Source organism: Strongylocentrotus purpuratus, unplaced genomic scaffold (genome assembly GCF_000002235.5).
Source record: "Strongylocentrotus purpuratus isolate Spur 01 unplaced genomic scaffold, Spur_5.0 spur5_scaffold_15, whole genome shotgun sequence".
Lineage (NCBI taxonomy): Eukaryota > Metazoa > Echinodermata > Echinoidea > Camarodonta > Strongylocentrotidae > Strongylocentrotus > Strongylocentrotus purpuratus.
In genome coordinates, this window is record NW_022145600.1 from 32,551,654 (window position 1) to 32,670,146 (window position 118,493).

The 118,493-nt window shown below is 36.8% G+C and overlaps 2 protein-coding genes across 2 annotated transcripts; one reads left to right on the forward strand and one right to left on the reverse strand.

Moving 5' to 3' along the window:
- Positions 1-49,408: 49,408 nt before the first annotated feature.
- LOC115924240 lies at positions 49,409-60,920 on the reverse strand. The gene is made up of 9 exons (XM_030986235.1): positions 60,451-60,920; positions 58,752-58,904; positions 56,992-57,155; positions 55,815-55,945; positions 54,714-54,807; positions 53,457-53,798; positions 52,701-52,875; positions 51,056-51,189; positions 49,409-50,195 (listed from the first exon to the last, which is right to left on the reverse strand). Exons 1-9 carry the CDS (start codon positions 60,542-60,544, stop codon positions 49,872-49,874), a joined length of 1,611 nt encoding a protein of 536 aa, XP_030842095.1. The 5' UTR covers positions 60,545-60,920; the 3' UTR covers positions 49,409-49,871.
- A 2,710-nt stretch (positions 60,921-63,630) lies between these two features.
- On the forward strand, positions 63,631-112,768 carry LOC581920 (receptor expression-enhancing protein 2). The gene is made up of 8 exons (XM_781897.5): positions 63,631-63,830; positions 76,638-76,710; positions 82,300-82,376; positions 83,264-83,384; positions 86,970-87,083; positions 105,849-106,050; positions 108,413-108,894; positions 110,878-112,768. The coding sequence occupies exons 1-8, from the start codon at positions 63,799-63,801 to the stop codon at positions 110,962-110,964; spliced, it is 1,188 nt and encodes a 395-aa protein (XP_786990.3). The 5' UTR covers positions 63,631-63,798; the 3' UTR covers positions 110,965-112,768.
- Positions 112,769-118,493: the final 5,725 nt, after the last annotated feature.

Here is a 118,493-nt window from a genome sequence, read left to right on the forward strand (position 1 = left end):
ATACTAGCCTACATTGTACATGAACTACATTCATGCACTATTACATCGCGCGGCGCTAATGACATACATTGCACAATGCATGAATGCATCCCCTTTACAATGCCGACCTGGAAGTTCGGCATTTCACAATGTTAGATATTCTGACTCGTCCTTATTAGCGGAGTGTGCCAACAGAAGGCATGCTTTGTGCCTGGTAATCAAATGTAAATCCTACCCTAAGGTCTAGCTATGACTAAGGTCACAGCACTTTACACTCTTTGTAATAGTCGGCGATCATATTCCACTATTTATTCAATATCTGATAGAACATGGATATTGCATGGGCCCCCATCCATCTGACCCGTTTACAATACAACCTACTTTCTTTGTCCAATGTCTGCAATAGGCAATGCATACAAACTTTTTTCCTTCTTTTCCCTCTTCTGGTGCAAGACATGCAGCCATGCCAATATTAACTTCACGAGGCAATTGAAATACCTTTCTTTCGGATGCAAATTCAATCATGATTGAGTTCCCTCTCTCTCTCTCTTTCACAATACATTCCTCCCCTCTAATATCTGTCCCCCTTGGACAAAAAAATAGAAATAAATATCGGCAGACTCTCATATCCTTGCCATTTTTTTTCTCTTGACAGACAAAGGCCATGTACACACGACTGTAACAAACATTTGATTAAACGCCTCTCTTGCTTTGTCGCCGCAAATTATACCAGGCTGTGGCCTTCGATACACATTGCTATCGGAGTAAACATATGTAGGTCACTAGGAACTACACAAATATACATAGCGATAGCAGATTCCACCAGCTGAGAATTCCAGTCATGTCAAGATTGTTGTTCATTCTCTATTAATCATTAACACATGAATGACAAATGCATCATTCATATGTGCACCATACATGACATGATTACCAAACTTGCCATGTAATGTACATAATGTACATATACATGTATGTAAGTTTCTACACTTGGCATGTTACATTATACACACAGTCTGCCAGATTCTAAATAAAGGATACAGAATAATGCCCAGAAGAGTCAATTAACAATAACATTCAATTCTCTCAGCAAATTTGGCATTCTGTCAACTTGAAACGGGATAAACAAAATAGTTTCATAAATACGCAATATCTAAAATTATCATGACAAGAAAATTGGCAGGACTTGAGTAATTGTACAAGGCACACATAATCTTGCACTAATAATAGAAAATAAATAAAAGTTATTGTTATCTCTAAATGTTTTTCATTCATCTCAACAATTAAGTTATATTCAGATGATATGCATTTTATACAACGTGTAGACCTGTTTTTACGTGTAGGGTTAGATGTGCTTCGCAGAGGAATATAATTTAGATTGCATGTTTTGCTTTTGTTTTGCCAAAATACCATACCATACCTAGCCAATTCTAGGTTCAATATTCTGTAAAAAATTGAATACCTGGTACATCATGGCATCAATTAAGCCTTTCCATCCAATGAACTAACGTATATGTGTACATGTTTACACAACCCTCCAGGTAACAATGGGACAAAGAATATTTGCCCATTCTAAAATCTAAACGCCCTGTCTGTTTCACTTCTCAACCATTTAACCGCTGCTCCATTATATGCAGTTGTATTCCGCTTCCACAGAAGAAAACAGTGTCAACAATCGCTACCCGTAAATAGCATGTATAGGAAGTACATGTAAATGTACATGTCTCGTTATCATGAAAGTTATTTGCTGCGTGATCAGACTTTTAGGAATGTTGATATACATGTAGAAGGAAGAATATTTCTACACACTGTGCATAATGCTAAAGTAAATGCATTAGAGTTTGAAGTGCTAAGTTCTAAAATGAAGGGGAGCAAGAGGATAAAATAAACTGACGCTCTACCAACCTGTGAGCCAGATCTATACAATAGGGGTCTACATAATAGACCCATTCTGAAGGTAACAAAGAGCTGTTATATAAGCAGGTAGTGGCTTCTGTAAAGACAGTCTATTCAATATCCCACACAATGGCCATTCTGGAAAGAGCTACAAAGGAACTCAATTCAAGGAAGCACAAGCAAGCAAAGCTTTCAAACTCTTCTCTTTTGTTGACACAGTATTCTGAGAAGGTTATAGGTTGTTTTTTCTTCTTATACTCCTTGTATTTTTCACAAGGTCGGTTGGTGTGATTCTCTACCTATTGTGTTGTGTGACAGTAGAATGGGACCTTCTGGACAAAGCGGTATGGGAGTTGATTGTGTATCCTGATTTATCACCTTTTCCTTAACCCACAGTCTTGTCACCACAACTCACTTCAATGCCAATAATTTCATGGGCCTACACTGTACATGTCACAATGAACATGTCAGAAAAAGTTAAACAGTACATTGCCGCCATACCTGGCACTCATTTCATCCCAGTAACAATGGTAGTGGCCTCCAAGATGTACATGTATGCAAACTCTTTCTCCAAAAACATAAAATAATGAAGCGGTAAACCAAATACTTTTATCAAATAATACACAGCAGGTACATATAGCTCTTGGTATTAATCTACAATGAGGCAATATACTAAATCTGCATTCCATATTGTTTGTGTTTTGGGGTTGTTTAGGGGTTGTTGTTGTTGTTTTTTTTGCTAATAAATTCTGTTTAATATTTTTCAACAAAAAACTTTTTTTTGTGTGTTTATATTCTTTCGCTATAACAATTCAGTAATATCTACCCAAGCTTATCAGTTAGCGCATCATAAATCCTTTGGTATGGTAGGGTACAAGTTTGTAAACAATATTCAATTAGACCTACTGTACAGTGTACACACTACTTTTTCTGAAAAACACATTGTGCAACAGGCAATACACTATACTTGCATACTGCATTCCGGCATGGGGACTGCACGCATGCAAATTCAGAATGTCCCATTTCTGTCTATCCATTACCGAAAAAAATGGAGGCATAATATATGAGTCATGTATGGAGGGTTGTCTCTGGAGGGAGGGTATACTGTTCTTTGCCTGACGATGTGACACCACGATGAGTCTGAGGGACGAGTCTGAGGGACGACACCACTGCTGTGAATCTGTTTAGCCACCTGCCTTTATACTGCCAAGTGCTTATTACACATCGTATCTTCAGGTCTCCTTCAAACAAGACTGATTGAAGGAAGGTGCATATTCAGTTGAAAATGGCATGGAACTGCACAGACTAATTTATGAATTTTCGAGATTATTTCAAAACTCTTTGTATATAAAATGAAATGGTACTTTTTACGAAAATTGAAATGGAATGATGTTCAATTGAAAGATAGAATCTTTGTGTTATTGTAAAAATATAACACATTCAAAATAAACTAAGTATTTTTCCTTCTTTCCTTTTTAAAAGCATTTGTATGTACATGTATGTAATAAATTGTGTGCATACTTCCTATAAATTCCTCCTTTTCCTTCCAAATATCTTCATCAATGTTATTGTCCCATTTCAAGCCTATAATGTGTACAAGAAGTTGATTTACAATGAATATGTTCTGTATGCCCTACTTGTATAGTATTTATAATGATCCTCATCAACATCTAATACCAAGGGAACATCATAATACAAGACAGGAATGAATATAGGCTAATCACACAAGCTATAGAAAAATATTTGTAACCTAATGCGCTTGTATGTGATTGTCTACCAGCTATCAACATTAAATAGCCTCCATACAGAGTCAAGTTTCCCATGTCTATGAATTCTCCTTTATACTAGCCAGAACTGCCTATCTGCACACACATCCATAGTTAGTACAGAGCTGTATTGACAGATCTATGAGAGTATAAATGCAACCTTCACTGTATGTTATTCACATACAACAACAACCTGCATTGTTCTACGATACAGGAGGTCATATCCTTTGGTTGGGAGCTCAGGAAATGGATCTTCAAGGTGAAAGTCTGTAACATGATTAACACTGGCAATGAAGGAACATCAATTCAGTCCAAAAGCAAGCAATTTCATTTGACCTCACAAAGGTCAAACAGTCCATCATACCCTTAAACAGGAACCAGGTTTCCAGAGTGTACAGATTCAGGTCAGTTTCCATTTACAGAATATGATATATCATTATAAAAATATCCAGTACAACAACCCTTTTCAAGAACATTTTTTTGTAAGTACCTACAAAAAGAAATAGTGTACATATCAAAATATAGACACGTAATGAAACCACTTGGGGCCATTTCTGTATTTCCATGATAAAATCATTAAGAGACTTGCATTTATGTTCTTTTAGCGCTCCCCCATATTATTCAGTGTTTGTTTTTTCTTGAACATCCTAAAGCACTAGAATACTTCATTTCTACCAGTAGGAATCCATAAGTACACGTACCATGTCCATGTATGTTGATTGAATCAAGTAGGATTACATTTAATAACAGATGTTAGACAATATGAATACATGCACATCAATCATCCTTGTTTCCATTTATTTTCATTCACGCTCATGTATAGAATTTCCTAGCTCATAAATAATGTGAGGTAACCAAACAAACACCCCCAAATATTATCAATAACAATCCTAATCTTTTTTCCTTTTTTTTAATGTTCCACTGACTGAGCAATGAGTGTTGATAACTGTCTCTCTTTTAAATTTAACCAAGTGGAGAAGTAATACTGGTTTACATAACAATGAAGCCGAGGCCCTGTAAAGTGGTGGTCTATTCTCCTGGAGTTGATAGAAAGGCATTGAAGCTGAAAGGGGAAGCTGTTTGCGTGATCCCTTCTTTCTTTGTGTCTCATCCTGTCTGCTTGATTATCAACTTCTATACAATGAGCACCTCTACCTCAAAATCGGTTGTGTGGGGTAGAAGGAAAGAGAAAGAGAATGCAGGCTCGACAGTAATGAATAGGGAGGGATACTATACCCTACTGCCATTATGGATCACAGCTCTGTACACAATCGATACTGCGCCCCATGATAAAACTACCATTTTTATTAAAGTGGAGTGCAAAATGTGTAGGCTATGTGTAAAGCAAGTAGGCCTATACCATGTCTTTTTCTTACATGTAGGCCCACCATGACAGGTTTTTATAAATGATAGCTACAGTACATGTACGTACAGTAATACCAAAAGAAATTTAAGTTAAATTTTGTAAACAATTATCCATATGGCCTTAGGTACATTATGAAATATGATTTTGATGAAAATAACATCAGGTTTCATTTCTCGTAGGAAGTTAAAAAGTACAAGAGATAAGAAACTGAGATATGTATATGTACCTGTATGTATCTGTACATTTCCACATGGACCGGAGGACATGTTAGTTCATATGAAAAACCTGTGTACTAAATCCCATACAAGTGGATGGACTGCCATATTGTAAGCCCCTTTGTACTGTATACTACTTGGGTCAAGTCTGGAAAAGCTATGATGAATCTGCCCTTGACAAGGAAATGAACTTACACAGGACAGGATTGATAGAAGTTGACATGCACTTCATCAGCATCATTCATGATTAGAAAAAGAGTCATAAGCAAAAAATTAAAATGTGCGATGCCTGTTGCAAAGTGTTAGAATGTGGACAATTCACAAATAGCTATGTACCACATACATGCATAGACCTAAATGTAGTAAATTTGAAGAGAAAAATACTGTTTCCTACTCAAGATTAGGAATTGGTACTATGTGTTCTGATGTACAGGACATGCTCAGGGCTTAATAATTAATCTGGCTCCCAGACATAAGCTGCCCCACCCTCAACTCTCAATGAACTGTTCAAAGGAATATGGAGGGGGTAAGGAGGGGTGAGGAGGGGTGAGGACTCATTCAGCCTTCCAAATTGCCAATCACAATTTTTAGGTTTATAACAAAAGGACTGGCTTATACTTTACTAAGAAAAGCAGTCATTATGCTTAAATTAGTAGATTTTCATGCTAGGAATTTTCAAATGAATTAGAGTGGCCAATTACAAATTTCATTACTCGTCTAAATGAATGGCAACAAAGCACTCAAACATGTTCTTGCATATAAATGAACATGTACATGTAGTTTCATTCTTTCAACTTTTCATCTACAAGTCAAAATATGAAGGTATATCATATAAAAACAACAGCATATATTTCATTTTCTCTAGTCTCGGTTGAATCATTCTATTAAAATAAAAACCATTCCATGTTCTCGTATTCAACAGCAACCCTGTCATGAAGATTATGATATGTCACAGACATTACTTTAGAGAGTGTGTTTGACACCGCAGTATCATATAACACATACTTTCAGCGAAACGACATTCAATACTTTTCTCAATTCTCCTCGTTCAATGACATCGAGGTGAAACAAACCAAACTGCGGTCTCCTGCTCGAAAAATCTGAAACCAACAGGTAAATAACACCCCAAAAAGTGCCAGATTCTGTCGTTTTTGTTTTGCTTTTTTTGCCGTGTTGGCCTAATTAAGAGCGTAACGGAATACGACTCAGCCTGGAGTCATGTAATTCTGAACTTGACTGACTGGAGGAATAGCTCTGCCCCACAGCATAGTATTCTCATCAGAAATACCCAGTGCCTCCTAGGTACTAGCCACAAGACCTCATTATAAAGTGTAGAGTAGCTGGCAGTATATCATTACACACTCAGCCAGCTCTCGCTAGATTAAATTTCCACATGACAGGTCAACTCCTTTTTAATATCTTGCGGCTGGCTCTACAGCCAGTCCATAACAAACAAACTTGTTTTGTTTCTACATGTGCCGCATGCCTGCATATATCTACTAAAATATTGAAATGTACATGTTGTATATTATATCTCTTTACAGTTGATATGAATATGTACATACCCTTACTTTATCAAAAAGAAGATTTATCAGTTCATTGACTTTGGCTCAGTGCAGCTGCCTAATCTATTATTCATGACAGAACAATCATTAAAAGCTTTGAGGCAGCATGATAACAAAGTGACATTTCTTAGAAATAGAATTCATTGGCATTTCTAACTGTTGACAACCCACAAAACGACCATGAAGATACTGGTAGTAGTACGCTGAAACAGGCTTTCATTACTCAGCATGTGGATACATTGAGGGGGTAACTGATGCGCCATAGCCTGCTAGAGATACAGTGTACATGTGCTTGTACCTTCATAAACAGACTTATCTTTGTCAGGCAAGCAGCCCAGGAAGACTAGGGTCAGACAAAGTTCACATTGCACTATCATGAAACAGAGCCAAGCCAGCATGTTTGGTGCCTGCAATAATGAATACAGGCCTTACATGAAGGTTTAGCTACAAGCCTACAAATAAATGTGACATTTTGTCAGTAGCTTGCCTTTGCAGCCATGACGTAGGCAACAGCTCGGCATGGAATCATCCAAAAAAAAGACCTCGGCCTGCCTGCCTGTGCGCTGTATCTCTCCATGTACAGTAACAGGGCACATTGCCAATTTGTTGTCATCTTATCCACAATGCGCAACTGTGCTTTCAGTTTCACAGTTTGGCAAAATAGCGATTTGATAGCAATCATCGCACACGGATCGGCTACACATAATACAATTATCTTAATTCGTATTCAAACATCTCCACTTCTATTTCTGTTGACATCCTACATACATTTTTCAACTTCTGATCTCTTTGTTAGATAAGGTAAACAAAAGAAGTTTATGCCTAAATTATATAGTTCAGCTCTCAACCTTTTAGAATAATAGGCCTCTAAAGAGGTGATTTTTTTTTTAAAAGCATTTACAGAGCAAATACAAGTAAAGAAAACGCAGTAAACAAATAATCAACTTCCGTCAATTATTCAAAATATGGCTCAGTAGCACAGACCCAATCATGCACAAAATTAAAAATGCTTCATAACCTTGCAGGCACATTTTTGTTGAGTTGCTTATTAATATTGTAGGCATAAATGTACGTGGAGGCTATACACATTATTCTCTATTGAAGTTTTTAATAAAAGAAGTGGTGTGCATTCACTGCATTGACACAAAATCAACGGAAGAATTTTAGTTTGACTCACAACAAAATGTCAATTTTAGTTGTTAATTTCAGCTATGTATTTAAATATTTTCATTACAGATCGACCTTCGACAAGATTTAGCCTTGTCAAACATGATATTAAACTCATCACAACTTCTTAATGTTTGTTGGGACTCATGAATTATATTCAGGCTGAATGTACAACCATACCAGAAGTAAACAAACTGCCTTGAATCCCCAGGAAGTGGAAGGGTGGAGGAAGAGGATTCATAAAACACAGGTGTTCTATGAACTCATAAGGTCAAACCCAATAAAGCCCAAGGCCCCTTATCAAATTAAAGATATCAACTACAAGGAATGCAAAACTATTCTTTATGGTACATGCCAAACTCGCAGCTGGTTAAACAAATAAACTATCATAGAACATGAATGCTGACAGTTGCTTATAAAGTTTATTACAGTACACTGTATGTACAAAGAGGGATGAAATTAAGAAAAGAAATATGCTAGTGTACATGTAGTGACTAAAAGTAATTTCTTAAAAGAGAAACAAGTTTTATGGTCTTGTATTTAATCAGCAAAATATTTGTTTGGTAGTAATTTATGGTGCCCCATAATTAATAAATGGTGCAATTTCACAGTAATGATTTTAAAAGGTCTGCAAATAATATTTATAAAGATATTATGAAGGACGTTCTTCTCTATGATGTCTGAACATACAAACAATGCCTTCAGGTAGTATAGGGTACATACAACTTGTATGCCCATAAACTTAGTTATTTTCATATATTCTTGGGCAAATTTAATGGTTTTATAAATATTTACAACAACAAAATTAAATCTCTTTATAGACTTTCTTGAGGACATTATAATGGTGAAACACATTCTCATGTCATCACTCCTGGAAAGAAATTGAAATAGAAATCTATCATTTATTAGGCTTGAAAGCTATTAAGCAAGTATCATTGAAGGGAGCTTAGTCCTTGTCAAAAAAAAGAGACATGTGGATTAATGAGAGATCAATATGAGGCCCTTCTCTATTAAGAATTCAGCCCACTGCAGTGTACGACATTTATTAGCCATAAAAAAAATTCCAGAACCATAATATATCTTCATCTACAAAACCTACAGCAAAGAGAGCTCCAGAAATTATAGAAAAATAAACATCTATCAATCAACTGCTAATCCTAATACTACAATTATTCTTAAAGGTTATAGTTGGGTAAACATTTTGAAGTGAAGGACATTGAGGAAAACCTGTCACTGTGTCAGTAATATGAGACAGAAAAAACCTTTGATTTTTAGTTCATAATTCATATTCTCAGGGAAAAAATTAATATTTATTTTTCGGGGGCTACTTTTCAACCTTGCCTGCATGAAAATAACATTCTAAAATTTGTTTTGCATTGAACTCTATGCAAATTTACTGGGGCTCTTTCCTGATTTTCGGGGGCTCTTTTAGGCATTTCGGGGGCTAATTCGCCCCGAGCCCCCGTGTATTTTTTTCACTGCATATTCTCAATAAATTCTTTTCACAAGCATTTATACATGTAAGTCAGTCAACCTCCATTAAATAATTAAAATGGGATAAAAGCATACATTGTTGTTCTACAATTAGTTTTATAATTTTCAATATACCTTACAAATTGAGAAGCACATAATGATTGCAAACCAGACATTGAATTATGTGCTTCATCAATTTGTTGTAGATACCATTTTTAATTATTGAGAGGGGGGGGGGGGAGGCTTGCAATGTTGTAGAAGGACCTTGAAATTTGTAGGGAATCAGACAGGACAACAAATTGCAAATTTCTCGAGCATCAATGTTCAACCGTCATTCCAACACAGCTGTAAATTTTGATAGTATTTTCTGACAAAACATGCGAGGTGGCTGACATCACAAGCGAAACCAAGTTGGCTTCCTTTCACAGGTTACACAGGTACTAGATGCATATCCTGTTTGTTATCACTCCTATCTAAATTCATGTGAAATGAGAAGGTAGTTAAATGTACTAACCGTGCAAAAGTAATCCCAAGGCCCATTTACACAACCCAAACATCATTTAGAAAAAATGTCAGTTTTTTCCAATGCCCTTTTCACTACTGGAAAAACCCATAAAAAACTGCTGGTGGTTGCTCATTTCAATTTTTTTCAGAGCGCATGCCACATTGCGTCTCTTATTATAAATAGGCCTAGATGTGATTAATCATATTGTAATTGAGGAAGCACTTACAATTTGTAGAAACAATGTTATTGATACTGTCATTTAATTACTATAACTACAGTGTACATGTCAGTAAGCAATTTACAGGGAAGTGTACAGGTAGAACTGGTATTATGATGTATTTTTACGTGTTCTTTATGGGGTGATTAACATTAATCATATACATGTACATTCTAGTATTTCTAGATTACACTGTTTATTAAAATGTAACAAATATGTTTGTGAATTTTGAAAGTTCAAATATGAGAAAATTCAAAAGAGATACAGGCCTTTCAACCTACAAATAGTCTGCTGTTAGGGATGGGGGAAATCCTGGCATAGGGTTTGCGATCAGACAATCTGCTTGAACTGGTGCCCCTCTTGCAATCATTAGCTAATGATGCTGGAGCGCAGCATACCATACCAGCAGCAAACCCAATACATGCCTGCCTGTTACCAAGGCCAGAGCGAAGGAAGGGAGGCAGGCAAGGCATGACAGTTATGTGAGCTGCAGAGCAAACGCGGAAAACAGATCATCTAGAAGGACTCCATTGTTGGTTGTTGTTTGTAGAGGGAAATGCTCTGACCCATGGATATGAGTCACGCATGGGACCTGCCTGAGTGTAGCTAGGATGATCACCATTGCCAACGTTCCCCCCAGCTGTCAGTCTCATGGCTGGCCCTCAAGCAGACCTTACGCTCGGCCGGCCGGCCAAGGAATATTGCATACCAAAATACTACTTTACTAGTATTATCAAATATGTATATCCATGTAATAGATGAAATTAAAGGGGCTTACCATTGATGACTTCATAAGATTTACTGTATGAAGAACGGTGAGAATAGTAATGTATCATTACTTAAAACCATGAAGAATACCTAGAGTACACTGTAGACCTATGCATCTTTTGGCCGTTTTTAAAGGATTAAAGGAGTGGAAATAGACAGAAATAGGTTCATGCCATTTGGAAATTTATTGAAGAATACAATACATTCCTAGTGTAATTGACATGTTTATGTCACTACAACTGTCACATATTATCCACACAACATGTACAGTGTACTACATGTACATGAAGCCTTGTAGGCTGGACTAGATCCACTTCCAGAAATGATAGATTCAAGATAATAGTATTATTTAATAAATGACCTGCACAGATGTTGTATTTCTTTCCAAGTTGTGAAGTTGATCTCATTAAAACGAAACTATTAGAAAAACAACCATACTTAAATGAAATGCTGCCTTGTATGCTTACAGCCTCGTGTGTGTGTGAAATACCATTAATGCAAATGGCAGTGGTTTGAAATACTGTACATGTTTCTATTTTCTTCATCAATTCTTGTTCAATTCTTTCTGCTACTTTTCTTATAATTTCCACTTATCTCCATTCTTCAAAAGAAGAAAAAAAAATCACAGACATCCCTCTGCATAGGTAAACATTATGGTAGAGACAGACACAACAGAAAGTACTGCCAGTACTACACATGTTATGTATTCTAGTATTACATGACCAGCTATGGGTAAGCCATGTACCAACTTAATTACACAAAGGTCGTACACTGTTATAAAAGAATGTGTGAAAACTGCTGGTAGTTGAGACAGGGGAAAAAATATGATGAGTGCTTTCGAGAGTGAAACAGATCTCGCATTTTTCATAATAATGCGTCACAAAGTACGGAGTGTATGAATAGGAATGTACTCATCAAATCAAATACATGCACATGTACATGGAAGTACACGTGCCATCCGGGACGAGTGCTCTTTGGATTATGAAATAAGTTACGACTTGCATTCAGTTTGGATGTTATTGAATGACTCTCCTGAAGTAAATATAGATCTGCACGTACATGTACATGTACTATCAGAGTTTGCTATGAAATCAATGCATCTTTATAATAAAGTACTGAAGAGGCAATAATGCTATTGGGGAAAAATCCAATACAATGATGAGTAGAATATGTTTATAGTTTAAAAACTTTAAACGTTTTGCGTGAATTTAAAAACGAATTTGTCATTTTTGGTATGAATAAATTACTTTCTACAAGTACATAATGTATGCCACAGTGTTTCTGAGTGGGATAGAAATCATCTAGTCAACAATGTAGCAATAGGCCCACATTGCATTTAGCGTGAAGCCAAGCCACGCCACCGCTGTTTTGGTTAACAATTTGTTGCACAGCAAGTGAAGCATGAAGAATGCAATGATTCAATACAAGGTACATGTGTATGTCCTTGGCAAGCACAAAGAGATTGTTAGCAAGTGAAGATGCGACCACTGCCTGGCGACAACAACGGTTTGCATTTATTGACATAGCCATGATTGCGATGCAGCCACTGACTGCAAAAGATAGAAGCACTTATTGGCAAAAAAACTACATGTATATTACATAGGATGGGAACAGCTTATTACACAGACATGCCTTCTTCGGAACCCATTTACATATATCTCAAGATTAATCAAGTCTGTATATTCCTTGCTATACAGTACAATTATAATTAGGATTGTGTAAGTACACTGCCTTCAGTGTAGTTTTTATTTCTTATGCAACACATTTCAATAAAAAATTGGGAATATCAAAAAGCACAGTTTTTGTTAACATGATACATTAATCTGATGAATTGAATACAAGCTACAAACTTAAAAATTGACCAGGTCCATCCTGATACTACAGATACATACTGTACATACATGTACATGTACATGTACTATATTATCTTACAAGCCTCTATGTAGGTAATGTACACTACAAGAACTAGTAGTACCGGTAATTAAGAGAACTTCACATGCTCATATCCAATAAGCTTTAATTATAAAGCGACCATTTTCCTAACAATACTGTTAACCACACAATTTCCTTTTTTAATTTACAAGGACATTTTGTATTTACCAAGTACAATGCTGAATGCTTCATCAATCAAGAAAAGTAATAAAATACATGATGCATACACTGTTTGTACAACAGTGAAGAAAATACACGGGGGCTCGGGACGATTAGCCCCCGAAATGCCTGAAATGCCTAAAATAGCCCCCGAAAATCAGAAAAGAGCCCCTGTAAATTTGCATAGAGTTCAATGCAAAACAAATTTTAGAATGTTATTTTCATGCAGGCAAGCTTGAAAAGTAGCCCCCGAAATTTTTTTTTTTTTTTTTCCCTGTTGTACAAGTACAAATGTTTCAATCAGACACAGCTATGATATATATCTGCTATCTGTAGATGAACATGTTGATAAATGCCATCAATTTATCATAGTTACATGTATTTGGAGCTTACAAGTACATGTAGCCACCGACTGAACATTCGGGGCTCCTTTGGAAGGAATTTTTAAAAGAGGAGTTATCAAAATAAATATTTGCATAACTGAACTTCCCTGAAAACACAATGGATATTCTTTGTTCATATCCCTACAATATTTACATTATCACCTAGACTATTATGTATAATGCATTAGGCTATAATGCATACATGTACATGTACATTGTACCTGTTGGTTCTATTGCGTTTTAGAGCAATTTTTATTAAATAGCATTTTTTTTTTAAATTCCTCTGGTATGCATTGGCCTGAAGACTAAATCAGTTCTGCAGGGCATTGTGGTATAATGCAATCCATCTCAAAATGATTTCCCCCACCAAGCTTATTAATGGGGAGAGAGAGCATCACAATGTGCATTCAACTTCAAAGATGGCAGGCAGCGGGGAGAAAAGACACAATGTACCCCTGCTGACTGGGATCAATATACTGACTATAATAAAAGGCTTAGCTGAATGCCTGGCATAACAATACATACTTGGCTGGGGAGAATATGACGCTATGGTCCTATCAATGGCAGTGTTTGCGTGCCTCATTTCAAATGCTGACATCGATAATAGAAGCCTCTCTCTCTCTCTTCTGTGAACCCATCATAAAGGGCTATTCATGGAGTTTAATTTAAAATGGCTAGAGATGCTTCCTGACTATTAAATAGAGCAAGATTGCACAAAGAATCATGAACTGGGAGGCAAGATAAATGCTAGCTATATCTGACTAAACTCCTTTGAATTTGACCTTTACAGCCCCTTTTCCTGTTGGAACTTGTTATTCAAGTTCTATTTTAATCCTTCTTTTTATCCTGACATTCTAATACACAGAGACCTGTCTCTTTGAGTTCTTCTTGCATCATTTATTCAAAAATTCAATTCTTATGCCCCATTTATGCTCTCCCTAGTTATCAAAAGGTTGTACTGAATGAAGATGTTATAATTCAAAACATTTCTTATCAGAACTATCCTTAACCCAGATATCTGCAATGTGGGTAGTATGTCAAATGCTGCTCAATTCTTGATTACCGGTATTCCTTTGCAATTTGACTTGATTGAATAAGAATTATAATACACTTGTTTGACTTACAATACCAAGCTCATAATGCTGTAGAAATGTTTTGCACATGGAATGTTTTCACACTACTGGTATGCATAAAGTACATTTATCAGACCAGTTCACAAATTCATGCATCTCATTTTGTAAGTACATGTACATGTATACAAGGGAATATCAATTATAACCCAGAGATTTTGTTTTTAATTCTCTAGCAGGGCAACAAATACTTTGTCTGCATGCAACATGCATGATGACAATGGCTATAATAAACAGGTGATTGCCACAGTTCAAATTTGAATATACTGTATCTGTGAATGGGTCCATTTCCATCCATTAACCAGGTAAAGATTATTGAATTTTCTCTTTCAGATAGCAAAATGACACACATTTGTAAACAAGAAGTATTTTTTAACCCTAACCCACGAACTGCTTATTTTATATTTAAGCCCACTCATAAGATACATACATGTAGATTCTACATGTACTTCACTAAAAATTTAATTTGATTAAATCTTTTTGAAAAGGACGATTTGGGTGAAGTTTTATATCAGTAATTCATTTGCTAGTTTGAAGATGTAGAAATCATAAGAGAGAGATTTCCTTGAAATAATGAAGTCAAAGGTTTGCAATTCATTTTAGTCTTAAAACCAAAGTAAAGTAAAGTAATTAAAATGATTCTCTCACTGAAACTTAAAGCCTTCATTGAAATCTCACATTTAATCTTTACATGTCAGAAAATCTGTGAAAGAAACACTCTACACGAGCAATATCCAAGAGATCACTCTGAAATTCATGACTGTTTTTTTGTTTAAACACATCAATGTCAAATAGCAAAACTTTAAATAGGTTATGATGACTTGAAATGTCACAATTTGAAACTGGAGCAGCATACTTTTCACATGGCATGCATGGCAGAAAAACTATTTTCGTTTGTTTTACATAAAGAGACATTTTAGTATCTTCTTCTAAATTGGAACTTCAAATACAATCTCAAGAGTATTACTAACTATTATTATTAGTCAAGGCGCAAGCTTGTCTGGACTGCTGAATCAGAATTCAGATGTTCGACATCGCAACACCCCAAATTTCTAATCTCCAAATTACACAACCCTCGACATGCTAACTTCAACATATGTAAAATTACCTTAATAGCAACACATACAATCATAATGGATGGTCTTTGTATCACAAAATGTCTATTTTCCATTACATTTCTCTCATCCTCAGATAGCCAAAGTTTACCACTCATTACCAACGCCGCGCCCGAAATTTCGGCGGCGTGCATAACACCGGCAGTGGTCACAGACTCGCACATTCATACATCACTCGTCGACACGACAACAATTCGAGTTTCCTACCAATATTGCACGCAAACAAAAACACTTTTTTCATTGTCAACCCATGAACTTTATAGTAAATTTATCAAATAAACTGAATACATTTCCCTAGATAAAGATACTATCGTGGAATAAATAAGGATTCACATTTTCGTTACATTAATTTGGAATTGGGTTACTTACGATAGCGTCTTTTCCTCGGCTTGATTTATCCACTGCTCGAATCACTCCCGCTCTCCATTTCCACTCACTAATTTTTGATATTTTCGGCTTCGACAGGCCACTGACAACCAGGAACCGTTTTCCTATGAGTTCCTCACGTTTTAATATTCCCATCTTGTAATATCATTTCGAATAAATTTCTGCTGAAAACTGTAATTAATCGTTGTTTTCGTAGGTATGCGTGTGGGTATAGCAACCATAACACGGTCGATGCTAAATCGCATAGGCCAGGCGAAAAACTATGCCGTACGTATTACGCGCTATACGGGATTTGTTCGTAGTGCGCATGAATTCGTAGATCCGTGAATAGTCTTCACAAGGGCAATGTAAGGTCACAGGTCGAGACTTATCACACAAAAAGTAAACTTGAATGGCGTAGGAAAAGGATAGTGCCATAATATGCAAATATACTTCCGCCTGTACTATACTCGAAGGGCCAGCTCTGCAACCACGTGCGCTGGATTTTTTTCTTCATTTTTCTTCAGTGCTTTTCCCAATATGCACGCATGTTTGAGATTTTGACTGACATGTAAAGTGATGCATCATTGAACGACGCTATTTATACAAATTGTTGTAATCATTTATTTTCCATTGCATAAACAGGGGGCAGCGGCAAAAGTCTTGCAATGACTCTAACATGCAAAAATACATGAAGATAAGAACGTCTTCTTCTTTTTTGGAGAGGGGAGGGGGGCATGTTTAGCACAATCATCTTGAGTGCTAGCTGAAGCGCCACCCCCCCCCCCCCCGTAAGTAGGCCTACCTGCATGATTTTGCAACAACATATAAACAAACAAAACATAAAACAAACAAAGAATCGTGTGACATTCAATAAGTCTCATGCCAGTCATGGGATAATGCTAAGCCTGCATATTTTGTTTCGTCTGGTTGGCACCAGGGAGATGTGCATTGAATTTGCAGTGTTAGGGGGGGGGGGTCGAGGGGCATTGGGTGCAATTACGCAGGAGCTAATTAACAAAGATTCACACACTCAAATTCTAATTTCTAGCATGCCGTACGTAGGCCTACGTATACAAAGATAATATCAGCCCAACATCTATCATATACGTTGTACAATTTTGCAGTTGTGTAACTCACGGCACGGCGCATGTATAATTTATGCCTATTCTTTATTTTTATTTTTTTGCGTAATTTATTGTCCGATTGAACGTCGACCTTTATAGGCAACAATGGTAATCAGTTTCTTGAGCTAGCTGACGTATATTCTGCATAATGAATGATGTAATGTGAATGAACTACGCTAATGCATCGTTACAATTCTACGCCTCCACATACAATTCCTGGAAAACATGACATAATAGAGACGGCATATTTATAGGACATATTTTCGAGTTAAAAATTGTTAAAAATGAAAATTTGGAGCTTTGATAACAAGAGTTTATTCAGTGGCGTGAAATAGGCTACCCTGGAATGTTCTAATTTTTTCTATATCAAGCTCTCGGAACGCCAAGAGATAAAATTGATAGATCATAGTTTTTGTGTTTCTTTGAAGTTAGTGAATATAGATTGCCAAGGATATTTGATTCCTAAAGTTTCTCGTCCGAGTTTGTTTTAAAATGAAAAACTGACAGAGGTCAATTTCAAGCTCTCTAGTTCCTAGTTCTAAGGTTGTTTTGCTTTTTTTCTCCTTCGTTTATGATCATTGCATTTTACAAGTTTTGTTTATCTTTGATACAGGGCCTACTCCAAAACAAAACAAAGCAAAACAAAAAAACTTCACAGTCACAGGTCTATCAATATCCTTGATTGGTCGATTTATCATTTTATTCTTGATGTTGTCTGTTCGTGTTCCCACCTATATAGGTATATATATATTGAACAACAGATAGAAAATGGGGAAGGGATCGCATTTCTTTTTATTTATGAACTGAACATTAATGAGAAGATTGGTTTTGCCATGACTCACCAATCCTGGGGCTGAGTAATCTTCGTACAGATAGTTAAGTTTAAATTTGTCACTTGCAAGTATTTCGCTGACAGCTCAGGCTTTGATCACAATAGTTTGACAATATTCATTTAATTTCATTTATATCCGGTCAAACAATTCAATTACTTACAAATTGATTATTCTCTATTATTTTTACACAACTTTCCTCAACTGAAAATCGTTTTTATTGACAGAGCCTTCACATATTTATAGCCTTGAACAGGCGCGTACGCAGGATTTTTCAAGGGGGGGGGGGGGGGTTAACATTTTTAAATCGGGCCGAAAATTTCGCATCGACTCAGCCAGCCGAGTGAATAAGCGGGGGGGGGGGGGGGTAAGAGGACACTTTTTTCTTTTTTTTTTTAGTCCCCAAAAAATCGCAACGACTCAGCCGATCGCTGAATAAGCGGGGGGGGGGGGGGGGGGGGGGGTCTCGAAATTTGAAGATTTGACATTTTGCTCAGTTGGGGGGGGGGGGTAAGGTCGCCTTTTTAGGTCAGCCATGGGAATAATTTTTTTTTATTACTATTATTAAAAAGAAAGAAAAAAAAACCCAAAGGGGGGGGGGTTGGGTTTTTTTTTTAGGGGGGTTTACACATAAAAATACCAAAGGGGGGGGGGTTACCACCCAAACACCCCCCCCCCCCTGCGTACGCACCTGGCCTTGAATATACCTTATACTTATTACAAAGACATAGCCTACATGGATCGCCCTGGCCTTTGCGTCAATCAATAGTAGTAAGCCATATTATTTTGTCTGTCTTTCTTCAAAAGGGACCCATTGTGTGCGAAATCAATATTTGATTAAATCCCGATCATTAACCATTCCACCAAAAGCTGCCTCACACGCAAAACAGCGGATGGCACCCTTTAATGAGAACTCACCGCTATAACAGCCTGATAGATATTCTGAGGCGGTCCCTGAATGACCTCGTCCCGTTCGTCACACCATAAAGTGCGCTTGTGATCGCTCGCAGCGGCAATGGAACAGTTTTAACCGCAACGCGCGGTTTGGTCATAATGGCCCGGTCCCACTGCACTAACGGATGCAAAGATGTAAAACGTAAAAAAAATCTTGCCATCCGTTGGAAAACGCTATGCATCCGTTGTGTACTCATTGCATACGTGTTTCATACGCTCTATCCATCGAGCATCCGTCCACTGTGATTTCATCCGCGCAAAAAGTTTTGAGCTGCACAAAACTTTTAGAACGATGAAATTTCCGCCGTGTACGACGCAAATCCGCGACAAATACGGCAACAAACGTTCTATGTCCGTTATCATCCGTTAAACGTCTGCTGTATCCTCTCTGCATCCTCTGGGCATCCTCGGAACTCACATCCGCTGCAGCTGAAAACGGAAAGAGGGAGGAAAGATAAGGTACATGGAACGTCTAGACATCGTTAGCAGCACGGAAATATAAAGGATGTAAGCGTATGCATCTCGTATATAAAATTAGTATTCAAAAACGGACAAAGCGTTTGTATCGGGGATGTATCTCGTATATTTAGGATGTCTGGAGTATAGAGTATGTAGAAGGACACCTAGCGGACAACCGATATTTTGTATGAAAAGGGGGAGAAATTCATCTGGTTCACCGGTATGAGTCGAGCAGCCGTGGTGTACAGACCTCATCACCCTTGGTCTAATTGGTCTTCAACATCATCAATATTATTGTTCTCCACCATGGATGATCAAAGAGTCCATATGGCTGCACTCATTCAACAGCAGAACCACAACCTGTTCAGACTGTTCAAAGTTTTTACCAACACTTTTTTGAGTAAACAAACAAATACAAAGTTTTAACCATTTTTTCAAAGTTTTTACCAACACTTTATTAAGTAAACAAAACATTTTGATAAGTAAACAATGCTGCTCACAAGTGTTCACAACAAGTGTTCATAATCACAACTCAGTCTATCAAACTATTCTAAGTCACTCTGTGTCATGTCCATGGTCTCAGCTATGATGCGTAAGGCAGTGAGTGTAGCTGTGGCTTGAGTGCTGGTCTGACGCGGCATTAGGGTGCTTGGCCTCGAAAGGCCCAATAGTGCCGAGAGATTGTCCATTGACGGCCTTGGCTCTGGGGTGGAGGAAGGGTTGGGATGCGTGTGCTGGGGCTGTCTGGTCTGCAGCTGGGTGAGGGGCTGTTGAAAGCCGCGGAAGGGCTTTGACGTCGCCTGGGGTGGAGGAGCAGACCTGGACTGGGTAGGACGAGCTTCAGCTGGGCCTTGAGGGTTGTGGAAAAGTGTTGTGATCTTCTGCTTCATCACCTGGTACTGAGCCTCGGGCAGGTCCCTCATGGTCTGGCTCACGTAGGTGATGAAGGGCTTCCGGGCCGAGGATGCTCTGTCCAAGTCGACCAGCTGAGACAGAAGTTCCGTGCTGGTCTTCATTGTGTCCCTGATCTCCAACAGCACACTGTCGTCCTGGCCCTCCAGTCTGCCTCTCTGCCTGCGTCCTCTGGATCTGGTGGTGGAGGTGGGGGTGCGTTGGCCTCCATTTGTGACAGCAGGGCGTCATCCTCCACGGGATCCTCCAAGTTCGGCAGCATGGGGAGTGCAGCTGTCGAGGGCTCCTGGCTTGAAGATGCCTGGCTGTTTGTGGGCGGTCTGAGGGAGAGGGGTCTCAGAGGAGCTGCTCCTCGGTGGCGGATCTCACCCTCAAGGAAACTGCACTTGGCCATGACGTACTTCTCCCGGTCAGTGAGCTTGACGGCGGCCTGCCCGGATTTCTTGAGGTGTAGCTTCCCATACCAGGAGTGCATGTGCTTCCACCATCCAAGGAGTACTTCTGCAGTGTACCCCAGGCTCTCTGCCTTGTCTCTCCAAGCTGCCTGCTTCTTCTTGGTGTCCCGATACAGTCTGTGGCCCTTTCTCCAAAGGTACTCGTTCTCCCTCAGCCATTCCAGCACATCTTCCTCATGCTCCTTGGAAACGGTGTACTGTTTCCTCTCTCCCTTCTTATTCCCTTGCCTATTCCTCCCTCTGGCTGGAGCTTGTTCAGGGCCTTCAGGGGCTTCAGCAGCAGGGCTTCGAGGGGCTTGAGGGCCTTGGGGCTGGTCCATCACAGCAGTAGCAGCTTCACCATCAGAGTCAGTGTCAGGGGGTGGGGTGCTGGTTCTGGCCTTCTTCACATTACAAGGGCTGGAACGAGTAGGCACGGACTTCCTTTTCTTGCCTGACTGACGCACCATGGTGTTGATACAAGAGGTAGTAGAGATGTTTCAATGTAGCCTTCTTCAATAACGAGATGTAGTAGAGATGTATCGATGTGGCCGCCAGCACGTCTTTCCGCTTTATGCTGGCTGTGTGCGTGCTGCATCCCATTATATCCACGGAACGGACGCAATATTCATACCCCCGCATGCACAGTGAACGGTTTGCATCCGATATACATCCGCTCGGCATCCCCCTTGTTTCCGTCAGGCGTACGTGATGCATCCGCTCTTTCCGCTATGCGTTCGCTTTGCAATTATCCCCAGTAACCCCTTCGGAGCTGTCATCCACAACCATCCGCTTTTATCCGCTAGGCTTCCGATGAACATCCGTTTAACATCCCCGCTACATACTACCCACGTCCGTTATTTTCCGTTCTGTTTTTGCAAATTTTCGCAAATTTTGTCCATTTCTGAAGCGGATGAAAACGGATGGAGCCACCCCCGAAATTGTCCTTTATGCTTACGTTTTGTGTCCATCGGCCAGTGGGACCGGGCCTTAATGAAAAATTGCCAACCTGTCTCAACCTCTAATGGCGGTGATACTTTAGAGCTTACAATTGGACACGCGTTTCTCGATAATGAGAATACAGCCACTATGTATGATCATGATTGTATATCACTGAACTGAGGCGATTCGTTATCAGACCGAGACGTAAATTATTTTGTCGATAATAGTTTCCATTTCCCGCTATCAATCACACACAATTAAATATGCACAATGAATATAAAGAAATTCCATTAGAGTGCATTTGTTATTCGCGGTTTGTTTGGGTGTAATAGATGGACAATAGGCCCATGTTGTAAGGGACTTCGATGGAATATCTAATATTTACGAAAGTATTACAGACGTGAGACAGGGTACAGATAATATTCGTTGGGGTAGAAAAAATAGTACTACTATTAGTAGGATATTGCCTAAGTATCCAGCATAATGATTGGGCAAAAGTAACCCCACCCCCTTTTGAAAAACAACTCACAGTTTGTCAGTCTATATCAGGTCCCCCCCCCCCCCCCCCGTTGATAAATTTCTTAATGGATACGCCTTTGATTATACAGCTTTTAAAAATGACGAAGTTCGAACATGGTTGCATGGTTCGAAGTAACATTTTAATGGTGAGCGTGAAAGTTCTCATCATTCAGGACGTGACAGATTCTGGAAAATGCGTTTGATAGGGGAAGGAGGGGGTCGTCTGATGACAAAGGTCATCTACAAGACAGTAGTCTAGAGTTCGTTCCTAGGGTGACCGACCTCGCTTGACTCTGGAGAAACACAATCAGAATCATGATCAATGCTCAGTGGCAGATCCAGGGTCATTTTTAGGGAAGCGAGAAGATACAAATTCTTTTTAATAAACCTTTGTCAGGATGGCAAATTGTTTGGATATTTTTAAAATATGCAAAAGTTGCCCCCCCCCCTACCTCCCACACCAGTCTCTCACTCTCTCCCCTCCAGCCCCCACACACTCTCTTTCTCACACGCTCTCTCTCTCTCTCTCTCTCTCTCTCTCGCTCTCCCTCCCTCTCTCTCTCTCTCTCTCTCTCTCTCTCAATACATATATCTTGATCAGAGGGCGGGGGACATGGGGCAGCAGGGGGGAGTTAAGAAATTGGCTTGGGGTGCCCACCCATCTAGACTGAAGAAAATAACATTAAAATGTATAAATAGTTTGTAACCAGCGCTTATAAAGGCATTGTTATTGATGTAGTTATAATCAATAAGCTGTTTTAGAAGTCCAAGGAAACAAACCCACCACCCCCCCCCCCCCCCCCCACTATCTATACAGCGGGAGATCATCTTTGTAAAATAGTTATCGCCCTTTCCTAAATTTGAATTGCTAAAGTATTTTCAAATTATGAGCCCCGATTCAGATGTCTGCCCTATGCGTCTTCTGCCTTCCAATGTTACAGAACTTTGACCATCACCTGTCATTCTATTTGTTTTGTCAAATCGAGCCTCAATAATAGAACCGATTGATGCGCTATATTCCATTTATGACTGATGTCGCTCGTCGAATTATTAGAGCGATGTGTAGACATGCGGCGGCATAGGGTGGAGCTGACGTACGCCCCACCCCCCCCCCCTAAATATCGATACAACTTGCAATAGGTCTATGTCAAAATATACCCCCCCCCCCTTTCCCACCACCACCACCACTAGAAGATACTCTCCTATTAAACAAGGAAAGGATAAAATAGTAAATAGATAACACACTTTAAAAGAAAAACACTAACCATTTACCAGGGGAAAAGCCCAGGTACCCCATTTCTTTATTTCTGGACTACCCCACATGTAATGATTTCATGTTTTTCAATTCAATTCATTTATTTCAATCATAAAACCATAAAATAATATATTTACAAAAGTAACATGAAACAATCATCATCTTATAATTCTGGAAAAACGGTCAGGATTTCATATTCGGCTCATACTATGCTAAATTTTGTCCGAAAGAGTCTGCAAATCAAAATCTGGTATCATCTCATTGCAATGCATCAGCCCTGTATAATTTACACCCAATAATGAAAGTTTTCATGCAGGCGTTTATCATAATTAACACTACAAACAGCTGAAAACTATGAATAAGAATACCTTGACCTGCAATAATAATCGCACACTTCGTTACATGTACTTTCTCATGAATAGGTTATTGAACACTCCGTCATTGAGTAGAGTGAACGAAATTTATTCATTCATCATTTATCCTTCCAGTGAGAGTCTGTTGTTCTATTGCCGTCAATGATTGTCACGTGTAAAATATTGTCATCGTATTTTCATACTAGCCACTTGCATGTTTTAGATCGCAGCATGTCCAGTGCAACAAGAATAAAAACTACACCATTTATTTGCCTATCAAAATGATAATCTGGTGGATTGTCATGTAAGACAGGTTGTATTCTTAGTTTCATATTTATGATTGTGTAAAACTATTACTTTTATCATTATTGACGCCTTTAGCATGGTAAAAGCAACTTCGGGTAAATTACTTTAAACATTTAATACGGGTTTTGTTTAAAAAAAAAAAATTAGCATCAATTGAATCCTTCCCAAATTGTTTTCTTCATAATTAATGCCATTTGGTTTGTCTTTGTCATCACTGTTATTGATATTTTTATGAAAATCAAGTTTAGATTAATCTCAGTGTTAACGTTCACAAGTCATATTTCATTTGCACAGTGTTAGGACATGTATGCCTCTGAATTCATTGAGCAATAATTATACACGAAAACGTGCGCCTTTGGAATTATGTCATTTCCACGTTTATTTTATAGATATCAGCTTTGAAAAGATCTAAATGACAACATATTTATAGCATGAGGGCGCTATTCGAGTTGATTTTCGGGCAGACAGGTACTGTTAGAACCGAGCTGAGAACATAAACCAGTGTTGAGTATTCGATTCGATTTTATTTCTGCATTTTTTTCCATATAAAATATAACTGAATAACAAAGAACATATAAATGAAAGGTATAATACAACATAAACAAACAATAATTTCTTCATGTCAAAATGTTTTTTTACATAATGTATGTATATATAATAACGAAACTTAATATTTCCATAACATATAATCATAAATTTAAAGTATTATCTGAACTATTCTGTTGGAAAAGTGCAGGAGACCGCAATCATAAGCAAAGCTTGACAAGGATGGCGGCCTCAGCACGAAGAAGGAGGGCAAAGAAATGAAATTTTAAAAAAAGTGTGACAACGTGATTGTCACAGTGATATGTGGATAGAACAACTATAGAAGTGTACAAATGAATAAATAAACAAATGATCAATAAAGACACGCGTTGCTAACCATCTTTTAAGTTTAAGTTTTTCACTAAATTGTTTCATGTCATGATACAGCATCTGTTCTTGTAGTGAGAGTTGAAGAGGTCTGTGAGAGTATCGATGTATTCATGTAAAAAAATAACATTATGTCTTTCCAACGTAAGTCCACAGCACCCAATCGATTTATAAAATCATGCGCACAGTAAATGTTCAAGACAGATTTTATTTATAATCCCTATAATTTAAAGAAAAATAGACTCTTTTGCGACAACAATAAAATTTCATTATGAATGCCGTCGACTGAAATATTAGATTAGATTGTTAATGCTGAAAGTCTATTATTTTCGAAAAAATGCAGTGATACTGTAATTATTGCAAAATAAGCTATTGCCTCCTGATGAATTTCACAAATGACGATGGTGTGATATTTTATTGTCATTATCTATAAGAGTCGCTAAACTGAAGCACCTGAAAATCTTATTGGCAGCTTCAAGAATAATTATAATAGGTAAAATTGGGAAATAGCGTATAGCGCCATCATCGTTAAGGTTCACATAACACAGCAAGTAGAATTGAAATAGATGGAGGTAATAGCTTATTGATTACATTTGAAAGCTAAGTGTCCAACAAACATTTTATGACCATAAATGACCAGACTCGAGAAACTTAGTTTTTCAAAGAATTATTTCTTACATAAATTTTCTGTAGAACATGTTTTACGTATTTTACATAAGGACTTCAGTTCTAGCTTTACTTATGACGACCCTTTTTGCTTATATTATTTTATGTGACCATGCTACAAATTCATATTATTTGTGATGATGTATATGGAAAATAAATGAAAATCAAACCTAATTTGTTTTCTTATTCAAATAGCCAGAAATAATAGGTTGTGATGATGTCACTTTTATAGAGATTTACAGGAAATTTGTTTTGGTTTTGAATCCACTCCAACTGAAGAGTGGAATCTTCTGCAAATAGTTCATGTGGTTTGAAATACTCTTCTGAGAGTGGATTTCATTAGTTTGATGAGTGTGAATTTCCATTATAAACGAGTTTTTTTGTTGCTTGATGACTCATATAGGAGTGACTTTTCACTTATAACGAAATGATTTTACACTCCAAAAGAAGTGGGTTTCCATTACAGTACAGAAGACAAGTTATTTTGTCATGCCTTCGGAGGGCGGTTACTGTCCCTCGGCAAGTGTTTTAAAAGAAAAAAAAACACTTGGAAACGAAGAGAAAGAGAGGAAAACAGAGATAGATAGGGAGAGAGAAAGAGAGAGAGAGAGAGAAACACACACTCACACACGTATACACGCACACAAGTCATAGAGGGGATGAGGGAGATGGATAAATAAAGAGAGAGAGAGAGAGAAAAAAAGAGAGAGAGAGAGAGACAGAGAGACAGAGAGACAGAGACAGAGAAACACACACTCACACACGTATAAACGCACACACAGATGGGACGAGGGAGATGGATAAATAAAGAGAGAGATAGAGAGGGAGAGGGGAGAGAGAGAGAGAGAGAGAGAGAGAGAGAGAAATACACACTCACACACGTATAAACGTACACACAGATGGGATGGGGGAGATGGATTTAATAAAGAGAGAGAGATATATATAGAGATGGGGGAGAGGGAGGGAGAAGTGAGATGAGGAGAGAAAGAGGGAGAGATTTAGATTGAAAAGTGACGGAAATGGGTCACTGTTTTCTGGAGCGGAATGAAAGAATCACCATAGTAACGTGCTCACGTACGATGTTGTTTTGTTTTGATATAATGGTGTTTCTTCTTTTTCATCCCAGGGGGTGAGGTTTATTGATGTTATTTATCATTTAGTGACAACTCCTGATTGTCGTTATAGATCTCGAGGTTCCTGCGGTGTAGTAGATCCTCGTTAAGAATGTTTATTACGAAAGATCGTCTTCAACAGATCTGATGAGGTGCATTATAGCTCGCATTATTTTGTAGATGTACCTGTAATATAAGTCTTAGCCATTACACGAGGGAAATACCTTAACTGTCACTTTCAACTGATAATTATATGAAATAAAAGGTAATATAAGTGGCAATGGTTGAATTTGGGATATAAATTACAAAAACAGAAATCTAAAATAATGGAATGTGGGTTAGAATATTGGATGGCATATCCAAATATCCCCGTAAAAAATGCTTATAGAAATAAATTAGATAAAATAGAGCTAGCAGGGAGAGAGAAAAACAAGAGCCGGAGAGGAAAGGACGGCATGCAGAGATAGACAGATAGACAGACGGAGAGAGAGAAAAAAATGAAAGAGACAGAGAGACAGACAGAGACAGACATACTGGTGGAGGGGGCGAGTGAGAGAGAGAGAGTGAGAGAGAGAGAGAGAGAGAGAGAGAGCGAGAGAGAGAGAGAGAGGGAGAGAGAGAAAAAAGAAAAAAGAGAGAGAGAGAGGACACACAGAGAGTCAGAGAAGAAGACTTTTACATTTTACTCTTATTTTTTCTCTTTTCTATTTCTTTCTTTTTTCGAGAGGGGGGTGAGGAAAGCGGATAAAACAAAAAAAGATGAAACATTACACAAACTCAATAATATGCTTAACATTCTCGCAACCACATTCATCGTTATCAATAGATGCAACGAATTGAAAAAGAGAGGGAGATGGATAAGTTTATTATACGTGTATTTTCTCGTTTTCTTTTCCTTTCGAAGACAAGATCATTCTTGTTTAATACACGCAATATACCGTCCTGTCTGATAAACGAAACCACATTCGATGTTATTTATAGACCCAATCTCTATTGTGTGCAGCGCGAACAAGAAATTATGTCAGATATTATTTTGTAATCACCACTTTTACTAAAAACAAAAGTCATTTACTTTGTAAAAGTCTATAAACTGGCTTGGAAGGAAATCACACTTTCACTTTTGTGACGTCATAAAAGGTTAGCGTCTTAACGCTCATTATCAGATACATGTATCAAGAGGTTTGAGCTGAACAATCGTAACACTTTTGAGTCTGCACGGAGAAGGGGCAATGAACGCACAGACAGGATAGTGACTACAAAGGAATCTTTTTAGGGATATATGGATACACCCCCTTCCCTCTTGAGATGTCGAATATTTCTTCAATCTGATTAGTAGTTAATACGAAGAAGAAAAAAATCTGACCAAAATAACTTGTTTTCAATAAACAGAACAACAGAAAAAGATAAAGTTTAAGAAAATTTATCAAAAATAAAGTTCATGAAACTTTAAAAAAGTTAGAATGCGTCGACAAAATTGGTCAACTTGTAACACAGTCCTGCCGGTGTGAGCCCCTCCCCCCCCCCCCGCTAGTTTTAGTCAACAGATTGAAGTAAACTTTCCTTGTCTTGGGAGGGGGACTTACATCCCACATTTTTCGTGCACTGTCACACAGCTCAAAGCTATACCATTTTGTATACACTGCAGACTGCCAAGTATTATTAATGAAACAAACACCAAACAAACACCACACGAACAAGTAAGCATGCAGGCAAACAACGTTCTTTATCGCATAGTAATGTCTCTAATAATGTTAAAGCTATACTTGTATAAAACATTAATTTTTGAAAGCTTCTATTAAGAAGTAGACTAATTTTTTTTCTTCTGGAGAATGTTTAATAGTATTAAATTTTTATAATGCAAGGTGTCAACTCACCTAGAATAAAAATTGTTTTTGCTTGGTCGCTTCGCCCCCTCACATAATTATAAGTTTAGTTCAAGGCACGATAAACAAATCGAAACAAATATTACAGGGGCGCTTTTGAGGTGGGGGCCTCTAAAAATAAATGAACAAACTGATGATGGTATGTGGTGTTGGTGGTGGTGATGATAGTGACGATGATCATAGCGATGAATGTAGAATAAGAGAAGGAAATGCAATGCTATAGACTATACTCCTTTTTTTCAATTTTGTTTTGAATGTATTATTAATAAAAGGGTAGCTCCTTGCTAAAGACTTTGTAATCCCATTCCGATCGACGTATAAATCTATAATGAATCGCATCATGCCCCACATTTACATGACCCTAAAGTAAGATGTTTTTCTCAGTATAGCGAGAGAGTAAGCAATACCGATAAAGTGTGTTGTTTATGTCCGCAGCACTGTAAATCGAACCTATAATGCAAGATACATTTCAGAGATGTACAATAAAAACCCACGCAGTCCTAATCCACGACGTATTAACTTCCTTGTCCCGATGTGATCAACAATAACATCCTATATAAAGTATATAAATAACTAAAAACAAAATAAACATAACAAAACAAACACGTGCAGTTTAAAGTAACGGTGAATATATTTTGCATACAAATGCAAAAAATGTCTACAAGTTAATCTGAATACCCCCACCCCCCCAAAAAAAAAATGAATAAAATACCAAAAAAAAAAACAGCAACAACAAAACCTAAATAATATTTGAAAGAACATATAATTACGAAGCTTAGCACACTCTATCTTTAGTAGCTAAGCCTACCATTACAACAGAATCGTGTCGTCCTTCTATATGAAAACAATTAAAAGTCAATATACTGACTAAATATTTGCTGAAAATCAAAATCAATAAAAAATGATTGGACACAGTTATAACTTGACGGGACTACACGAAAACAAGTAGCATCAAAAGTTGGTCCAAAAATGAAAATTAGTCATATTTGAAGTATGATTTCTTTTAAATCAATAGCGATATTTTTACACGAGACATTGGTACGACAGTTTCCTCCACATTGGAATAAATAAATAAGATACAATACAATTGTCAACCTTATCAGAAATAAACTTTACATTTCAACATCTTAAAGGCCCACTGCACTACTTGTAGCTACTTGCGCCCTCTATATAACAAACAATGCCTAATCGGTGACCATTGGTCCCCCATGATCCTCATTTTCTTATGTTAACTGAGAGCTGAGTTGATGAGATAACCACCTGTCCAGTGACCTTGCAGGGCGGTCTAATCCCTCCTGTAAACTATGGCAGATAAGCTTTAAAGACTTCATTTCAAGTTCTTAATCGTCATAAATCGGTGTACGGTTCATTGCAGTTTATTTCTCTCAAGAAATCTCTATTAGAATTCATCCAATTATCTATACGAGGTATACCCGGCATCAATTATGAATCGAATGTGATGTATCTTCTACATAGGCCTATAATTATTATAGGTATTAAATTAAACGAAATCAAATCAAATAAATTTACTGATATCAAATTCATAATTATGGACTATCAAGAAATTGCAAAAGAAGACAGCCGTATAGGTCTAATCTAGAAATTTAGCTTTAAAAAAAAAGCGGATTGAAAAATAAGGAATTACAAGTAGGCCTACTTAGGCCTAATACGCGCTTGCCCCTACATCCAACATTAAAGTCTTATACTGCAAAATGTTTGTACACATTTTAGTAATTAATAATATTTTACAGCTGATATATACATCTTGAGTTTGTTTAAGAAACACATGCATCACAACGAATACGTTACATTGGAAATTGACTGTCGTTGGGTATAGTAGTAATGAAATATTAAAATGCAAATTAAAAGCAAATTTTGATTTCAACGATATACATTACCAATATCCATTGTGATGGTGAAGATGACGAGACAGCTTAACCATGTTGTACAGTAAACGTGCAATGAGTTAAGATGACTTGTGCCGTCGTATGGAGTTTTAATCATGCACGAAATGATAATTATTCCAATATCTCAAATCGGCATTTAATTTCAGTTCACCGATCGAATTCCCCGCTCTTGGTTGCGATCAAATCCGTCTTTTGTCTACTCAATCTCAGAATTGTCAATTGTCAGGATCAATAAACAGAAACATGATCTACGTGATACAATCAGTGGCGTTTATGAAGGAAAATCGAACGACTTCTGCAATATGTAAAGCCTGCTTCATGTTGTGTATATACAGACTGTCTTTTCAAGAACCGTAACCATCAGAGAATACTGTGACATCACACCAGAAAACGGTCTTCCTATCGTTATACCCATCTCTCTCTCTCCCTCTCTCTCTCTCTCTCATTTCTCTCTCTCTCTCTCCCTCCATCTCTCTCTCTCTCTCTCTCTTTTCATCTCTCTCCTCTCTCTCTTCCTATCATTTCCTCTATCTTTCCTTCTCTTCCTCTTTCTCTTCTCTCTTTCTCTCCTATATCTTCCATTCACTCACCACTCTCCAGTCTCCTCTCTTCTATCTCTCTCTCTCCCTCTCTCTCTCTCTCATTTCTCTCTCTCTCTCTCTCCCTCCATCTCTCTCTCTCTCTCTCTCTCTCTTTTCATCTCTCTCCTCTCTCTCTTCCTATCATTTCCTCTATCTTTCCTTCTCTTCCTCTTTCTCTTCTCTCTTTCTCTCCTATCTCTTCCATTCACTCACCACTCTCCAGTCTCCTCTCTTCTATCTCTCTCTCTCCCCCTCCTTCTCTCTCTCTCTGTTTTTTCTCTCCCCCTTTTCTTTTTACCCCCCCCCCCCCCCCGTTTCTCTCTCCCTCCTTCTCTGACTCCGCACAACCTATCAATAACCAAATTACAGAATTTCCTGTCTAAACTTCACTGCTGTATAGGCACGATCGATAAACTCGAACAGAGCGCTTGACTTCTCCAAGATGTTAAACGACAGCGACTGAGAACACGGCGAAACTGAAAAAGAGAGAACATGATTTCTGTGTCGTATTCCAAAGTTGGTGAAACCTTTGCTTCAACAGCCTCTGCGAATCGTTTCGAAATCAAATCATAGCAAATTAATGCATGCTTCTTTAGGCTTACGAAAATGTATGTTGAGGTGATGATGGTGGGAAATCATTATGATTATGATGTAGGGCACGCGTGGGTCGGGTCGGGCGGAAAACATGTCCTGCGTAATACTATTATCAGCAATGGCGTAGCTTGAACCTGCCATTGAGGAAGTGGGGGGGGGGGGGGGGGGGGGGCGGGCACTGGCACGGGGCAGTCTGATAGGTGGATGAAAATAGGGAGAATTAATATGGCTGGGAAGATGTAGGAGATGGAGATGGGGGGGGGGGGGGTCAATCATCTTCATTTCAAGCTCTCCTATCCATATTTTTTCCTTCATTTCTTTCTTTGATTTTTCGGTATAAATTTTCTGCCTTTTTGTTCGATGGGGCGGAGGGGCAAGTGCCTGCTTCAACCCCCATAATATATAGGTTCGCAACTCTGCGTAATTTTATTGAATTCAATACTCATGAAGGAGAACTCTAGCTTGAGATGGGGATTATGTCTGTGTCTGCACTTTACAATATCTTACATTAAAGATAATCTTTAGTACTGGTAATGCGATTGCATTGTGAAAGAAAAGGTGTGGAATGGATCAGAAACAGTTGATCATGTAGCATGTAAGTATTGGTGTGCACTGCAAGGTTCTGGAGTCATCGAAATCATAATAAATTTGACCGAGTCTTGGTAAAGTAACAAGCACTATACACAGAAAGCTATATATGGGACAACACACATGGTGTCGGGGCTAGTACTACCTTGATATCCTAGTCTTTCTATGCTCATTACTCAGCCAGTATACATTTTCTTCCAAAATTGTTTGGCACAGGTCATTTATTTGTAACCTTGAACACTCAGTGTAAGTTTCGTTTGATTCTGTGAGAATTAATTTTCTTTTTTTTTACCAGAACTGGAGTTTATCTTTAATCTTTTGACCGATTCATGCACTTTTGTCACCTCACGCAAGTTGTGATATAATACTCTAAATATTGGGCAAAGAATAGTTTCAATAATTAGAGCAATTACTTTTGTAGTTTTTGTTTTAATTTATCCATACAATCAACAACATACTTGGCGATACAAATTAATATTGAAAGGGGAAAAAATAGAAAGCAAGTAATTTCACACGCGGTTATAGTTTGTTTAAAGTATCGATATGCGTGTCTGTCGTCTTCGGCAGTCATAGTGAGTGCTTATAGTTTATGGTTTCTAAAAATATAATTGAAAGCCATAATTGCCAAGTTTATGGTCTTTCGCATTTTTGGTAACCATAGCAACGAGGATCGTGCTCGAACATACCGGTACAACAACAACAAATTGATTCCTCTGTATTTGACTTGAGAAGAAAATAACGATTTGGCTTTAGGTAATCAGAACTGCCTTTCAATGGTCGGGGGATAAGTCATCGATGTTCTAATCGTGCTGATGTTAACAGTTTAAGTTTATCTGGTGGATGTTCTTGTGCTGCTTGCGCACAATGCATTAAAGATTTAATTGAATTGAATTGAATTGAATTGAATTGAATTGAAATTATTGCCCCTTTCAGAAATTCTTTTTTCACTGGTTTTTACAGTCATTGTACATAATACATAATACAAGAAGAAATACACAATACAAAAATATCAAATGTACATTGTCACAAACATAAGAACATTGATTGCAGTATATAAACATGAACATAAATTGCATCTATGTTACCATTTCAAGTAAAATTGGAAACATTAAGCTTACTCTTTATTTGAAAATGTTGGTAAGTTTAGTTGCAACTTTATTAAGATCATATTTTATGTTAACAGCCTTCACATTCCGTAGAGTTACTATACCATTTTGTAAGGGGTTGATGGACGAAGTTACCATCCCCAAACCTGGAAATCCTTACCCCGTGTATTAAAGAATTGCAATACTCTCACAGTTTTCAAGAAGTGGCTGGTAACACATCTTTCCTAATTTCTCTTTAAAGTCCTCTTTGTCACTCTGTAATTAATGTAAGCTTCGTATGATATTGTTCAGTTTCTTTGTTTGTGTTTAAGAGTTTCTGTTTCATGCGCTTTGTATCTTATAAATTAATGAAGTATCTTAAAAATTAATGAAGTGTTATTACCACATAAGTGCCGTGCCCGGGATCGGACCCATGACCTTCGCATGACATGTCAAGTGCTTGATACACTCAACCTCAACAGGAAGCCAGAAAAAAAATACGGTCTTCACTTTTTTAAGTATTGCTGATCGGGGAAGAGACCTTTTTTTCCAAGGGAAAGAGAAGAATATAAGCCAACGAGAAAAAAGTAAAGGAATTCAGATGTTGAAATGAAATCATAATGTTAAAGTGTTGGCAAATGTTAGAATTGGCTTGGAATAGTTAAACAAATAGAAGCTAAAAAGATTCCTTCATGCAGCCTATATAACTCCTCTTGTTCAGCTCTTTTGTCACGCCATCCCAGCTATCAGTAATATGCTCTAGTTCTATCAAGTCCCATTCTGAAGTAGGTGACGAGACAATGCAAGGAGAAGGGCGGAGGGAGGGGGTGAAGAGGGGCATCTACCCCTTTAATATTTTCAATACACTTTTCAGGACAATGAAGTACTACAAAAGGGTAAATTTAACCCTTCCTATAAATCTGTCTTAATGATTTCCCTTTACAACTTTCGTGCCTTATATTTTGAACAATGTACGGTCTTTAGTTCATTCGATTGCGTAGCTTGAAATGAACGTACATATTTTTGTTCTTTATTTACTGTTCTATGTCAATAGTTTGGGGGGGGGGTGTATTTTGAAACCAAGATTGCATTTTCTGATTAAATAAAGTGTAGAAACTTTTGATCGCTCGCAAAATCTAGAAACTGGATAAGCGACCTCACCCCTGCCGAAACTTTGCCCCCATTTGAAGGCTGGTAAGAGGTATATAGAAGAAGGGAGAGGGTGTTATACTGACCCCTTATCACCACTCCAGCGGGAGGGGGGGGGGGATGTGGAGCCCCCTATAGCATCGCTTAAGAAGAGCTCAGAGTTTCTCTGGAATATCGACTTTTCTCTTCCCAACTTCCTGCCAGCTATAGATCGTTCGAGTCAATATTGAATTAGAATTCTGGTAACTAAAACTTGTCTGATCAATAAATCAGGACTGACTTCCCTTCCCTCCAGCAAATGATAGGAGCATGCAGGTACTCTGAAGATAAGAAACAAGATTTAGTAGAAGAAGAACAAACAAATAATAGGTATGAACAAACAAACAAGCAGCTGGCCGATAAACTGATTTTATCGATTCTCCAAAAGAAGGAGCGACATCATAATGTAGAAAAATATAAAAATGTAAACAGGTATTAAACAGACAACAGGTTGATTTAAACCTTTACTTTTAATCAGTATACTATGATTTATACAATTCGATCCTGGAATGCAGAATGAAATAAAAGCTAGTGCAAGATTGCCTTTGAAGAGAAGTTTCCATGTTACAGAGTATAATGGGATAGGCTACCTCTGGTTTTGTTATCAACTATTGTGTTGTTGATAGAATTTCCCTTTCGGTCAATATCTATTTCAAAAAATAAAAACTCTTAAAATAACCTAAGAAGCAGATTCAATCATCCAATTATATATTATTATTCTATTTCGATTCTGATGTAATCTTAAATCTAACGGTGTCTTATAAATATTAAGTGACATGCAACACTCTCTTGAAGACAGCCTCTATACACTCGTTAGTCCCCCTCAATTATAATGATTTCCTAGAGTCCCTGAACATCGAGCAAGACCATCAATGAAAGACGCTGAACCCAATTTCATCGTTATACCTGATGGCTGAATGAAAGGGACTGAATCAAACTTCCACTGTGAGGCCCCAGGATCAAAACCGTGTCGATGTGCTATATTAATGCCCTTTTGTGGGGCATTAATCCTCAATTCTGTCATTTATGACTTAAGGGCATAGGTCCCCTAGTTGATAAGCATAGTAGCATACACATGCTTTAGCAGTCACGCAAAACACACATTGGCAAACTATTATTCAATTAAATCTAAGAATGTATACTATTATCGAGATCTATTATTTTAAAATTATTTTTAAAATAATTCCATAAATTGGAATTTAAAATATAAAAAAATTCACCTTTATGAGCGACAGTGTAGATCCGGGTCATACAGCTGCTGACATCACAAAGGACATGCATGATTCTATTTCCCATGCATACGCCATACAGGGTTAAAGAAAATTTTAGTTTTGTGGTGTCTGTGATAAAGAATTTGAGAGGCTTTTCATCTTCTGTACGTCAGTTTTGATGAAAGTCATAAAAGAAACGTCTTCTGAAAAGGATTGCCCTTCAACTGTCCTCATTTTCAAAATACGACAAGAAATAGCTGAAGTGTTTGGACCAAATAGTCATGCCACATAATGTGTAGTCCCTGATACCCATTTCTGTGTGCCGTGCCTGTGCTTTTCATTAAAATTTAGTCTTTTGTTTTTAATCAACATGATAACCCTGAAATCTTATCTCACAGAATACACTAATTAAATATGTATACACAATCAGCCCCTTCAAAGTGCTATATCATGTAGGTTTTTTCTTTTATAAATATGCAAGCGCATGGTCAAATATCGACTGTATCTTTAACTTTTCGACTATAGGTAGCACCAGATCTACTCCCATCCAGTCCCATTTTATTCTTAGGAAATTATTAATGGCTAATACCTCGAATAGCATACACATCTTGTGTTTTATAACCCAATAGATGAAGAGGGAGCGGGCAGGGGTATTTGCCATATTAGTGATTTAAAGAAAATTAGAGATTCTTGAGAAATATGAATAGTTCAGAAAAATTTGAGAATCTTTCTTCTTCTTCTCATTCTTTTTTTTTCTTTTTCTTCTTCTTCTTCTTCTTCTTCTTCTTCTTCTTCTTCTTCTTCTTCTTCTTCTCCTTCTTCGTCTATTTCTTCTTCTTCTTCTTCTTCTTCTTCTTCTTCTTCTTTTATGTACTTCTTCTTCTCCTCCTTCTTCTTTGAATTCTTCTTCTTCTTCTATGTACTTCTTCTTCTCCTCCTCCTCCTTTTCCTCCTCCTCCTCCTCCTCCTCCTACTCCACCACCTTCTCCTTCTTCTTTTATGCTGTTTTAAAAACCTCAATGTGCTCTAAACGAAGAGATCTAGCGCCGCCCCTCGTGTCATCCATTATGCGATCACATTCTTCAATATTCAGGCTAAGTTTCAGAGAGCAGGAAGTGTTTAAAGGTGTCAGAGTATAAGAAAATGTATTCGAGTGCCCCAGTAGGCCCTAAGAAAGTGATCGTTATCCAAAGCGAATCTAGTTCTTGCTGATGTAGCCTCGATTATATTTTGTTATGATTCCCAGCAAGCTTCGCTGCTATCGACAATGGTGCGTTCCCACAAACAAAATCAACAATCTGCCTCAATTGCTCCATTTTGTCTTGCAAGTTAGAATCAGTCAAATACTAGTAAAAAAAAAACATGGGTGGTGATATAAGGGTTTTAATTTAATTCCATTGAGTGTAATTAATTTCATCCAGTAAAGACATCTCTGGTCCGCTATGTAAAAGTTGAAAGACTCTCCCCCCCCCTATGTAATTTGTGCTGAACCTTATATATATAATAAAATATATATTTTATTGAATCTGACAGTGCCTCGTTTTGAGGAGTAATTACAAATTGTGTCATTTCAAAAGTACTGTTATAAGCATTAGTATAGTAGTCGTAGTTCTAGTAGTATAGGTATAATGTTATTATTAGTAGTAGTACATGTAGTAGTAGTAGTAGTAGTAGTAGTAGTAGTAGTAGTAGTAGTTGTAGTAGTACGTGTAGTATTAATGGTGGTGGTAGTAGTAGTAGTAGTAATAGTAGTAGTAGTACGTAGTATTAATGGTAGTAGTAGAAGTATTATTAGTAGTAGTAGTAGTATAGTTATAGTAGTAGAAGTAGTATAGTAGTAGTAGTAGTGGTAGTAGTAGCAGCAATTGTCGTCATCTTTGAAGAAATCAATTCTGCCTCAACACACCAACAAACAAAGAAAAGGTATTCACATCTTCTCTAGATCGCTGTACCATTTTTTCTTGAAGCTGTCTTTGTCAAGGGTTAGGATTCAAACAAATTATTGGCTTTCTGATGATGCCCTCCTGCTGCATAATCACACTTTTTAAAGCGGGACTGCACTACTTGTGGCTAATTGCGCCCTCTATACAGCCAACAATGCCTAAACGGTACCCGTTGATCCCCCATGGTCCCCTTTTACTTATGTTAGTTGAGAGATGATTATTTTGATGAGATAACCACCTACCAGACACTGATCACACAGGGAGGTCTAATCCCTCCTTGCCAAATTTGTGCAGATAGGCTTTAAAGTCATATAAAAGACTTGGTTCTGCCTTAGTTTTGTGTAATTTTTCATATAGAATTTTTAAAGAAATGGATCACAAGTAGGGTTGCTTTTTGTATACACTCTCACAAACGAGTCAACAACATTCCAGACACCTCAACTGCTTCAAGGCATAAAAGCGTTTTGCATAAGGGTTTGCCGATCTTCGTAATATTTTTATGTTTTAAGCAAAGAATCTCCAACTTTGCAAGTAGGCTATCATTCACTATAAACTTTAAAAAATGTAAAACAGTAGACGTTATGAATACATTAAGGAAGAAAAAAAGCTTTTAAAATTCATATCTTATTCTTCTTACTATAGGAATCTGTACTATAATGTTATTTCTATAAATTATGTACTTATTTGCTTTCTTATGCAATTTTTGGTAATGTTTTCCTGGTATGTGCATATACCTTTTTAATGGAATGTGCCTTAAAATAGAAACTATAATACGATTCAGATAATGTTTAGAGAAAACAACGATTTTCAAGTCATTTGCTTAATCTCGCTTTCATATATTATTTATCGGATGGATTTCATTCAATGAATATGATTATCTGAATACAGATTGCGAAAGAGTCTTAGTAGAGAAATGCCAGACACCTCAGTATTCTGGGCGGATCTTTGAACTTTAGAGGGAAAGAAAAACAAGTCTGGTGTGAAAATTAGAACACCTAATTTTCATCGGCATTTGAGAAAATAACATTTCGAGGAAACACGTCTGCCTTGAAATCCTGAGCAGAATAATCGAACGTCACTCACGTATATTCGAGAGCTACACAGGGCTTATATTACGGCACTGTTCATTTTTGTCAAGCAAATTCCTATGAATAGTTGGTTCGTATATCATCTAAATATAGTTTATGTTGTTGTGATAGGGTGGCAAAATGATGGCCACGCCGAATTATAATTATATGATCTGACGTCAACTTTGTCAAATGATTGAACCCGAAAGATTAATTATGTCAGTATACGTATAGCTAACGTACATTTTATACTTCTCCTTCTCCCTTTCTCTCTATCTTTTCTTCAATACTCTACCCATCTATAGTCTGCCTACCTGTGGTTCTCTTCTACCCTCTCCCTCCATCCACATCCTCATCGTACAAAAGTGATCTCGTGTAACTTACCCATCTAAAGCTGCTATGACTGTATTTCACCATTAAAATGATTACGATTATTCATTTGGTAAACCTACTGATCTGTAAACATTTACCAGTGATAACTAAATTCCGAATGGATAATAAATGCTTAATTTCAATTTCAACTACAAGTATACCACGTGTCTCCAATTTTTCTCATTTATTTTATTGTTGTTTATTTTCATCAATAGTGCATTATTTTGTTCTTCTCGTAATCATTTGTCTCTCTATAATTATGTTGTCTTCTACCGCCAATTTCCACATTTTCATGATTAATTTTTGTGAACGAAAACACTGCACTCTTTAAAAAAATAATATTATTCCACGACTACCGGAAACACAAATTAACACCTCCACAAAAATAGCAATAAACTATTTCCCTACACAGCGCCGTCTGTCTTTCCCAGCGATCAATATTATGTATAAGTCAAAGATGTCATGAATATGTTGTTAGTTAGAAGAAAAACACACACAATTGCATTGAGATTAATCATTACTTTATGCAAGTCGAATAGTAGTAATTCCCATGCGACGGAATTGATGAAACACACGTGCCGCGCTGCTCTAATCGTTTTTAAAATTCACAACCAAGCTTTTATGGAAGGGTTACAAAATAAGTTCCACGTTTATGATGTGGAAAAAGCTAAAAGCAGGTTAACGATGTTGAGTGTGACCTGATTATGCAAACACGGCGCTTTTCTTGATAATGCTATATGTTACGGAGGCAGGTGCTTTTTAAAGGGTAAACGGGGTGAAGCTTTAGGGGACGATGTAACGCCCCTCCGTTCCCTTGCCCTTAACATTTTTTTTCTGTTTCTACATGTATTTGTTTCCTTTCCCTGTATCTCGCCTTTTGTACTTGTCTGTCAATAATTCCTTTACCTTTCCCGACTGTCTTTTAAGTCATTTATAACAAGCTGCTCTCATTCTTTTTAATATTAACACGCACATTTTTAGGTAAGGGTTACAAATTTGATGAAGCTAAAAGCACAAACAGGTTAACGATGTTGGCCTGCATTTATGCAAACATGTCGCCTTTTTGGATTATGCTATGTTACCGAGGCAGGTGTTTTCTGTAAAGGGTAAATGGGGTGAAGCTTTAGGGGACGATGTAACGCCCCTCCTCTCCCTTGTTTCTGTCTGTTTCTACATGATTGTATTTGTTTCCTTTCTCTGTATCGCGCCTTTTGTACTTGTCTGTCAATTACTTCACCTTTCCCAAATGTCTTTTTAGTCATTTATCTCAAGCTGCTCTCATTCTTTTTAATAACAATAATACTACTACTAATAATATTGGATATTTATATAGCGCACATAATTATCCACCATGCATGGTGCTCAAGGCGCTCCAACTATTACCCCGGCTATATGCTCGGTAGCCGATTTCGGCGCCAACAGCATTCTAGGAATTGCACGTTTTCATGTAAGGGTTACAATAATATCCATATTAATGATGTGGAGAAAGCTAAAATCACAAACAGGTTAACGATGTTGACCGGCATTTATGCAAACATGTCGCCTTAAGTGGATTATGCTATATGATACCGAAGCAGGTGATTTTAAAGGGTAAGGGTGACGTTTTAGGGGACAATGTACATAATACCTCTCCTCACCTTGCCCTTATTGTTTACAGTTTCTCCTGTATTCATGTTCCTGGCCTTTTCCCTTTTCTACTGATCTGTCAATTCCTTCATCTTTCTCGACTATTCATTTTATCCTAACATGGTGTACATCTCGTCAATACGACCCCTCTCTATTTCCATTCGCCATTCTCTCATATAAAATAATAATAATAATAACGTGTTATTTACCCAGGGTAGCCACTTCAGTTATGAAACTGTTCTTCCAGCGGGCCCTGCATAACATAATATGTTATTATAAGTTATAGGTCATAAGTTATCTTGTTTACTTTATGTCAATCTACTTCTCCCGATAATGAAAGCAAATTAACAATCAAGCAATTCATTTTCTATTCATTTTATACCAAGCACATTTTAGCTTCATTCTAACAAATTTGAAGCCATGATTTCTGAGGATGTAAACACTAATCCATATTATCGGGAAATGACAATTTCCAATTTATTTGGGGATCTTGTAATCAAAACCAGAAAACATTTTGTTGAATTTTTGTTTTTGTAAATTTCAAGACCATGTGGGATTGTGATGATTATTACAGCGATTGAACAGCTCGAATTAATTTCATTTTATATCCATAATGGACCCTCACTATACTTTGCCCAGCGGAAATTTTCTCGAAATGTTTTCGATCGTTTCAAATGAAATTAATCCATGCAGTGATTTGACAGGGCCATGAAAGTAAATTATATTATTTAGTACCTACAGGCAAACGGGAGGATGGGGCAGTCCCCAATAACTTTGTAATTATATCAAATATGTTTGGACTGTAACTGTCGCTTCATATTCGCCCCACGAGTAGTTTTCTTTTTAGTTTTTGTTTTAATCTAAGATATGCAAAATCTGTAGTCATAGCCATTACAAAATGTAAAAGTACAGTTGCTTAATTACAATATAGAAAACGGGCAGTAATTTTTTTTCGGGCAAAAGGCTAAAATTTCCTTGCTAAAGATCTAAACGAATCCATCAGAGTATGATTCTGAAAGTCGAATGGAAATAATGAACGAATCATTTTTTTTTATTCATAACATATATACTGTTGCATTCTGCTGACAAAGCATCGTCTATCTAAATTGATAAACGAGACCTAGAGAAAAAGATGATTTTCAGCAATTATATTACACATTTTGCCAACTATATAAAGATTTTTTTTTTTTTTTTTTTTTGAGGGGGGGGGGGGGACTTTAATTTCAAACTTTGTGATCTTTAAAGTAAAATTGATTGGCAAGTTTATAATTGGCAATGCATTTTGTTATCGATAATTAATTAATTATACAAGTTTATATTTACAACACAGTTGTAACAAAATGAACTCAAACACATTTTCTCCCTATCTTTCTGCTCATGCATGTCAAGTAATTAACTTTGTGTCAAACTTATGGCGAAGGTTTGCGTCAAGTGTTTTTACAAAAACGAAAATTATAAAGGATAATGTCAATAAAGTTTGACAACAACCCGCGAAAAATATAATAAAGAAAATTATCACGATGCTAAGTTGCGATCAATCGAATACTAAGTTTCAACTCTACATGTGATTTCCCTTGCGAGCAAGTTCTCCGTTTATGTCTTGTACGACTTATTTTCAAAATTACGTTTTCTCCATAACGAAATCCAATGTCCTCCTATATAGTCTTGGTATATTTTACCTGACGAAGTTTTTACTCAGCTCTTCTATGAACTAGATTTTTGCACAATTATTTTGTCATATTACTTCGTTGGCTTGTGAATTAGAGCTGCTCGCAAGGGAAATTATAAACTTGCAAAAAAAATTTACTTTAAAGATCACAAAGCTTGACAAATATATAGTTTTCTTCCTCTTCATCGGATTTTTCACAAACATTCACTGATCGATTTTCTTTGTTGTTTATGAAAACTATTTATATCAGCGTGCATGGACTTTTCCTGCATGCAAATTAATTATTAATTAAATGTATTGCTAAGTTGAAGGCCTAGTATTCTTTTTGTAATACACCTGTTTACTATTGTTTTCAATATGTTCAATTGATGCATAATTCTCTCCATAAACCATAGATACAAAACTACTCTTTTCACCTGCTATGGACACATGACTAGCCTCTGATAAGCTTATGAGTTATAATGAAAACTTTCCTTCAAGAAGTTTGCATGAAATTAGTGAACAAGTTTATACATTCAAAAGAACACAAACGGAAGACAGTATACTATCGTTTCATTGGTTTATAAACATGATGACGATTTTTCAAAAAGGTGTCCTTCAAAACCCAAGATCACACATCTGCACATCGCATCGTCTTTTTTTTTTTTTTTACAAACCTTCAAAACTGGCGTTTCGTATTTTCCTGGATGCTTTCTGTCTCCCCTCTCTTTAAGCCTCCTTGTTTTTCTCAACTACCGGTGACACGACCTGGAAAAGCAAAGCCCTTGCGGATGTTATCGTCTCCGTTTATACAGCAAACACAAATATTATCCTGCTTTCCTCAAAACGTCTAGGTTTCTACAATCCCTCTTTATCCGAGATACCCGTACCGCTTGCGATGTCGTACACTGCAAAAACAGTGGTGTTAAATTCAACACCATAGGTGTTAATATTAACACCATTCCGGTATCTATATCGGAAAACACCAGTTGGTGTTATTTAACACCAAGGTCTGGATTTGAATGATTCAATTCTACTCTTGGTGTTGCAATTCAATTCTATTTTTGGTGTTAATATAAAATCCTACACCATTTTCTGGTGTAACAATGAATCTGATTTCTGGTGTTATTTAACACCACCGCCTGGAATGAAATAATTTTAATTCTACTCTTGGTGTTGCACTTCAATTCTATTGTTGGTGTTATTTTACACCAATTCTAGAATTAAATAGTATAATTCTGCTCTTGGTGTTGCAATCCAATTCTATTTATGGTGTTAATATAAAATCCAGCACCATTCTTCGGTGTTGCAATAAATCCTATTTTTGGTGTTATATAACACTAAAGGTCTACTACTTTTCTACTCTTGGTATTGCAATTCAATGCTAGTCTCAGTGTTTAAAAAACTCAACACACCATTCTTTCAACACCAACAATTCATTCCAGCTCACTCCATCTTAACACATGCACAGAAAATATTCAAATACACACAAGAAGTGAAAAGAAACAATTTTTTTTCGTAAACAAAAACACATGGTGCTTGTTTAATCAATAAATTAAACAACTTGTTTTCATTCATGTTGAAATCAATGATGCTTAGCGTTTTTATCTTGTATGGTTCAACATTAAATCCTTTTGTCATGTATTCAAAATCTGTGACTCATTTGTCTGAATACAACAAAACACACTTTTTTAAATCATTCAAAATCTGTTATTATGAATCCACCCTTATAAGTAAAAAAAAAAGGATGAAACAAGTAACTAAAAATCATTCAAAATCTGTTATTATGAATCCACCCTTATAAGTAAAAAAAAAAAAGGATGAAACAAGTAACTAAAAATTTTCCAATATAAAAACTTTAAACAATGTCATAATTCCTTTCAAGGAATGAAAAATCAAAGTCGTTTCTAATAAATAGAAACTAAACAGGATGCAAAATGCATGTATAAATGAAGACAAAACAAAAAAAACAACAAACATTATGCTTCTACATCAGAGTGAATTATGTAGCTAATAAGAATTTTGACACATTTCACCTTGAATCCTAGTACATGCATGCTGAAGGAAAATATCACAGAATCTTTTTCATATGAAATATACAGAGTGCCCCCCCCCCCAAAAAAAAAAAAACCTTGGAAACTGCTAGTATAATCTGCAGGCAGACTCTCGGCTTCGGTTTTTCGCAAGTTTCGTAGTGCATATTTCAGAGTCTGCAGTCAGAGACTACTTTCACTCATATCATGATCCCTTAAAGGGAGCATAACTGTATGTGTATATGTAGTCTCTAAATGCAGACTCTACATCGTGCACTATGCAAATTGCAAAACCGAAGCCAATGGTCTGTGCCCGCAGACTAATTATAGTATGACTTTAATTTCTTATGCTAGAACAATAGCAACACTAACAAATCTCATCCAGCAGTTTTGTTGAACAAGATTTTTTTACCACAGGCCTGCAACCATTGAGATTCAGGATGATTTAATTATTTCAGGGGATTTTTATCTCCTAGCTTCACTGCTTGTAAAGGGTTAAACAAATGTTTCAAAAACATTGAAAAAACACTATAAATTCTACATTCATTCTAATATAGGTGAACATTCTTTTACAGCTTTCTGTTTACAAACATATTCCATTTTACATCGTGCACTATGCAAATTGCAAAACCGAAGCCAATGGTCTGTGCTCGCAGACTAATTATAGTAAGGCTTTTTAATGTCTTATGCTAGGAAGCAGCCTTCAAGAACAATAGCAAAACTAACAAATCTTATCCAGCAGTTTTGTTTAACAAGATTTTTTTTTACCACAGGCCTGCAACCATTGAGATTCAGGATGATTTAATTATTTCAGGGGATTTTTATCTCCTTCACTGCTTGTAAAGGGTTAAACAAATGTTTCAAAAACATTAAAAAAACACTATAAATTCCACATTCATTCTAATATAGGTGAACATTCTTTTACAGCTTTCTGTTTACAAACATGTATTTCCCATTTTACTCCTGGGAGAAAAAATCAAAAAGTAAAATTATGCATTTCTATATCAACTAATTCGCTGCTCGTTTTTCCAACAGGATATAAACAACAACAAAAATCAGTCCATGCACTTCTAGTTCACTGGCTTTCATGCACAAACATCATAGAATTGTTTTTCTTGTAAGAAAAAAAAAGAAAATATACAACAGCTATTTGACTTCAATTTGGTTTCGAATTAACCAATTTAAAGATGTTAACAATTAAGAGTCCAAAATATTATTGATCAAAATTATTTTTAAAACCAATTGATACCACTAAGCAAAACCAGACATTAGCTTGAAAGCTTTAAATTACTTAAAAAGTACATGCCTTGGTGCTACATACTTCCTCGAGTCTGTCTTCGACAAAGTTGTCATCAAATCTAGTGGTTTGTAGTCAACAAGTTCCTTTTGATTCTTCACTACATGACAACGTGGAAAACTAAATTCTACTGCATAGGCATGATAGTGTGAATTGTAATACACTGTATCTAATTGGACAAGTACAAAAAATACAGTGCTATTGTGTACAATGATATGCTCTATTTGACCAAACAGAGGAAGCTCGCTAACATCATGGCAGACCAGAAGTGACAACTGATAATGTGTTCCATGTACTTTAACCCAGTTGGCATCAAATAATTCAGTAGAAAGATCCTCTACTTGGATTTGCTCTTGCACAATCTGTCCAATATTTTCATCTAAATCTGACAAAAGTAGTGAACTACCTGGCCCAACCTCCAGATATTCCAAAGGATGGTTTGACTGAAGATGGAACGTTAGTGCTGTCTGATGTTTTTTGGCAAGTGATTTACAAATGTTTTTGTAATTACGCACAGATTCTGCAACACGGCCAAAATAGTGATGTTTCGCTTCGTACCTCATACACCATACATGTATGAGTGGCCCAACTTCTCTCAAACACGTTGGATAATGCACCATAAAGTGGTGTTTTGGCAACAACCTTCTGTCAGGAAAGGTTTTCTGGAAATGTGTGTGATGTTCTTCAGTAAGAATAGACAATTGGGCTATCAAGCCTGCTGTCAATTGAGGAGCAAAAATAATGTCCATACAATCTAGTAATCTAAGTAGCAATTCCCAGTAGACATTTCCTTCTTCAATGTCTTGAGCAATTATGAATGGCAGATTTCGAATCAAGCACCATGCTTGCATAGCCTTCTGTCCAACATCATTCCTAGCTGACCTAAGTTTAATAAAGGATGGTTTGTTCTTGTTATCTGTACGGTTTAAGCAATGGCTGGCGACTCTCTGATTCAGTTCATCTTGGGACAAGAGGGGCGGTTGCCTTTCATATATGAAATACTCTAGAACAAGTTTCAGCTCATACTGAACTATGCCTTCCAAAAGATCATGCATTATATCTAGTGAAAAGTTTGCCAAGACATGAAAGTAAATACAATCATTCAATACAGTCTTTTGTTTCACTCCAAACACATGTGACTGGGTAGTTTGAGCTTCAGCTTCTTCTAAATGTTGCTCATAAGTCTGCCTGGTGCGCATATCCATTGAAACCTCTTTGAATTTGTTCTGTGCCTCTTCCTTACTTGTAACACATAATCGACAGTAATAATGAGCAGAAAAGCTCTCTACAAATCCCAGTAGGGAATTAGCACCAAGATTATCAGCACTTATTTGAGTAATGGTCCCCTTCTTCACAATTCCATTAGGGAGAGCAATGCCAACTGTTGACAGGATATTAATGTCTTTTACAATGTGCTTGAGAATAGCATTAAATCCATATTTCTTGGCATCTTCAGCATACCATAGAGCTATAAGATTGATATTGGAAAGATTGGAATTATACTTTGGTGGCAGATTTTTCAAAATGAAATATAAAGCACCTATCTTGTGAATTTTTGTTTTTGAACCAATGGGGTTCACAGTCTCGAAATCATCATAAAAACAGTGAATTTGGAGGGCATTCTCATCTTCATGGAAAAGAGGGGTTTTCTCAAATTGTGAACCATCACAATAATCTCTCATTACACCATCTGTGCTCTTATGGTCATGAGTAGCAAAATGCAATATATCTTTATTGCTTAAAAGCTGCTTCAAAGAATCTAAAATGGGAACGTAAACAAATGTATCTTCAATAGCAATCTGTTCATACTGCTTAGTTCTTTTATTGAGACGACTATCATATCGGATGCCTAACTTGATTTCTTGTGGTTCAACAAGTCCAATTGATTCACAATACTTTGTCCGCTTATATTCTGAATTCAAATTTTCAAAGGGCTTTTCAAGCATAGCAAAATGTGTTTGAATCTCCTTATAAGCCTCGGATTCTATAGGCAGCTTATGTTTTAAGAAAGCAGCTGTACCCATAGGAAAGAAATGAGCCTGCCGCATACTCCTGCGGCAGACTTGCCGCAGATCTGCAGCAGACCTGCCGCAGACAGTCATCTTTTTCACATGCAAATTAGTTTTGCCGCAGACTTGCCGCAGACTTGCCGCATACTCTTTCAGTATGATGAAGAGTCTGCGGCAGGTCTGCCGCAGACTTGCTGCAGACTTGCCGCATACTCTTTCAGTATGACGAAGAGTGTGCGGCAGGTCTGCCGCAGACTTGCCGCATACTCTTTCAGTATGATGAAGAGTCTGCGGCAGGTCTGCCGCAGACTTGCCGCATACTCTTTCAGTATGATGAAGAGTCTGTGGCAGGTCTGCCGCAGACTTGCTGCAGACTTGCTGCAGACTTGCCGAAGAGTGATCATACTCTTTCAGTATGATGAAGAGTCTGCGGCAGGTCTGCCGCAGACTTGCTGCAGACCTGCCGCAGACTCTTCGTCATGAATATTCATATCTCATATAGACCTGCTGCAGACCTGCCGCATACTCTTTCATATCCAGTACGTGGCAATAAAGTATGCATGTAGAAGAACCAGTGATAAACTGATTGATACTTCATAATCGATATTGGCAATATCGATATTACCAATTAGGTAATACCAATATGTATGTCGATATTACCAATTAGGTATATTCTATTCTCAATTGTATTAACTTCATCACATTGATCATTTGAAGTGTGTTCAAGAGTAACATTTAAAGTGACACAGGCTCGTACACATATATATACTAAATATGTATATTGTTTCTTGGTTAGTAATCATAGTTTCTTGGTTAGTAATCAATATATCTATTGCTTAAACGTGAATGTAATTGTAACATGATCAGACAAAATAATCTATTGGTTAATAATTGCAAAAGGAAAATAGAAATCACAAAAATGATGTGCATTGTCTTAATTTGCTTAACAAATCATGATAAATGTATTTTTCTGTCACACGTGTAAAGTAATAATGAATATGCATGAGATGATTGGTTTCAATTGGCCCTATTAGACTTTAATGGGATTTCCTGTGGCAGACCTGCCGCAGACTGTTCCTGTGGCGTACTGGTATGCGGCAAGTCTGGAGCAAAGTTTCGCCCTGCCGCAGATCTGCCGCAGACAGTTCCTGTGGCATACTAGTATGCGGCAAGTCTGCAGCAAAATTTCATCCTGCCGCAGATCTGCCGCAGACTGTTCCTGTGGCATACTAGTATGCGGCAAGTCTGGAGCAAAGTTTCATCCTGCCGCAGATCTGCCGCAGACTGTTCCTGTGGTATACTAGTATGCGGCAAGTCTGGAGCAAAGTTTCATCCTGCCGCAGATCTGCCGCAGACTGTTCCTGTGGCATACTAGTATGCGGCAAGTCTGCAGCAAAATTTCATCCTGCCGCAGATCTGCCGCAGACTGTTCCTGTGGCATACTGGTATGCGGCAAGTCTGCAGCAAAATTTCTTTCTGCCGCATACTTCGGCATACTCTTTGCCGCAGACTAAAAGTCTGCGGCAGGTCTGCGGCAGATCTGCGGCAGGTCTGCGGCAGGTCTGCGGCATACTTTTCACTTTCCTATGGGTAACGGCTGCCGATGCACTTTTTACTACATCACCTACAATCGCACTGGTTGTTTCTACTACATCATTTACAACTTTTCCAGAGTTTGCACTATTTGCTGAAAATTTTGAAATTACATTTACACACTGCCTGTTCAAGGTATCTACAGATAAAATGTCATCTTCATATACATCCTGATCTTCAACAATCTCATCATTATTAATATTGTATTCTTGAAGACTTTCAAGACTTTCTTCAGGAAAGTCACTCACTTTATCATTTTCATTAGACTGCTCTTTATTATCTGGAAAATCGGTTTTAAGGTGAGTCTGCAAATGTCCCCGAAATCCTCGAAAAGTATGAAATGTTCTCGCACAAGCTCCCTGCCCACAGGTCAATACTTCTTTACCATCTTCAATAACTCCATGTTTCAATCTCAAATGTTGAACCAATTTGGGTATTGCAAACTGTTTGTGGCATTTGAAGCAAATCATGGTGCTAACAATTTCGATCTAATTTCACGTACTCTTGGTGTTTCCCGGGACACTCCGATATCGATTTCAAAAATGGCAGTCTGGACAAAAGTCCAGAACTGCCGCAGAGACAAGCAGTACTGCAGGCCAAAGACAAAGTGGGTCTTGAAGAGTAAATCTACTGCTGCTTCGACCGTGCGTGCCGAACATGGAATGGCCTTGTGATCCACAATGATCATGTAGTTGGTGATTCGGGCCTTGGAATTGCCAATTGCCAGAAGGAACGGTTGACTCTTGGTCTCTTTTGTGTTGTCGAGGAATGCTTGAATACTCCCTCCTGTCTGTGTTGAAAACAAATTATTTGTATAGAATGTAACTAGCACTCAACGCATTTCAATACTCAACGCATTTCAATGAACAACATATTTCGATCAACATTTTTAAAAGACAGCCTTACATGTAGTACTGGGGGAAATTGTGTTTTTACAAAAGGGTTATTGGACAATAATGTAGGACATAAAACCAAATCAAATTTACATCAAAGAAAAGAATTGGAATTGGTCCATCAAATGATATAACATCAAAATATCAGATGATATTTTTTGTAATGAAATACAATTTTTCTTACCCTGTAGAGGGGTAAAAATGCAAGTACTTTCAAAGCTTGTTTTATGTATATGATTAAAAAGGGTCTTTCTAATGTGGTCAAGACATTTCAACTTCCACAAAAGGAGTACGAAAAATAAAGATACTGCAATTTCTGCACTATTATTAACTTGCAGCAAATTTGTGGCATGAAATATTCCTTTTCATTTATTGATTCTCCATGTAGGGCTGTGAAAATCAAAGGCAACATGCCTGATATATCACACAAGTTGTTACTATGTTTTCATACACAACATGTTCCTAGTATTTGTTTGCAAATCTTGATGTCTACTGTTCTAGTTTATTTTACTCCGACCAATTTCAAGGCGGGTGAAGTTTTTGAATAGGCCTAAATTTCTCGAGCACCTTCTCTGTCCAAATCAGTCTAAGCCTCTTCATGTAAGAGATCATAAACCAATATAATTGTTCTCTTTGAACACACATCACGATGCTTTCTGAAACTTTTTTTTTAATGCAGCAAGAATGTGTTTTATGTGACAGGGTATTACCGGTACTTAATATTTACAGTTCTCTTTCGTAATGAAAAGCTAAATACCTTCTGAAATTGAATAACCCTCGAGAGAGCTGAAGAAATGGACACTTTTGCTGACGCAGCTTTGGACTTCCCTTGGCTTGCAGGAGGCAATAGGCACAAGAGGAGGAGGATAGCAGATGTGCTGGAATTCCATCCTGTGCATTACAAAATGAAAATGGTTATTATTAAACAGGCTTACATGTTGATCAAGGTGAAAAATAGAAGTTAAATGTACCAAAATAATTACAAACTGACCTGCTAAAATTTGAATCAAAATAGCCTGTAACAAGAAACTATTATAAGAAATAAGTATATAGTCGAGGACTTATCAATATTATAGCCAAAGCATGCAAGTGGCTGTTAATGCAGTTTAGGGGTACTAAACCAAAAATCCAATTGATGCCAGCTTGGCACCCTTGGAGAAATTTTACTGACACTTATAGCAACGCCTTCTTCTTCTTTCTTATGAGAATTTATACAAAGGGGGATGGGAAAAAAGAAATCAATAGGAAAATAATAAACGGGATATTTATGCATGGGAGAAGGCAACATTCATGGCAAAGCACCTAACCTAGATTGTTCTCTGTTGACACATATATAACAAACTCTTTAGTAGCATAAGTTCATGTTTTTTTTTTTACAATTTTTTTCTTGTTCTACTGAATTTAACATGCTTCTACCCAATTTGACATCCTTTTCATGATTAAATCACAAAAATTGCATCAATACTGGAATCAAATGTTGCAATTAACAATTTATCAAATATGTCCCCTATGGGCCACCATATTTTTCAAAGTTAACTAATGAAGAAAAACAAAAATATCATGATTTTCTGAATTCTAAAGCATTTATCTTCAAATAAAGACAGAGTAAACACAAGCAAGCTGCTAATATGTAAATGCAGGGTCCTGTGGGGTCGATTCAAGTTCATATTATAAGATAATAAGCCATGCATATCATATCTGAGGAAGAAAAATAACAAAGTGAACATATAAACATGATGCTTTGTTTCAAAACAGAAGCTCATTCTATTTCAAAAGTAATGATTGGCAATGTGATAATCCTTATAAAGATTCCACAATGGGCCATGCAACAAACTTTTTTCTTCATAATTATATAAATTTCTTCTTCATAATTATATAATTAATATAATAAAAGAATTATGGAGAGCATGTTCCAACTACAAATAACTTTGCCAAGTGGGCATGTAATGTAATTTTTTGTAATTCTCATTGCAACAAGAGTCCACATTATTTGAGATGCCCAATAACCCTACTGTATCCCAGCCTTCCAGATAAATATAATTTGTTGGAGGAGTTGACAAAAAAAAGGGGGGGGGGGAATTGTTTTAATTGGGATGGGTCATTTTTTGTGATTTCAGCATACTTGTCCCTTAATATACATTTTTAATGAGACTGCAAGCTCTTTGGTGGAATTCTCAATGGTGGTTTAAGACCAAGGTCTAAACTTGGTTCAAAACCATGGATTGGATTAGATTTGCATGTATTCTAAAACTTGTCCAATGAACATGCTTGTGTGAAGCACATATATGCTCAAATTTAAACTAACCTATCAATGGTTTATCCATGGTCTCAAATAAACCACCATCAAGAATTCCACCCTTTATGACATCGGAGGGTGCATTCAAGGGAATGTGCAAAAATACCTTCTTTATTTTGATCAGAACTGTCATAAGATGACAGAAGCTCCATCACTGTCAAGTTTCCTTTCTGCTTCAGAAGTTGTCTTGCAAGTGTAACAACCTTGGGCTTCAACTCGGGCCATTTGGTCAGGAAACGCGAGTGATTTTCAGGAAAAAGTTTCCGAAAATCTACCTCAATCTGCAAGAATACATGTAAAAGGAAAACGGGGAAAAGAGAGAAAAAATAAACTATGCATAATTTTACAGTACAGATACCCCAGTTAGACTAAATCAGCAATATAATAAGGTACCGTCAAAGCTCAGACCCCCATATATACACACCCCAGATCCAGGAAAAGGGGATTCTTCAAATATTTATCTGAATAGCAACCACTAAGAAGTACTTTTGAAGGTCTCTCTACACAAAATCCATACATGAATGAAACTTGCTGGACCTTTGAAATAGATTAGATTTGCTAGATATCACTCATGTTGATGCTCACTGTCCAAAGGTACATGACAACCAGTAATGGTGATTGTTCACCAACAGACAGTCACATGCGGTAAATACAGATACAGATTGAAGGATAAAACTGGCAGAATCTTCGGACTGATATTTTCAAAATCTCAAACATATATAATAAAACAGAGAAATATGAATTTGATGCCTCAGTGCCAAGTAATAATTCTGATACTTTAATTCCCATACACATAATTTTGTTGCCTTAGGCCTGAGAGGCTAAATCAAGAATTAGGAGTAAATTTTTTTGTAACACTTACCAAACCTGGAACAGTTTCAAAAGGAAACTGTTCCAAAATATCCGATGCGGAGCGTCCGTCCCTGACCATATGCTGTCTAACAGGAAAAGTGGATTTCATCTTTTCAACAACCAGGGTAGAATCACGTTCTAATGTTGGACAGTGTCGTAACCAGTTGAGGTCTTCATCATAGGTGCAGCCTGGAGCAGATTCTTGGTCACCTTCTCGGACCTTCCCAGGACCACCATCTCTGCTTGATGGCTTGGGTAATGGGTTGGATGTCTTCTCCTCTGTTGTGCGGTTAACATTTTTTATTCTAGCAGCCAGGAATCCCGTGTTACTTCTTGCATCAAAATAAGCTTCCTAAAGTGAAAGAACGAGATGAATCTTTGACCGCGTGGTTGAAAATGTATGTATAAGCTTTTTGTTGATAATATTAACCTTGAAATGATGCACAAAATGATGTGATGAGAAATTGTAGTTTTCAAAGAAATTTTAGCAAAGTAGCATTAGTGTCATATAATGCAAGCATCTTGACTTTGATACAAGGAAGCAGCCATCACTCTGCCCCACTTCAAGAAAAAAAGAGTTTTGAGTGGTTGTGAAGGAGAGTAGAATGGTATCATACATTTCTTATTGGATATTGTGCCAAAGATGGTGGAGTGTGACCTACACAAGATAAAATTTAAAAAAAAAAATTCTTCTCAGAATATAATTTAGAGAGATTTTGAGGGTATTTTTATCTTATCAGAGTATCATAAGTTTTCTTTTGATTAATGGAATGCAATACCTTCTTATCAGAGAGGACCATGCAGGGCCCATATTCAATTAAATACTTCAGTCAGAAAAATAAATATTTTTTCTTAGATTTTTGCTCGGATAAAATACTTTGCAGATTTTGGTATTCAATTCATAAATTTGGCTAAGTATTTTACTTTAAATTTAAGACACCTCTAGAGGAGACTTAAGCCAAAGCATTTACAAATTTAACTGGTAGATGAAGGCTTACATGTATGTGCGCAGTCACTCTCAGCTGCGGAGAATTATGAAGTAGCGCATTTTTGGTGCAATGTGTTGATTGCGCATCATTTGGTCACAAAATCGTGATGTCACAATGCCTCTCAATAAGTATTTTACTTAAATTTTGACTTACTAAAGTAAAATGCTAAGAACTGAATTGAATACAAAATAAGTAAATACCTTAGCCAAAATACTTAGTAAAAAAACTTACTTAGTCAAAGTATTTATTTGAATATGGGCCCAGATTATAATACTTACATGACCTGTGCTAGTAAACGGATCCTTGAGTCTTGGAAACAGATTCACTATCCCCATGGCATATTTGGTTTTCATAGCTGCTTTTGGATGTTTGCTGTGAAATAAGAAAGCACATCTCCTGTATGAGAATTACAGTCATATGGACTCATGACTGGCTCTATTAAAACAGAACTTAGTATGTTGATAACAAGTAGCATACCCCTAGTGGTCTCGTCTGCATCATATAATTTGCTATAGTTTAGTATTTTTTTATTACTTTAAAATCTCAAAATATCACATGGTTAGTTCATAATACATTTATAAAGTGAGGCCTCATGACGATGAGGCCGCTAACATCTACGGCATTAATCTATTTTAACGTAATGACCCAAAAATGTCACTCACAAGACTGGTAATACCTGATAACCATCATGTGCAAATCACATTTAAAACTAGATGAATCTTCGACCACGCACGGTCAAAATTTAAGCCTCTGCCATCATGCGATCAGAAAGATATTATTGCTTGTTCCATGCCATTGGAAATCCGAAACATTTTGGGTGATTTTACAAATTTTGGGCACTATGAACTTTGACCCCGTGAACCCAAAATCTTCTTCCTCCCATGCTAATACATAATTGAGCTAGGTTTGAAAGAAATTAGTTCAATTTGTCTGAAGTTATAGCAATATCGAGCTTTTTTCGGGTAATTTTTTACAATTTTTGTTTGGCCCTGTGACCTTTGCCCTTTGACCCCCTAAACCCCAAATCTAATCAGTTCATCCTCACATGTATATAAATACTTGTGTCAAGTTTGGTAAAAATCCGTCCAGTAGTTCTGAAGTTATCGTGGTAACAAGTTTCCGACGGACGGACGCACGGACGGACACACGGACGCACGGACGGAAGGACGGACGGACAACCCCGAAAACATAATGCCTCCGGCACCACCTGACGGTGGCGGAGGCATAAAAAATGAATATTTTGAAAAATGATTTTGAAGAGACAACAAATTCCTTTAAAGTTGACCATGTTACCTCAGTTTCTTTTCACATAATTGGTAGTACCTGATAATTATTATGTGCATTTACACAATCATAAAAGAAAATTTGCTGGCACTTACCCATAGTGTTCTTGCATGTGGGCTACCAAAAGGTTAATCATCTGCCGTCTAGTTTTATCTTGAAGTGCTCCAGTCAATTCATACTCTCGGAGAATGGCATCACCTCTGTGCCGCAAAATTTCTTGTACAAACTGCAAACAGGTAAATCATCCCATTAAGTCATAAATAAACATATTGAGTTTATAATGCACTTTCAGGCACTTTAATTCATACTGACCTTTCTAAGGGCACGAAATTTTATGAATGACTATGAATTTATATAGGTACATTATGATATTAAAATTGATATATGGCCAATAATCATAAATTCTAAATAATAATATATTTATTTATAGAGCTTGAAATAGTTTAAATATTGTTAAATACACACTCCCACAAACACCCCAAACACACATATGCACACACGCACATACACACACACGAGGGGACACATGAGGCTACAGGTAAATTTGTGTTTATTGTAATGCGAGTTCCTTCTACTTAATATAGACATGCAAGCCCAATGCCATGGGGAGACCGTCTAAAGTGCCCTGAACAGTGTTCATTACTTTCATATCCACAAACAATACAGCAGGAAACTATTCTATGTTTGGGATCATCATGAACACTACAATAAAGGTTATGTAACAATCGATGCATCTCATCTTCAACTTTTTAATTTTGATATTAGTCCTTTTCCTTGATACCCTCAGAGGTCTATATGGAACCAGATCATGAGATGTATTATTCGATGATTATTTACCTCATTTCTCTTTCCCATTTCTAAAACATTTCATAAAATTTGGCAATTCAATTTAAACCTCTAGACATAATATCATTTGTTTGAAATCATACCACCCATTGGAAGAAAATGAAACTGTAAAAGTTTATGGAAAACTTATGACAGATGACGAAGCAAAAAAGATGGCCAATATCTTACAGGAGTCGTCAGCTTAGATGTACCAAAAAAGAAATCAAATTAGTTGCCTAATGTTAACCTATACCATTACAAAAACCTTACTACAGGAAATATTAATTTACAATGTTAGTTCTAACTACACTAGATGTATTTTTTTTCTCCCAATATCATTTTCAATTTTAAATAATATGAAATCCGTATAGGTGATGAGTCCCTTATATTATGTTGATTATGATAGCTGAGATTGAAATGAAGCAAACAATTTTTTCTTAACCTTACCTCACAAGAGTTGTCAGTGATTGCACCTGATTCACTGAGGGCATTTAATCGTGGCCTCTTTCTACTGGAGCAAAAACTTGAATCAGATTCTGAGCTACTCAGGGAAGAGGAGCTGGTATCCACCTTGATAGTGTCTGCACTTGTGATGCTATGTACATCTGAACCTTTAATAAAGAAAAAAAGATATAAAGCCATGAGCACTGTTAAAAAACAATGAATACTGGCATCTTAAACTTTGGTAGAATTGAATACAGTTGGGCCTCCTTTATCCCCACACTTGGGATCAGCACTAACATGCATAAGGGAATCCTATATTCAAAACATGCAGTTGCCGAGTTTGAATGAATGCATGTTTCTGATCATGAAAAATTGAATTGAATGTGTAATAACAATGTTGGGAATAATGTATATAAGTAACCCAAATAGTTTGCGATATTACGAGTATGCTTGAAATCTTTGTTGGTTCCGCTAATTATTTGAGTAAAATAGGCAAATTCTCAAGTGATCTGGATAAAGGAGACTGGATAAGGGAGGTCCAACTGCATATAAATTTCTATTAGTCTAAAACCATCAGAAACCAGCTAAGTTATATTGGTCTGACACATTTGTTAATTTTATAATACTTGAGCATTTTTTAATGGACAATTTGTTAATTGATGCATTCATTCATGTCTAAGTGAATTATAATACTAGCATTTAGAAATGTTCAATTACTTTTCCATTGGACTGTTCCCAATGAAACCAATAGGTCTGTCCAATATAATCCAACAGAATTCTTTCATGATGGTTTTCTATAAGTATAAGACTAACAGAAAGAAATTGTTGGATTCCTATTATTGGATCAGCAAAAATTTTCTGATGGATTTCTAATGGACCAACAGAAGTATGTGTTGGATTTCTATTGGAGCAATATAACCTTTCTGCTGGTTTCTATGGGTCCTTTATTTCCCTTTCCCTATTGAAACCATTAAACTTATTGGTTTCTATGGGTCCAATAGCCCTCACCTCGTGCTATCACACAAAGCAAACAGAATCAAAATCAGATGAGAAATGGCATAGGAGTGGCCTTTTGTAGGATTTTGAAGCAAAAGGTCAAAGATCATACACAGACACGCACAGAAACACACAAGTATGGCGCCCGTTTCACAGTCCCCTCCTCAAATTTGTTCGGTGGGGTCACAATTTAAATTAAAGACATTTTTTTTTTAAATGCAAGTTTGCATTGTTAAAAAATTCAATTTGTAAGAATCTGTAATTTTTATAATCTTTAGACTTCGAATTTAGATCATTGACCGCCCACAAATCACGGCTCTTGTGGCAAGGTTACGTCATCAAAAAAGGGTAGGTTTTTTTTTCCTCCACCAAGTTTTGAGACCTGTGCCTGTAATTTGAACTGCACATTCATTTATTGCTTATGAAAAGCAAAATGTTAATTCCCTAGACTCTATACAGCATACAAGCCTACACTGTACCTGCTACCAGACGAACGCTGACTCATTTTAACATGCATGCACATACAATGATCAGTGGCGGATCCAGCAGGGGGCGCACCCGGCATGTGCCCCCTCTATATTTTGAGAATTACCTCGTGAACATACACATTACTAAGGTTAAATTGTGATCTGCGCCCCCTCTTTATTTTTAATATGCTCTTTGCACCCCTCTAACTCTATTTTAAAATCCTGAATCCGCTACTGATGATATCACATTTAGCAGGGATTTGCAATTTTGTATTATAATGCACTTTATCCAAAACTTACCAGACCATTCTTCATCTTCTTTTAGCACCATGAGGCTGACTGTGGGATTGCTGGTCACCACATCTCCTAGTACGTCATCGTCTATACCAAACCCTTCTTGTTCATCCACAAGTACGAGATCTTCCCCATCCCTTATGTGGAATTTTCTTCTGACTGTAGGAGAGATTAAATAAATGAGAATAAATATCACAGTGCACTTTTCAGTTTCTTACAGATTGATGGCTCAGTCATAATAAACGAATGCTGCAAAAACTGCTGCTACAAGCCCAACTGTGCTATAGTATACAAATAACGCACGTCCCAGAGTGCAATAGCGGTGAATGCAGTACGCGCGAGGTTTCTTTATATTGGTGCCGCTCTGTGCAACAAGCCCAGCCGCTTGCGGCGAGTTGACAGTGCGAACCATCTGAAGAAACCGAGCGAACACTGCATTTACGTTTCGCACAACAGGGTCAAGTGCGTTATTTGTTTTATAAAATAGCGACACAAACAGCAACAAACAAAAGTTTAGATCTTAAGTATACGAGAGTTCGATCTAGATCTAGAGTTATGTTGGTTCTAGAAATAAAATGAGGGTCTAAGACCTTGCAGGCTTACCAAAAAGTCTACAGGATTCATTGTTTGATCAAAAATAAAATGCATAGGGTGTCTAGAGACGAGTCTACATCAGACAGCTGAAATTCCTGGCTTCATTATAAAATCCAAAAGTCAAAACGGGTCTAAATCCAAGGCAAAAGTAAAACAAAAATTTGCTTTCTAATAATACCCCGCTCTAGCTAGAGCTAACGCGTACGCTGCGCTGGGGATCATGGTGGATCTTGGAGCGTACAATATTAGCTACGCGTAGCCTATAGCCTACAATGCACTCGAGGGAGCGTACTAGTACTACGCGTACGCGCGCGCACTGGATCCCCATGGTCACGCGTACGCACCGTGCAATATAACTTTTTACTGCGCTTTTTCTGCACTCATTTCTGCAAAATCGTGCTTGCATCAAAAATTTGTCAATGCCATGTGACGCGTATTGACCAATCACGATGCTTAAAATACTAGGCTAGATCTAGAGCCATTTTATAATACACCCTAAAACTGTTAAATGGGACATCAAGCTCAACCGGGGGTGGAGTTTGGACTGTTGTGTGCGCTACAAATAGTCTAGATCTAGATCTAGATCTAGAGATTGAATTTCCATGTTTATTATTTTTGCATTTTTTTTATTACATGAATGGGGTAGATCTAGTCTAGATCTAACGTTAGATCTAGATCTAGATATCTAGATCTAGTCTAGACTTCTAGATCTAGATCTAGATCTAGCCTAGACCTGATATTTTTGCAAAAACCCAGGATTAGGCCCTAGAGTGGGCTAGACTAGATCTAGGTCTAGACCTAGATCTACTGATTTTTCCTTTACATTTTGAAACAAATATGTATTAAATAACAATATATAGACCTAGATCTATCATGAATGTTTGCCCTTTGGAGTATTTATCAATGATAATTTTTCAGAAATCCATAAAATATTAAATGGCATCATGCTGACCGGATACCCAACCCGGCCGGACAGCCAAGGCATAGTAGGCCTAGACCTCTAGGCCTGGGCTACCCAACGACAGGCGCGGCTAGCGCCAGCTGACGAACACGTAATACTATAGGCTAGATCTATAAAAGTTTATAACAAACAAGAACCATGTACACTTACTGAGTTCAAAGAATCCTACTGTGTCTTCTGGATCTATAGGCAGGTATTTTCTAATACTTCGATCCGCTGAACAGACCCTGACGCTTAATGGCATGGTTGCATGCACTTCGATCACTTCACATCTAGAATCTAGGCCTAATTTGAAGAATTACTACTCCAGAATCAAGACTTCAAGTCAGTGCCAGTGAAATTCTCTAGCCACATGCTCTCGTCTAGCTGTGCGCGCGCAGCTGCAGAGGCGCATATCGGATCATATGACAACTTTCGTCCAATGATTTTCGTCGAATTCTCTAGCTTATGCGCATGTGCGATTTTATAACACCAAATATGACACCATCAGCCTGTAATTGAATATTTTCACACCGTTGGTGTTATTTTTCGCCAATCGGACATGAAATGAACACCAAGGGTGTTGATATTTTTCTATTCCATGCTGGTGTTGAATATTTAACACCCTGGTTTTTGCAGTGTAGGATAAGTTTAATAGATACCGGCGAATCTCGTGGGACTGTGGTCTCTCGATATATACGGCCCGTGTTATAGCTCTCTAGAAATCTTTACAAAATCTTTGCATTTATCGGTATCGGTATGCAGTATGTAACCAGGTTACAGCAAATTACCAAGGACTCCTATATCGAACAGAACGGAATCGAATGATACCTCACGTGCAGGCATGCGGGGTGAGATTTCTCGCCAGTCGACATCAAGTGGTAGCCTAGAAACTGATCTTGAAGTGACTGGACGAGAAAAGACGAGATTCGTCAATTCTATAGCGTCGGAGGTAAACTGACGCTGTATCGATGTGCTAACCTCTTGAGAGAGGAGATTCAGTTTCTACGGTCGGAGTGATAAACAAACTGTCACTGTTTCGATCCCAGCAAAACCGAGAAAAGCGTCGACCCATTTCACGTGAACGGTAAAAATAACAAATTCATGGCATCAGAGGCGGCGGATCCGGGGGGGGGGGGGGGGAGGGGGGGGGGGAGGGGGACAGTACCACACTCCCTCTTTTTCACGTACCCATAAAATGCCCCGTTTTACATAGTGCCTCTTTTTATTTTTAATAGGTGTCCGTTACACATTAAGTGTCTCTTACCACCTCTGATAAGTGCCCCTTTTAACTATGATAATTGCCCCTATTTAAATCTGAGGGGTGCCCATTTTACTTTAGCAAGTGCCCTTTTCTTTTGTAATAAGTGCCCCTTCCCCTTCTGATAAGTGCCCATTTTCACAGTTGATGAGTGCCACCTCTCACCTCTGATAAGTACCCCCTTTTATTTTTGTCACGTATCCCCCTTTTCTTTCTAATAACTACCCTTTTTCATTCTGATCAATGCCCCTTGTTTTTGTTTAATAAGAGCCACTTTCCCCTTCTCATCAACGCCCCTTCTGACACCCCTGATAGATACCTCTATCAAAATCTCATAAGTGCCCCTATTCCTTCGACAAATACCCATTTTCCTTTGCAGTAAGTGCCCCTTTCTTTTCTTAAGTGCCCTTATTCATCTCAGGTGAATGCACCTTTTCAGGTACAAGAAGTGCCCCTTTCAATCTCTGATAAGTACCCTTTCACATCTTATAAATTATTGCCTCTTGTCAAATCTTCGAGGTTTCCCTTATATTTTGACAAGCGCCTCTTTTCCTTTGTATGCCCTCTTTTCATTTTTATAAGTGCCCCTTTTCTTCTCCGATGAGTGCCCCTTTTGTTATCACAAGCTCTAATAAAACAGAGAGAAATGAATTTCATCAGGCCTTCAAGAAATGTTTGAGAAAGAATTTACTATGTATATACAAGTCATGATGAAAACAAGTTAAATCATGTTCCCCATTCATACAAATTTTGAATTTTAGTTTGTTTCCCCTTTCCACCTCTCTCTCTCTCTCTCTTACTCTGTCTCTTCTGTCTTTTCTCTTCCCCATCCGTCCCTCTTCCACCTTTTTTCTCGTTCTCTCTCTCAGATTCTCACTCCCTTTTTCTTTGAAGAACGACATTTTCCTCGCCCTCTCCACCTCGGTGTGATGTTGATCTGTTGATAGAGGTCGCTAGACCGAATCATCAGCCAGAGCAAGATTTGATCGCTTCGTTTATTTGTTCCAATTTCAGGCTACTATGTGGTCCAAGATTTTTCAATTGCTAATGATGATGATTTATATTAATAATCAAACTTATCTTCGACTTAGATCAAGGAGGTCAATGGTAGATCAAGGATTCTCTGACGAGGGGGGAGGGGTGGTTGTAGGCCTACACTGTTAGAAAAACATGTAACAAGCAAAATAAATAAAAGGGGGAAAAAAGGTTACTAAATGAAGAAGAAAAAACAAATCAATTATAGCGTCATCGGCGACCGTATACACTCATTGCAACTCAGTTTTAAGAAATATTGATTTGAACATTCAACTTCCATTGTCAAGTCGCTGTCATCATTTACACTGGAAACTTAAGATGGAAATCAGTTACCATGGATTGCACAGAACGTTAAATAATTTTGGTCAAAACGTTGAAACATGACTTAAAGCTATATGTTTTGGGATAGATGAAGGCCAAATTCAAACGGCATCGTGGAGTTTTTTTTAAAGAAGAAGAAGACAAAGAAGGAGGAGAAGGAGGAGGGAGGTGCATAGAGGAAGAGGAGGAGGAGGAGATGAAGAAGAAAGAAGAAGAAAGAAGAAGAAGAAGAAGAAGAAGAAGAAGAAGAAGGAGAAGAAGAAGAAGAAGAAGAAGAAAGAGAAGCAGGAGAAGGAGAAGAAGTAATTAGAGAAGGAAGGAAGACATAAAGTAAGGAAGGGAGGAGGAACAAAAGAAAGAAAATACCAGTTTACGCCAATCCCTTTTAGCATCCAAACAGGTTTATGCCTACATACCTCTTTAATTTTTAACTTCAAATTCCCTTATCAGTTTTCTCTCTCATTTTTCTCCCCTCCTTTTTATTTAGTTGAAATATATATTAATTCAAAATAACTAAAAAGTTCGTGTTCATTCACTGGATGGATATAATTGCAGATCTTTTGTGTTCAGAACATGTTTTATATTAGTCTTAAAGACACCTTTGTCATAAATATAAAAGAAATTTTGATCAAAATTCAGATTTAAATACAGTATAATATTCATAGCCCGCAGTGTCCAATTATATTGTGCACAACAATAACCAAGCCATTTAAATTTACCGAACATCCGCGCATGCGCATATCGAAATAAACAGATCAAGATGGATATGTGGGAAAGCTAACGGTCTCGACGATTGGGAGATTTCAACTGAAAATTTGTCTGGCAGAGTGGCAGCCGCTGTCATATTCCCAGCTAAGAGCAGACTGTGAATTCTATGTCTTAGGAAGATACAAACTGCAAAAATGGTCGCCTATCTTTTGTCGAGACTCGTTGTGTAAGTATGATTTTTGAAGCGATTATCTTCTGGCATTTGACTTTGTAAGTGCACTGTGAATGAAACGCAGTGCGGCTAGGGCGGGCGGATTGTCCCTGGTTCGCCGCGGTGATGGTATGTAGTCGAGTCAGCGGGCCTCAATTCAACTCAAGTGCACCAATCTAACTAACGTTACAATCCAATGAGTGCTTGTGAAACTGATTCTTCTTGAAATGAAGATTAACGCACTGTGATTATGCTGTCTTCAAATGTGTGTTGCACTTGTGTATACTCTAAACGTGTATGGACTGCTATTTTCATGAACATAATTTTCGAAAAATGATTGACTGTGCACTGCCAAACTCACACTCACAGCTGTGAGTGTCTCAGTGTGGCAGTGACTTGCATGTGGCATTATTTAAATTACAGTTTAAACTGTCAATTGGGCTGTTTTAGATTTAGATTTTAAAGTAAAGCAGAACATCTTACTGGCATCTCTCTCTCTCTTGTATCCTTCCTCCGCTCAGGTCGGAGATCGTCGGCACTGTGAGTCTGCCGAAGTTACATAAATGGCTTTCTATAACAGTTGTTTGAAATATGTATGAGTAAGGCCAATGGAACAGCTGAGCTAAGTTACACAATATCCAAAGTTAAACTTGGTTTGGATATTGATAACCCCACTGACATGTCACTAATATTAATAAATAATAATAATAATATATTTATTTAGCGCATCATAAATTCATAGACTACATGTTCAAATGCGCTTGACAGTTATGTTGTTAACAGAAGAGATGAGTTTTTAGATATTTTTGAAGGTATTGACTGTATGAAACCTTGTCATTTCTCAAGACCCACAACAGTCTGCACGAATCTTGGCAATATAAGTTTTTAACTACGGTACACTACAAGTCTACTGTAAAACCTGTTGTGAAAATGTAATGAAGAAAACAAGAAATCAATAATTTACCCTAAATATGATAGCATTTGGTGTGGAGAGGTTAAAGTTTTACTTAGCTAGCGATATCGATAACACTCAACAGGAGGCGAGTTGGCTCAGTCGGTAAAGCGTCTGCCTGTCGAACCAAAGATCCCGGGTTCGACTCCCACCCAGGCGGATGACTGAAGCCTGCGTTGTGTGTTAACGTGCCCCTTCCCTTGTTCATAGATGCAGGTTATGTCAAGTGGAAAACACTCCGTCCCTCGGATAGGACGTTAAATGGAGGCCCTGTGTACAGGAGAGTCACCACCCTTGCACGTTAAGAACCCATTGCACTATTCGTATAAGAGTAGGGGGAAACCCCGGTGTAATGGTCCACCTGCATACCCCAACCAGGCCGAGTATACGGCATCTGCAAGAATCTTCAGTATTGAAGGAGGCAGATTATCTTGAAGAAGAAGAAGAAGTAATTGACAGGAAATTGCATAGAAAATATGATATGAAAGTGCCATAGATAATATTATAAATGCCTCATATTTCATATGAAAGACTCACTTTGTACAGATCCCATACAGTGGGTTACATACAAAGAAGTGCCAACAGCTGTTCAGATATGTCAGTCATCATTTGTCATAGATAAAAAAATAAAAGTGAATATAATAAAAGTTGAAGACTTCTATTAATCCGAAATTTTCGCCAATCATAGCAATTTTATGCGCTACAGAATATTAAAAGATATTGTTTGGAGAGAGGCTCATGTTTCAAAATGTATGGCTTCAATTAAAAAAAAAAAAAAGCATACATGTAGGCCTTATTTTAACCATGCCGACAAGATTTTTGAAACAGATAAGTAATGTATTATTTGATAGCTGAATTAGCTTTCATACTAATACTTCATAGGTTTTTAGTGTTTTTTATGTTTTTATTGTAGTTCCTTCAATTCTTCACAGCTTTGCCACTAAGTCACTAAACTGGTAAACTGATCATTGAATTGACATAAAAGTGGAAGGAAAACCAAATTTGTGGCTTCTAGTTTTGTTAAAACCTTTTTTAATACCAGTAGACTTTATTTCATGAAGGAGTTCAAGGAAGTGACTGAAAGGAGTCCATTAGCAAAAGGGATAATATGAAGAGCATATAATTTCATACTTTGGTTGCTGTTTCCTAATGTTGATTAAATCAAGTTGTTCCTAACTTCTCTCCATATGCTTTTTAATGCAAAGTGGGATGTTCATATTGCATGTTATTATGAAAAATATAAAATGTTTGTGGGTTTAAGATAAGGCTGCGACGGGTAGTCGAATGCTCGAGTACCCGCACGGTTGACAACTACTGGGTACGATTTCTCGTACCCGAATATTCGGCCGCAAAAAAAAAATAAAAATAAAAAATAAAAAAAAAATAAAAATAATGTCCAGGCCCACGCTTAGCCGTGCCAGGGAGAGCGGCGGCCGCTGGCATGGTACCGTCGGTAAAAATGTTTCCCAACTCAAGCACTGTCAAACTCACCTTTCAGAAACTGGGACCAAATGTCTAGATTTCTGTTTGGACTTGGAGGAAAATGGATTATTCTGCCATCTTTGGTTTTTAAAACAGCATTGTTTACTGTAATTGGCGCCTTCAACTGCAACTCAAAGTAAAGTTGCATGGGTTTTCGGCGAGGGACCTGGGAAACTGCCGAGTGGTATGGTAGTGGCAAAAAAAAAAAAAAAAATTAATAAATAAATAAATAAAAAATTTAAAAAAAAAAAAAAATTATAAAAAATTATAAAAAACTATAGAAAAACATGGCGTCTGAATATTCGAGTATTCGCTTGTGAGCCTGGGAGTGTATTCGGGTACCTCATTACACTGTTGTGCACAGCCTTAGTTTAAGAGCTTAGTTAAGTAGAACCTTTTGGCCTACTGTAAGTACTGTTTATAGTCAATCAGTGAACAATTCTATAAGTCAGTCCTTCAGTCCTTTACAATTGGTATCAGGCATTCATACATGTATATAATTATACCAATTTCATAATTCTTCCAGCCACATGACTTTTGATGTCAAAGATAAGATGGTTGTATGGAAGCATTTTACGGTTTGATACACACGTGTCAGTCAAACCACCCACAAATATTCAGTATCAATGGAGCATGCACAAAACAAACAGTTTTCAAAATTGTATTTTTCATGAATGAATAATTTTATCCTTGGCAACTACACCTGTATCCAACCGTCATACAGGTACATGTACGCCCACATGGCATTGTATATGGATCCATAACATTCCATCTCTCTTTTCAACTTCTTAGTACATGCAGTGTAGATTGTATGCATGGTTTCTCTTCTGGTCAGTTGTTTCCCATAGAAAAGAAACAGTATAGATCTACATGTACATGTACATGTACATCTTCCATCACATGTCCAAGCCATTGAAGGCTGCTTGCAATGCAATCACAGCATGTGTTTTGATAAACTCAATACAGCCATCAGGGTGCCCTATACACCTACCGATACCTATCCACAGCCTAATGTTGTCATAAGAACGGATTGAAAACATTATAACCCGCTTGCTTAAATGCCAGGCCTGATTGACCTGGTTTGGCTACCATCATCACAGAGTGATCATCGGCCACCTAGGGGCTATAAAAGATTGTCCACATGTAATTAATAAGTGTGTATACAAAAGTGCGTTGTCATTCAAGAATAGTGTAGTTGTCTGTGGACACTCACGAATTGTAATGTGTACAGGTATGTGTGAATGTGCAACAGTGTAATACATACATGTACAGTACAGAAAAAACTTTTCTTCATCTTTTTCCTAGTCCCCTTGTAAGTTTTTTAGTGCAATATTCCTATTATTTATTTAGAACTCTGTCAAAAGAATCGAGAATTGATTACACACAGGAAACACATGTAGCAATTTCTCAGTCAGTGTGTCACTTTTTTTTTTTTTCTTCTTTTTCTGAGGGCCTGAGGGGGGGGGGGTCTTCTTATGATGCCGTTGCTGTGTGGGCAGAGTACTTTTGTTGTCTGGGTCTGCAATGTATTACTTTGTACGTAGTTTTGTTTTCTGTCGTATTGTGGTTGACGTGGTACAAAATTTTTGCAAGGTTAAAGTTGATAAAGAAGTATTGTCACAGACACAGTCAACATGAAAAGGTGAGTGTACATGTAGGCGTACACAAAACAAAGTCCTTTCCTGTAACACTCATAGAGTTGCATCATGAGAGTGCAACTACTGTATGAGGAACACGTGTAGGCTTCCTGTTTTTAACTTACGGTAATTTCTTTAACATGTATGGGTCAGGTACTAGACTTATTAGGTACACTGTAATCTGCTTTTATACAATTTCTTTTCAGTAGTATTCAGTACCTGTTTTTTACTGATTTTAAGTGATTCCAGGTATTCGTCTTTCACAAATTATAAGCTGAATCTCAGAAAAAAGCATTTGATGATTAGAATAAATTAAACAACAGTGGTAATTTTAAACATCAGAAGTTATTTTGTTTGTTGGAAAAAGTGCATGCATGTCTAATAGTATTTTATAACACATCCACTACACTGTACAGTACATCAGATGAGATTTTATTTCCAATATGAAACTGGGAAAAATATGCACAAGGACCACACAAAACAAAACCAAATTCAGACAAGGCCAGCTACATGTAAATGTAATACACTCTGGAAATCTGTTTTCAATCATTTTCCATTTTCACCAAAGATTTATGGATCGTATTGGAATGAGTAAGGTACACTGTAATAAAACGCTGTTGTCATAAAGGTAGCTAGACAAATGTCATTTAGATTGCTTGATGACCTTGTTCTCTGTAGTTATTTATACATTTCATTGTCAAAGGCAGTTGAAATTAAACAGATCCGCAGATTTATTTGCCCAATGATACGACTGTCTGTACTGTGGTTACGGTATCTGTATTTATAAACATTGCGTTGTAATGAAGTCTTGCACAACCGCTCATATTTTTGTTTAATGACTTTTTTTAAGCCATCATTTTTATGACTATATGTGCATACTCATTTGGGTTTGTATTTACCAAATCAGATCAATGTGAACCATCTTTTGTAAACAGTAGATACTGTAATACAAACATTGGAGCAGTTCAAATGCACGTTTGGTAGAATTGTTTGCCTGACAGTGGCAGATGCAAAATACACCTGCCCACTCTCCCACAACAAGAGCATACATGAATTTTTATTATCCTCCTCATAATCTCTATTTTATGTCAATTAAAAAAAATGTAGGCGTTTAATCCCACAAAGGATTTTAGATTCATCATAATGAAGTCAAAAGTATATCATTTGCTATGCAGAATCTGTATAACAAATATTAAGCAGAGTGTATTATTTCTTGAAATTATGGATCAATAATTTCCAAGTGGTTTTAGGTATGTCTGCTGAGGCATGATAGAGTTACACAATGCCTTTTGAAATCACAGACTGCTTTTGTTGACAGCGGAGAATTGGCTCAAGGATGTCATCACATTACTAGGATCGTCTCTTTGTATTTCCGCAAACTTAGTTTTGAAGGTTGATTTGTTTTGAAAGTCTTTAGGCCAGAGTTAATCAGGAGATGCACTGATGAACAAGTATGGTGTGATGCCTTAGTGTACATTCACTTGTACCAGGAATGATTCTACATGTATGTATCGGCCTACATCTAAATGTACATGTAGAGGTCTAGTGCAATTTGGTTTATGCCTTCGGAGACATGATATAGGTTAGACACATACATGTTCATGTAGGCCTACAGTGTATCTTTGTTTATTTTTAATAATAATAACAATAATAGATCACATTTATAACGCGCCTAATACATTTTTTCTAGGCACTGTGTTTCTTAATGATATTGATAAACCTGCAATTTTAAGAACTACAGTACATATTTACTTGCTCTTTTTGACCTTCCTCCCCGATCAGTAATTGTCTAAATACTAAATTATTGGTTGTGTATTGCATATATCTTTGTCACAAAGAACTACATGTACAGTTAATCTGCATGAGTCAAATTTGTTGAGACTGCAAACAGTTGTTAGACTAACATGTATGCAAAATTGGACTTAGGATACAGTGTAAATAACATGTGTTTTGTTTAGTTTGGTACAAAAAAATGTTTCAACGTGGGGAAAATTTGACTTTTGTGACTTAGAGTTATGGAGACTGTACTCCTCTGTTTGACCAAAATTTAGGATTGTAAATTTAGTGGTATAGAAAATGGAACATAAAAGTTGTAGGAACAAGTATTTACGTGGGCAGAGCATGCATAGTGGGAATCTATTGTATCACCTTGTGGAAGTGAGTGATCATCCGTATGTGTGGGTTTTTAGTTTGTTCAGCAGCTCAACTGACACAATATGTGACCTTCCTGTTATACCCATTGGTGCTTCTCAAAAATACACAATGTAAATTTAAAGGGCTAGGTTAACATTAATGATTTGAACTTTAAAGCCCCTCTTACCCCCCCCCCCTCCAAAAAAAAAAAGAAGATGAAAATGAACTTATTCAAACATATTTGTGGCTTATACTTGTGAAAATGAACTTGTAGACAGTTTGTAATATTGTTCATTATTGGTCTCTTTTTTTGATCTGCAATGTACATGTAAACTCAGGGAGCGTGTATGGACATGTATTGGGTTGGTATTACACTCTTATTCTCCAATAAAAATAGTTCCTTTTTGAGTAAAAATAAAAATATAAGGAAAGAAGAAGTACTGTACATACTGGCAGTCAAAAAAATCTGCTGTCTATTTTTATATCAATTTTCATAAATGAGTGTAAATCAAGTCAACAAGGATAGACGAAGATACAGATGAATATTATTCTATTCCTTCCTGATACATGCACACACATTCACCTTTGCTGTTCTACAATATACATTGTAAATCTCAAGGAATATGGGAATATGATATAGATTGTGCAGTTCATTAATACTAGAGAGAGAGGAGAGGGAGTGAGAGGCAGCAACACGAGACATATACATGTGTGTATGTACTTGTATCATGCTTATTTTCATTTGTATTCATGCAGACCTACATACAATACATACTTGTAGTATACAATACACCTCTAATTTCAAATTAAGCCCAAGCTCAGTGCCCATGTACATGTATTAGACCTAATCAAGAGAAGGGCATTACAATCATACAGAGCAATTACGCCTTCATTCAGCGCGAGCCGTGCATATACCGGAGTCCTTCATCATCATCACCAATACACGTAATGGGTAGTCATTCCCCATTGGAGTTTTAGTGCATGAGCAATCAAGGACCACGATCTGCCCCTGAAGAGAGAACATGCCATTTGGCATTGGGGAGGATGGAGACGAGACACGCAGCACATGTAACCTGTGACAATTCTCACAACAATTTTCACTGGGATGCATGTTGGTGTGAGCGTGATGTGTGAGATTGTCCTCTTTGCACTGGGGGATGCTATCTTTGTGACACTGATGTTTATGAGATAATTGTAAATTGTCAGTTAAAGGTCACACTGAGTTCTGGCTATGACCAAAAAACAACAACAACAACAACATACAAATAGCAGGAAATGGCAGAAGCCCATACTGAATGTTCGGCCCTGCAAATAAATGATATCTGCCCTATGATTTTGAAATGAAATGAGGATAATTTAACTAATTCACAATTTTTTTTTACAAACTTGATAAATTCCTGTGTTGTCAAACCTGTCAACATGATAATAATTGTAATAATACAACAATTGAATTTATATAGTGCTTGTGACATAAAAGTTTCAAAGCGCGGTACACAAATCAAGATTACTTTAAGAAAAATCAATATTACTAATGGAATTAACATTAAGACCTTGTATTTCCCATGTCCTTCAGACTGTACATTAACAAATTACATTCATGTACCACTACACTCACATATGTTATTTTTGTAACAATATCTGCACGATCATTAATTAACCTGATTTCATTTCCTTTTTGGAACCTGATATCAGCTTACATGTATGTTGTAAATGTCAACAAGTTTCCATCAATCCCTTTTCCTGGCAACCTACTTTTACTAATTGGATTTCTTTTGGAGCATATTCTGCATGTTAGAAATAGATAGTTTTTTTTACAGGATCTGTAATATATTCTTGTATTGCCTCCAGTCTTTTCTAAACATAACCAATAAAACAATGTTTTTCCTTTTCAGGACTCCTCAACCCTCTCTCTCTCTCTCACATGGTGCACCCGCAAACCTACTGTATAAAACAATGTTTGTTTGAAATCTTTTGGAAATATATAAATTTTACCTCTATCATTTCTAGAGATACAGTATATTCTATGATCTAGAGTAGATGTAAACCTAGGAGTATTCCGGTGTTCGGTGCTTTATTGTAACATTTAGGTAGATTAATGACATGATTTACTATAGATTTGTCACCAAAGTCATGTTCCTACTGTTATTGATATGTGAATTCCTATTGAATAATGTGAAGAGGACGAGAGTGAAACTTGTTTTCTCTCTCTAGAAATGTGAGAGGTCTCTGCTCCTTGGGTGATGTTTTTATCAGGCAGGGGTGAAATCCATCGTTGAGTTTGCAACATGGAATGCCCTCGAATGATACTAGAACATGCTCACGTCTTTGGGTCGATCTATTGATTATTCCCCGAAGACGGCGCGAGTGTGATGGAAGGAAAACATCTCACAGCCTTTCCACACTGGAAGAAGAAGAATTTGTATGAAGAGATAGTGTGCAAGAAAACACATACAGTGTATGATGATTACATGTGTTTTATCTGCTGAGGTTCATAAGGGCATGATCTTGTCTTCATTCACTTCTACCTACAAGTTTATTTCCTTCCAGCTTTGAGTAGATGATTGTATGTAGCCAAAGGTGTGTATGCATGCACCAGGTTGATCTATCTTATAGATAAACATGTAAAGTAACTCATTAGGCAGGGAGGGTGCAGTTGTGTACCATTCTCGTGCTGTAGGGCAGTCACTCGGTGAACTGACCCTGATCCTGTGTAATGTTTAGGTTTGAGAATGATGTTCAAACTTCTGTTTCTCACTTATGACATCTCATTTTACAACCTTTTGTTTGTCAGCATTTTTACTAGACACAATTAATAGTTGTTGAATAGCAATAGAATTATCATACAAAACATAGTTTTCAGCATCTTAATTGGGGGGGGGGGGGATGGTAGTTAGCTACATGATCTCAAGATGATCTTACTTAGATGAGGGTTTAATTAAATGAAAAAACTTTGAAGCACAATCACACAGCTGTGTAGTGTATAGATTTGCAGGAAACAACATACCTCCCCATAACACTTGAGATGCTAGCAGCACTTTGTGAATAATACATCACTGCCATATGGCGTAGCTCATAAACACGAAAGGTCTTGCACGAGGGAAAAGCGCCCTTGCCTTCCCTTGCAGTAATCATCTTTTATTCACATATATATGACATTGATCTCATGGCTGACGTGTCATCACATCTTTGCCTGTTGGCTCACATCTAATTTGGAAGACGTTGGGGAGCAGGACTAGCGGTGAATGCAAGCTCAGGTGCTGAATGTGACATTTAAAGGAAAAGATGAGTTTTTGAACCATCAAGAAATGCAAGGAATTGATGAGATTGCAGATACAAGTAGACCTTTGTTTACAAACATACATCCAGATGTATTCTATAGATCTTAATCAGTATTAGATTGAAATAGAAGCCGAGCTGTTGAAATACAGCATTAAAACCTGTATGTTAATATAACTCCATTGAGGATCTATCCTTTGTCAATCATTTGTATTATAACTTTTAAGTTGATCGTTGAGAACTGAAAAGGCAATATCTCATATGCTTTAACACAGAGCTAATGTCCTTTTAGCTCTTAAGATAGATAACTTTTAACATTAAAATTACTGAAAGTCTGAAACACACCCAATTCTTGACATTGTCCTTGCACAAATCTGATCCGCAAAAGTCTCCACTCTTCACTATATATCCTAGTCATAATCTGTAATGATAATCCCAGTGCTTTAATCCAAAGTCTAACTGTCTTATTCTTGTGGTCATATCTTGCGATCCAGTGTACTTCAATAGAGGGATGGGCAAAATCCTGTAAGTCAACGCAGGCACTGTAGAATCATTGACATTGGTTGTTAGTGTATTGTATTTGTTGAAAGAAGGTAGACATCACAATCTGTCATGTAAACATCGACCTGTCAGTCTCTCCTGTATGCATTTACTCATACACTTGAAAGAAGCTTTGAACTAGAGCTAGAATTAATATTTGGATTACCTTGATGTACGTGTCCTTATTTACATCCCACTCAATTTCTTCAGTCAGAAAGCGTCGAAGATTTGGATTCAAGCGCGATGCTTACATTGTATCCTTCAATAACAGTAGGCGTGTCTGCACTATCTCGAGATTGCCAAATATCCAGCTATTTTGAACTATCCCGATCGAAACTATCCAGCTATTTGCGTCTTCATTAGACCGAAGTGGCAAATTAGCTGGATAGTTGGTCGGGATAATATCCCAAGATATCTCGGTCTAGTTTGCAAAATATCCTTCTATTTCCGAACTAGCGGGATAGTTTGCGACCGTCTTCATTAGACCGAAGTACGGAGTCAATTATCCCGATCCCATCATGCACAACGATTTCCGGTTCGCACATGCGATCTATACTGCTCAGCGCTGACCTCGCAACCACTGACCTCGAGTAAACACGGAAAACCGCAAACTAGACCGAGATATCTTGGGATATTATCCCGACCAACTATCCAGCTAATTTGCTACTTCGGTCTAATGAAGACGCAAATAAGCTGGATAGTTTGCGATCGGGATAATTCAAATAGCTGGATATTTGGCAATCTCGAGATAGTGCAGACAGAATTAGTGAGATCAATTCTGTGTTGTAAGGGTCAGTGCCATCCGCTATCTTTTCAGTAAAGATGGATTTAATGATAAATTCAGTATGCTGTTTGATTAGTGCCAGAACGACATTAACTCATAGCAGTTATAGCAGTTGTACAGAGTTAACACCCTTCTGGCTTTCAACAGATGAGTTAGTGTATGTTTGCGTTTGTTTATGTTTGAAAGAAATTAGAAGGAGGGACAGACCTTGAACAAGTTGCTTTGAATGGGGAGCAAGGATATATTAAATAATCAGATTATTCATTTTCAGAGGAACTTGATCACAATCACCTGACTGACCTGCCAATTTGAGGTTACTTTATAGATTGCCACGTTTGCTGATCTTCAAACCTTTTTGAAGTTCATATGTTTTCTTCTATGATTTGTCCGAAAACAAACTTTTTTTGTTTGTTAAGGGGAAGTGGTGTGTGCAAAATGGGGTCTATGAGTGTCACATAAATATTGGAATTATTTTCCTTTTAAATATGGAACAATTATTTGAAGCATTATCTCCAGTGGGAAAAATGCATGGAAGAGGTAAATAATTCAATAGCTCTAAATTAATTAAAATCATTCTTCAAAAAAAAAGCTACAAAACTACAAAATTACATAAAATGAAAGTACATTCTCACATTTATTTTTACCATTGCAAGCCAAATACATGAATTTTTAACTAAAACATTTTATCTCTGCGAGAACCGTTGCCAAATCTGGACTGTGCTTTTGATCTTGAGTCTGTTAAGAGACGTTTCTTACACAAGTATATAACATGTTACACACCTTGTTTAATGGTTAGCAGTCAAGGCCATCCAAGGATATGACTTCATCGGTTAGAAATTTGGGGTGAATCAAATCACTTCCCTTCAACATCATATTGCGGCCATCCAGCACCCTCTCTAGGAAATTACATTTAATCCACCCATCTTCATCATCACAACCAATACTGACCCAACATTAACCCTTTCATCGTTCACAAGCTCAAATTATAGCTTACTTTGTGCATGTTTTTTTTCTTCTTCTAAGTAGGGTCAGATTTTGTGAAGCATTCTTGGAATTTGTGCAGATAACTGTTGCAACCAATGCATGGGTGTATCCAGGGAGCATATGAAGAAAGGGGATTGGGGGGGGGGGGGGTCACACTACTGGAATATCTCACAAGCAAGCAAGAAAAGGGTCTTGATGCATACATGTGCAACACAATTGAAATAAATCATTTAATAAATTGACAAGATAAAAAAACACATTAAAATTGATATTGAAATATTTATGGACTAGGTCCCATCAATTGACAACATATTGTTTCATAAGTCCCTAGCAACCGAGGGACACTGACAATCTTGTGCACTGTTTGTTTATTATCGTGCATATTCTGAAAACAATAAATATTTGGATGAGATGAGACATATAACATGTATGTAACTAACACCTCTGTCACTCTGACAAGACCAATATCATACCTACAGAATGAACAGGAATTACATCACCGCAAGGGGCTAATTTACCAGTCAGATTAATGTTATATACTGTTAAAGGAGAAGTCCCCCTAATTATAAGTTGGTTTTAATAGAAGCAGAAAAATTAAAGAAACAGAACAGTGAAAGTTTGAGCAAAATCTGATGAAAAATATTAAAGTTGCCACTTGCAAATTTGTGTTTAGTTGATCACACCTTTGAAAATTCATTACTACTTCATCTATTAAAACCAACTTGATATCGGTGTGGATTTACCCTTTAAATGGCATGCCTAATGCTGATATGTTAAATTGCCTCCTCCAGAGTGTCAATATCATGGAAATGGGGAAGCATCTTATAAAATTGAATTATTCAGAAGTTTATTTGGTCTTCAAGCTTAGATAAAGAGGAAATGAAGTGAAGTATTTGACCTGATACTTCAAGAAATGATCAGAACTGCTGCGGAAGGATCGAAAGATAGTACACTGTTTATTGAAGTATCAAATGCTTGTAAAGTGAATGTTAAACTAACTGTTGCTCTTTTCATTTATTTTCTCTTTCCACTAGACTGGTCTTCGGAACCCTGTACCCAGCCTACTACTCGTACAAGGCAGTCAAGACAAGAAATGTCAAAGAATATGTAAGTATTTAATTTCATTACGCACCAATCTGTAATACGTGTCTTTTAAGCATTGGGTACCTGTACCCAATGTCCTTGGTTCAAATCCCAGAGAGGGACCCATCTGTTGAATGGAGATGTCAACTAAGGATCTTTGGTCCTTGGCACATTGTGGACTACCGGTTCCAATAGAATATATTAATTTTTAATTTTAATCGAGAGTTAAGTAGTAAATCTTTAAATTTTAATTTCACTCTTGAAAGTTCATCGTTTATAATTTATTTTTTAACTTTAAATGGTAATTCCAAAAGACAGCATAATTTGGAGCAACATTGCTCACTGATCTTCGCATTTACATTTTCACCAAGAGTCCGAGACAATGTGCCACATTGTTTCGAGGGGAAGGGGGTACATGAGTCACCCGTCACTCGCCCCTTCCACCAATTATTCCCCCCTTTCACCAATGCTCCCCACCCTATAACCTGTCATATAGCCCAGAGGCAAAGAAAACTCTGATGTGTGAGGAGAGGGCTAGTGATGGATCATTTTATCTCTCATGAGATAAGACTTGTGACATCACATCTATATTAAGTGTCACAGGGAAGTTTCAGTGTTCCAAGGATAAGATTTCACACCCTACATGCTCTCAGCAGATAAAGTATTGTTCAGTTTAAAGCCCCTCTAAAGTGTTTGGAGCCCCCAAAATTTAATGGCAAAATTTCACTTAAATTGTATCATAATGATAATGTGAAAGAGGACGTCATTTAATAATAATAACATTCCGCTTTTATATAGCGTATCTACAATGTCTCTAAACGCTTTACAGATATACTATTACCCCGGTCACTGGATTCAATACTTGCCCGCACACACTGTGTGCACAATCTCCACTCCCTGTGGAGTATTCCATACAGGCATTACTTGAAGCTCAAAACTGTTTGACCAACAATGGCAGTGGCATCCTACTGGGTACCCATTTAACACCTCGGTTGAGAGTAGCAAGTGCAGGTTAATATCTTGCCAAAGGATATTTAGTACCGTGTTATTTCTGCAAGGATTTTCAAAACAAATGTGTTTAAAGTCAAATATTGATGAAAGAATACCAACTTTAGGTTTTCTGCATACAAAGGTGCTTTAAGGGGCAGGAAAAAAAGTCAGTTTGTTTTTTATTTGGAATATTGGAAAAATATATGATCAGTCATATTCATGACTGGAAAATATATTATAAAAGCATGAAAAAGCAAGCAATGTGTTATTTTAGTTCTTAATCATTCCTAGGCTCAAAATGATGGAGGATTTTATTCACAATCTCCATATGAGATAAAAGAGGAACAAAATCCTGTCATTCATTTTCAATACAGCAAATCTCCCGACTATTACAGCCTGCTGAAACTTGTTTGAATCAGCACTTCGTCTTATAATGCAATTTCACAGCCTTCCTGCCATTCCTTTCAATGGGTATGTCTCCTTATCAGCTGGATGCATCCCTGATTTCCATAGGGGGCTAGGTATATGAAGGCTGAAGATACAAGACCTGTTTCCATTAGCCGGAGTTTTGAGAACAGCATGCAAATTCTGATCATAACCACCATGAGCTAATTCACTGTCACATGTAGGGTATTAGCTCAAGCTATTATTCCTAGCAAACTAATACTCTTTTCACACTTAATGCTTTGCTTAACCCCTAACTTTGCTTTGGCTTTTCACACACGCTTTTTTAGTCCTGTACTAAGCGCCTATCCCGGAATAAGAAAATTTATGATGTTCTCACTGCAATTCGTTAGCCCGTACTAGCTTTATAGTGTCAATATTCATTAATTTGCTCCATTGCGTAGTACCAGACTATTTTTCGTTTCTGTTCTGATTCATTTGCTTGGCACCGCAATTGCGCGATTAGCCCTGCTTTTTTGCAGGGCCAGCTAACCCGTACTATACAGTTGTAGGTGGGGTTAGCCCACTTTGGTAAATATGTGTCTGAACAGAAAGTGGAATAAGCTTAACCCTGGACTATAGGTGGGGCTAAAACCCCCTTCAACCCCACCTATTGTCCGGGGTCTAGCAAAATTTTGCCAGTGTGAAAACAGTAAAAGGCTTTTTGGTGAAATATTGTAAAATCAGAAACTTCCAAGAGTGGTTCAGAGTCAGACTTGGGGAAAGTTTCATAATGAAAAATGAATCAATCACAACTGATATGGACTTTAAGACTGGACTTTCTAAAATCTGATCTTCAGATATTCCGTGATTTGTTCAAGGTCATGCTGCAAGATGAAAGAATCTAAACGGACACAATACTGATTTTTTTTTCCTTCTCAATTCACGAATGTTTCTTGCCTTAAAATTGTTGTTGTTACAATTTGGGAAGGTTTCTGCTTTTACATTAATTGCTATCTTCACCTTGACCTTGTTCAGTTTAATGGAGACCTAGACCTTCAAAAAAATTCTTGAGAAGTTATGATCTCAAATCTCAAGCTTGAGTTTGAGATTGTTAGGGCTAATGGCAACGTTCCTGATGGAGGAAGTCTAGGAATGCCAAGAAGAGCTTTGCTAGCTCTCAACGGACTCCCAGATCCTTCGCTTGAATTCATCTCCAATGAATTGATTTGTCAAATGATTCCAGATTTAGAATATTTTCAGATTCCTAGTTATGATCAGTTTCCAATATTGCGTACTGTTTTTGATAGTGAAACGCATTGATGTGGTTAGCTGGCTTCATCTGTAATGTGTTTATTTTTCTAATCTTTTCTCTGTCTGCTGTAATAAGTGAGCCACTCTTAAATGATATTTCAATACTGTTTTACATATTTGAAACTCAAATCAAAGAGATATTTACAAATGTAGGTATTGATTTTGAAGAATCAACCAAAACTGTTCGTGTCAAAATCATTTTCAGACACAATGCATGTAATATGTCAAGAATTGTAAATATATAAATATATTAAATATGGAAATATAGGACACACTGTACATTGATGGAGACACAGATAAGGCACTTTATTTTCCCTTTAATACAGTCAAATCAGAAGATTCTTTACATGAAACTTTCATGAATTGTTTATGATGACCGTTTTAGTGGCAAGAAACTATCATGAATTAAAAATAATATGTGTTATTGATATGATGATTTTGGGACATGAAACTCATGTGAATTTGGCGACTCACCTAATTACTTTACATTGTACTTGCACAACAGTTTCTGGTTTGGCAGCTTAGAGTCACTTTCTAGATACATTTTATTGTACAAACATGTCAAATCCACCTTAACATTCTCCATACATTTATTTATCCAGTAGATCTCATACATTTATGTACATATTCAATGTATTTTCGTTATGACTGTACATTTATATTCATTTCCCCCAGGCCTTTTGATGGATAACATTGGATTATTCCATGAAAAAATGTGGATTTAAATGTCACTGCATAATCAGATTTAGACTCTCTTGGCACGAGAGAGAGCGTGAGATCTAATTGTAGTCATGAAAATAACAAATAACATATGCTGAGCTAGGTACCCTGGATAAACAAGTCATTTACTTGCTAATGCTGATATTTAATGAAGTAGAAATAGAACTAATAAAACTATATTTGAACATTTAATGATGCAAGGATGTAACATACAGTGAATTGTCAATTTTTTTCTACCATCCATATGGTGTAATAATCATTTGATAATTATTATTATTTATCAGGGACAAATACATGGGGGCTCAGGGAGAATTTGCCCCCGAAATGCCAAAAAGAGCCCCCGAAAGTCATAAAAGAGCCCCCAAAATTTGCATAGAGTTCAATGCAAAACAAATTAAAGAGTGTTATTTTCGTGCAAGCAAGCTTGAAAAGTAGCCCTCAAAATTTTTCTAATATTTTTTCCCCTGTTATTTAAATGATTAAATGATTATTAGACAATATGGATGGATTGTAGACCAACTGGAAATTAGACCAACTGGAAATTGTAATAAATGAGCAATAGGCCAAATTAGTTGTAGACTTTTTGGAGGTTAGACCAAAAGGAAATTAGGCCAAATGACATTAATGACTATTAGCCTAAATGGTCATTAGACCATGTGGTACATGTAAGGAGACAAAATGATTATTAGACCATGTCATGTGGATAGTAGACAGTCTGGGTGTAGACCATATGGGAATAGACCAATTGGGTAGTAGACGAACTGGTTGTAGACCAAACATCAATAAACTGTAACATACATGTACCACACAATTATAATCTTGCTTTAAATTTTCAATGTTTTATGAAGGAAATACTGTAAGGAGAAACAATGTTTGCACAATATGACAATCATTTTTGCCTTTAAAAAGTTGGAAATTACCTTTAAAAACAATATTTTCCTGTAAATTTTGGGTAAACAAATCACATGTTTTGGTCTAAATGCAACATGTTTGTCACGATTGTAAGGCAGACTTTACGAAATTGAGATTGTGAATTGTGGAAATTCGTCTTGCGGAAAAATATATTGCACCCTGGAAATGTCAAGAGATAGTTTCTGTCACTTTATGCGCATTGAAGTGTACTCTAATGGTCATTCGGTCCCAAGGCAAAGCCTAGCAGTATACATTTTGTAGATATATCTTACACTTTATTTATTCTTGACGTCAGCAACATGGACGTATAATGGAATGGCAGTATGCGGCAAAGTGAGTGGAGTGAAGTGGAGATGAAGTTACAGAGAGGAGAAGCAGAAGACAGAAAAATAGGGAAGATGGAGAAGAAAACCATCTGGAAGCAAATAAACATGTTGAATATCTTGAGGATATTCTTTTTTTGTAATATTAATTTCATCAGAGATTATTTAAGCTTCATATTTCATGTTTGTCGATGAAAACAAATTTGTTTTTCACCTGTTGAACTATGGTGGTAGTTAATTATTTAAAAATACTGAATTATAAAGCATTTATTAATTTTACCCTGTGGGTTTGTAGAATCCTACCTCTTTTCAGAGTAAGCAAATTCATCCACAATTATAGATCCTTTCGAGAATGAAAGATCATAATTTGACTACATTTAAATCTAATTAAATTCTTTTATGCATTATGAGTGTTACAAATCCTGAGCAAGAGCAAGACTTATACCAAAATCGGTGCACACATTTGTTTGATTTGTATTCCTCCCCAACCCTTTTGCTTTCTGTTTTCCTAACCATCTTTTTTAAGAAAGGAGGGAGGGGGGGGGTTTGAGACGGTGGAAAGTACATATATAGGTTACTCACCGATGACTTAACAAAACACTCTCTCCGATACAAAACAATCTAGGTTGATATTGATGAATAACAAACAAGAAAGTAGATTTAAAGAGATAGCTAGATAGAGCGAAGACACCGAAAGCTAGGCTAGGAGGAAGCTGATAGCCGATGCAACGCTGATTTGATTTATTGAAGATGAAGCATGATGTCGGGATTAATCCTGAATCTATTCACTTGAAAAATATGAAAAGCTGTGTCCTAGTTGAAGTTCGAACAGCAGTTACAGGCAGGAATGTTGCCTAGCATGTATTGAGGTGATCACGACCATAAACATTGTTATTGAACAGGTAAATAGAACATTGGTTAGATTCTAATATAACAATTTCTTTTTTATTTCTCCTTCTGTTTTATTCAGGTTAAATGGATGATGTATTGGATAGTATTTGCACTATTCAGTTGTGTGGAAACAGTAGCGGACATATTTGCTTCAATGTAAGTATGATGAAGGCCTTTCCAATTTCTTGCCAATTTTTTTCTATGAAATTAGTCTCGTCTTGATGATGAACATTCATCCGTAAATGTAACAATCACAAAAGAATGAATCTTGGCCAGTATTTGTATATATCCTGAAGGAAATTTTGAACAGACCCACGATAGGGATTTTAAGCACACTTGCAGATTTTTTTCTTCATAAAGCGATGACTAATATTTGGAAAGGTGACATGTGCAAGTTTTTTGTCAATAAGAGTTAAAGATAAAAACCAGTCATGGTCATGCGATAACATTGATCAGAAAAGGTTGATCATCTAGCATATAAGTATTGGTGTGTACTGCAAGGTACTGGAATCATCAAAATGATAAGAAATTTGGCCCAGTCTTGGTAAAGTTATAAGCACTGTACACAGAAAGATGTATATAGGACTACGCACACCTGCGTTATATCTATCAGGTCTAAATAGATATAATAATTTACCAAATATATCAATTAGTAGGCGGTTTCTCGGCAAAATTTGTATAATCACATATTAGTTAAAAACATATTCTTTCACATGATTGGTAATAAGAGCTTCCATTTCATTTTTTGAGTGGGGGGCGTTTCCAAAACTGGTCTTTACCTGTAAAGGATATGCAAATTTAATAGTAATTGTTTTAATAGCAGATAAATATTTGTACTATGATGCAAAGAATCTCTCTACATTGTGATCATTTATTGTTTAATCATTCCTTTCACAACTAATATCTCACTTTTTATTCACTTTCCCTTCATGTGAAGTGATTTTTCTATTGCAGTGTTTTTATATATATATAAATATATTTAAGTTTTTTGTTGTTGATAGAATGAACTATACTCTAATCCTGTTCTTAAATTTATTTTGCAGATTACCATTTTATTATGAAATTAAGATTCTCTTCATATTTTGGCTCATCTCGCCTTGGACAAAAGGCTCCACATACCTTTACAGAAAATGCATCCATCCAGCTTTAAGTAAAAAAGAACAGGTATGTCAAAACAATTTTTCCTTTTTTTTGTATGCTTAAGATTAAGCAAGTATTACCACTTTTTGCATCGATGAAGATAAGTTTTGGTGCGTAGTTATCTTCTTTTTTAAAGGGGCTGCAGCATGGGAAATACTGGTTGACGCCATCAACGTCTTCTTTCGGACAACTGCACGTAAACGAATTTTCTTGATTAACTGGGTCAGCGCACGCTAGCATTCATGAAACAGACCGAAGTTCTGCTCACACTTCGGTTTTGTGTATGTTGCAATCAAGTGAATACGTGGGCCTACTGCGGTCGCGTCATATACCCGATTGGCCCTGAGTCAGGCCACAGGAAAGACACATAGTCTTGTCATGCTACAGCCCCTTTGATGAGAGTTTATTTGTGAAGGACCAGGTTTGTAACTGATTTCTGAAAAGGTGTTTACCGGTACATATAGGGGGAAAAATTGCTGTGAAAATAATCTATGAACAAGAATTTAAAATTGTTTTCACCCTTTTCATTCTCATAATTCATAAACTTATCAAATACACGTTTTTAACTACTGATAAGTTCAAGATATCCACACATACGGTATATAATACCCATCCGTTATCCTATGCAGTAGATTCCAAGTAAATGTGTTTCAGGAAGTTTTCTATACATAAATCCAAGAAACTAAACCAGAACTAATAGTACTTCCTCAATATTGTGACCCTTACAGTCATTTAACTACCCTTTAACATGTAGGAACATGTTTGAACAAATGTTCATTTACATCTTTTGACGATGACATTTAGTTCAGTGACAGGAAGGGAAAATAGATGCTGTCACACAACACACATCCTATTGTGTACACATTAAAGGTATAGACCAGTTCTGGTCGTGCGTTTGCATTGTGAAAGAAACGGTGTAAAATCGATCAGAAAAGGTTGATCATCTAGCATATAAGTATTGGTGTGTACTGCAAGGTTCTGAAATTATAAAAATGATAAGAAATTTGGCCCAGTCTTCGTAAAGTTACAAGCACTGTACACAGAAAAATGTAAATGGGACTACGCGATATCTATCCAGTCCGGATAGATATGATAATTTACCAAATAAATCAATTAGTAGGCGGTCTTACTAGCAAAATTGGTATCATCACGTATTACCTGTAGTCAAAACATATTCTTTCACATGATTGGTAATCAGAGCTTCCATTTCATTTTTTCAGAGGGGGGCGTTTCCAAAACTGGTCTATACCTTTAAAGGTATTTGAGAATTGTGTTGGTTATAATTGTTTCTCGAGTTTGTCTACACAACCAAAGAGTATTTATCCAATAATTGCCCAGAATCTGATGTTTCAGCTCCTAAAGTCATCAATTTTATCAGGAACAAAATACCAATCAATCAAATTTTCTTACTGATATGAAAATTTGGCTATTTCTCAAAACTTTGCCACCAAATACTGGTATTTAAAAAGTTATCAGGACACATGTATGCTTTAAAAAATTATTTAAAAAAATCATGTAGACACACTTTTATTTTTCATTCTCATGTTTGTTTTTCCTCAAATTTATGATTCCTCCTTTAAGCTATTAAAGCAACACATTGTAGACCAACTGTCGATGTGCTTAATTGAACCAACCAGGGCAGACATTTTGAAATGTACAAGTATGAGATCATGTCATTCATTGGACACAGTTGTCTCAAGCCCTGTCTGAATGCAGTGTCATTGTTATAGGACTGATTTCAAAGATGGCTGTAAGGATATGAATGATTTAACAGGAAATGGAAACAACTATTGAGAAGAGAAAATGCCTGTGGGGCTACTTTTATAGATACAGATGTACTGTCAGTTAGATAGACCTACTGTAATATACTACATGTACATTTACATGCAGACACATACATGTACCACACACAGGGAGACATAAAAACAAACAGATAGACATACAGACAGATAGACATACAGACAGACAGACAGACAGACAGATGAACACATAATCATATATCATGAACACTTAATGATATACACAGACAGACTTTCCTTATATGTTGTAGTTGACCAGATAGCATGATAAAGAAATATAGAAAGTAATCTAACATCAAAATAACAAGTCATTAATATTTTAAAACAAAACCAAAAAGTGAACAAGTTTGAATTTCATTAATGGTTTTGGGACAACAAACCAAGTTGAAATGCATAAATGAACATCAAAATTAACAAGCTGTGAACTTGAGGGAAAAAAATATCGAGAACTCCACAAATCTAGTGTTCTGAAAGGAAATGTGACCTCTTGAAAGGAAGGATGAGACCAAGTTCAAGGTTTAAAACCACACAACCAGAAAAGCACTTTGAGGTTCGTTGGTTTGCAAACTGTATAAAGTCACGGGATGAATACAATGTAGTTGGAAGGACGTGGTAAATGTATTGAAATTGATGTGTCTGAGATCTAGCGACAATTATTTACCGGTATGTGTGGAGATCAACACCTACATTTGTAATTTGATTTTTTAAGTTCAATCCTAGGTGAGCGAAATAGAGTTGAAAAAATCTGATTCAAACATAAAAGATAGTTCCAGATGCCCATACATTTGTAACAGCTCAGTTATGATCAGAAAATGAGGGTATCTTTATGGTATTTCTTATCTGTTTGGAGCCAGATTTTTCTGTTAAAATATTGCTGAAAAACCGAGAAGTAGTACTTTTTTTATGTCTTTTTCTTATTCATAAACCACAGGATATAAGCTTAGGCTTGTCAGTACATGTAAAGTTTCACATTCAGTATCGGTTGTGAAAGAGGGTTCATCATATTTTGTTTACGTCAGCTGTACGTACCACAGAACACATGCATAAACCTCATTCACATCAGCAGTGAGCGAGACCTGGGATCTCTGTAGACTAGAGGGACGAGAGATTTGTGTAATTTCTGACTGAGTGATTGAGCTGAATTTCAATTGAGGCCTTGGTCTAATCTTGGGACCATTTTCCTGTTTTGGAAAATAAGAATTTTTTGCTTGTCGAGGCAGGTTCAGTCAGGTTGCCTGCAGAATCATGCTTTGCAAATATAGGCCTTCCTTTGTTGTGATTTAAGTTTATAGAGACCCACATCAAACATTTAAAGTATAATTTCATTTTTGCAGTAGTTTTGACGAGAAGTAAAAGCACCCAAAGACTATATTTAGATTCATGTTTATCATCTCTTTTTGGGGTCTTTATGTAGTTTTGTTTTCCAAGGCCCATTTCCATGGTCCAAGGATCATTTTACAAACCTATCAATTTGGTTATTATGATATTCTCGATGTGAAAATATGTTATGTAGGTAATCAAAATAAGAAATATCATTCATGGAGACTGACATTTAAAAAAAAGACTCCCCTGCTGTGTATTTACATGAAAAAGAGGAATAGATGGCAATAATTTATGAAGCTTGTTGAATTGAGTGCCCCGAAATGCTTTATCACAGATGAGTTTTAATAGAGAGAGAGAGAGAGTTAAGATGAAAAATATTAGAAGTGCAGTGAAAATGAATACTATGCTTCAGGTCCTGATCATAAATATGATATCTTTCAAATACTTATGTTGCAATTTTATCCTTCCCCTGATTCTCTCCACACAGGAAATTGATGAGTATATTAACCAAGCCAGTACTAGGGGCTATGAAGCCCTCAAACGAGTAGGACGCAACGGAATGACGCTGGCCGCCAACGCTGTTATGACTTCTGCAATCAAGGTAAACAAACTCATACATACATACATACATGCATATCAGGGCTTTGCATATGTACAATAGCATTCAAATGAAATATTGCTCAATGCGCTTTTCATGACAAATTAATACTAAAGACAAACAATGAAATAAGGAAAACACCACATGTAATGTTTGCTTGTGTCTTTGAACTGCTTTTTAATGTGTTCTTTCCAGGGTGCGGTAACTTGCTTGTAATGTGAAGTGTAAAATATTCATAAAGGTTGAGTAATTTTTGAGAACATAATCTCTTTGCCAGTAGCATTTTCCCAACAGAGACGTCATCATTCACAGTGTACATTGTATATTCATACTGTTTTAAGATTTCATATCTGATAACTTGGTGATTTAGTTGCCTAGGGATCAGTGTGACGTTTTCATCCCTTCTTACAAAGCTGGTTGTCATGAAAACAAATGGAACACAAAGCTTGTTGAATAATTATTTGTATCTTTTGAGTACAGCATATTCATTAGCATTAGTGGTTTGATATACTGGTATAAATTATTTATAAAATGTAGATCTCATAGTATAGGAATTCAGTAACATGCAGGCAGTGAGAAGACATGAAAAGAGAGGGGGAAAATAAAAGGAGGGAAGGAAAGAGATGAGAGGGGTAAGAGATTAGAGAGGATGGAGAGAATGAGAGAGAGAGAATGAGAAATAAAGAGAGAGAGAGAGAGAGAGAGAGAGAGAGAGAGAGATAAAGATAGATAAAGGAGAAATAGAGAGAGAAATAGAGAGAGAGAGAGAGAGAGAGAGAGAGAGAGAGATACAGACAGATAAAGGAGGAAAAGGAAGAGATATAGATAATGGAGAGAAGACATATTGTGCATCTAATTGCAACAGGTTTGTGCAATATCAAGGATAGAGATCTTTATTCTCACATTACCCACAATCAAATGATAAATTAATCAAGTAAATTACAAATAATTTATTTAATTTGAATGTTATTCATGTACAATATGCAATATTATTTTGTTGTGTACATACTAATTATAGTTCTTGTGCAGAGACCATGCAGTCATATTCCATTGTTAGAGCTACACACTAACATACATATGATATGATTTGAACTTTGACCCTACCCCTCCAATGTGATATTCGGTCCGGGATACCTGACACCAGCATTGATCATCTTCCACACATCTCATCAATCCCAGCCAACATCTATGCACACATCCTGAGGCATATATGTCTATGACTCATTTATTAAGTGTCATGGCAGGACGCTAATGTCGCGCTGCATCTCATGTTATCATGCTGTGTGGCTGGTGTTGCGTTTGGATGTGTGCATAATCATTTGTTGGCAATTGACCATTGGTATGAATGGGCATGTACACTGTACATATTTGGGGATCATGAGTAGAAAATGGTGTATACCGTATCGATCTACCACTTACGTTTGGTTTAGAAATATAAATATAAACAAAAAATTTCTCTTTGTTTCATTGTAGTTTTCTACTACTACGACTTGTAGTTGTCTACCACAATAAATCTACCACAATCAGTCTACAATAGATTAGTACAGGGTCAATTTACAGTCTATAATCCAGATACATATAGTTGAGCCCCTCTCAATTGGTTCAGTAAGTCACTACAAACTTGTATTTACACCTGGCAGAATCTTTTCTTTTTTTTGGGGGGGGGGGGGGGGAGGGGCAATTCTTTATTTCAATTTATGGCAAAATTGCAGGAAATATATCTTAAAATTTTAAATAAAGGTATATACATAGTCATTGCACAGATATTAGAACTGATTTAGGATTTTTTACCCGAATCCTGGGACTTGTTTATTTCAAGGAATATTTAAAACATAACCCATACTGGCCAAGACCTTCAATGGCTACAGTTTAGTTTAGTAGTTGTATTGGTCCAGCTTGATTGTATTGACCCCATACTGCTGTGTAGTGGTGATGCTATATGCATTCACCTGCCATGGTATGTTGTTTCACAGTGTGATACCACAGCGAACCACATGCCCTGATCAATAAGCCCCCCTGGGTCGTCCGTTACAAGATATCCACCTATCGTTTCCTATCCTAACATTGAGCTCCAGGTGTACATGTACATATTGTATTTCAATCTCTGGTTTGCCTTGTAATATTGGTGAAAGATAGAGATGTGATTAACAGATCTAGATTTAAAGTAGAAGTTCACATTTTGAAAATAGTTGCAACTGTTCCTCTTGCCCTCTCACAAATGGGATACATGGGCTTCTTTAGAATAATATGATAGATGCTTTATAGCTGTGTTCAAGCATGAATTTGAACTCATCTTTGAATTTTTAATCATGATGCCTCTATGTATCTATGAGTGACATACTAGGGTCAGTACTCATCTTGGAATATAGTAGGTTTACATCTAATGTAGATCAAGTGTTTACCAGAGTTTTCATATATAGAATTCTGATATGTGAATTTGAATATAAGTATGCAAGTAAAAGTTTGCATTTTTAATAGTATTATTTCACCACAAATATTTAATATCTCTTTTTTTTATATTGTGAGTGTGGAACTGAGCTGTTGCATTACAGATACCACATTTCTTCTTGAATTGTTATCAAAATATTTAAATTCTGAGATGCAATGTCATTATATAATCACACTAAAAAAATGCAGTATATTTCTACAATGCTTGCTGCTATGACAGGCAGCATTATCCGGCAAAATATACCTCCTCTAAAAAGGATATCTGTTTATGATAAGTAGTCCCCAAATGAAGTAAATTCATATGCAATAATCTATGATGGCATCAAATGAACTACTCCTCATGCAAGTAACTGTCTTCCTTTCCCGAATGGAATGAATTTGGTGCCTTAAAAAAGTGAGTCACCCAATGATTTTCCCATTTCTGGTTCGGGTGGACTACCCTCTAGATAATCACTCGCTATAATCCAGAGAGGAATGCAAGGCACCGACCGACTGTTAGTTGAGTCCTTGATCGGCCCGGCCGTCTGCTGGAGGAGGGATAACGAGACGTGAATTATTTAGTCTCGCTCTTTGGCTTGGGGTCCGTGGGCAAGCTATGTCATCAAGCTCCGTTCACACGTGATGAATTAAATGGCCTTAAAAAGAAAGTAATAAAAATGCTGCAGCGAAGGCAGTGATGCAATCGTAGTGCAATTCATATATTTGTATCTCGTTACTTAAATATGAAGAGTTTAATTCCAAAAGGAGCTAAATCCATTTTTGTAACTTCAGAGAAAAAAGAAATTGTTTACCAGATTTTGTACAGGCGTCTATGGAAAAGAGATTTTAGAAGGACAGAAGGTGCATTTTTTTCATAATTACTCCCAAATTTAGGTAAATAATTTGGTTGAAACTTGAAAGACGGGTACTTAAGTGAACAATGTTCCGATATCAATAAATTAATTGTCATCAAAAGTGGATTTAGCTCCTTTTGGAATTAATCTTTTCATAGAGAAGTGAGTGTGCATAAGGTTTTAGTTAATTTTAGTTGCACGCAGCTGTCTTGTTTTCCTTCCTTGCCATGGATTTAAAGGTAAAGACCAGTAATGGTCATGCGATTGCATTGTGAAAGAAACGTTGTGGAATCGATCAGAAAAGGTTGATCATCTAGCATCTAGCATCTGCAAGGTTCTGGAATCATCAAAATGATAAGAAATTTGGCCCATTCTTCGTAAAGCTACAAGCACTATACACAGAAAGATGTATATGGGACTACCCTATCTCTCTCACACGACCATGAGAGAAATAAATTCACCAAATATATGAATTAGTAGGCGGTTTCCCGGCAAATTTTTTATCATCATGTATTAGTCAAAACATATTCTTTCACATGATTGGTAATGAGAGCTTCCATTTCATTTTTTGAAATTGGGGCGTTACCAATACTGGTCTTTACCTTTAAAATGGTTTTAATTGCGGCGGCGGCAGCTTTTTTTTTTTTGGAGGCAGTGTAACATGTTTAGTATGAAAGAGGCATTAGCAGTGTAGCCTTCTTAATGAGAGATGGTGATAGATTAGCAATCTACATTTCAAGTGGTACATTAATGCGCTTCATTAAACCAAGCTTTGTGTACACCATGAAGTATTCAATTGAGATGCACAGTAGTGAATTTCGTAGAGCATGAATTATGCTCCAATTGAATGATTTTAAGAACAGAGGATTGTAGAACCTCATACTTTTAGCAAAGCCTTTGTACGCTGTCTATTTCATTGGTATGATATGATATTTATCACCATTAATTCAATGAATTTAATGCATTTATTGCATTTGCCCAAGGGTCGGTACTGTGTAGGGCTGGGAATTATGGATATTTAATTCAGATACCTGCCCAGAGCATGAGTTATGCTCCAACTGAATTATAAGAACAGATAATTGTGGAAACTTATGATGGAAATGATAAGTTTATGTTTGTTGCAAAAAGCACAGTACTGTCTTCGATACTTGGATTAGAAAACAACAGCAGAAGAAATGCAAATAAAGTTTTAAAACATGGACTTGATGTAGATCTATGTAGAAATGGAAATGAATCTTAACATTAGAAAAGGGATGAAAGTAAATATATGAACTGGATCATTCCTTGAATCATGAAAACAAAAATCCTTCAGAAAATACCACGTAGGGATAGCTTTCCACTTATGAAGATAAACAGGACGAAAACTCCAATTGAACTGTAATAGATCCTTTCAAAATAATCTTTCAAAACCATGTTACCAAAACATGTTTTGATGAAATAATTCATAACAAGTACATGTGTACACATGTATATTTACATAGACATCCAAATCTGTGCGGAGGCATATCCGTTTTCATAGTTGTTTGTGTATGTTGCCAAATAAATTGATATAATATTTGTTAAATCTCATATTTATTGATGGTAACATCTTCAAACATTTAATATCATGCAGTGTGCATTTCACAACCCCTGTTCTTCATTTGTTCAATTATTTTGTTCAAATCATCTTGTTGCATTTCCTTATGATATGTAATATTGACCATCCTCTCACACATGTACATTTTAAAAACATAATGGTGAATAGCAATTCATTTATTTATTGACATAATCCTCATTCAGGGAAAGATTTATGCTGCATTAGAAATAGCCCTCAAGCATAGGCAAGTGCTGACTGCTCTGGTTTGTACAATGTATGCAGTTGCCTTTTCTTCTTCAAAGCAGTGGCAAAACTGGGTTAGCAGTCACCAGTGTTTGAATAGTGAATACCATGGTCAAGTTAAGTTGATGTGGTTTGCAGACCAATGGCTCATTGGGTTAACAGATCTATAATGAATTGGATGGTGAGTGACTGGGGATCGCATCATAAAACTTCAAACATCATCGAGGCAACCTTGATGTAGAGTTCATTGGGTAGGTCAGGACCGTGGGAGGCTAATTTGTCTATTTATTTTGAAATTAAGTACTTCATGATTAATTACTAAACAATTTAAATGTCAATACTGTAAGAAAGTATGCAGGGGCATAGTTCCGGGGAGAGGGGGGGGGGGGGGGTTCTCTCTGCACTCCCAATCAGTATACAGTGGAACCTCATTATAAAGAGCTGTGATATAACAAGGTATCTGTTTTAACAAGGTGATTTTGCTAGCCCAGCTCTTTATATTCTGTTTTATTTACCCTGGTATAACAATATTCCTGATATATAACAAGGTAACACTGTTGCTGTAGCCCACATGAAAAATGTTCTTGAAAATAGAAGATGTCTTGAGATTTCATACGACGAGTACCATCTGGGTTGTGTTCTACTTAATTTAATTTTGTGATCATCAGACAAGTACAATGCTACATCTACATTAACAAGACATTTGAAAGTGAAAGTGAAAGCAAGCCTGATCTTTCAAGTACCTTTAGTTTTGACCATTTATTCACTCTTATCCCAATACAAAACAGCCATACATACATGTAGCCATATACATATTTACCTTGCTAAGACAAAGCGATTCATCCCTATTGAGAATAATCCCTGGGGCACTCCAAGATGATGGGTAGAATTTTCAGTGAATGTGATGAGCATGACCTTTATAAGAAACCATCCTTCAACCAAGCTTCAACCAAATGCCAGTCTCTGCCTCTAGAACTAGAAGGTTGATAAATCAAATTTAAGAGGATGACAAATCGCTCCCTGTCTTGCCAGAAATAAAAAGGCTCACTGTTTCGTTTGGTAGAATTCCCATGACTTCTAATTCGTAAACTGTTATGGAAGAAGGCGTGCATCTTAATGAGCCTAATCGGCTCATTCTGAATTTGAGAGTACTTTAAGAAAGTCTCATCTGATGTCTTACTTGTCTGTGAGGTTGAACAACGCCTTCTCCTGCAACAATTGCCTTGCGATAAGTTTGTACACTTTTCGAATTCACAACTTCAACCCTCAACCCGACACTTTACCTAACCCTAATCCTAACCCTTAGCAGTACAATTTAAGTATATCGCGGGCCCTGGAGCAATAAATAATTGAATCATTGTAAGGATTTAAGGTTCTTTGAAATATTCAGAAAGTAGAAAAGGTCAAGCTCAAGAATATATCTAGATGTGTATTACACATAGATTATTGGTTAAGGGAAGTTAATTAACTCTGAAACATGATTGGATAGGAACTAATCAATGACTTTTATTACTACTTCCTGAAGAGCTATTTTTCACACAATTCAAAATACACTCCTGTGTGAAGTTCAGTAAGAATTGTTTTGATTACATTTTGAATGCTAGAAGTGGGAGAATTTACATTAAGAATGAGTTGAGTCTGTTTTATGATAACCTTAACAATTAACTACTCCAAGATACATTAGGATTACAGTCAAGCTCTTGATCACTGAGGCAATGTATTTTTATGCCTCCGCCACCGAAGGTGGTGCCGGAGGCATCATGTTTTTCGGGTTGTACGTCCGTACGTCCGTCCTGTTTGACCGTTATCACAATATCTCAAGAACCATTTAAGATTTAAACTTAAGACTCGGGAATAGTATTTATCACCATAGGAAGACGATCTGATTAGATTTTGGAGTACGTAGGTCAAAGGTCACAGGTCACAGAGGTCAACTTATGAAATTCCTTGTATTGAGTTTGTTAGCGCGATATCTCAAGAACCATTTGAGATTTAAACTTCAAACTTAAGGATAGTATGTATCACCATAGGAAGACGATCTGATTAGATTTTGGAGCACGTATGTCAAAGGTCAAGGGTCACAGAGGTCAACTTATGAAATTCCATACATTGAGATTGTTATCATATCTCAAGAACCACTGGAGATTTAAACTTCAAACTTAGTGATAGTGTGTATCACTATAGGAAAACAATCTGATTACATTTTGGAGCACGTAGGTCAAAGGTCAAGGGTCATAGAGGTCAACTTATGAAATTCCATACATTGAGATTGTTATTATGATATCTCAAGTACCACTGGAGATGTAAAAACTTCAAACTTAAGGATAGTATGTATCACCATAGGAAGACGATCTGATTAGATTTTGGAGCACGTAGGTCAAAGGTCAAGGGTCACAGAGGTCAACTTATGAAATTCCATACATTGAGATCGTTATCGCGATATCTCAAGAACCACTGGAGAATTTTCACTTCAGACTTAATGATAGTATGTATCACCATATCATAATATCTTAAGAACCACTGGAGATTTAAACTTCAAACTTAATGATAGTGTGTATCACCATAGGAAGACAATCTGATTAGATTTTGGAGCACGTAGGTCAAAGGTCAAGGGTCACAGAGGTCAACTTATGAAATTCCATACATTGAGATTGTTATCATGATATTTCAAGAACCACTGGAGATTTAAACTCCAAACTTGTTTAAATTGCTCTATGGCGGAGGCATCATTTTCGACTGCGCGCAGTCAAAATTCCATCTAGTTTAACCTGTGCCATTCTCCTTTGCCGTCGCAAGTCTCTGATGGACAGAATATCAGTCATTGCTCTATGTTAATCAATACCATTCTCTCTGTTGATATTTGATTATCAAATCCAGGGCCTTGTTTCATGAAACTTGCTATCAATAGTAAGATTCCATAATTGCTATAAGCTACTGAAATCCTTTCATTTGATAGGCTTTGAGCATATTTGTCATAGATCCATGGCAGTTGTTATTGATAAAAGGTTTCATGAAACGTGGCTCAGGCGTAAGGCTTTGCAAATTAAGGCAGTGCTTTTATAGCCAGAAGGTGAAGATATACCATCAAACTTGGAGAGGAAATTGGCGGAAATTAGTGTTAATGTCCTAAAAGGAGATATAATGATGTGTTGTTCAAATTAGTATACAATTGAAAATAGAGAAAGAGAGAGATCTAGAGAAAGAAGAAAAAAAGGAGGGGGGGGGGGAGTTTTCCTGTAATGCAGGTGACTGATCTTGAAAATCTTGTATCCAAAATGTTACTCAGTATCTAAAAAGCCTTTACTGAATATAAATGACCATAGGGAGAGAGAGAGAGAGGGAGAGGGAGGGAAAGGGAGAGAGGGGGAAAGAGAGAGGGAGAGAGAGAGGGGGAGGGAGAGAGAGAGAGAGAGCAACAAGTATGTTGCCTATACCCCCCCCCCCCTGCCTGTAGGCCACACGCAAGAAACATAGCGTTGGCTTTGAATTACCCTCGTGTTTTCATGTCCGTGATTGCGGATGTGCCAGAGAAAATGGAAGGCCATCAGAGTAGTGCTCGAAGGGAGAAAGCGGTAGCCTTTGTTGCATGCGTAATGTGGCCGTCTTCCTTCGCAAGGAGGCGGTGTCGGGTTACGCATTTGACGTCCGTAATGGGATGGGAGGATTCGCAAATAGGCAGCGTGAAAGCAGGCGTTTATCTTCATTTGATTTTGAGCAATTTGTGGTTGAGTGATACGATGTGAAGTATTTGAATGTCACAGAGATAAGCACAAATGGAGGAACCTAGAGAACTACATTCACAGTACTTACTTACTTGGTGCACCTATACAATGTGCAGTGTGTTGTGTTCTAGATGACAATCACTTTCATCCCTGAATATGAAATGTTCAGAAAGATTTTCAAAGAGAATTTTTTTATTCCTTCAAAGCACAATCTGTCCTCCAAAATCCAAATAAGTGAAGAATTTACTATTGACAATAACAAAACATTTTGCAACATTTCACCTTTCACCTGACTAGGGCCCATATTTATGTGTTCTGCACATTCCATGATTACATGGGGCATCTTTGTCACCAACGCCAAATATGATGATATACTAACAAGAAAGATATTAATGCTAAAACTTGCTTTGCGAATTTATTTTGAGGGTTTGTGTTAAAGAAAGCACGACGTAATGAATACTGTAGGACAGGAGTTCATGAATTGAGACAAGATAGTATCTAGAAGGAGGAGGTAGACCTCATAAATTATGCACAATCATATCCATCATTCAGCGCCGGCCTGTGTTTGATCTCCTGACGTGCTAGGGGCTGAGGGCAAAATGAGGCTGGCGAATGAAACCGGGGAAAGAAATACAGGACCTTTAATACCCTAGAGAAGGAGAGAAGGGAACATTTTGTGGAGAAATGCATGCATTGACGTAATAGAGAGACCTCTACTTGTTGCATGCATAATTTGCGTCTGTCTGAATTGGAATTGAGAGATTGTATGTGGTCATGTTGCAAGCAGATTTTACCGTTTGATGAGATGTGTATGGTATTAATGAAAGAAAAGTACTACATGCCGAGTGTTCGCGAGCTGGTTTTGTGGCTTTTTAGAGCTCTGTCTATAAATTTGCATTTTTGAGGAGTCTTTTGTGATTGCTCTTGTCTACTAAAAGCTTTATCAAGAGATGATCAACTACAAAATTGAAGAAAAGCAACAAGTAAATTGCAAGAGTGAACAGAAAGCATCAATTGAACAATATAAATAGGAGCTAAAGTCTATTATTTTTTGTGCGGTTTGTTCCTTAAGCTTTGTTTATATTGTCTGATTTCTGTTCATTCTTGCGATTTACTCTGATGAGTGCAGCAAGAAATTATTCAGTCTGTCTTTATTTGTTGATAATTCTCTAAAGCTTCCTGACAGACGTCACAGACTTATTATGTTTCTGGCAGCCGACCAATGCCTTTAGGGTAGCTCCTAGACTTAATTATTTATCCTTCAGCATTCATAGAGAGGATAAAATGCCTCAAAATTGGCTTGTTCATTTATAACTTGCTTATCAAAAGGTACATTTTGGTTGGAGACAAACAGTTTGTGCACTACTTCAGTTTTACATGGTTTCTCTTTCTTTAGTCTCTATGGATAAGAGCAATCCCAGTACATACGATATAGTAATCTATTTTTATACAACTTGCTATTGATTGATTTGATTATTATATCCCACGATCGATCGTGAATTCCCTGTAACCAATCATCGTTCCACCACAGGTCGCAGCTGAAATATTGGTTATCACTTTCTGTCGCAACATTTTGCAGAAAATCGTTGGGTTCCAATCAGTCGAAGATCTCAGTTTACAAACTGTTTTCAAATGTCTTCATTGAGTATTAAAAACAAAATGATTATCATAATCGAGATAAGCTGTAGGAAGCATTTCCTGTCTTGCTAAGATGTGAATGTATCGAGTCCAAATTTTTGCTGTAGCTTGGAACTAAAAACACTGCTTTATTCTGGATTGCTAACCTCTTGAAAACCTGTACTTTCTTTTAAAAAGCCTCACAAACTGTTTTTATTTTATTGATGTGAAGTGATATGATATTTGTAGCCAATAGTTTTAATGAATTTAGTGCAATTTTTGTATTTACCCGAGGGTCAGTACTGTAGGTTTCAAATCAGATTGGCTTTAGTAAAGCACTCAAATTCTGTTAAGTTATACTCTCTGTACACATCTGTACACATAGTGTACTAGTTTATTAAACTTAAATTATTCAACCCTCCAATACATCTGTAGATCAAATAGTCATGAATTGTTTCATGTGACATTGGAAATATACAGTACATGTAAATCAAGAAGCTGCCTTAAAGATTTTTGCATACAATTCAATTTTTAATTCTCTTTTTCACTTTCATCCATTCTGACTTTCAGGCACCTTTCCTTTTGATTCGTGCGCGCAAATTTAGATCTTATTTAACCGAAGAACAGGCAAGTTATTCAATATCTGTCAATGGCTGCTCACATATTAAATGCATTTCATTGCCTGCTTTTTTATACGACCCGACCTTGTATGGCATGAAGCCTGATCCAAAAATGCCAAAAGCAATTATGTTTGATACACCTACCCAGATTAGTGGTGGAAAGGCTTTGGAATTTTTGTTGTTGGTGTATGCTTGCTTGTGAAGACTAACAGTTGTGATTTTGTCCCCGTAAAGACATATTTGTGAGATCTTATAATCAAATGTTAATGGTGATTAATAAATGATTCATAATGTTTAATTATAATTGCTTTTTCTCTGAAGCTAAAATCCCTGTGTGCTTCCTGTATAACTTTTTTTTAACTTGGACTGATTTGTGTGTTCCTACTTGTATTTATGTCGTTTGTAGACTACTGTGCAGCGTTTCACAAAACCGTCATAAGTACAAATTCACCCACAACCCATTGAAATGTGTGCATTAAATTTAACACATATTTCAATGGGATGTCAGTGAACTTGCACTTGTGACGGTTTCGTGAAACGATGCCCAGGTTTTCCATGAGATGACACACTGTAATAGAACAGGAAACTTAGTATCAGTGGTGTTACACTTATATTTCTAGCTTTAACATGTCTACTTATATGTCTCATTAACCATATTGTGCGCTCAGGCTGAGAAATAACAAGTGCATGGAAACAAAGCTGTCGTCAATATAGGCTATATAGAAAGAATACCTTCAGTTATCATACACAGTTTTGTAAGAGGCTGCGAAGTGCGAATGTGGAATTCAAGTCGATTTTCGTGTTTATATTTAATACAATATGTTTTGTAGGTAAAATTTTGTATAATGGCAACTGAAATTGTGTATTCCATAATGAAAATAGGCCTTCTTATGAAATATATCTTAGAATGTGAGTACATTTTAAAAAAAAAGTTTATGCATTCTGAACAAATAGCCCTGACTGAAAATATACATGTCCAGTTGTTAAACAGTATAAGAATCATGTACATAATATTGTGTTTGTTTAATTGAATTCCCAGTGCATGATTCCACTCTGTAAATAGTAAAGTGTATATTACATTAACTTGTTGTGACTAAAAATTTATGTAGAAAAAAGGTTGCATTATCAATGTAATTTTTGAAATAATACCAACTTCAAATGAAATTGTATATTTTATGTGTAACAAAGGATGAAACCATGTTCATTTTTGTTATTTGCCCGTTGAAAGAAAAAGATTTACATAGAAATTGAAGTAAATTACAGGCATCCATCAAGAAAAATTCAAATATTGGAAATTCACAAATCCTTACGATAATGATGTCTGCTGATATAGAGAGAGAGGGACATGCAAGTCCTTTAACCTATTTAGCCTAAGTAATACCTTTTCTAGCTCTTAGCGGATTAAATAATCCTGGAGAGGAAATTATATTCCTTCATTTTTGCTATTAATTAGAAAACTAATATTACAGAACTAATCACAAAAAGCTAATGATTATTCATGATGTCTAAATACCCCCACGTTTTCTATGTAACATAGCACCACATTAATACTTCCTCATTGTTTAATTTCCTTCCATGTATTAACTGCGTTCAGGAGTTATCACCAGCTAAGAGGGTGAGACGCATTTCATTATCCGATGTGTTCATTTCCCTTGTGGCTTTATGTTAATTTTTCATGTCTTACCTTAACTCTTTACTCGCTGTGGATCAAAACCCCAGACTTGCCACATTGTTTGGAGTATATGGAACATATATACCGTGTGTTTGTGTGTGTGACAAAAGTTGACTGTAGCAATCCACTTTTTGTTCCATTAGTCCACCGAAGCATGTAAAGGAGCTAATGTACCTGTTCGGTGCAGACTGAGTGTAGTCCTTGTTTGGTTGTGTTTTCATTGATTCAAGCCCTGTTTGGACATGAAGTGGTAAACTATCTGAAAATAAGACTGCTGCAAAAATAACACCATTTTATGTGTACATGAAATTTAAGTCTGAATAAATTAAGAGAGAAAAAATTGTATGGTACATCAAGGCCACTTAAGAACTCTTTGATCTGGGCATCGTTTCACAAAACCATCATGCATGTAAAGTACAAGTACACCCAACATCCCATTGAATTGTGTGTTAATATTAAAACAAAACAGATGTTTCAATGGGATGTCAGTGAACTTGTACTTGGGACGGTTCGTGAAACGCTGCCATGTTGTATAAGATGAAAATTGATTATGCAGGCACACATGTACATTAATGTCAAATAATTTTGCTGCAACGTTCTTTAGGTGGTTAACCCTGTCATGTCTGAATGAGGCTTAATGCTTGTGACTCAAACACCCATGCAATGATTTCCTCAATTGCTGATGCGGTTGGCAAGTCTCATATCTGTTCATGTGTACATCCAAAAAGATGAACCGCACTTACAGAAATTTATCTTTTATGCCTCACTGATGGATTTATTTACCACTCAAAGATGTTTTCTTTGGATAAATTTAAATGTGTACACCAGGCACATGTATGCATGTAGATTTTACGTATTTGCTTTTTTTCTTCTTCTTGAGAACCTCAACATATTTATTACATTATTTTTGCCTTCATTCATGCTGACTTATTGTATTTCCTGTTTTCTTCTTTTTCGTGCAAGCATGCTTCTACAATCTACATGTATGAGAATCTTGTTTATTTGTCCTCGCGTGTTTGAATAAATATAGCATGAAAATTTTGTCTTATACCTGGGACTCCATCTGTTATATGTTTACACAGTCACTGCTGTTGTTGTATCCCTACAGAAAATATTTACAAATACATATGTGTGTGTCCATAGAAGTTGTTTTTCAACATTATTTGTTGCGATATAAAAGTGTTAAAGTCTAAACCCTTTGACATTTTGTATCAACTCAAAATGTACATGCATGTACTCTTTATCACTGTTCATGTGGAATAATAATATAATCCACGCAAGAATGCTGGTTTCACTTACGATTTTCAATGTTGGCGCATGTACATTTACATAAAATGACTGCAAAGTGGAGGGCCCCACAACAGATGAAATTTTCTAGAGCATTCAAATTATATTTGAGATTTCTGTATATTTGAGTTCACTATTGCCTCTTTATTTGATTCATATATTGTCTGCACATCTGATAAGAATCTTCAAGCTGTGGATTGATACTCTTCAAGAAATAAAATTGTGTTTTCTATTCCATTGAATCATGGTAGGGCCTCACTGCTGATAAAAGCCTAATAATAAGCCTAATATGCCTGAATTTAAGCAGTTTGAGACAAATAAACTCACTTGAGAGTTGAAGCTTTATTGCATTTCCATGGAGATGGCATGGAAGGAAGAGAGAGCATCACACTATCTTGTGAAGTGCTCGCTGCTCGTCAATAGTCAATCGAAGTAAACATGCATAATGTATGATGATGTGTTTTCTTGTCCTTTGCACTATGTACATGTAGGTTTAATACAACATGGGCAAGCAGGCATGTTATGTGTACAATAGTGTTTTGTTTTTTAACATACCGGTACTGTTTTGTGTGTTGTACTTTTTATTATAACGTATGCCCATACATTTTTTTGTTGTTTCTTAAGAAAGAAATAAATGAAATGATATTACATGATGGCTCCACAAAAGCTTTCTTTTTTAGGTGGGAGGAGGGGGAGGGGGGGGGGGGGGAGGCTGAAATGTATGCATGAGCCCATTCTAAATATCATAAAATTGCTGAGTTCCAGATTTAATTTTTTTGGCCCATATGCCCTGTGTGCCTTTGTAACCTTGTACATGTTTGTATAATGCAGAGTCATTTGGATTGTAATTTGATGTTGCTAACTTTCTTAACCTATAAACGCAAACAATATGGTATGTTGAAATGGCATCGTCCCTTCTTGTTTTTGTTGTTCGCAATAAACATCAAACTCTTTTAATACTTGTATTCCTGTTCCTTCCAAAATGACTATAGCTATGTAATTGTCGCATGAATCCTCTATGCCCTCCAAGAACTACGACTTTGAGGAAAGTGTGTTTTAGAAATTAATCCAATAAATGAAGCCAAATGTTTTACCTGCCAGCTAGCTAGCCGACTGCCATCGAAAGTTCAACAAACTTTAGGTGTCGCCTAACATCCTTCATATTAATCATAGACAAATCTCTTTGTTCTTGATTGACTCCGCCTGTATTTATGTCTGCAGATTGTGTCTGTCCTTTTGTGAGTGCAGTTTTGCAGTTGCTGTAAAAGGGAATGTGTTGTTGTTGTCGGTGACATTGAGTTTGTTCCAAATATTTCTTGATTGGAGCATGTTGTCACTGTGAATTAGGAGAGAAAGATGCTTTTCGGAGCTGTTTGGCAACTCACTTTTCTGATCTGAACTAGTTATGTCATTATCACATACTGTTCTACATTACATTCATGTATTATTATTGAATAGTGCATGTTGAGTGTAAAAACAGATGCCTGGATATGTATCAAAGTGGAATTTGTAGTAATAGATGTGCTGGTTTTCTGCAATCCAATTGTTCTCCCTTCCCTTTTTATGTCACATACATGTACATACATGTAGAATGAATATTATGAATGTTGTTAGCAGTTGTGTTTTGATGATTTCGATGTTTGATATATGTTCTTGTAAATGTATGTACATGTAATACCCTATTATATCTGTACCGTGAAGACCTTTCACTTATCTGCACTAAAGGAGATTGTTGCAGTTTTCATCCTTTTTTTTAAAATTGTTTTGGTTTCTATCCTAAGTTTCAATATTTCTGATGCATACTGTAGGTCTATTTTTTTTAATATATATACACTGTAGAATGTAATCATATCCATGTAATGATACATATTCAGGACATATTCTTTGACCTAAATGGCTATATCCAATTGTACATAATGTGATGAAGATCTGCTGTATATGCTGCACATCTAGAGCATATTGTAAATTTATTGATTACTTTAGTATTTGACTCTTGCAAAACATTCAATTCTTGTCTACCAGTAGACCCATTTAGGAACCTCAAGTCTACCTTGCACCATGTTTTGAAGTAGTGTTTGGTGTTTCACAAATTGATGAAATGCACCTTCATGTGACAGCCATTCTGATCTATCAACTTCCTTGTATACTGTCAAGCTGTATCTAATCTCAGCTAGGCCTCGTACATGTTGTGACAGTGAGGAGAACCGAAAGGAACAGTGCAAGTACTTTTAGATTGACTCACAAGGTTCATTATAATGGTCTCCTACAGACGTACGCTGTGATAAGAAAGTAACAACCCACGATATACATGTAGGCAGAGTTTTGACCACAACAATACATAGCTAGTCCAACATGTATTAAAGGTAAAGACCAGTTATGGTCATGCGATTGCATTGTGAAATAAACGTTGTGGAATCGATCAGAAAAGGTTGATCATCTAGCATCTAGCATCTGCAAGGTTCTGGAATCATCAAAATGATAAGAAATTTGGCCCATTCTTCGTAAAGTTACAAGCACTATACACAGAAAGATGTATATGGGACTACCCTATATCTCTCACAGACCATGAGAGAAACAAATTTACCAAATATATGAATTAGTAGGCGGTTTCCCGGCAAATTTTGTTATCATCATGTATTAGTCAAAACATATTCTTTCACATGATTGGTAATGAGAGCTTCCATTTCATTTTTTGAAATTGGGGCATTTCCAATACTGGTCTTTACCTTTAATCACACATTGCTTTTATTTCTCTTCATTAATTCTTAAGTCGACTCTACTTGTCTCCTTGTATGCGTGTGAAATACAGTGTATAGCCTATATACATGTATGTTGTATATACATGTATATATCTGATTTTGTTGTTGTTGCATCCTGTGAATTTTAGCACCAATATTGTTTTTGTATTTGTTTTGATGGGGGAGAGTATTTCTGCATGAGCTTTGTGTTCTGTATGAATATGAAAATATTCAGTTTTATTACTGTTTTGGTGTATTTGTATGTTTGATTTTCTCCTTGTTCAAATCTACCTTTCACTATTCCTTGATTCAAGAGAGTAATATGATGACATAAATATACCACGTAAAACAGTGTTTTTGCACATTTTGTTTTTGCATATTTTAAATGTCTGTTCCATAGAAAGTGTATGGTACAATATTTTTGCATTATCTTCTTGTTTATTTTTCTACCCTTTCATAATTCCATGACTCAGTCTAGAGCAGTATGGTTAGAAAAATAAACATGCCTCAACCCATCCTTTTCCTGATTTGATATAGAGCTTCCTCATGCACTGAAAAGCATGCACTCTGACCTTTTAGTCAAGTACAAGTAGCCCTCTTTGTGCAGAATTTTTACAATTAGGCGACTTTCACGATCATGATTGATGGTTGATTCCTATAAAAAGGTTAAGGTAGGGAAGGGGGGGGGGGGGGTGTGATGGAGGATTTTTATTGTCTTGGTACCAGGGTTCATCAGTTGGTGCAGGTGAAAGGCATCATTTATGGCCAGCTATAAATAAAGAGGGGATATTTATGAGTGGTAGATAAAACAAAATGGTGGCACGTTCTCCTTCCTGACCTGCCTGCATGCGCTGGTCAATGACTTATGTATGAATATGAGGACAGCCCTTGTACACGATTTTAGGCCCATGATTATATATCTTAAGGGTCGTCAGTCAATTTCAAGTCCATCTGGCCAGCTAAGCTATCTGATGTAGAACTTGATACAGGATTTGATCTGAGTACTAAGGTTACTTGACTTGAGCTTGCAAGGGTTCCCCACAAGCTTGGACAAATCCTCTCCTTGTAAGGATATCAAGCTTGGATTAATCCTCAAGAGCAAGATTATCGTACTAATTTTTTGTTTAAATGGATTTTCATGAAATATGTTCTGACCCCTCCTTGCTTAATGATAACAAAATTGTCCAACAACATACTGTAACATATATGAAAATCCATAAGAACCTACAGATTTGTTTGACTGGAAAAAAAAAATGAGATGATACATTATTTATGGACGTTTTATGTAGATTGCATCAATTTTTCCATCAGAACACTCTTTGTTTTCAATACAGATCCAAAATTGTGAGTTCCTAAAATTGAGCTTACAAGACCCCCATGCTTTTGCTGATATACAGTGTTGCAGGTGAAATGGTATTAGTGCCTTTGAGCATTTACGAGAGTCTGAAAGGCTACTTTGGGCTCTGTGTATATGCTATAGTGTATTGCAATGCATTGTTTGGTATTCATGGAAAGTAGTCTCTGGAGTCCTTTGTGACGTTGACAACCAAAGGAAGACCCTTGATAAACAAATCAATAATGTGTGTGTGTGTTTGTATGTTAATCCCCAGGGACAGACCTCACTGCTTGGTTTTCATGGAAAGTAGTCTCTGGAGTCCTTTGAGTCCTTTGATGTTGACAACCAAAGGAAGACCCTTGATAAACTGTGTGTGTGTTTGTATTTGAATCCCCATGCAGGGACAGACCTCACTGCTGGATCAGGTCAAGATATACTCTGGGATTGCCATAGCTGCAGTCTCTTGAGTCATTTGATGTTGACAACCAAAGGAAGACCCTTGATAAACAAATCAATAATGTGTGTGTGTGTTTATATGTTAATCCCCAGGGACAGACCTCACTGCTTGGTATTCATGGAAAGTAGTCTCTGGAGTCCTTTGAGTCCTTTGATGTTGACAACCAAAGGAAGACCCTTGATAAACTATGTGTGTGTTTGTATTTGAATCCCCATGCAGGGACAGACCTCACTGCTGGATCAGATCAAGGTATACTCTGGGATTGCCATAGCTGCAGGCACAGCTATAGAGGATAGGAGACTACCACCACCAGAGGGAGGAGACTCCCAGGACGAGGATGTCATCGCCATTGAGACGAGTACAAGGGTCACCAGGTCACAGCAGGATGAGACCGACATGGGCACAATGCTCACACCAGAATGTAAGTTCACTGTCTTGCATTGACTTGTGTCAACATTACATTTAAAGGGCTAGTCACATTTCATCAATAACGATAACAACAACATTAGTTAACAAAGTGTAGAAAAAGTATTGGATACCACTGTTGATCACTAATATATGCTAATACGCCTTTAACATCGATTATCTTGGATCCAATGTGTTTTTGACCTAGAGCTATCATATCATCATCTGTACAGTTCTGGTTATCTGTAATGCGACCGGTCCTTAAGACGTAATCATTCTTTAATTCCTAAAGCTCTTCTGGTCTTAAGTCGGTTACCTTGCACTTCAAGACAATTAGATTCAGTTTTACTTATAAATACAACAGATTTTATTAATTTGGATCCATTGTGATTGGCTTCTGAAATTCAAGCTTGAGAGTACAACTCAATTTCAAGTGTAGAGATCACAGAAGAGAATCAAATGTTACAAATCAAAACAAACGCCTCTCTAGCTCTGCGCTCCATGGCTTTCAGCCAGCAAGACGATATTTTGTTCTTCCAGTATGATATTGAAGGGCCCCAATTCTTTTAGTAAGATCTCAAATTGCATACTCCTGAATCTTGTAGAGGAAATCTCCCTGAGCCTGTCTGCATCACGTTCCTCCCCCTAAGAAATAAGGCCTTATGCTCAAGTTTTTCGACGAGCCTGTTGCGTGAGAAATGTAAACACTGGGACTTCCTCCTCCCTTATGGTGAATGTATTTATAGATATGTCTCTCTCGTTCTTCCCCGATATTGCTGGCTGTATCTGTCTCTATCCATGAATGTCGACATGTATCCTTCTTTTTCATTCGTTTCTCCCTGGTTTAGTGTATTACCCATTCTTAATAGTCTGGCATCCACAAATATCTTCGCTTTCTTCAAATCATTCCCCCCCCCCCCTATTTTTCACGGATACCCTCTCTCTTTCTTTCTCTCATTTAGTTTCTCATTACACTTTTTCCTTTTTTCACACAGTTCACTCTCTTTCTCTCTCTTTCTCTCTCTTTCTTTCTCTCTCCTCTATTTGTCTCCCTTCACTCTCTTTCTCTTTCTCCTTTCGCTCGTTCCCTCCCTCAATTGCCATCTTCCCTCTATTTTGTTTCTTTCCTCTCACCGTTATCCTCAAGTTTGTCTTTTTTTTAAATCCTCCATTCTTCATTCTCAAAGTTATCCACTCCCACGTTTTCTCTCCCTCTTCTCCTTTCCTCAATTTCTCTTGATCTCTTGCTGATCTCGCCATTCCTTCCTTCCCTCTCTCCTACTCGTGTCACCTTCAGAGCTGTCTACCCAACCTCTTCCTGAGCTTGAAGAGGAAACAATCCATTATAATTAGTTCTTGTATATTGTTCACTGAGTGACAAGCAATATGGACGAGGGATTGCAGCAGCTCCGCAAAGTTCCGCAAACCGGAGCTGAGCGTGCGACTGAATCCATGCCCTAGGCTGCAAGATGTTATATTAGGATGTTTACCATTAGAGCTAGCCATCTCATGCCATTGGCTCTGCCTAGCTGTAGCTGTGACTCTGAAGAACATTTTATTGCATGCATGGATCGTGGCAGCCATGCTACATTGCATGACAAGGATAGGCACTAGAATTTATCCAGCTGTGTGAGATATAATTTGGTTCAACCTGTTGATGTAGATAGAATATTGCATTTATTTCTAAACATAATTATGAGGGCATCGGTATTATAGATTGTTCTCACCCTATCAAAATTGATGTCAGCAACTATTAAAAGTGTCATCTAGTTTGCTGCTCGTTATGAGATACAACAAATTGAAGCGTTCCAAAGAAAAACAAAATATTGACATGTTTGAGAGTGCATAATGCTCCCCCCCCCCCCCCCTCTTGTGTTCACCATTCTTTTCTTTTTTTCTTCAAGAAAATTGAAGATATCCGTGGTAGAATGTTCAACTCTGTATGAGTTTATAAATATTTTCATAATACTGAAAAATCATCTCATCAATACCTAATACCTATTTATTATCATCATTACATTTTTACCGATGCAAATATCATTAGTAGCACAGAATCTTAAAACACATTTTTGTTTCTATGGAAACAATTTCTAAAGCTCTTTTATGTTAAATATTGATCCTATATTCTAAGGGCCTCTCTGGATACAATTAGTACAAGCTTTGATCTGCAAGAATGAGAACACGATATGAATTGAGAACATGATATTTGTTGAGAACATAATATGATATCGAGAACGTGATATAATATTGTGAATATGATATGATAAGCAATATGAATATCAAGGAACAGTTGGAGACAGCAGAGCTTAAAGTCTAAATAACCAGGAAGTCATTCCCTGATCGATTCTTTCCTCTTTGTCTTCTTCCTTTGACCTCAGTACACGACCTTGACTACGGCGCATCGACCCACGGAGATCTTCTGCAGAGCTTAGATAAGCTAGATAACAGGTTACGAGAGGAGAGAGAACATGAACACTACCTACGCAGCGGCGAATCGGAATGGGGCCACGAAGACATCCACCAGCAACCTGACAACGATTGGGACCGGGACGATCGACCCGACAAGGACCTGGAGTACTTGATCAGCGACCAGTACGAGGATCAGCCCCCGCAGCCCAAGCCCCGTGCCAAGCCCCGGTCTCCGCCCAGGAGGAAACCCACCCCGCCCACGCATCCTATAGTAGACCAGGACAGTGAGAGCAGTGATGTGGAGAGACCGGCCACGCTACGGAGATCCACCTCGCTCAGGTCATCCGGCAAGTCACGCACGTACTCGTCTACAGAAAACCTGTCTACCTCCAGAGGGCGCTATGCATCGACGGAGAATCTTACCAAGAGGCAGTTGAGTCGCAGACAAGAGGTAATGGATATGGACAGTGGTGATGATTACAGTACATAAGATAAAAAGGACTTCATTTTTAAAGGGACAGGCTTGCAGAATAGGATATTGGAAGATAAAAAGAGTGTTTGTAGTGAGGATTGTCATCTAAGCTGTGATGGTATGAGGGTGTATTTACCTAACGTTGTAAATATTTTCTCATTATATCACACAAGTTGTAGCATCGTATATAATCTTAGTCAAAATTTGACGTTGGTGTGACTGTGAGTGGGTACATGGACATGTATCCAGCTACATGTATCAAACTTTATAATTTACGTCAGGTGGTGGTGAATATGTCACCATCTGAAAGACCACTTCCAGAATGTACCTGGTCATCATGTACATGTAGGCATACCTTAGAGTTGACCAACTTTTCAAAAGTAAGGTTCTTAAACTTAGAAATCTATCTGGCTGGCCGGACTGATGTGCATGTGTATAAGAATCCCAAGCAGTAGTTTTAAACTTTTTATAAAAGTCAATTATCCTTTTATTTTTTATAAAAGTCAATTATGATTGTTGCAAATAATTAAGGTAAAAGCACTTTGTAACGAAGGATGCTGCACCTTTTAGAGCTGTGATATTTTCACATTCTTTTTTTGAACACCCTATCAGGGGGATCTACCTTCACCGACACAAAAAACATTTTTCTGCATGTTTGGAAGATTATCTGTTTTAATTTGATAACTTGAAATTGAAAATGGATTGCCAAGTATAAATAAATCTCACAATAATAAACATGTAAATACACTTATGAGAGGAAAATTTGATGTAGAAATATATTAATGTAATTTGATACACTCTATTGGAATGCCATCATGTGAGTCTAAAATTGGAAAGGGAAATGAGATATGTGTAACGGATTCTGAAAATATGGCAGCACTGCTATCGCATGTAGACTAGCTGCTGGAAATGTAAATCTGTGAATTCAGAGCTCACGTTTTCTGGGAATTCTGGCAGTCTGTAAACAAAATTGCGATTCTTCCTGTCTCCACATGAATGTTTATGCCAAGATTTCCTTGTTTTTGAGCAAATCTGTGATCAACCTTGCCCTCTTGTAAAAAAAAGTTTAGAGACAAAGGAGAAATGTAGTGAATACTTGTTAGGACTTGTAAAATAACCAGCATTTGCTGTAAATATGAAGTACTTAGTATGTTTGAAATTATATTCTTGTGTTGTATAGTGTGCAGTGTTTGGAGTGTAGTTTGCATGTTTATGAAGGGTATATGGATTTCATGACATCAAGTTACTTTAATCTTTGTTATATTTGCAAATATTCACTAATATAGCAAATATGTTAATGATGATAAAAGAAAATGTAGACCACCAAACATGTTTGTGTAGAGGTACATATTGAAATTATATGAAGTTTAAGAAGATCGAGTTGCTAATGTACTTAAAATATGAGTCACTGACTTCCTGAAACTATCATTTGAATGCCTACACCAGGTCCAATTTTGCAATTTTCTAAAGAATGTCAATTGTCAAGCCTATTGTGTTAAAATACTTGGAGGCACTCATGTCTTTATTTTATTAGCTTACAATTCTCTTTGTAAACTAAGGATTTAAACTTGAAATATAGTTTTTCATTTTGCTAACAAAACTATCACTAACAAAACACCTCTATTTATATTAAATTTCACACCAATCACTTTGGAGTCTTGAAAATTCCGCAAGGCTCCACACCATCTTTCCTTGTGGGGGAATCGGATCAAAATGTCTAGGATTCTTGTTCTACAAGCCCTTGTTCACATTTGAATATTTTATGGGTTTTAGATGATTTTAATCCTGCTTTGTACACACTATCACTGCCCTAATATACTTAGCATCTTACCTCTAACTCATCCATTGATTCACTAACATCATTTCTGTTTTGTTTGCCTGCATTCTATCTATCATTTTGCATGTTTATAATTTTCCATTTGCTTTTCTTTCCCTTCTTCTTTTTATTTCGCTCCATGTCAGATGATGAGCAGGTCCCTTCGCCATTCCACCCGGCAAACCTCGAACCGGGACGCTCAAGAGAGACGTCCACCCTCCCACCAGAAGTGAAGCACCTCACCCCTCCCCTAGTGTCCCTCACTCGCACTTCAGAGAGACGATAGAAATCATCTCGGTACTCATGCAATGTATTTAAGGGCTAGAACATATGGCTCCAGTTACAATGTGTAAAGTCTCAGTACATGTCAAACAGAAGTTCTTCAAGAGAGGATCAAAATAATTGCTGTACTTACATGTATGTAACCTCTTAAATTGCAGAAACATAAGACTCAAAAGAGGATCAAAATAATTTCTGTACCTACTTGAAGGCCTATATGTAATGTCTTAAAATGACAGAAACATAAGGCTTTACGTGTAAAGAGAGTTTAATGCTGGCGGTAAAAAGTCATGTTGTTTGCGAATCAAAACTGAATGTTCTGAAACTTCCACTTGCACCTTTGAGAGATGAGGGATAGCAATTATTTCCGTACTGACACTTTGTAATTTCCAGAACATAAGTGGAGATATGGGCTGCATGAAGTCTGTATGAGTCAGAAGTGAACCCTTTCTCTTTTATTTGTTAGAGATGATTTCTGTACTTACGCAATGTATCAACAGCCAAAAGAAAATGGGCAGTGTGAGTCTCTCTATCTTTAAATGAGTGAAAGTTCTTAGCTCTTCCTTCTGAATTTCAAAAACTTATTGAAATAACTTCTCTACTTATGCAGTCAATGTAATGAGTAGAACATGAACATACAGGCAGGTAGCGTAATGTCTCAGTAGGTCTAAGCGTATCGGGTGTTCCCCTGATACTCAAGACTTTCGAGCTGCTCTTGAAGATTACGTTATCTCTCAAGGATTCATTTGTCCATGAAGGATGTAAACCTCAAGGTGTTTCTTGCTATTGGTGTGAAGTTGATGGATAATTTAAGCTCATTGGTAAAGCTAGTCATCAAGGAATATGTACTTTTATGGTCCATGAAATATGTCTTGGTCTGAATAGCGTTGCTGAAGTAGTCCTTTATGACTGTACGACTACATGAAGATTTAACACTTGTACTACAGTTATGGGCGATCTGACAGCGGGATTCTGTCTGTACCAAAGCTACTATTGTGAAGTTTGTACTTAAAATAATGAAACGCCAAAATATCTTTGCTGACATTGTTTAAATCACAACTCTCGCTCATTTGGCAAGCCAAGACTTTTGTTAATGTGTTTTGCTATTTTTTCAGTTGTCCAACATTAATTGAAGTAATTTTATGAGTTGTAATACATTTGTAAAATGGTCTCTGATTTGATTATGCATGTGCTTCTTGTATCGGAGGAAGTAAGTCACAATTTGGATGGCAGTCGGTTATTTGATCAAATACCAGCCTACCATTAGCCAATCAGAATCAACCATTCTAATGAAGTCTTCTAAGAGGTAGCTTTTCATTGGTTGTTGGAAAGTGGACTTGATCGTAAACCGCATATGGTGAATGTTCTATCAAACTTTCCTGCAACTGTGCGAGTCCACTGGTCAGGTCTCGTTTATATGTTTAAATTCTAAAACCACAGTTCTTGTATGAGTTTGTTGGAACTAAAACGTTATAGAAGTAGGAAGACAAATATTAGTCACAAAAAAGTAAGGATTTTAAAAAGGACGTGTGAACATAATAAGAAATGAGATAAAGTTGCCAAAAATTGATCAAGTCTGAAGCAGTTGTACTGTGGGAGGCAGTTTATGGATCAAATGCCAACATTGAGGTCAGATAGTAATTTATTGAGATTAGACGATATTGAGATCAACATGGCAACTTTGACACTGAAGATACATGTATAAAGATTGAGGTCAGCTCTAATTACGAAGGTCTAATCAAATGTTCACATTGAGAATTTTTCCGTGGAGATCATTGCTTATAAAAAGCTATCAAGATTTAGGACAGATGTAAATTCATCTGTGAAGGTCTTATGAAAAATCTTGTGAACAAATAGTCATTTTTGATAATCATCTACGTTATATACATCCCAATCTTTGAAGGGGTGTCTTTAATCTTATATAACACCTTGAGCAACAAAGCAAAGTATTTCAGGGTATTTTGAAGTTACACATAGTTATAGCAGAGTGACTTTAAGATCTGATCGAAGGACATTTTTTTATAAGCAAAGCTCCTCTTTTCTTGGCTGTTAACTTTTTATGACCTAATTATTAGGGAACAACCTTGCATAATGTTTTTGATAGAGAGATGTTTTGAAATTATCCTTGAAATATCAGAGATTCATGTTATAATCTAACAGTGTTTGGTCACGAAGAGTATTAAAGGCTTACATACCTTTCAAAGCCCTTGTTTTGATATAGAGGTTAGATGTTGGATCAGTAAGGCCAGATAATGTTATAGTGTTTCGTACCTTGCAGTGCTGTTGGTAAATTATAACAACAAGATTCTGTTGTGGAAATGAGAATGGTCAGATAAATTGAGAAGTAGTTAAAAAAATCCCTGCACCATTTCAGAAACCATTATCAAACATAATTTATGCACTTTTACAATGGATTTGTTGTTGTTAAAGAAGTATTCTAGAAAGTCCCACAATCCCCCCTTCCATTCTGTTGGTGCTGTTGAAGCGGCTTGTTAGCGTTCTTCAGTATCATGTGTTGGGTACTCTATGGCCCTGTCTGTACTTTCTAAACAGTCACTGTCAGCTGGACAGATATACAATGTGCTCAAGGTCAGCAGAGCAACATGAACTCAATCCCAGGATATCAATCTAGATGAAGGGCAAGTCCAAAAATATCTTCAATTCAACTATCTCCCCCCTCCCCCACCTGCATTTTGTTGATGTACGAGTAGCAGCCTGTTCACTATTGTCAGTATCATGTGTTGACTACTGTATGGCTATGTCTATACTGGGTAAACAGTCACTGTCAGCTGGACAGATATATACAATGAGTGGTCCAGGTCATGGGATGCAACAGGAATTCTGTTCAAGGATCTCATTCTAATTAAAGGCCAATTCCAAAAGGATGTAGTCACATTAAGAATGTACTTATTTAAAGAATGTGCTTTTACTTTAAAAACTTGCTTTTAAATACCAAGTCAAAGATTATAGTTTACATGAGGAATTGGTATGTTAACAGCCCTATTACCATAAATAATTGTCTATGAATCTATTATATTTACTCAGCTTTGAGCTATAGCTATTAAGTTTGTCTATGAATCTATGAATCTATTATATTTACTCAGCTTTGAGCTATAGCTATTAAGTTTCTTGTTGAACTTGCCTCTGGGTTTTTACTCTGACATTCAAGAACCGACCAATACAGGAATTGAAGATTTGGAAAGGGGCAGGGTTATACATGGTGTAAGCAAACTGATTGAGTCACATAGAAGAAGAAAAATTGTTGTGGTAAAATTTAAAAATTATTCTCGAGTTACAAGAAGATACATTGCGATGAAATGACTATCGTCATGTTGGGGTTATTTAAGGTCATTTTGCGGAATGTTCAGGTCACTACCCTGTTACTGTATGGGAAATCTAGGCATTTCTTCACTCTCAATGCTAGCTGTGTCGATTCTGTGCTATAACCTTACGCAAGACGTTGGTAGTGCACTCAAAGTTCAAATGTTGCAACTGATAATTGTTTGATTCCGCCTACCAAATATAAATCATACCGAACCAGAGCGTGACCTCTGTCCAGAGTGTTCTTCTTTAGAACTTTCCAGGGCATCATTTCACAAAATCATCATAAGTACAAGTTCACCCACATCCCATTGAAACGTGTGTTAATTTTGAGACACGCGTTTCGGCGGGAAGTCGGTGAACTTGCACTTATGAGGTTATGTGAAAAGCAGCCTGATCAATGTATTACAACCAGAGAGGACCCTGGTTCGGGGAATAAAGATACATCTATATATAGGGTACCCTAATCACCTTGGCAAACCATTGAGAGCTAAAGGACGTGTTTAGCCTGAGATTCCAACACAGGGTATGTGATACAGGAAGTGGGCTATGAAGCAAATTAAACGCAGGACCGCACTGAGGTAACCCGAGTCGAGACAAGGATCTCCCTTCAGCCGATTGAATATCTATGCAAAGGACACTACGCTATACGTTAAAGATAGAGGCTCGGAATGATTACATGGCATAGCTGCCAACCATTTAGATTTTGGAGGAATGATTCCTGTTTTTGGCTTTTTAATTAATGTTACGATCGACCCTTACATTTCTGTCTTCTTTCGAAAACGTCTGCGTAAAAATTGCCGTCTACAAAATGGACTGTAATCCTAATTTTGACATGCAAGTTCTTAAATTTTGTAGGTACCAAATTAACATGTATCATTTGTAGTTATGATACATGTTTAATTGGGTTATTACATATCTCAATCAGTTATGATTATTTAAGTCTTGGGATCAACCATTAACATCACTATCTGGAAAAGGCAATTCAGTTTTGAACAGAGGTTTTTCAGAGTGTGTGTTATGGCAAAGACAGAGAGCTAACCTTAATGCAGACCAAATCACATTTCGCAAACATCTGTTTTAAGTTCTCAAACATCTAACATTTGCTTTGCAATGCACTATTCATAAATGTCCAAGTAATTTTGTTTTAATTTCATAATTATGTATAGATGTGCGATTTGAACTGTATACGTATACTGGCACCTGAAACAAAATCTAATCTTTTAAGAGACAAAGAACTTAAGGGGTACATAACGATTAATTTCCCCTGTGAAAAGTTATAAGTGAACTTGCAACATGTAAGGTATAAGGCTTGCCGTTTGAATACAATAACGAAATGCTTGTAGGATTAATGTATAATGAATGTTTAGATATAAATATGACTTATGTGTACATAATATGGGGTCGACAATCCATATCAAATACTGCAATTTTGACTGGATTACGACGTGAATTCAAATATTATTGGGAAATCTGTGCATTATTTTTGTCATCATTGTCTGTATATATGTAAGCTGTGTACGATGCAAAATTATAATGTATTGATTCTGTTGGATTGATCAAGCACTTGGTAACTAAAGCATTCTTTAATCTTTGCTTGAAACGGAAGCTTTTGGTGTACAAGATGTACAAGTATTAAAAGCATTGCACCATTATACTATATACTATATACTGTTGCTATAACAGTTACACCCATTGTGCAAACATCCTAGTTTACCCCCTTGGAGTATATTTTGCTTCATGCTTAATGCATTGGATCACACGCTGCCTTGCTTTTTTCACTATCTGGATGTACAAATTTGGAATCATATACAGTTTTGTTTTTATATTGAAATTATTTCTTAATCTATGTGAGACCAAAATAAACTGGTAATACCCCATCCTGTCACTTTCAACTTGGTGCATCATCTGTTCAGCGCCAGAAGGGCATTGACTTCTGCATTAAAGCCATACTGTACGAGAAGCTCATCCGCGAAGTCCCCTCTTAGCGCCATCTCAAGTCAGCTGTAGCAGTGTGGTCCCCTAACTCCCTGCTTCCCGAGCTGTGCTATTGGTTCTCGCATCCAGTCCTCTGTCTGCGAAGTGGGAATGAGGTATTGGGTTACGCGCTGTTCGCAAGTTGACCATGAGATGGCGCTGTGCAATGAACAGTACGCTAGGGCAGAAAGTGCAGTGCAGTATCGCTTTAAAGCATATAAGTTGATATTTTTCTGGTTCCAAACAATATGCAGAGTAATGTATCACAAACTTCATGATAGACAGCGATCTTTAGTAGAAAACATAACCGTGATTAGAACCTTGATAGTTACGGCCTGGATACATACCACCAATAATGGTAGCAAAATGACAAAATCAATCCTGAAGAGGTATTGGTTCTGAAAAGAATCAAGCCTGAGGCTCATTAGCACAATGTCTGTTTGGAGCCAGAAGGCTGTTAACTATTAAATACTTGAACACAAAGCTAACGCCCTCCTGGCTTTCAAACATACAATGAATTAATTAGCAATCCAATATCCTATACCCAATCTATGCTGACTAATTTTATTGTCATCATCGTCATTGGTGATATGTTACCAGCCTTTAAAATAGGAATTTTCTTGACATAACAGTAAACTTTCACATAACTTCGTTTGAAGTTATTATTTTTTGTTTGTATGAGGATATAACATGTTACCGTTATTCTTGTAGGTTCCATCAATTCTTCCCAATTATAGCTGATATTTTGGTTACCCCCCCCCCCCCCCCCCCCCATCATCTTGATCATTAAGCCTTTACCTCTGAAATGAATCAATGCCTGTTTCTTCAACTCAGTCCTGTTCTACATTTTAAGGCATTTTTATTTTACTATGTAATGTCTGATACAATTTTCCTTAAATGCATTATCCTTTACTTGCTCATTGTTCTTTTTCTATCATCAAATACTACCGTGTGAGTCAAAAAAAAGTTTACACCTAGAAAATTGCTAATTATTTTTAGAATCATCTATGAACAGTAAATTATTATACATCTTATGAAAGAGTGTTTTATCCCAAATCATTTGGTACCAGTTTTGTGTGGTATGTGTTCACGCTTGGATGAACAGGTGGCATTGTTTGCGAGAGTGCAAAAATCGACTTGCGCCAAAGTGATGCCTTCAGTATGTATTGTGTTGGGATTAGCGGAGTGAGAGAATGGATTGAATGTATCAAATGAAATGCATTGCATATGTTTTTTGCAAAGGGCAAAGTCACACACACCCACACACACGCGCACAAATGTTCGTTGATATTTGATATTCGATATTTGATATGTGTGGCATGATTAGTTTTGTTAGGGGTGTTATTTGGATCTACAAAGACCGAATTAATACCCAAATCCCAATTGTTTTATTCAAACAATGTCTCCTGTTCATCCAAGCGTCAACACATACCACACAAAAATGGTACCAAATGATTTGGGATAAAACACTCTTTCATAAGACATATAACAGTTTAATTTTCATTGATGATTTTCTAAATAATTAGCAATTTTCTAGGTGTAAACTTTTTTTGGACTCACTCTGTATATATATCAATGTATTTGTTAACTTATACTTGATTTTTCTTACCACTCACTTGTATGTATGTATACATTTAATCATCTCAATGTCAAATGAGAATGTGTTATGTATTATTCAATAAAACACTCTGTACATACATGTATTTTTGCTATGTTAATTATGACAGACTACGTAGCAAAGTTGAACACATCATTTTTCGATTTTGTGCGTAATTTCCCCTTATGATATCTGAACATACTTTAAATTCAAATGGAATTGATAGTTTTTAACAGAAGGAGGAATGAGAGATCATGTTTTTTTGCATATTCAGTTTCTTTGGATTAATACGAATATGGATTTTCTTCCAAGTGTAAATTTGAAAATTGAATCGAAGTCAGAATAGTAATAAGATTATATTACTGACCATAAACCAACATAATTGTTAAGGGCTTCTTTGGTTCTGTTTGTGTTAAAACAAACAGTAACCACATTATTATTAGTCCTCATTTAATTTCGTTTTAATTTCTTTTATATGTAAAGAAAATTGAAGACTGGCAGTTTTGGAATATGAGTTCTTCCTTTCAACAACTTCATTTTCATACCTTTATTTATTTTGATATGAAATTGTAGAAGGAATACATGGAT

Bases quoted from the DNA above. Each gene is read 5' to 3' on its own strand.
- LOC115924240 (XM_030986235.1), bottom strand. From the start codon at position 60,544: ATGCCATTAAGCGTCAGGGTCTGTTCAGCGGATCGAAGTATTAGAAAA. The intron at 57,156-58,751 runs GTAAGTTTTGGA...TCTTTATTAAAG, and splicing joins AGAAGATGAAGAATGGTCTG to GTTCAGATGTACATAGCATC. The intron at 54,808-55,814 runs GTAAGTGCCAGC...CTTATTTCACAG, and splicing joins CACATGCAAGAACACTATGG to CAAACATCCAAAAGCAGCTA.
- LOC581920 (XM_781897.5), top strand. From the start codon at position 63,799: ATGGTCGCCTATCTTTTGTCGAGACTCGTTGT. The intron at 63,831-76,637 runs GTAAGTATGATT...TCTTTCCACTAG, and splicing joins CTTTTGTCGAGACTCGTTGT to ACTGGTCTTCGGAACCCTGT. The intron at 108,895-110,877 runs GTAATGGATATG...GCTCCATGTCAG, and splicing joins AGTTGAGTCGCAGACAAGAG to ATGATGAGCAGGTCCCTTCG.